Here is a 144,179-nt window from a genome sequence, read left to right on the forward strand (position 1 = left end):
GAGTAAGATAAATTGTGACATGTTTTCACCCAAAATATTTATCAAAGATGATGTGGGCACAGCACACAGATAAACCACATCCTGAAGCAGGGTTAAACTAGGTTTCACATTTTAAAGCTGAAGTGCTATTTATGTGGAGTGCTTAGAGGTACCTTCCATGTTTGTATATGCAGCTTTAGATTGACAAATGACAAAGACAGCCTGTATTTATAAGGGTGTCATTTACTTCACTTTTTATTAAAATCACCAGCTACAAAATAGACATTTTGTACATACTACTCCAACATAAGTAATTATGAGAAAATTACATTAGTCCTGAAATGAAACCATCATATTGTGCACGTGGGACATGGTAAAGGGTCAGAAACAATGGAAAACATATGGAGATTGGATAAGGTACTCACATCACACTGGAAGGTTAACCTATAACTTCAAAGAAATCAGTGCACATGATGATCAGAGACTTATTTTCTGCAACTATGAAATTCCAGTTTACTCTCACTTAAAAATACTATAGCCACTACTGCTACAGAAAGGAACTGTGTTACTTCTGCCTGACATGTGCAATTAGTGCCACAGTGTCTGGAGAACAAGAAGAGAAACAAGACAGTAACACTTTTTTGATCATGGTGGTGCCACAAAACACCACAGACCAAATTCTTAGCTGATGAAAGGTGTTACAACTTCACCATGAATCAAAAAATCAGGTACTCACCAAGAATCTGGACCATAAACAAAGCACCCTGACACTGTATTCTGTCTTTCCCTTCAAGGTCAAAAAAAGAGAAGGAGAAGGGGTAATGGTCCTGTCTAACTCAAAATGAAAGAGCAAAGGTCTCCCCTTCATGCAGCATTCCTTGTGCACTCTGCACTCCACCCTGAGTGACTGGGAGGCAAAAAAAGCCTTATGGGCCCTGAATTTAGGCTTTCCAAGATCAGGATAACTGGTACAGCCAGAAGCACACTCTGTCAAAAAATGATGGAGTGATTTATGGGTATTGAAGGGCAAAACCCAGGGGCCACGTTGTGATATTCATTTTATTATCAACATGGGTTTTGCTTAAAGTCTGTGTATCAGTATGATAGCACAAGTCTATCCATTCCAAGACACAGTTAAGGGCACCTGTCAAGGGCTGCAGGTGACCCTTGCTTTTAACCACTGCTCTGATTGTGTGACACCCCTGGTTATCATGACCTTGTTCAGCTTTGCACACCATCATCCTGGAGACTGGAAGTAGGAATTTCATGCAATGTTGGATCCTAGTACAATGTAGGAAATGAAAACGGGAAGCTTTGTGTTTAAAAACAGCTTTCAGAAGGACAGAAAACATCATAGCAGGAAGGTTCATAGTGGTCAGTGCTACCTCAAATACAGAATAAGGAGCAAACAGCAAAACATTAACGTTGAGCAGATGTTGATTACAAGGTGAAAGACATGGCTATTTCCATTGGTTTGCTGCAACAACTTAATCACAAGAAATACATTTCTATCTTTATAAAATGGATTATTTTTATGGAATAAAAAACAGATGAAAAGTATAGTCTAAATCTCACCACAAAGACAAAGCACAGAACTTAATTTTGTCATTTAAGATTGACCAAAAATGTTCAAACTGTTTATATCCTAAAATCACAGGAAGACCTTCTCTGATCACCCTATGGTAACAGCAGAGTAAAATTATAAATTATACACTGATAACATTAGAGCAAGTCATCTCAAATCTGTAGGAAAATACAAACAAACAATGACAAATAAGCAATTTTGCTATATTATTAATATAAAGTAATCATGCATAAAAAATATATATCTTCCAGGTAAATATATATTTTTTTTCTCTGTTAAAATTTTAAAGTGCATCTAAAAGCTTCTAAATAAATCTTTACACTTTAAAAATAAATGAAGGTGAACGGCAATTCAGAAATTATAGGTAACTCCTGTTGACAAAGAAGTAAGAAGTTCTAAATGTTATTCCAATATTTTCAGCTCTCCTAAAGTGGTGACATTTTGGATGGGCAACACTAGCAAACACAAACTGGACCAAATGACTGTGCTTCATAGAATCACAAAATTCTATGGTTTGCAAGGGGCCTTAAAAAGTCATCTGGTTCAATATTGGTTACTCAGGGCTTCGTGCAGGAGGTTCCTCCTGGTGTGATAACTACACTGAGCCTCATTGCACTGTCTGCCTGTGCTCACAGTGGAAAACCTGGGCAATGCACCTAGTTAGGTGGCCTTGAGGAACTCATTTCACATAAGTTCACAATTTCCAGTCTTATCATGTTAATTACCAAACTAAAATATTGACAGAGTAGATAAGAGAATTAACTAGCATATTAAGGCTCGCTGACAAATCCACTCGTAATAGCAACTTCAGAGGAATTTTGCCTGCATGCATAAGTGACCAGTTTGAGCTACGCTGTGCACAGGCACCCAGTAAATAGCTGCCTTTCCTGGGGCACAGACACCATTCTCAGAGGAAACACTACCTAGAATGGCAGCAATGGTGCTGGAAGCACCAGCCTGCCCCCCCAGGCCCTATCTGCAAATGCTTTCCTGTGAAGGGGTGCTCTACCTGCAGAGTTCTCAACACCAATCTATAAAATGACAGTTTCCAAACTATCTGTCAAGCTTTTTACTAGTTTCCACAAAATGGCACCAGAATGCTGCTGCCACTCTCTCCATAAATATCACACATGAGCAGCACCTGATGCTGTGGAGCTCCAGCTACAAGTCCTTAGCGAGAAGCTCGATTTCATCCAGCAGGAAGTCCATGTCCTCTCGGCTAACCTGCGGGCTGATAACCACCTGCCGGAAGAAGTTGACTTTGCCCCTGTGAGGCTGGTACCCAAGCATCATGCTGCCCTTCTTCATCATCCTCTCCTTGATTATGGGAGCAACCTGAAAGTAGAGACAAAGAAAAGGTTTGATGTCACATTCAGAAATACAGCAAGTTCCTGAAAGAATTGGAGCACCCAAGCAACCCTGGTGCTTGAGGCATTGATCAGTGACATGGGAAAGGCTGGGTAAAGGTCTCTAGTCTTCCTGCTTTAGATTAAAGGTCTGAACTCAGGAAGAACATCAGCTGCAGCTAGTTAAAGGCAGGGTTTGTCTCCTTGTGCTAACCAGGATAAGCATGACTTGTTGTCCTTGATGACCCTTCTCCACCACATCTGCAAAGCAGCTGTCTCTAGAGGACATTCTGCATTGAACCCCTGTGAAATTCAAGTTGCCAAAAAACTCAGAGTGATGCAATAACGAAGACAAGGCCTGATCCTGGCGTGTGAGATTTCATCTCGTAGATTTACAATGTGAGTAGCTTTTGGCTACACCAGTCTTGTGTTGCATGGGATGAAATCTTACTGCAGAAAAAAATCCATGAGTGAGACTGGCAGAGTCAGGTCCTTATAGCAGAGCATTTGATCTCATCCCAGCAGGGCTCTTAACTTGGGCCAATCAATCTTGTGCATAGCTTAAAGCGTGTGAGTAGTTCTGCATTGTCATGCTTGAAATAGGTCATAAGCTTAAATGCATTCTGGACTCTTCCTTGGAAGGCAGAGCTAAGAGTTTTGACAGGAGTATTTTTTAAAAGATCTTGCATTTTTATATATTAGTAATAACACCAAGGTATTTCAGAAGAGTGAGTTCCTCTCCTTCTCTTTGTGATGGTTTGACTTTGGACTAAGAAAATAGGTGTGTGACCTAACCTTGCTTTCTGCATGAATTTATTTCAGCTCTAAAACTTTGTGCCTGATTTGCAAAAGAAAAATGATGATGTCGAACTTACCTAATAGCTTTATTTTTACATTACATATTTCAGCAGTCTTTTTTGCTTAGATAGAAACAGATAAAGTTCTCAACACTAACAGCCTAGCTTTGCTGTGTTTCTTTAGTGGCCAAGTCCCCTGAGAATGGGTCACAACAGCAGAGCAGCAGCTGCCATTTCCTCAGAACAACGTCCCAACAGCACAGACATGAACAGCAACTAGTTACTTCTAAATGTATTCATCTAGTTTGCTTGTGGGAGTAGTGTGCAAATTAATAACAAATTTAATTTAATTTATTTCTTAAAAAATAAAATAAAATCCTCTCCACTTCAGAGCAAACATATTCCAAACTGCACCTACACCAGCTGTGTCCTGACATTACCCTGACACTATGACGTTGTGCCCCAGAGGTGCTGTGCTGGGCACCATGTACACACAGTGAAGAAAACACTCCTCCACCTCTGTCCTTGACAGAGCCCCCAGGTGACTTCTGCTCATGGAATAAAGACACTACAAGTGCAAGGGGAGAAGTGAATTCTTCTTAATACACTTTCTCAGGCTCTTCTTTAAGATTCAAATCCCTTGGCAGCTTTTAGCCTTTATTGATGCTCCATCACAGTTATTTCATCTTTTGTATCACACTATTGATTCTTTTCATCCCAACACCTGGTGCTCCATAATCCATCATCCCAAAATGTGCAGTAGTGCAAACAGAGGCCATGAAAGCAAAAACATTTACAGTTTTAGTAATTTGAGGACTGTAAATACACTGCATTTCTGTAGGGCTTCTCTTGTGGAAAGGAAAGATAGAAAAACCTCACTTTCATGATCTCCTTTATTATCTCGTTCATCCTCCATGCTAATGAACGTGTCATCGCAATTTGAAATGTGTTCATCCCTTTTTGAAAGCAAAACAAACTCTTCCTAAATAAATAAAACAAAACAAAAAATTGATTTATAAGCTTTTGATGGGACTGGTTTTGGAAAGACTTTCCATCACATATTTGGCATGTTCTTTTTGCTAAAGTGGTGCAGTCAGTGTAACAAAACTGTCAAGGATCCTATGCACAGAAAACAATAAGGAACGTAATCTGTGTTCAAATGTTTAAGCACGTCTCACAAAAGAACCATTAAATGATACCAGGATGCTGAGGCTTGGGCTTGAGTGGCACAGGGTATGACTGCGAACAGAAGGGAAAGGCAGCTACCACTTTGCAGCAGAAAAAATACACCTGTAAGAAACTAATTGCCTAGTGAGGAGTTCAATGAGTTTAATTCTCACTGAAGTCAATGAGAAATGAAGATGCTCAAATATCAGAAAGAGCTGCACAGCCCCCTTCAGGATAGGGTCCTTGGAAAGCAATTTAGTGAGAGTGAGATTGCTTCACCAGTCCAATTATTTTCCTACAGAATTTTGTTCAAATTGCAAATCTAATTCTTTATGTGGCCCATCTGTGGAGCAGTCTCAGAATTTTAAGTGTAATATATCCTAAACCTGAAGGTCTCTTTTCTCCTTTGCTCACCTCACCTCTTCCTTCCTACTGCTAGTCTCCCCTGCCAATTTTCCCTGGGGATTACTGTTTCAGACACTCACTACAGCAGAATAAAAGCTATCAGACAGGTTCTTCTTCCGCCTCAGAATGTGGGCAGGAGGTGCCATGTCTGCAAGGCCATTCTACACCAGAGTTTCCCACACTGCACTGTGCAGCCAGAGCCCAGGGAGCTTTGCCTAAGGATTGATGGGTGCATCACAGTCGGTCTGTGCAGAGCTACACAGTGGCTGTAACAGCTCATACCTCCCTTACTCCTGATAGCAGAGCTTTTTAAAACAGGACAGAGATTGCAGAATAGTTTAGCTCCTTCTCTACCTACTTGAGTGACAGGGTAATCTCTTTTCCCACTCTCAGCCAGCACTCAGCCACACTACCAACAATAAAAAGTTTTGGCCCTAAACTTTAAGCTGTTTCTATCAAGTCCAGACCCCAGCTAATCCTCATGCATATTTACAGGGAAGATGCCAATGCTTCTTCCCAGCACATACATGCACACAGCAGTATGATAAGTTGCTGGGGTCAGCTTAGACACAACAGCTGAAGTATCTAGTGCTCCACAGGGACCAGAAGAGCAACAGATGTCCTTCTCCATATCTCAAGTATCCTTGAGAAAAGTGATTCTGGACAGTCACACCACAGCACAACATTTTTGTTTACTTTTAAACCACTGTGTCCTACTAATTGATCCATCAATGACATTTAATCCGAATTTCTCCAACACTTTAAGACTCTCCATCAGGCTCAGATTATAACAGCATAGCAAACTTCAGCAACCACCATCACAGTCTGACTCAACAAAAGGATTGAGCACATTCTCAGCAGGAGAATCCCATACCCAGTGTCTCCAAGAGTTAGTTCCCAAATTTGGACCACAAAAATCTATTCAGAAGACTTGACAAAAGTCCTATTTGAGAAAATTTCTTCTTCCAAATAGCAAGGCCTCCAAAACCATTCTCACCTTGGTGAAGCTATGCAAGCCTTATTCTTAGGCCAAGAACAGCCTTCGAGCACATGGGTTTATTGTGCAAAAGGAAACAGGCAGAGCAGCTCTGCTAAATAGGTCATGTTCTCCACTGGATAGGTAATTACTCCATTAGTCATGGCACAGTATTGTGCTTTGGAATTCAATCACCATTAGCTGCCTTTTGGTGAACATTATGGACATTTGTAAGCACTGGTTTGTAGATTTTATTCTAATAACAAAACAAAAGAGAAAAATCACAACAAGATAACAAAGTGCTTAATTTGTTCAAAGCACATAATCTTGTTGACTTCTAAAATACATACCCCACCAGTTTGTAGTTCAAGTTGTACACTTGGTCCAAAATAGCAGATACCTTCTGATGTGAAAGAACAGAACAGAGTTATCTGGATCCTTTGTTCATACGAGGTAAATGCACTGAGCCCCCAGCCCCAACTGCACTGGTGCTGCTGGGTATGGATAGCTAAATAACTTGTCCTAAAGAGAAGCAGAATTACCCAAAATATGCTACCTTGGTTTGTGGGTTTTTTTTGGTTGTTTGGTTTTTTTTTTTCTGAAGCAAAGAAATCAGCACCTACTGTTTTAATTAATTAACTCCCTGTTTCCTACGCTGATGTTGTCCCTGGCAATTGCAATTAACAGATAGGCTGAAAGTGCAAGAAAGCTCAGGCTGGACAACTGCAGACTGGCTTGCTGATAATGGAAGATCATGTCAACCTTGATTATAAATTTCTTTCTCTAGTACCTTCCTTTAATCTGTAAGTGACCTCATTTTAGACCTAATTGAGTATTTTCAAACTGTCCCATCACAAATTATATTCCCTGCCCCTGACACATCTGTTAGCTGGATGCCACCGGATACTGCCCTCATTCTCACAGACTCCAGCTGGATTTCTCCAGTCGTGCCTGATGCTACACATCACAACAGTTTTTTCCAAACTGTAGGCTAGAGGCTTTAAAGCTTTAAAAGCAACATTATGTTGTTTTTTGGTTTTTTTTATTTTATTTAAACACTAAGACAAAAGGAGCGAGTTGCAAAATTGCTAACAATGCTGGGTAAAAATATTCTGCTAAGCAATGATTTTATGAAAATATATTGCTTCAGGGGAAGAAAAAAAATGTGAATTTGAAAAATAGCCTAAGATAGAATCAGCCAGAAAAACAGAGAAATCAGGAAAGACTAAACTTTTTCTAAACTTTGGAAACAAACATATTTTGAGTATTTGTTTCAAAACACTGTTTTCAATTAAAACTTAAATTCAATTGAAAATTGACCCATTTTTATTAAACCCGTAGAAAAGGACTGAGAAAATTTAAACTATGCAAATTGCTTCATTTTAGCTTGCCTGAAAACAACTTTCTGATCAACTGGACCCAAGAATTTCTTTCAGTTTCTCAATTCAATGGCCAAGCAAAAAAGAAATTCATTATTTGTAAAACCATAAGTATGTGAGATCAAATGTTTTATTTAAGCTGACACTGCTTAAATAAAACATCTGTAGAATTGCTGTCCCTTGGAAAAGAGAAGAAAGTATGAGAAAACTCATGGGACTGCCCATTCTGTTGGCCAAACCTGTCTGGACTTCCCATGTGAACAGCTTTGAGTAGCGTGGATGAGTCTAAATGTGCTGACCCAGCAAGGACTACAAAGACAGAATGCCTACAAAAACTAGTGTTAATACTGGCAACTGCTATCAGAATCATTTCTCCAAATCTTTTGAACAGTTCCCAGGTGGTTGAGCATCTCTGCAACATGAAGTTGAAGAGTTATTCTAGTTGCTGGCAGCAGTAACTCCCAGTCACGGGACCCCATTCTGCTTCCCCTGATATTAATTTCCAAAATGCCACAGACTTCAATGGAAGCAGAATGCAATTATCTAAATTTCCTGCTTAAGCCTCTGCTTCAGGTGGCAGTTTGCAAACAGCTTTCAGCTTTTTCTACAGAAAGCCACGTTCACAGTAAATCAATAACCTTTCTAGGGATCCATAAAAGCAGGCTAGACAGCTTTGGAAGAACAGGAGCATATTAGCAGCTCAAACTATTTCTCTTCCTCAAATACAGCCTTGATTAAATTTTCCAAGGTACCACATGAGGAACTGGCTGAAGATTCGTAGCTAAAAGACAAAAAAGCTGCCCTTTTGACAAAATGGAAAGATCACATTCTCACGATTTCACAGATATGGGAAACACATTTTGTGTTCTTGTCTAAATTGTTCCTCGCAATGGAAGACAAGTTTATACAGAACAGTCCCTCTCAGCTGACCACAAAAATCTATTTCATCTCCCCCAGAAGGGGCAAATTTTCATTTGGAAGTTCATGATTTTTACTTAAAAGGCAACTATTGGCTGTTCAAAGTCTAACAAGTTATTCTTCCTGCTAGAAATGATCCGTTTGAATTCAAGCATTTTCATAAAAAAACAACCACTGTACAGCAATTGCTACCAAAAAAAAAAAAAAGAGTCAATACAATAAAACCCCAATTTATAAAGTATTTGGACACAATCTTAAATTTTTACATAATGACTATCAATTTCAGGGGTTTTTAACAGTACAGTTTCTTATCATGCTTAAATGATAGAATAGGGGTTTGAAGTACTGGATACAGACTCCACAAACAGGACTGGTCCCAAACCCTGCCAGAGGCTGTTTGGACAAAAGACTACATCTCTTTTGGGTAAGACACTTCTTTTTTCCTATATAACCCTTCAGAACACTGAAGTCTTTATCTGGTCATACATTGGTGAGGGTTGGTCTCTTCTCTCAACTAACAAGCAATAGGACAAGAGTAAATGACCTCAAGTTTTACCAGAGGTTTAGATGGGATATATTGGAAAATTTCTTCACTGAAAGGATTGTCAGGCACTGGAGGAGTCTGCCCAGGGAAGTGATTGAATCAGCATCCCTGGGTGGGTATTTAAAAGTCATGTCAATGGTTTAGTGATGGACTTGGCCGTGCTGGGTTAATGGTTGAACTCAATGACCTAAAAGGCCTTTTCCAACCTAAATGATCCCATGATTCTGTGATTCTATCTATTGCAATTGGCCAACCCACTACACCCTGATACAAGTGGGCAGAGCATTCACAAGGTATGATATATGTATTTTATAATTTCTGTGTTGAGCAGGTTTCACAAAGACCAGCCACAACCTGCCTGCTGCATTTCCCAGCATGGCTGCACAAGATAAGCTTGATATCAATTATACCAGTCAGTATCAAGTAAGAACAGTAGCTGACATTTTAATATCCATCACTGGATGCAATACAAATGAACAAAACACTTTTCTTGGTTGGCTGTAATCACAAATCTAGCTAAATACTATAAATATTTGGAAATAATTGTGCTTTCATCATATTTTAACACCGAGAAAGTATATTCCCCACTGTTAAATATCTTTTCTTGCCTTTTGCTGCAACATCAGTTGCTGGCTTTAAAACAGGCTTTTCCCCTCCTGGTGATAATTAAAAACAAACTCAGACCATTTTTCAGCTGTCACAGCAACCAGGACAATCGAAATACCAAATATTTGCACACCCAATCACAGCTTTGTTCCTGTAGCCAAGGCTCTCTGTAAAACCCAAACATGTTTTTCTTTTGTCTAGAATTTGTTCTGGGCCCACATCCCTAAACCACTAATAAATTATTGCCTTACACTATTGCGCCAGCGTTCCCTTGTGCCACACCACGCAACAAAAGCAGAAATAAGTGCATTTGTCAAAATAGCAGTAACCACTTCCACGTTCTTTGGGCAACTAACATACCAAAGAACAGATGCTGCTGCATTTTTGTCCCAGAACCAACATTCTCTGTGCATCTTCGACTCACACTCAGGGCTGCACAGTATGTCCACACTACCACATATTGCACATCATCTTCCCATCCACTGCTTTTTGCCAGAGGACTTGTTATGCATCCCAAAAATCCCTGAAAACTACCTGAATAATAGGAGATGGTGGGCTGGTTTCAGATTTTGATTGTCTTCAACAACTTCTTTAGGCTAGTCATTTATAAAGAGACTTATATACAAAGAGGCAAGAGAAAATAGCATTCAGACAAAGTATTGGCCCCTGAAAAGAAGGAGCCAGGAAAACAGTCCCCAGAACAGAATCAGCACTTGAACAAGTCTATATGTGTTTTTACTTACAGCTAAAAAGCACACTGGTGAACAACATGGTTTTCCAGGTGCACAGTCCCATGTCTGCTTCTGTCTGGGCACAAGTGGTTTTTCAAGACACATGTCACCACCCAAAATTCAACATGCTTCTAGTGTAGAAAAAGTTATGTCACTTCAGAAACTTGGAATTATTCCCCACTGTTAAGATCTTATTTACTATTTGCACAAGTCAGCTTCTGGTATAAGATACCAGCACCTTTATTTTCAGTACAGTAAGAATTACAGACCAGCAATGCATATTCTTTAACGAGACCTAAAGAAAAATGGGTATTTTAACAAAATTAGGTAACTTTCATACCTTCTTTTTTTCTCCTTAAAGTCATCATACTGACTTTCTCAGAGGCTGCATACAATTCCTTGGGGAGCATGAAGGGATGGTGTCTACCATGACCCAAAATGCTAACACAAAAGCAAGGTAGTCGTATAAATTAACAATTAGGTACTCACCTAATTTAACATAGTAAATTATCCCATTTGCCCCTCCACACAGTGAAATACAAGGCCAATAATTGTCAGTTATCAAAATTACTTTTTTACCTGAGACTCCTTTTTGTGAAGCCTGATATGGCTATGAAATAAAAACCACTGAGCCCTATTAAAGTCAGCAGAACATTTTTCCCATGTACATCTTGCCCCCAGACAATGTTCACTCCAGCTCAGCCTTGCCCCTCTCCTTGTTCCCAGTGAGCTGTTTCATCTTTTTTTGGTTTGTTTTCCCTTTTTTTTAATCCCAAACTGAAACCCAACATATGTTACAAACCTCTGTGATTAATGCATGGACAACCAGGAATCTGAAAGAACAAAGCAGGATCTCTAGGGTGTCAAAAATGTGCAATTCTATTGCAGTCTGAAAGGGTGAAAAATGAAAGGAAAAATAATGACTTGCACCTATGAGTATTTGCAAACTAAAGAGTCAGAGTATAGGTAATGATGATTAATAACAGTCTGAGGTAAGTAGAACTAGACTGCAGTCAATCCCTAGATAATTTAAGGTCAGTTGAAGGGGGAACAGCAGACTGGGCACAAAATTTAGAAACCATTTTCCAAGGATTTGTTACCTCAAAGGAAAACATGAAATAAAAGATCTGCTAACCTTGGGTCTAAACCCTTAGAGATATAGATATAGCTCAGTATTCAGAGGCATAGATGAAATTTTCTAGTCCTGTACACCAAATTGCTCTGAGGACCTTATTCTTTCACCAGCCTGACCAGATATTCCCTACTTACCACGGTAAATGACACAACTTCCCTTAGTGCCACATCTACCTATAAATCACACATAATCAGAAAGAAAATAAAAGCAGGGTAAAGTACTTGCATGTTTTTGTCAGGGTTCTGCACCAGCATAGATAATCTTACAGAGAAGGAGAGAGAGCAAGAACAATGTTTTGAGCTTTGAAAGCAATTATGATCTGCTACACAAAACTTATCCATTAAAATCTGATAGACTCCACTTCCTTTATTGAAAAAGTTCTGCAGAACTCCATAAATACAAATAATCATCCTACAAAAATTTAGAAGTTTTCTGATTGGTCAGTGTGTCTGGAAAAGGTTCTCCACATTAATCAACATTCACCTACAGAACTCTGCCATTGAAGTCACCGGGAGTTTTATAGCTAAATTCACCTGTGATGGAGTTAGACTAACCCATGTTTCCTCATAAATATCACCCATTAAATTATCTATTAAATTTGAAAGGAAGGTCTGAATATATGCTGAATGGACATCAGTCTCAAGGATTTTCAACCAGTTTAGAGAAATGCTTCTCAGTTATAATTTTCTTAGACTTGTAGATATTTCTAACCATATTGACCCCTTTGGAGAGTAACAAGAAATTCTTCCCTTATATGCATGAAAAAGAAACATTCCACCTCTTTCCTCTCGAAACTCTTACAGCTAAAAAGGAATCTGTACTTAAATATCTGAAGCACAAAATGAAATCCAAAGTCCTATAAACAACTTTGTATCTCACTACACATGAAGGGGCAGGATTTCCTCCCACTAATCCCCAAAAACATTTTTGACACCCCTCACATCACACAAGTATAAAGACTGTTTAATCACACAGATGAAGCAAGCTGTGCACCTTTTCTGTGGCAATAATAGTAATTGATTTTTTCTCAAACATTTCTGAAATTTCTTATGAAGCAACAGCAAGGAAAGACAGTTTTATGTGAAGAAAGGACAGTTTAGGGCCCAGACCATTTTTTCTTCTATCTGCAAATTCAATGTTTACCTTCAGTTCCTGAAAGAAGTGTTTGACGTAGCAGAAGAGAAGTGCAGCTCCCCTCTCCTCCTAGTGAAGTTGGTGATAGGAAACAGAAGAGTGCTAATGTAATAAGTAGATACTAATTTAAGTGGACACAAGTTTAAGATTTATTGACCTGAGAGCAAGAGGTCAATATTTATTCAGAGAACAATAAATCTTTATACTTCCTTCTAACAGATGTTAATCCAATGTATTATTCAATCCATCCTATTAAAGTTAGTTAGACTGTGTGTCCTCTTGAGCCTTGTTGCCAATAGTCATTAGTATTGCATAGGTCATTATTACTGTGCTTTGATAATTAAATCATATAATATTGGATAAAATTAAATATATGGGGGTAGAAATATTTATTTTCCTGTATCATGACTATATTGTTGCAAATTTCATTAGGTTCTCCTTCATGCTGCTATAGACCTTTCTTACATTGTTCTGCCAGGACAAGCACAGCTAAGGAATCAAAGGTTCTGTTTAACTATGCCATATTTTAAACTTTTTCATTTGTCTTAAAATCCTGATGCTCTTAAGGCCACAACAATCTACTTGTCATGCTCTAGGCAGGTAAGAAGGAGAGACACAAATCAGTAAGCAGCTACTGCTAGGGAAAAGAAAAAGAGAAAAGGAGCCATACTCCTAAGTATAAGTGAAAAATTCTTTATATTTTGGAGTTTTACAGTGCTTTCCATCCTCACATTTCAATGTACTTCTCAGATAAGAAGAAATACTATTATCTCCATTTTAATCTCTGAAAGGAACTGAGTCACACAGAAAGGAAATAATGACTGAGATCTTAATCACAACTCTATGCCCAAGCTAGATGTCACTCAGGTACATTAGTGAGCAGGACAGGGTATTTTTAGTGCAAATTGGCCTTGCAAATATTCTTGCAGAATGCGCATAAACTCATCCAATTTGGGTCAAAGAGGTTTCCTTCCTGGAGGAGCCTCAGCTGAACAGCAGCAGCAGCAGGATGCGATGCAGAGTGCCCCCCTTGCAGTGCAGATGCCAGCTCTGCCACAGTGCACACCCAGGGCTGCTGACTGCTGAGAGCTTCACTCTTGGTGAAGGCTCAGTGAGGGATCACAGAAAATCAAATCCTGGTCAGTCCATCTTCTTTATACCACACACATCACTAACACAGACTACTACTTCCCAAGTTCCACCTCTGTATATTGACTTAGATTGATCTTTGACAGTATTTTTCCTTCAGGACCCACACTGTTTACAGACTGCAGCTGGTTATTTTTGTAAGAGCCTCGTACATAAGGGGAGCAACAGCTTGAGAGGAAGCATTAGGTACATTGAACTTTACAACATGTTACCCAGAGACACAGCCTTCAGAAATGAGGGTAAAATGTGCAAGTAGGATTCTATTCCCATCATTTTGGCAGTGTAAAGGTTAGACACCTGGCCTATGCTAGCCATCTAGGCTTTGCCTTTAGTTAAGGGAGAAAAAGAGGCACTGCTAGGGAGTGATTCATCTCATCCTAGGATAAGACAGGCCTTAAGACAGATGGGCTCAGTTTGGAAAAGCTTTTCTCCTCCTACATGGGCTTCAGAGGATGACCTCTGCCTAAGTTTTAGTTGGCTAAAGCAAGGTGAGATGAAATCCATTCTATGAGTCTGTGGTTTTCACTGAAATGGTAGGGATCTGTGCTTTGAACAATTTTCTGTATATAAGAAACGATTCACATTTTATCCCAGGGGCATCCCATTGGTTCCACAAATGCACACTGATCATTAGAAAACTCTGGGGTGGAGCTTCCTTTGGCATGAACTTGAAATGCAACTTCAGACTGGGATTAAATACACATATGTTTTTACCTCATTGTTTTTTCATATGTTAAGTTCTCTAAGATCAAAAACTTAAATTGCAGAGAATGAGGCAATGTGAGGTTTACATTTCTGATGCTGTTTGAGCAAGAGCCATCTTTAACCAAGAACAGTTGTGAGAATACGTGCAAACACCATCCTAAGGGTGTGCCTCAACTCTCTTGACGCTATTTCCTTCTATGTTTGGAGCCAGTTTTTATAAATTTAGCACATACAAATTCTTTTGGTGCACTGTTGCCAAGCTGGCCATGAGCGCATGCAAAGATTTTTTCCTGAAAGCACAGATTATGTGCATGCGTATGTTACATATATGTATACATGCAGCTGTGCAGGGCAAATTTAGAATGAAAGTCAGGGTTGGAGTGGATGCCTCCAAAAAACACAAAACACAAAAAACAAGCCAAAGAAAAAGCTCCATCTTGTACATCACACAGTTCTCCAACAGGCTATAGAGTAAATGACTCTCACATCTAGCATGGCTATAGGCTACTGCTCTCCTACGAGCTCCAAACTGTGGTTATTTTACTCCACTCAGATGATTCTCATTATGACTGGGATGAGTGCTGAGTGAAAAAGTCAGGGTATGAATCATATCATCAATTCAGTTGTCTGGAATTTTGCTTTTCCATGCATTTCCTCGTTGCTACACAGATCACCAGTGTAAAACATGTTGTAGCTGCATCAAATTTCCTTTTGCTCTTTTAACCCTACAATTACCTGTGAGCAGATATGAATTTGCTGCTATCCAGCTTCCTAACCACTGATGATCTGTGCCTTCACTGCCTGCCTCACAGAAGTCACAAAGAGTTACAAATGTTTACACTGAGGTTAAATCTAAGGGGGATCACTTTATTCAGCTTCTGGGATAAAGACTCTGCACTCAGTGCCTGTGTTCTGCTCTGGAGGAAAAAAAAAATAATGAAAAGACAACCCAGATGTTCAGTTTAAGCCTAATTTAAGCCATGCCATTGCTCCATGCACCACCAGATCTCATCCATCTTTCCATACATGGAGGTGGCTCCAGAGCACTGCATCTTTTGCCATAGCCCTCATCCATGGCACCTCCTCCCACACTGGAGCAGAGTTAGGGTTCTTTCCAGCAGCTTTTAACCTTGCCAGAGGAAGGATGTGTGCATGTGAGTGGCTCTGAGCTCTAGTCACAAGACAGGCTTCTCCTTTCTTACAGACTTACACAGAGAACAAAAAAGAACTTTTCCCTGCTACTAACATTTACTGTTCATGTGATGCTCTCCCTCTTTTAGCTGTTTATTTGAACTATATTTTTTTGGCCCATAATAGCTGTAGTACATTCCAGTGTGTGTTGTACATCATCATCTTACAGTCCTGCGTTTTGGACATTTCCCTCTTGTTATCTAAACACTGCACCACTGATATTTTCTACCTACAGTCACTCTGCACTGTACTGTACAAGATTTCCCCTTGTCCCAGATCTATCTGGGTCCACCTATCAGCCTCCATTCCTGAATATCATACCTTGCCTTTTTCAGTACAAGAATATTTTTGACTGATGACTGATTCTCTTCAGTGGAATGCATTTTTTCCAGCTACAGAATCCAGAACACATCTTGCAATCTTCCCTTGAAGTCAGTAGCAATCTGAAAGTGCAGGACTAGAGCAGGTTTTATCGTTTCAGGGTGGGTAGTACAGAAATTGTTTTCCATTTGTTTGTTTTTAATCTTATAAAAAACTGTAATCATGTTTTCAGAGTAATGCCCCCCTGCTTTTTCATTACTACCTTGTCTTAGCCAATGGTAATCAATCTGTACATTCAGAGACTTAAGTTTCAATCCACAGCAATTATTTCAAGAACTAGTATATATTAATTCCTTTATTATGGAAACAACACTAACCCCAGCTTGAAGTTATGGAATGTTTGATGAATGTTTGACGATCTGACAGAGAGAAGCACTTCCTACACTTTTATCCAACAACTGATTTAAAAAATCACAGTTAGAACAGGATATATGAATTTAGCAGCACCTCTAACTTAATCTCGAAGATTATTCTACTAAATAAATTTATCATTACTGGACAGTGAGAAAAGTTTAAAAGCTTGGCAAGAAAAACTGTCAGTCTTGTGCTTTCATTTTCCAATGTCAGCTGTGATTTTGGGAAGAGAGAACACAACTTGGGCTGCTGTTGATCACCATCTAGTGCATGAATTAAAGAATTGCACAGGTTTAAGGACTGACTTACTGATTTAAAGTTAAGCAGCAGCAAGATTAACAATTCTTTTCATCATTTCTAGAAGACCTCAAATAGGCTTAGTGAACTTGGAAAAGCAGGAATTTCCTGATGCCCCTAGCTGCCGGATGAAAGTCAGTTGTTTCATGAAAATTCTGTTTTCTAGTAGTCTTGACTATGATGGTCTAGGGAAATAAAGAAAGCAAGACCTGCATGGTGAAATAGTGTCTTTTTCAGTCCAACTTACTTGGTGAGAAGGAGCAACATGGTTTCAAGCAAGGAATCCTTCATCAAGCCTCTTCCATGTGCTTAAATGCTACATTCATTTCATTGTTTTCCGTTGTCAAGTCAGACACATAATTTGCAAAATTCTTCACTTACAAAAATAAACTGTGTGCATTGTTACAACCAAAGCCCATGTTCTGGTTGTACTTCAACATTTATTCATACAATGGGGAGGACTTCAAGCCTGGTAAAGCAGGAGGGTGACTGGACAGAGGAAGACTATCAGTACCACTGGGGATAAAAGCCCCTGGCAGCTTTAGGTGTTGACCATTGTAGATGACTCAGGACAACTTGGACTATGCTTTTCAACAGTGCTGGCCAACCAAGGCCAATTCTTGGATAAGAGACTCACTTTTCACAAGTCATACTGTGGCTCCACTCACAGAAACTCAATATTTTCACCCTCAGGAACACACTTAAAAGACCAAAACAGAAAATATGTCTCTACTAAAACAGGCTTATACCTTCAATATTAAATGTTAATACTGTGAATTTCCATAAAAAATTAGCAGGAGTTTCAGGAGACACTGGGAAGAAGACTTGGCCTGCAGAGAGCAGAATAGCCTTCTTTTTAAGGGAAAAAATGTTTCCTTTCCCCAATTTTCTTATGAGGCCCGGTGAAGGAGCAGTAAAAGATGCTTCAACACCATGATTTACCGGTAGCCTATAGACACTAGTAGTTATAGAATATCTACCCATGCTAATAACCTCATACAGCAACAAAACAGAAATAATGTCTATAGGTATCCCTTTACATCTGAAATTCAGAACATCAGCTGAACTCTCAGGGAAAAAGCAAAAACAAAACAAAAAACCCCACAAAACAAAACAAAACTAAACAAAACAAAACGGCACTCAACTACTGTTAAAAATGTATACTAACTCCTCAAGTATTACAGTGCTCAGACTCCGTATAAGGCACTCCAATGCCTAGGAAGAACTGTAAAATCCTCACAGGTTTCACATTTTATTAGACACTGATCTCTCAATGGTAATTACTCAATACATCTTATTCAAGGTAAATTTTTAGTCTAAATCTTGCAAATCACGATATAACTTTAAACAAAGGATTGAAAGGGAGAAAAGAGAAGAGAAGAGAAGAGAAGAGAAGAGAAGAGAAGAGAAGAGAAGAGAAGAGAAGAGAAGAGAAGAGAAGAGAAAAGGAGCCAGTGCTGCCGAGAAAGTGGGAGATGCTTGCTAGTTTATTCTTTAACAGCTCATACTTTCAAAACAGAGCTTGCAGTATTGCTGAGGAAATTATGTTGATTTGAGAAGTGGAAGGAATTTCTTGCCCCCCCCCCAAACACGGGGTTTTTTCCGTGACAGCACCAAAGGGACGAGAGCAGCCTGAGCGCTAACGAGCAGCCTGAGCCCATTGCTGTCGTTCTGGTGCCCCCCGATGGACACCGCGCTCCAGCACTGCCTGCGGATGGGAATCCTCCTGGAAAAGCCGCGCTCCAGAGGGCACCCCCAACCGCTCATGTCGCTCTTCAGCCGGACCCGAGCCCTGAGCCCCGACACAGAAGAATTCCCATCCTTGGGATCCAGAGCGGGGCATCCAGGGCAGGTCCTGCAGCCAGGTCCTAACCACCATCCCTACCCACTTCAACTGCACCTTGGCAGCTTGGGCAGTGCACTCAACACAACCAGTTCATAGCTATTGAGGATTGTGAAAAACAGCCTGATTCACAAGCACAAATACAGCTACACAGAATAGTCTGAGTTGACCTTTCAAGGTCATCTGGTCCAACAACCCTGCAGCAAGCAGGGAAACCAACTACATCAAGGCTGTTCAAAGCCCCATCCAGCCTGACCCTGAATCTTTCCAGGGATGGGATAGCTGTACAAATCTACATTATATTAATCAAATTAAGGCATCATTCAAGCAACCAAGACACATGGATACCCAGCACTGGCCTTGTCTCACCTTCCTTCCCCAGCAGTCACCACATCCCGTTACGCCACATCGACTCATCACATCCACAGAATCTAATTCATACAACAATCAGTTTTGCACACCCTGTTCCAACTCATACATCGACCCATCACATCCACAGAATCTAATTCATACAACAATCAGCTTTGCACACGCTGTCCCAACTCACCAGCAGACCCAGTATGATACATCTTCATTTCCAACCATATTGTGGCTCAAAGAAATTACTCACTGGTCTATAAATCAGCTCTTCGCCCTGTGAACTCATCACAACTTAACTATACTCAGTGATGCCTCAGGAAAAAGATGGTCACAATCACAAAGACTGCTTTAAAAGACTTAATTTCCAAAAAACTTCAGGTGGAAAAGATAGATGAAGGCTTAAAGCTCTTTAAGAAGAGATTAGATGGCCAAAAGCTGCAATCCTTCAATCAAGAAAGAAGACAGCTTTATCTGAAAGCCCATCCCGATTTATTGGCAAAGGGAAGATAGCAAAGCAATATTTAACAAGCTGAAAGAGGGAAGCAGATCAGATAACAATCAATACAGATGTGACATGAAGAAAATTATTAGAAGGAAAAGAAAACCTTGATCGACAGGACCAAGGAAAGAAGAAGTGGTTTAGTATGTACATTAGGGATGGCTGAAGCCCTATGCATGGTTAAATCATTAAAAATGCAGGCAAGGCAGAAATGTTCAATAAGCTTTCTTTTTCTGCTGGGAGGGATTCCTACCACAAATCTGATGAGCTTTCCAAGCCATCAGCAGCCATCAGGATGTTAAAGATCTACTGAAGAGAAATTTTTAGGTCTAGGCCTGGATGGCTAAGATTAAAAACAGCTCACTGAAACTGTGGGCAACTTTTGAGGATAATGTGGCAATTTCAGAAAACAAGTACTACTATTAGAGGTGGTAAGGAGACAGACCTAGTGAAATAAGATTGCTTAAGTCAAGGTAAACCTGAAGTTAAAAAAGAAAAGCTCATGGTGGATTTAATTTATAATGAGTTAAAGGTAGGAATACATAGAAATTATAAAAATTTATAGAAACAGATTCAAAATGTAGTCTTTTGTGTTCAGTTATAGTTATATCTTTGCCAAGCACCATTTTTTTGGGTCAGCCCACCTTCATTATTTTGCTGATATTCCAAGTTTTCTTGATGATTTATTTGCACTGAGAGCATTAATGGGAAAGCCTTACACAAGCCATTTAAATGAAAAATAGCAGGAACAATTCACACAGGAACGACACAAAAAAAATTAGGACCACACAATAGGAATGAAGTAGAACCAAGCAAGATTTGAATAACTAGCATATCTCCCCACACAGGAAAAACAAAATGTCAATCAAGCATTACTGCTAGTGAGGCTCCACAGAGATCAGGATTAACCTTGGTGCTGATCCTCACTGTTGGTTTTCTGAAAGTCAAAAAATGACAGCTGATACCATTTGCAAGTGAGAGACTCACAAAGGGAGAAAAATGAGGAAGACAAGCCATTGCACAGATCTGGACTGCTCAAATTCACTCAAAAGGTAAGTTAAGCACACAAAGAAAAAAGCAGAGACAGCTCAAAATGGATGACTACCCCAAAAACAATGACTCTGAAAAGACTGTAGCAGTCAACAATAAAACAAAATCCATATGAGCTTCCAGGTCACACATCAGAAGCCAAAAATTCTTCCTGGTAAGAAACTGACTTCTCTGTAATTGCTTCCACTCTACATCCAAGCCAAAATCAGCTTTCAAAAGCTCTGTCAAGAGGTGGATGACAAAGTTTTGTAATTAGGTCATTTATGTGAGTGCTTTAAAACAGTCAAGACTCCTCTTAAACAAAGATTCATAGATCATAGGACCACTGGTTTATCTGGGATGTCAGTTTGTTTTCCACGGGCCAATGGGAAAAATAACCCAAACCACCCAAGATGTGCTAACAATTTATTTTGTTCTCAAATTAGTAATTTATAGACACAAGAAAACTTTTCATTTCAGCATTAATTTTTTTTTTTTTTTACAGAGCCTCCCAAAGAAATACAGTAGAAGAAAAAAGGTAATATAATCCACAATTTTATAAGCAAGTGCACAGGTATTAGGGAGACAATTTCATCTCCTAATAGAGTAGTGGAAACAGAGGTGCTGGCATAGTTCAGAAATTTGTTGGGGTTTTTTACGATAATGAAAAACGGGAAGGATGATGATGACAGCCACAGAAATAACTCAATGTCTAATGAAGACCTAAAGATATCAATCTATTTAGTTTATAAATAGAAGAATGAGAGGTGACTTGATTATAACTTATGAGCAAAAGGGAAAAACACATTAGAGAAGGCTATTTTAGTGTGGATAAGTATTTTTTCACCACCATTTTGCACAGGAAGGCTAATTAGCTATTGAAAGGAGGGACCACAGAATGTGTTAGTTTTACCATTCCTTGATGTTTTCCTGTCAAGAACAGATGCCTTTCTAGAAGATGTGCTTATACAAGTCACTGGTCTACCCAGAGAAGTCTCCAAAATAGAGTTGGCCAAGTAGACAATGACAGTACTCTAAAGCAACCTCTAAATCATTCTTTTATTGAATATTTGTGAACTATAAATCAATAAAAGAATTGCAATTCTTTTTTAGAAATGCTGCACTTGCCCAATTGTCCACATGCTTTGAAACTCCACTGACATGAGAGTTCCCCACTTTTGCCTCATATAACAAATAGAGTGAATATTTCCCCAGATAGGCTAAGCCAGTGGTGAAGTTGTCACCCATGTTTCAGACTACAGTGCAAGTTTACCTTTACTGTGAGGCAAAATAAAATTCTGTTCAGCAGCTGCTCCTTTCCGGCTGATGAAACAGGAAAAAAATCTTATTTTCCACCAAACACATAGTAACCCATGTTGTAGCAGTCAATTAATTAAGGGTGAAACTCTAAGATTTTATTTTCCTTCTGTCCAACTCATGGGAAAATGACTAAAAAAAAATCACTATGCTATTTATCTTATGATCACTATTATTGCACTATGGTCAATTAACTGCTGTTATTTATTGAACATGTCAAACCCAACAGAATGCTAGAAGACACTTGTTTTATTCAGAAACCACAGCAGGTACCAGCTGGCAGGGCTGGCACCCCCACCAATACCACCAGAAAGATTTGTAACCAGAAGGAACTTTAATGAGTAGTGTAGAAATGGTTCATATGAAAAATCACCACTAACAGACCACACTACTACTCACTGTTCATTCATCCACCTGCAACTCCTGATATTCAAGTACCTTTATATCTAAAGCTCTCAGAGAAGGTCCTGTTACCACACCCTTGAAGAGCAAAAGGCAGCCCTTAAGAAGGTGCCAAGAAATGGTGCCTTCCATTCCTCATTGCAGTTTAATTAGCGCAAAAGCAAGACGAAGCATGCATTAACAATTAAACAACTGCTCAGAATGATTTTTGCTTGCCACGCTCTCTACTTTCACTCTCAGTGAGATTCCTCCTATGCACAGGAGCAAGGGGAGGGGTAGATATTGCTGTTATCCTACATGTACCCTTCAACATTGAAATACCAATTATTAGTGAGGTCAATGAGTATATATATAACCATCATAAAGGAATATATATAGCCATCATGTATCAAGCTAGTGGCTCTGGAGGGCAGTTCCCTTACCAGTCCCTAGTGCACCCCAAAATGCTCACCTAAAAATCACTTCAGTCATCAACCCCATTCAGTTCAAATTCCCACTGTAAAACAGATCCTCTGAACTGCATACCAAAACCCTCCCCAGGCCACATCCCAAGTTTTTTTTCTCTGCCAGGGTGCTAGAAAAGTGCTAGAAAAGTCAACCTTCCTTCTACCACGTTTAAATAGGAAAAGAATTTATCTCTTGTGCAAACCACAGAGCAGCAAGTCCACAAAACCCTTCGGTTACTGCTGTTTTTCTGAGACAAAACTATACATCCTCACCATACCCACACAGTACCACCTGTGCAGCTTCAGGCTTGCAAATTATTGCTTCCCCATCACCAGGAGACCAGTTAGGATCCTTCAGAGAGCCCCTGAGGCTTCTCATACGAAAGGAGTAAATTCAGAGCTGGCAGACAGATGGATCAGCTTCACAGACCCAGAGAACATGTTCAGTGCTCCTGAGGGACCGTTCTGCAGACACCCAGGACAGAGATGAGATAGCCATGAGTCAAGTGTACTGGAGAAACTCTGAAATGCTAATGTCTCTCAAGGATTGTTTTTCTCATTTGTGGAAAATTAGGAGTTGGAAGGGGCTTAAAAAGGAGTTTATTGTTCCCTTGAATGTCAGATAAAATAATTTAAGACAGTGCATTAAAATATTATTAAAATTTGTTATAAAAAAATAGATGATAGGGCTTTTATTCAGGTAAAAACAGCACAGAATGAAGCTTCTAGGGACCTCAGCACTCCAGTACTTAGACATTCCCAGAATGCTTCAATTATTGAGTTCCCCTGTGATATATGCTGGGTTTCATTTTGATCCACAGGCTATTAAACATGATCTATGATACTTTCAGAAAAGCAGTAGTTTGGAGTTCAACCTGTAACTCGAACTTTTTTTTCTTCATCACTGGTTATTAATGTGCATATGGCACCAAGAGAGCAGAATGAAGGGGTGCACAGATATTCAGGAGCACAGTGCTGCTTTAGGAGAACAAAGTGCATAAGGTCAGGCAGAACAAAATGTGCCGAGTGTCTTCAAACTCTGCTTTCTTGCTAAAAGCAGTTCTCTCCACAGAGAGGCACAAAAGGCCATTTAAAATATTAGCCAATATGTTCTAACTCCAAAATGAAGCAAAGGAAGTGTAATTAGTCCCATTTAAGCAGAGGAAAATACATGCTGATTGGGCAAACAAGTGCTATGTAGTCAGGAATCTGAATGTACTTTTTCATTGTCAGGGTGATGAAACACCTGCCCATGGAGGTTATGGAGTGTCTCATCCTTGGAGATATTAAAAAGCCACCTGGACATTGTCCTGGACATCTGACTGTAGGTGTCAGGAGCTCAAAGACCTGCAATGTTCCCTTCGAATATCAACTACTCTGTGATTCCTTTTACAAGTTTTTTTTACAATGAAGTTACTTGAGTAACATTTTATGTTATTCCATCCTCTCCCTTTCAATAATAATCTTCTTTTATATGATCCCAGGAGGTAAATACACACCCATATACATGTGTATGCACAGGAATACACATGCATTTACATTGAAACACTGCATAGGGACTGTTCTAAAGAGTTTCACAGTGTTGCATTACAGAACATGAAATTTTTTTTCATTTCTGTAGCAGTAATGAACAAAAATGCAATACTGTTCTGTGGAGCAACATGACTCCAAGTAAGAAGTACTTATTTTTTGTTATGCTATTGGGAAATGATGAAAGGTACAAACAAGGATGACATTGAAGTGCTCTTAATGCTAACAAACAAACAAAGAGACATGAAAAACCCTTACATTCATCACAAATTCCCTTTTCTTTTCTATACTCAAAAAATAGTTTAATATTTGCTTTCAAAAAATTGTCATAGTTGACATAGTTTTCAGATTAGCTTTTTCAATTGTGCCCAAACACAGATAAAACAATTTTCTGTTGCCAACTAGCTGCTTAATTTCTATGAATCGCACCATTTTCACACAGTCCCCAAAAACATTCACCTTTCTGGAAAAGAAATGGTGTTGTTTTACCCTCTTGGTCTTTCCACAGTTTAAGAGACGCTTAACAATGGGTGCAAAGCATCTGCTGCTCTGGGTAACAGGTTCTATCTATTTGAAAGCCATAGAAATTAAAAAGTACTGTCTCTGTTCACACAAAAATAGCAAGGAGCTCTTATGTGTGCTTAAGTGCCCTTTAGTAAATTGAGTCTGCAATAAAGCAGAGAATGCTGTTCCACTGAATCCCCAACACCTCTGTCGGCCTATCAGTCACAAAATAAGACTTTTTAGAAGCTTCCTGTATACAAACAGAAAGATTAATTATATGTGAAGCTTTTAACAATGCAAAGATTTGAAAACGGGTTCTTTTCAATATCTGAACTGAAAGCTAGAGTGACACTCAGGTCTAAGCCTGCAAAACTTGTAAGATATTGGACAAGTGGAACCCATGCTTTCCCTGTAAGAAAGGAGTACACCTACACAAAACATATACCACCACCATAGGTGATTTGCTTTGGTCCTGAAAGAACAACTGTTCCTTTTTTAACCTGAATTAAGTACCATGTTTAGCCTGTGGCCATGGGGCTCCTGGTACTTGAGCCAGCTAAGGTATCATCACAGAGCCTTTCATACTGCGATGGAAACATACCTTGCAGTCATCTCCTTGGAAGGTTTGGTCCTTTACTTTGAATCTGTGGGTCTCTTGTGATTTTATTTCCTAACAATACTTCACTTTGTCTACTGCCCCCAGCTTCATTTCATGCCATTATGTGTATTACCACATGGAGAAATTATTGGACCTTCCATTACCCTTAAAAGGATTTCAAGCAAGAAACGACTAGCGTGAAACCTACTTCATCTCTGGAGATCTGAGCAATCTTACTCTGCAGGTGGCTTGGGGAAGATGAAATCCTTGTTCAGCTTGAATGCAACATATGGAGCTGCAGCAGACTCCCTCCCACCAGCTTTGATTGTTTCAGTAGGCTGAGCACCAGGGATCAATAGACCCCAGTCCCCAGTGTGCCTTGAACATGCACAGCTCAATGTTAAGTCCCTGACAAAAGTTGCCCTGTACTCTCATCTAGTAAACCATTCAGCATCAAAATCATTGGGGTTCCTTCTCTTTTTTTTTCCTCCCATGGACTAAGGTGTAGTTTTAGCAGCTGTGCAGCAATGCTTTTAAAATAGAGTTGTTTTGCTGCCAGATGTATTATTTAGTGACATTGACTGTTGCCTATTTGCATCAACTGAGACAAGCACCACTGGCCTAACATATGTAAAGATTTCTGCATGAATGGGACTGTCACTGGAACCCAACTGATACTACACATCCCTGAAAAGTCACTCTGCAATAAGGGACAAAGTAGAAAGCTAGAACAGAAATGTGACTGTCATGTCATGAATTACTGCAGTATCACTTAGGACTATTATAGAAAGCACAGGCTGCAAGCAGTTCACAGCCTTGTCTTACCTTATTACATCTACTGTAGTTACAATAGAGTCATAGAAATATACCTCTGTTCTAGCCCCATACACACACTTCATATGCCAGATATCCCATGAAAGAGCAAGTATGAGATCAGGTCACTCTCACACACCATTTTATGTGGCTGAAAGTTAGGCAGGTGTACAACCTCACCAATGTAAAATATAAACTGAAGTGCCCCTAACACCTGGGTGGACTCCTAAGGTGAAATGGGCAGTGTCAAGTGCATTGACTCCTACTACTGATGAAGACTTCACCAGCCAATTCAGAACTTTAGACTAACACTACTACTTCAGTAATCATGCAAGAATAAATACAAAAGAGAAAAAAAAAACCATAAATTCCAGTTATAATCAGATACACACTCAGAAACCCAAATATTTTACTCTGAATTAACAATTTTTTTAAAAGCATGTTATTTTTGTATTCTTATAACCCAATTCTTTGGAGAATACATTTAAAACAAAGTAATGTTAAATACCCTGTTTAATTAACAGCTACAGTCACTTTTGTACTGATGAGTTATATAAAACTGCAGAAGAAAACACATATTAAAAGGGAAAGTGTGCAAATCCCTCATTAATGAGGTACTGAAACACTGCTATAATTTTTCTCTGCTATTATATTATACTGTACTGTTTTGTCTCATTTATCAAATCTTAGACCTTTCTTCTTAACAATAAGAGTCATTTATATGCAGCCAAACTATAAAAATTTTATTCATCTGCTACAGTATATTATGCAGTATTAGGTGCAAAATAAGAGATGTTGCTGCTTCAAAAAATTAATGCCTATTTTATTATTAAACTTCTAAGCATCACCTTATGCTGAGGAATGGTCACCCTGATTATTATCTTGTTACTCATTCTGTGGCTCCAGTGCTTCTTGAGCCTCTCTCCCCTAAGGTCCTTGCTTGCAGCCCTGCCTCCACAGGGACCCCTGCTCTCACCTCTCCTGGAATGCAGCATTTCTGCCCCTCTTGAACACAACACTGAGACTGCAGCTTGGTCCAACCAGTCAGGAGGAGATTTTGCAGCCCTTCTCTCCAGAAGCCTGAGAAATGAAAATCTAAAAGAGCACACAGCATGCTGAGGATTTAGTGTTAGGTTCTTTTTACCTGTATTTAGAAAGAATGCCGCCAATCAAGGGTCATGGCACCTCTTAGGTTCCCCTTCTGAATAATGAAGCCTTTCCCAAGGGTGCTTCTGACTGCAGGTTGCCTAAGTCATGATCTGGGAGCTCCCTTTCTTCTTTTCCATGTTAAAGATGGTGGGAAACCAGCCAGTTCCTCAAGCAGCTTCCCTGGGTAAGTGCCTTAAGTTTTACAGGGTGAAACTGAAGCTTTTGTTGACCTTGATTCTCCTGACAAATAAAATTTCTTCAAAGAGGCCCTTCAGAGATCCCATCTGATATGCTGCAATGACAATCCACCAATCCCCTGTCTAAAAGAAAGATTGCCAAAGCAATCTCTTCCACCTGTGGATTTTTGTTTCTTGAAGTCCACAAAAGATTTGAAGGGTGCTTTAAGAGAAAGCAAAGACCTTGAGGGATGGCACTTGTGAAGTCTAGATGGACAACACCCACAGCCTTTTCTTCCTCACTAAGCTGGTCACCCTGTCATGGAAGCCAATGATTTGGCCAATCTAACTCCTGTATATTTCTGTGCAAATCTTACCTTTTTTTTCCTTGTCATTTGTTGTGGTCCTCCACCAAAACTGGTGTCAAACTGAGCTAGATGCTAGAGGCAGTAGGCTACTTGCTACCATAAAAGTTACTTATGTAAGGAAAGTTCACAGAACCCTGTCTCTGCCATTACTCTTCAAACACACACATTAAACTATCATTTAATTGTTTCCCTCTTCAAGAGTAAGAAAAACACAGGAATGCCAGCAAATCAAATAACATTTTGCACACAAATCTATTTCAAGTAGAAATACACTTGCACTGACATATTTAGGACCTTTCTTACGCCTAAACCTGATTTCACTGCATTTAATACTGTGTTTCTAACTCATGTAGTTTTTCTCTTGTTCTTCCAAAATGTGGAGAACAAACTTTGTCAATATGACCAACTGGAGGTCTTGTTTTCCCTTCCCATTCAAATCTTGTACCATAATCAATAGGTATTTTAAACACATAAGTACTGCTGAATGTGGTCCTTGATTAGGTTTTGTTTTTTTATTTATACTACAAAGATCACAAGATTCAGGGGTTGCCAAGGCAACACCTCTTCAACCTCCTTACATTTATGCTTTGAGATGAAATCTCTCATTACGCAAATGTATCACAACACCATTCAGGATGACAGGCTATTTTACAAATATGCCTTCAGATAACAGATATATTCTCCTAAATAGGACAGAAAGGCTGGAATAAGGTTACCTTTTACTACGGTGAAGAGAGGAGGGGCAAAATGGCATTATTCCTATTCCAAGCTATACAGGCTTTAGTAGGACATTACTACTTTAATATGACTTTGCATCCTGAGCCTTCTATTACAGCCAATAAATTTTGTATTACTTGGCGAAAAATCCTCAAAAGGAAAGGAAGGAAACAAAACCAAAACATACCAACTGCATTACAGAAGTGGAGTCTGAGCCTGAGATTCCAGAATTTGGAGTTACTGAATCTAACAGCTGTGTATAAAAGCTTTACTGAACCATTGGAAATCTAATACTCCAGAATATGTTTATTTATAACTACAGAGCAGGCAAAGTTTAGTAAATCACAAAAGGCTTACTAGGAACCTACTGCTGCTTTTTTAACCTAGATTTTGAGGTCTAAAGTGGTACTTAGCAATAAACCACTAGCCTTCTTTATTGAGCAGTATTCGTTACATAGTACTCTACCTACAGTCATGCTCCAGGATCATTTGGCAAGGCCAGGGTGCTGCAGGACGAGGGATCTGTTAAAACAGTTACTTCTGTGCTGTCTTTTTGTCTGCAAGACCAATGTCTGAGCTTCACCAGACTACAAACTGATCCAGAATGAGTAAGACACAGCTAGCTGACTGTGATAGCAGCAGGACAGCAACAGGACAGTTCCAAATGTATCCCTCCAAACTCCTCCTTGTGCCCTAGCATCCTCTGTGCTGCCAGGAGGCTTTCCAGAGATCCTATCATTAACAATCAGCTAGTTCTACATCATCTGCATGCATTTCAGTATAAGCTGAGAAAGCTGACTTTTCTAAAGAGAAGATTGTTGCAAGAACGTGTAGAGATATTTGTAGGTACGAAGAAAATACGAAAATTTAAATTATATCTGCTTATGTGCTTTTACTTCTTCCCTCACTCCCATTTCTGCCTTGCAATTTCCAGTTCAGCTTTTCTCACCGCGACCCCGTTATACACCGACCATTCTCAGCAGTAAACAAAATAAATCCCACTGTGTCACCAAAGGAAAAGGAGCGAAATTCCCACTGGGGGGCGCATACAGCACTGGCAAAGCCATCGCTCCTTCATCCCGACAATTATGTCAGCTCCAGGTCAGAGACAGCAGCCCCCAGTCTGCAATGACAAAATAACACCTCTGACAGATAATTCCAGTTGGCTCTACCAGCAACTCCTCAATTACCACAGAGGGCCCGTTTGCAGGGTTTCCACAAGAAAAAATCTCTCCTCGTTTGTGAAGAATGGCACTGGGAAACGCTTTACACCGGGTCGTTAAAGGGCTATACCGTGTGCAGTGCCTCAGTGCTCAGGGCATGGACCATCTGACCGCACCCAAAGCCTTGCTGCACTCTTTATAGAACTAGTTTCACTACACAGCCAACTGCTGCTGTAATCCCAAAAGATCAAAGTGGTGTCAGACTGTGGATGTGCACAGAATTCCCAATTTCACACATAACAGAGGAATGTGCCATTCATGCTGTTCTTTACTTCCCCATCATCATGTTGTTTTCTCACTCCCTAAATTGTTCAGGTGATGAATCAAATGACCAGTTAGTGACTGTTCCAAATCCTTCAGGCTTCTATCACCTTTCTGTTTTGAATGTAGGAGATTCTGAAGAGCCCAAATTTCACAGCTGAAGTTGAAGGCTCAAGAATTTAAAACAAACAAACAAACAAACAGCCTACAAAAAAAAAAAAATTAAGCTTCTGAGAGACATTCTATGTAGGACAACAAGAAGGCTGACATCAGAATCAGGTATCACACCACAATCCAGTCAGTCCTGACACATTTCCATACAAAATGGGCCATGGAAATTGGAGAAGAGCCAGTACAGCAGAAAACCTCCAAGGTTATTTTGCATAGGACTATGCAAATTCTTCACAAAGCTGAGGACTTTAGATCTGAACAATTTGCTTATCAACTTTCACTAGCACTAAAACTCATATAACTAGCTTTAGAAGGCAGCATGTTATTCTGAACAATATTGCTGAACAAATAGTTTAATAAAATCAATTACTTGCCCTAGGGATTTTAAAGACATATGTCTTCTTAATTATTGTCAGTTATGCAGGTCAACAAAAAGGAAGACTGATTTCTGGATAAACAGAATAACTGGGATGTTAAAATGTGGTGTGAAAAGAGAAATTGTGAATGAAAGCATTTTAATGCTCATTTAGTGATATTATGGGAACATTCAGGAACTGCTTGCAATCAAGAAACTGTCACAGCCCCATCTGTCAGTCAACAGTACCATGTAACAACCTCTCCAGCCTTAATGCTCTTATCATTTACACCTTGCTGATCAGGATGGATTCCTTCTTGTCCAGCAATATATTTCTATTGATTAATGTAATATAATAACCATGATGGCTGCATCAGCAATGTTAAAACAAATTGATCTTAGCTGAAAAAGTCAAGTCAGTCTTATTTTTTCTGACCCAGTATTGTCATCTCATCTGCTCACCAATACATGTTGTGCCCCAAACTGGCCCTCGGCATCCAAAAAGCAGAGTAACCCAGACCTATCCCTGCAGAGAATCAGGAAGGTGAAATAACATGTTTTCACTGTGAAACAGGCTCACTTCTGTAGTGTCAAACTACTTCCCAGCAGTGCCTAAAATAACGCAACTAACCATAATCATTTGTTGTTTCCTCCAGGAGAGAAATTTGTGCCATTTCCTAGGGAGTTTTTGTCTCTTTTGCACTAGATTTTTTTTTCCAGGCTTTTATGGGGAAGAGTGAAATAGTTTATGTCTTAGAATTTTGGATTTTTTAGGTTTTCATCAGAGGAGATATAAGAATCAAGAAAATGTCACCTTGCCCATGAAAAGAGTAGTTGTGATCTGTAGCACTGGTCAGTTCTTGGAAGAAATTGCACGCAAGCTTCTTTCCCTCCAAATTATTTTCCAAAAACACTGGCTAGGAAATCTGTATTTCCAGAATTAATCTATCTATATTGGTACATAAAATAAAGGCAGGTATCTATTCCCTACCCTGACTAGAAGCACCATAGAGTAACAGAGCAAAGAGACAGTAAGTTACACTCCATGAGCCACTCAAATATACATGCTCAAAGCCATTTGTTGTGCTTCATCCTTTCCCTCCTTGGTCCCATCTGTAGCCACATAAATCAAATAGTGACACTTGCAGCATTTTTTCTTCTATGCCTTCCAATTGCTCATTCTCAAATCCTTACTCCCCCATGAGTACAGCTCTGTATACACACATGCATGCACATATACATACACACACACACACACAAATAAAAATATATATATATATATATACACACACACATATATAAGGCTTCTTCTCTAAGGAGAGGACAGGAAGCTCCAAACAAAAGGAACACAACTTTGTGAAAGGATGGTAAATGCCAAGCCCTTGCATCCATACTGTGGCTATGCATGCATCTAGACTACAAAAATATACTTTCCAAAACAATACAGATGGGGTTAAGGAAGATCTCTCTCCTAAAGACACTCCAACAAAAACTGAAAGTGATTCCTGTGAAAGCTGTTGAAATGAGGGAAGATGTTACAGGAAGCATGTATATAAAGTATGTATGGCTGTTTACATAGAAGTGTATATCATCTGCATACTATCTTCTAGTTTAAACTTCTAGTAGCAAATTCTCTGAAAAAATAAACACAGAACACCACAGTTCTTCCAGAGATGAGCAAACAATGAATTAAATTCAATTGCTCACAGAATAACTTATTCAGTAAAACATAATACCACAATGTCTAGTGGTTTCTTAATTAAGTCTCAACTAATGATTCTCCACTAGTAAATTCAAAATTTTACTGCTGCTTTTTTTCCAAGATGTTCATGATTTTCTATCAGCATGGCAAAGAGTTACCGAGACACTCATCTGTGAAGCTTTTCCCACAGCATTTTCCCATTGTATTCCTGTTGCCATTTATGTTTAACATCAGAAATATATTCTTAAGCACTTCCTTGCTTGCATTATCATAGATTATCACAGATAATGCAAGCCAATTTCCAAGGACAGCACTAAGTATATGAAACAGGTAATGAATGAATAATCTGTCTAGACAAGAGATGCGCCAACACTGTTCCTCTTCTCTCAGTTCTGCCAGCTAACAGCTTGCATGGCAAACTGAATACTTGTTAATGCTTACATCTCTTATAGTAAGAAAAAAAATAATTAGATTTGTCCAAACTAATAAAAAACTTAGATCTTACCAACATCTATTTAAGGATTAAATCCCCAGTCAACTGACTGGTTCTAGTGGTGAGCAAAGCCAAGGGCTATTTCCCATTCTTATCTGGCACACAGATTATCAGTAAGGCTCAGGTAACACATGACACTCACCTGGTGCAGCTTTTGCCAAAATTCAGGTCCATCCTCCATTTTTCTTAAGCTTGGTGGAATGTACCAGAAGCAGATGTTTGCATACTCCGGCTAAACAAGAGAACAAGTGATTCTTTATAAGATGTAATCGGACACATATCACAGCTTTTCAAAGAGTTCTGCTTTATTTTTTGTGAGGGTGAAGTCTTTGAGTTTATACTCTTTCCTTTAAAGTTTCCTCCTCCAAGTCACTTTTGGTTTCCTTGTTTTCGAAACTAGAAATAATTTTTCAAATCATCCATTCCTCTTCCTGCTGCCAGGGGCTGCTTTTTAATTTCTTCTTCCTATATCCATCTTTAACTCTGTTTTACTCAGTAAAAAACTTTGGCTAGAAAAAGTATTAGAGAAGTGCAGAAAGTAAGTTACCGAATTCATATTTGAAGCAACTTTAAAGAATACATTTTCTTTTTAGTGTTTTGGGGTTTTAAAATGGAAATTTCCAATTATGCCTTTTATACAAAACACAAAAACTCAGGTTTTGTGACCATTTAACACTTTCACACCTCATAATTTTTCTACTGAACAATGCCAATCTCCTCTCATATCACAGAGCACACTATACAGTGCTGGAGTTAATGCTGAATTTCTCAATTGCCACATTTTATAAGAATCTCAAGATCCCTTGCCGGGTGTGCACCATATCCTGAATAAATCCTGTCTAATATCTAAGCAGGCCTTTTGAGCAAAGACAGACTTCACATGTCTGCTTCTCTCCAGGGAAATTTTGCCTTTAAACTCAGCAGAATTTACTGCAAGGCTTCCAGCCATGGCTGTTCACCATGCATCATAAAATAAGGCATTTTGTGCTCATGAGGTTTCTGTATCATATATGATTGAGAAAATGTTCCCAGCAGGCCAGTCCAATGTCTATACATTTCCTGCTAATTTGGAACTTTTTTTTTGTTTACCTGTATAGAGAACAATAATATGAGGAATAGATACACTTTGTGATGCCATCCCACACAACCCTTAAATCACTGAGTCAATCTTGACCTCCACTATTTGCAGCACAGCATTCAGATGGCAACTAGATTTTAATATGGATTATGATAATTTGGATTGTGAACTCACACACCCCACTCCTCTCCCACATGCCATCCTCATCAGTACCAGAGCAAAGAAAAAAACTCTGTTAAAAGGGAGCTTGGTAGCTGAGCCACCCCATCTCTTTGCCCCACTATGGATGTGACTGCTATTATAATCCCAGGCAGTCTCCTGAACGAGGAGATCCCACCAACTGAGATGCTCTTCCATGAAAGGCCACTGAGAGCTGCTCATACAATTTTCTGCTTCATTCAAAGAATGCATTAAAGGCGGTGAAATCATCAAGAAGAATATCATTGTCAGCAGGAACTGAGCTGCAAACCTGCCGTGTGCTGCTGCTGAATGGAATAAAGATCAGTTCCTAAAGTCCCATTTCTTCCCCCAAAGAGCTTGCTTTGAGTACACATGTAAACACAGACACTGAAAAGGCAGTGCCTTCCCCATAAGAACAAGGACTAGCTCAGCGATACAGGGTTTACTGCAAAACTATTTAAAATCAGATGGCAGGAGCAGACAGATGGTAGACATTACCATATTGCCATTGCCTATATTGCCTTCTTGATTATCTCAGTTTCCTTTCACACATCAAATACATCACTGCCCTCTGAAAACACCATTCATCCTAGAAAACAACCAGCCATGCTTCACACTCTATTTCTGGGTATCTTGTCACAGGTCTTACTCAAGGAGGTAAGCAATTTTACCACAGAAGAGTTCAAGATGACTCAAGCACAAGCTGGCATTTGCAGGCCATAGAGCAATTCTCATTACAGGTTTTTCCTCACTGCATGTATCAGAGGATCATTTTCCTAAGATCCTTGTCTGAAGCCCATCTTCCCTTGCACAGCTGGGCCTCACTGCCTCATAGCATCTTTTCTTTGAACTCTCATTGCTTATCCCCTGCACTCCTGAAAACATTCTTAATCCTTTCAACTTCCCAACCCACAGAAAAACTCATAGGACTCAAGAAGCTCAACTTCTTGCTCACAGTCCATACTACAACACTCCTTTCAAACCCACTTTAAAGCCAGGTTTTCCATTCCTGCAGGAACTACACAGCAGCCACTGCTCTTACCAAGAGTTTTCACATCTACAGCAGATCTGGGCTTTCTGCTAAGGTCCACAATAACAAGAAATAGACACCTTTTAACACACTTGCCACTTTACTGACCCCATCCTGTGCTGCTGACCTAAAATTCTTCAACTGATCAGCAGTTTTCAAAGTTAAAGAGACAAGTTTATATTGTATGAATAGTATAAAATATTTTTCACGTTCTGTATTTGTCTAACCTAACCTGGAATGCTCATGGTGGCACTTCATCTCCCATCCTGCTCCATGTGGTCTCTTCCTCCTGACCCCACACACCTGCCTGTCTTTCATACAAGCACACCTCCAACGATGCAAAAAGCTTTTCATTAAAATGACAGGTCTTTGCAACATCCCCCAATATCAGCCTCATTAACCAAAGAGCTGAGGACAGGTGGAAAAGCAGTACTCAAGCCCTATTTCCTACTCCCACCCTCCACAGGAAATAAGCTGACAGGTTTAGTAAAACAAGTGAAACACACAACTTTTGGGTAGCTCTTAGGAAGATGGGAGTCAAAGTAGAACTAGGGGAAAAAACATGGACTTTAACAATGAAAATAGGATCAAACTATTTTTCCATCCAGCACACAGTCTTATTTGTAGGTCTGGCAAGCATTGCTTTTTTTACAGCCAGCCTCTTCACTCTCACAGAAAAGTGCTCTCTATGTCCCCTGAGGCAATACAGGACCAGAAGATAAGAAATTAGTTAGAATGATGGTAGGGAGCACAGCCCATGTTATGTGTGTTCAATCATATCTGTGGACCTCCAATACATAAACTGACTAGATTAGATACTTTAAATACAAGTTGATAATTGACTAAAAAGAACAAAATCAAACAACTGAGGCTCCCTAACAATAACAACAGTTCAGTTCTCATTTTACTTACCTCTAAAAGAAGCTGGAATCCCTCTCTTTTTTTAATTTCCTCTACTAGATACCTGTAATTAAAAAATTAGGGATTTAAAGCATAGAACAATACACACAGAAACAGCAAAAAAAACCACAGGGTCTTAAACAAGCATTCCTTTTTGTGTTGGCTTTTTTTTTCCACACTTAGAAAACAACAGAGTCAAACCTCATTTCTACCTGCTGTGAAAATGCAATAGCTATTAGTTCCTGGAAACAAAAGAAGGCTACAGCCAGCCAAGGAGCACTAAGGAGAAGCCAAATTCTGTCCTCAGGCACAGATTTTCAGCAGAGCCACATGGCAGAAATTGATCCTATTTGCATCAGGTTGTGAACTTTCCCACTGCAAATTAATACCCCCATCCCTTGTTCACAAGTGCCAGTGCTGGGCTGCCATGTTATTTCATTGTCACTCTGACACCTCTTGCATTCTACTATCACCAGAATCTCTTAGCTCAGCCCAGAATTTAAAAATTTGAACATACTTCAAGCTCAGCAATTTTCCCAGTACTGCCACATTCCACATGGTACAACAATGCAACTTTCCATTCAGTGTGCCACTGCTTATGTACAACAATCCCTGGACCTCCTATGCTAACAGGGTATTAAAATGGGAATTTCTTTCTCACCTGCCACGTGTGAAAAACACAGAAGCCTTCAATGGAGAGGTGGGTTTGAATCAAAATTTTGGATACAAACTGCTCCAATTTACAGAAATTTTTTAAAACATGACCACAGCTTTGCATGGCACATATCACACAGGAATTCCAAAGCAAAGGGGATGCAGATGGGAATTCTCTTTTCTTCTCCCCCCCTCAAAGCCTCACAAACAGAAATTTCAACAAATTCACTGCAACTTCACACTGCTTTTCCATTCCAACAAAATTTAATCTTTTATATGAAGATATTGGTGTCTAACATTAATAAATGTTAGTTTAACTGACACAGTTAAACTACTAATTGTGCACAAATCTGTTGTTCTCTTGCATTCACTATTTGGCATTTTCCTGTCTGAAGCTGCATTACTGGTCGTCACACCAGTAACTCTTTTTGGTGAGAAATATTGTGAGAATAACCTCCCTTAGTCTTACCCATACACCTGAAATTTGCTGCCAGCAGGGACACCCCTAGCACAGCTGACTCTGCACTGCCCCTCCTCAGCAGACATGCTGCAGAAACAGGCTGGCTGGGCGAGCAATAAGCAATACCCTGGATGGCACACGCTTTTCCAAACAGCGCCTGGGGAGTTGTCACGCTGTTTATCATTACCAAGAGCTGTGCTGTGACTCATTGCCTCCCAGCACACACCCCAGCACAGCACTGCTGCAGTGCAGGGCCAGAGCCTGTGGCACACAGCTCAGGAGTTGTGTGTGCACTGGGGAGGGCTTTCCTCTCTCTGGAATAAGTCACGGTTCTGGTTGTTTCTGCCATCACTGCTCAGATCCTCCTGTGTGCACTGGTTTTGTTATCTGGCTGTTAATGTCCACACTGCTGCTTAGGCTGAGAGACATGATTATCTGTATCTTATGTCAAACAAGCTTGCTGCTTCTTGCTTGTCCTGTTTATTACAAGATGCTTGTCTGTGCCATAAAACCAATTTCAACAATATCAGCAGGCTATTCATATGGCAGTGGCCTTCAATTAACTTTTTTCTTTTAATAAATTATGAAAGCCAAACCTATCCATAATCACTTTCCTTTTTCTTTTTTTTTTTAGGTCTTGAATTGTTAGAACAATTTTGCAATGCTAATATCTTTCCCTCTTACCTCAAGTGCCTTTATTTTATATCACCTAGGTATAAAATCTGACATAGGCTACTTGGTGTCAGTCAGGTTCACAGCACTGTTAATCATGTTCTTAACTACACTGCCAATAACCTAAGAAGGCAGCTGTTAGAAAATCCATTGCCCATGATTTATCTTGCCAGGATCATTTGATGGCAGTGGAGCAATTTACTTTGTGCATCTCTCCACAGTTGACAGTGAAGTTTTATTATCATGTCACAATTGTAGTATGTTAGAGGGGCTTGAGTCTTAGTGAAGACCAAAGTACACAGAGAAATGTCATTTGCTGTGATTAAGACTTGCAGAAAATGAGGGGTGGAGATCTGCCATGGAAGTAGACATATGTCTGCTAACAGTGGGTGTCAGAAGAGGAAACAGGCAGAAAAATTCCAAAGAAGATGAAGCATAAGATGCAGAGTTGTTTATGTAGTAACTATAGCTGTATTGTAAAAGCAGTTTATGTCTCTTTTCTTTTTAGGGTTGCTTTATAAAGCAACATCCCTACATCAAAGATAATTGGGGGAAGAAAATACACAAAAAAATTCTGAAGCAATCAGTGGGATGCTCTACTCTACATATTTAAAAACCAAGCCTTTCCAAAGGGACAGCATCACAATGTTCCTGGGATATTTAACACCCTGAAAGCATGATTCATCTCCAGAACAAGAAGATACTACTGGAATAGCCAATAGGCAAAGTTTGATGCAGAAATACATGCTTGCAATTAGTCTAAAACCTTTGCAGCTCTGCTTGGCAACAAGCAAAAAAAAAAAAAAAAAGAAAAAAGCAATGTTGCCCTTAAAGCCTAAAGTCAGTGGACTAATTCCAGAATTAATCCAGGTCTTTGTTCAGGAACACTGAAATACTACCCTTGCAACTGAAGTAACATCTAATGTAACAAATGAGGAGAAAGGCTGCACAGCTGCACGGCAAGTAGTTGGTAAATCTGGTACGGTGCCCATGTCCATACAAATTCAAGACGGCAATCCCACCACTGTGAAGAATCTATTTCATCAGATAATGTCTAAAAATTAAATTTCTTCCTTATAGAAAAACAAACCAAAACCCAGAAGAGACAAGCCAGTCACTCCTTACAAGAGTTACCATCTGAATCCTAATGTTGAACAGAAATATCGATCCCAGAAAGGTCATTAATCACTACACAGTCAGTCAAATGACCCTGGCCAGTGACCCTGATAAGGCTGAATTCTCCTACTGATAGTGGAAAGAATTACTTACTCTGAACAGACAAAGAACAGAACAATGCTTTGCAACAAAAACAAGGTGCAATTTAACCAGAACATATTAAAAAAGATATAACCAGCCAAAAACCTGAGTGGCTTTAAAGAAATAAAGTCACAATTTTTTTTTGTTCCACTGGTTTTGGTTCTTTCTTTTTATTCCTTTCAAATCCACTCTGGGTTTAGGTCAGGGGCATTTTTATATTTTTATTTTCTCTTTAGGTAACTTCATTAGAGTCAGACTATTCCTTGAATTTTGATTGAGGTAAACATTCAATACTTTTCTACTTGTTATTTCATATAAAAAGTAAAATGTCAATACCAATTATTTGACTTAAAGCAGTGTGTAGCTAGCTTGGTGTAGTTTTCATTGTGCTTTGTTTTGTATAAATTCTGAACAAATATTTTACTTAAAGTGAACTTTTTTTAGTGGGCCATTATTTCAAAATTATTTATGCTAAGAGAAGAGAAAACCACCTGTACATGGGAGTCTCTTCCCAGAAACAAGGACATCACCATCACTTTATAAACACCTTCTACCAAGAATTTTGCTGAATCCACTTGTGAAACTCAGTTCTGCAAGACCAAAAACTTAATGAAACTGAACAGGACAGGTGTGGGGAAGATCACAAGAAAAAGCTGTTTCAGTCCCTAACAGAAATGTAATACTATAAATGTAATACTGTAAGCATTAAGAACTTCAGCAAACTTGAGAAAAACCACTCAGTATGTCAGAACAATATTGTTTGCATACATCCTGATACATACATTGCTTACATACACCCTAATATTAACACAGTGTCCTCATATGAGTTTTCCTTGATCAGTTTTTTGCATTTCCTCTTTCAGAAGGAATGACGTGAGCAGGAAACTTTGGTCCTTGCCTGACAAAGCTTGGATTCTGGCACACAGAACTTCTTTTACACCAACACCAGAAGACACAGCTGAACTAGAATAAAGTGTTTTAGTAAGTCTGTCCTGTGTGTGTAATTCAGGTAAAATAAATGTTCCCCAATACAGACCAATAGCCTAATTTTGACTTCTATGTTTGCCAACATTTATGCTTATTGCTAAAGCAATAACTACTATTAAACATTGTATCAAATGTAATAACACTAATTATTATTGTTATTACTTCCACCAATTATACACAAACAAAAGGATAGAGGCAAAATATAACAATGGGGTCTGTTCCAGGATATGGAGCATGAGCAGTGCCAACACTTCAGCCAATCAAACAGACTAGACATACTCAAAACTGAGAGGGGATACCTTGCCAAAGCCAGTGCCCTGTTCACTCTCTCCTCAAGGCCTGTAGTTCCCAGTGCTTTCCACATCAGCCAGAATTTGAATGCGTCCGGACGCCTGCTGCACTGAATGGACTTGTCCCCAGTGTCATAGCTGACATCGTAGAACTTGTCCTGCTGGAACAGGTAGGCAGCCTCAGCAGAGTAGCACTTCTTCAGGAGGCCCTGTGAAGAAACACGATAGAGACTTCCTTTGGTGATGAGCATTTTCAAACCTCCTCACCAAAGCCTTTCTTTTCTTGTCTGTATCAAATTCTTATCAAACAGATCTGGATATGCAGGATAACATCCAAAGCTAATGATGTGGTTTAAGAAGCCTGGATGAGCCTAAAGTCAGTGAATTCACACTGACAACCAATATTTATTTATAAATATAAATAAATATTTTCTTCATAATGTCATGAAAGAGTAGTGATATAGAGCAGCAGGTTGAAGAGGAATTTTGACTCAGATCTCAAGAAATCATGGGAGTGGGTACCACAGAAACAGTTGCCCTAAAACATATATGGATGTGAAAGAGACAGAACAAGGAAACACCTGCACCAGTCTTTAGATCACAGAATTGCAGAGTATTTAAAGTTGGAAGGAATCCACAAGGATCACTGAGTCCAATCCAAGTGAATGGCTCATAAAGGAACTGCACCCACAGTCTTGGCTTTATAAGCACCATGTTCAAGAACAACCCCTGAGGAACTTCCTACATGTTCACAAATGGAACTTCCTACATGTCCACAAATGGCTCAATCCATTCCTGCTTTGGTTAGTTGCAGGTAGGGAAGATTTTAGCCCAAATAAATAAATGTTTAGCCCTTACTGCCAAATAGTCACTGTGGATTTAGCACAGGCTGGCTGTTTGAACAGAAAAAACACAAGGAGATTAGTACAACCCATTTTTTTTTCTCTTTCACATTTCAGATAAATGTAATATATGAAAATAAACTTAAGAAAATATGCTTTCATATATGCTAATCATGGTTTCTAAATAAAATTATTTTTATTCAGGAATCTCCAGCCTACAGCTTCTGAGGGAGAACCTGGGCAGAGATGAGCAGCACAAAACAGACAAAGATTAATGAGTGATGTGGCAGGTTCTAGCAGAGAACAAGGCTGAGAAACAGAAAGCACAGAGGCTGCTACAGATTTAAAGGTGCAGAGGAAGAGAAGAAAAATAGAACTGGCTGTTGGTTGAAGAATGATATACCAAAATATACTCTGTAGAACTATGAAGTAGAGAGAAGGGCTGGCAGAAAGCAGGTGACAAGAACAGAGATGAGGGTGGCCCTGTGAGGGCCCCAGGAGACAGAAAACCTGGATCTGTCAGTGCTAAGAAGAGCACAACTCATCTTCCAACTCAATCTCACTCTTCAATTTGAGCAAACAAAAAAAGCATTTCTCATTTTACCCTTTTCTTTGCATCTGCTGCAATTCTGATTTTAAAATGGCACAGTGTCTGATATTACTCTTGATCAAAGTGTCATATTCCCACAACAGAGGTACAATTCTTGTTCTACATTCCAATATGCTACTTCTGACTTTGGGACTGGCAATAAAATGGAGTAAAAAGGTCAAGACAAAAAAAAATTAATGAACTGGCATACACAGAATAACTCTGCCTCTCTCCTAGACTTTCTAATTCCCTCCAAAAAAGCAAAGCAAATAAAAAACTCCACCTACACACCTATCAATAGAGCACTAAAGGAGAACACCACCAAGGTTTCTCCACAACTTCTGTGAGGGTTTGACAATCCCACTGTAATATTTGATAAAAGTACAGTAAATTTGGTCTGAACTCTTAAGTCACAGGAGCAGCATGTTCAGCCTGGTGAAAAGGCAGTTTTTATGACAGCTTGGGGGAAAAAAGGGTTGGGTGTCTGCTCTCCCTTTGCAGAGTGATAATGTGCAGCTGCAGCACAGGGTAGCCACAGCTGGAAAGCCAATGATGGATGCAGTGTTTTGCAGCATATAGGATTCTAACACCTACCTTGCAATTTTCTCAAATAAAGAAAGGCAAGAAGATGACATTAGAAATGACAGAATAGCCAAGCACTGAGGCATCCATATTTTTGAAGGTTTTTTGCAGCTTTTTTTTCCCTCCGGCTAGCAGCTGCACAACAAGAAACAGGAGTCATTCTGTCAAGACACTGAGCTTCATTCATTTAGACCTTCATACCTTTACTTCCAGGAGAATAACAAGTTTACTAGACATAGTGTTTAAAAAAAGAAAAAAAAAAACCAAGCAAAAAAGCAGCAACATCCACAAATTTAAGCTAATTGCTTTGTCTCTTACTGACTTAAAATGTTGAATGATGTATCTGCAGTGTGTGTACAACAGGGTTGATCAATGAGGCACTATCTTCTGCCTTATCAGAATGCAATGCAGCTGCACAATAGAGGATGTCACAGAATACTAGTTCCCTTCATGCCTGTCATCTGATAAATAGTAACCATTGTTTATCACAAGTTGGCAATATTACAAAAGGCTGAGAAGATCATAGGACATTTGCAGAATTACATAGCTTTAAAAATTCCTCTAGAAGGAAAATGCAACAAATATTTTGACGGCCCTGAGTCAGCTTGCATTGTTGGTAATGTAGCTCATTATAAAATTCAAAAAACAAAAGGCAGGTACTGTCTTCATCTTCTGGAGCATCTGAAGCTGACAATACATGTGGTTTTATGATCCTTTTCCACCTGCTTATCCTACTAAGAATGCAAAATGCTGAAGAAATCCTGCTGAAGATACTGATACTATCAATCTCCGGAGGCAAGTACAGTGACATCCTCCTGCATGTCACTAGAGCAGAGAGGAAAAGAAATGAAAATTATCCTTTGTGAGAAAGAGAGAAATATCAAAAAGAAAGGTGGAGGAGAAAGAGAAGGGATAAGAAAGAGAACAGAAGACAAAAAAGTCACCTCAATTTTCCAAGTCAAACAACAGAAAAGTAGAAGGAAAAATAAAGGACAGAAATATGCTTTAAATATGCTTTCTAACTCAGGGTTCTCAGTCCCAACAGTTTTCCACACTGTAACTGAGCTGCTTCATCTGCTCAGAAGAATTGCAAAAGTTTCATTAGAACTGCCCCATTGGACAACTTGGAGTTTCTTTCTTCAGCATCTTTTATCTTTCTGGCCTTTTTAACACAAGTTCTACCCTTATTGTCAGTCTCTTAAAGTTTAGGAAATGGAAATACTATTTTCATAGAGGCCCCAGTTCACTATGAAGTTTCAAAGAGTTTTTGATTTTGATGAAGTCTATGAAGAGCTTTTGTGTGTTCTAATTAATAGAAAATTGATGAAAAAATATTGATACTGAAAGCAAGAGCTCCAGTTTCATAATTCAATATATTTTTCTCATTGAAGAGACTTACCTACAGCAAGTCTTCTGATCTCTTTCCATTTCCATTGCTAGTTAAAAGTGAATTTCAATTTCATTAATAAAATATCTTTTTCCCCAAGACAAGCCTCTCCCTGATTTGCCTTTTCTGAGGCAATAAGGACAATCTTTTGAATAGCATACTTGAAAATTGTCAAAAGCAATGTAGTGTTAAAGGACACTACAGCAACGTGTTTTGAGAGGTGAGAAGGAGCTCTCAGTTATATTAAACCCAAGCAAAGGCGATGAGAACAGAACATTTCCTGCAGCTGCTCTGGAGGGGAATCAGGGAGGTAGATATCTCTATACCGCTAATGATGAGGAAGAGATTACATTTGGATGGCTGCCATCATCACCTTAATCAATTATAAACTGCACTGAGATTTCATTAGCTACATTGAGACGTTATTCTTAACTAATAAGTAAAAATTCTGCTTATTACCTAGAACTGATTCTGAATTACCTAAACCAGTGCTTCACTCTCATGAGTCACAGAACTTTGGCAGTGGTGATAAACAGTTCTCTGTTAATATGTAGATGATATTCACACAGATATGGATGACAGCAAGGACAAACTGGAGTAACTCTGTGGTTTTTAAGGGAGTATGTACAACCCAACACTAATTCTTAGCATTTTGAGAACATATAAGACCAAAACTGGGTTCACCAATGTTTTGAGATTATTGATCCATCTAGGTTTGCGTCTAAACAGTCACTGCAATTCATGATTCAGCAATACCAGTGTTTTCTGACTATCTTGGAGAAGTGATGAAAGTTACTCAGGGCATGGCAGTGAAAAAGGAATTGATGAGCACTTCTTGAGTACTTTAAGCACTGAAGAACTACAGCCATTGATCTGAGCTTTTACAAAGGATTAGCCAATCTTTCTTTCCCTTTGGTGAAATTGCTTTTCTCTTCTAATCAAGCCAAACACTTACATCTCTTTTCTATGTCTACCTTCCTTGGAAATATTCCAATTTTGTTTCACTAAGGCTGGAAAATACTCTTTTATCAGCATTTCACTGCAGTTAATCTTTTTTTATCAGGTTTTTTTTTAAATCTGTACAGGAAAATATTTAATTACAATGTTTCATTCTAACAAGTCAGTTGCAGGGTCTTAAATATAATAACTCTGCTAAACCCCATTGAAGAAATATGGCAAAAGAAAAACCCAAACCAAAAAAAAGCCACTATTACCTATGTTAACGGGAAATTACAGTGTTACCAGAACAACTGAAATGTGATGACATCTTCTAAAGATTAACTTTCATACAGAAAGTATGAAGGAGAAGAAGAAAAACTGAAGGGGATTAATTTGCTCACTTATAATCAACTAAGCCTAATTCTGAAGTATTCAAAATTTCCAAATGGACTTCAATGCAAATGGGAAGATGGGCCAACAAAACTTCCTGAATCAGTCTTTCAAAGGGAGATAGGGTAATCCATAAATGGGACTTAACATTCATAATTGACATTTTGCTGCTTTGATTTCTTGGAGAATTCAGAACTTCAGAATCTACCTTAGGTTCCTTGAACATTCACTCACAGAGCAGCGTGTGCCAGAGTCTTCCAGCTCACATCTCAGCATCCAGTTCCCACCGATGCATCCAAACCACAGTGTGAAGGAATTATGTTCACATATAAACATGTGCTTCATCTTAGCCATAGGTATTTATCTGCTTCAGAAGGAGTGGAACAAGCTCCCAAGAGAGAAACTGATACATGTAATTTTCCCTTCTCTTACGGTTGCAAAAATAGCATTTTTAATGGGAAACTGGATTCAGCTGCCTCTTCTGGTATGGAGAGGATCAAAGTGAAGCAACACTTCTCTGTCAAAGTGTCTCAAATATGCATTTGATCTTTTTTTCTTAGGGATTTATATTCCAGCTAGTTACTAAGAAAGTACTCAAATCTGTATGTGTGTCTGTTTGCATATAAAGACTTCACTGGCACATACACAGAATGAGTAAGAGCCGATTTCCCAGGAAGCAGACAGAGTAAAACAACCTTTCTTCCCAATGCAGACAAATCTTCTGCATTCCAGGACATGTCTCACTGTACAACAGGATCTGATGCTGCAATCCATAGTACTTCTGTTTTCACCCCTCAAAGACCTAAGACTCAAATTTACAAGTATTTCTAACACAATATTGCCGAGCTGTGGTTTAAAAGGGGAATGGGATCACTCTACCAGACCTTACATTGCACAGAAGGGAACCACAAAAAGGCTGCCACAACCCTGAGGTTGGAACAGTGTTCATAAAGTGACTTGAAAGGCTAGAGTAGCTAGAACAGTTCAATCCTCTACATTTATTTCCTTTTTCTTCCTGAGAAATTTTCACAATTCAGTCTAAGTAGCCTAATCATTACCTGGGGCAATATCTATGTACTAGGCCTAATTAGTTAAAAATACAGCATTGAAATCTTCCCAAGCTTGCAATTAAGACACTGCATTAATCTTAGTCAATAACATTATTCTGTTTGTTTTTCAGCTCAGAATAAAGTGATGGATGGTAACACTGAAATATAATCCTCTTCAATATCACAGGCTCTAATGTAAGGAAGTGAGGTGGCACACTTCTTCTTGCTGTCCTGCCAGGTCTCACCCCTGACCTAGAGCAATCAGCTCCAAGAGAGTGCTGATTAGCAAGTACACTCTTTGGTCCTCATCAGCTCTTACCAAAGGAGTTCATAACAAATTACATGGATAGGTAACCTCAGCAGCTGAATAGAAAATATCAGTTGTTTTGACAGAGATTTATAAAACCAATTTACAAACCACTGCCACAAAATAGCAATGCAAATCTTAGGGGCTCAATATCATCGTGAGATTCAGTCTGTTATAACCTATGGAGTATAAGGTAAAACTTACTCATAACGATGGGCAGTTGGCATAAATTTTACCAGGTCTGATTTTTAAAGGAAGGTTGAAATAATGAACCTCTTACTGTTTGTTTGGGGGTTTTTTTGAGATAAAAGAATGCCACAAAGACGCAAGACGGGATTTTTGCTACGTTGCAGAGTCATCTTGAGATCAGAGCTCTGCTGTTTTCCTACTGGACCTCTAAATTAGTCATGGCTTTTGGGAAGTCTAAATCACCCTGCTGATGAGGAAGAACCGGTAGAGTGTGGGCAGAAGGCTCAGCACCTTTACCTGGATGTGCTCTGACTCCCACCCCTCTCCCGTGCAAGGGAAGGTGCGGATGAGCTCTGCCTGCCTTAAGCAGACACAGCACTGCTGCAGTCCCGATGGATGGCAGCTATTCTGAGGGCTTTGATGAGCTCAGTGGCTGAGTGTGCCAGGCCCAGGTGACAAAATACTCCATTCTGAATGCAAATTATGTGCAGAAGTTAACTAGCAAGGGCACCAGCTGCCAAATTTGACCACTTGTGAGTACAGTGATTTGGATTGTTTTTACCCTTCTCTTTTATTCACCCTTTATTAATTAAGTGGTGAAATTCAAAATAATATAATTCAGCCTTTGTACTGCAGTATAGTAAAACTGACTTTCAGCTGTTTCCTAATTATTTCCACTTTCATATGACAGCAATGACAGCATATTAGAATACAAAAATAAAAAGGCAAAAAGGAAAAGAAAAATAAAAAAAGGTCAGGAGGGCTTACAGAATTATCTTTCACCAGAAGAGCACAGCACTGGATTCCTGCCAACAGCATTTTATGGGGATTCCAGGCAACAGAATCAGCTCTGCAAAAATCATAAATGGAGAAAGGGAGGTGAAAATTGCATCTATAATCATGGGTACTTGAAAATCAAAAAAGACCAAACACAATCCAAGCAGATAAATCAGATTTCCCATACACCCACACCCACCACAGGTTCAGAAATCTCTCCAACTATTTTTAAAAATGCAGCACTTATGGAAGCCAACAGGCCACATAACTTCCACCTCAATCCCTAGTAAATAAATTCAATTGACTTACCTGTGGATACCATGAAGAAGTCTGCGATGCTTCCTTGATATCAAAGCTGAGCCACCCCAAGAAGCCTGTTGGAACATTTATAGAGCCAAGAAAATATTATTTTTGATAATACTTCAACTAACAATTTCTAAAGGTGTCTTATCTCATTTAAAACTTTGTTTACTACACGGTCAGTGGGCTAAATTTTGCCTTTAGTTACATCTCTTGAAATAAAGACAGCAGCCTGGGGCTATGCCTGAAATAGAGGAGGTTGTGGTCTGTGCCAGAACATGAGCCACAAACCAGAGTGGTCCTTCTGAGTAAGCAAAGGCAATGAACTGAAATGTCCTTGCATAACCAGACTCACTCCTGATACCAAAAATATCTGATACCTGTTGCTGCTTCCCTTCCCCCAGCCTTAAACTCTCAGTGACAGCAGAAAGCCCCACTTTGCACATCTTCCTCCTGCTAGCCAATTCCTTTCTGAGAATTTCACAGGGGAAACAGTGGGCAGTGATAATCTCTGGCAATTGCAAAGGCCAGGCTCAGATTTTGCAGAGATATGAAAAGCAAAGTATGTCAGTGGGCAATAGCAGCAGTGGGCAATTTCTGTCACCAGCAACCCAAATGAGCTTAAAATTACTGAGAACTCTCTCAGCTCACCTAAGAACTAAGTGTGTGCTCTAAGAGTCACTTAGACCTTCTCTGTAGTGAGGAGCTCTTCACTGAAACTCCTTTTTTACTTCCATCTAACCTAGACATTCATCTTTGGGTGATACATTTGGCAGATGTGTCTCTCCAGAGACTATAGAAGGAACCCCGACAACTAGTTTTTTATTACATATGTTTAATTTCTGGACAATTTGAATTAGGGAATGTGATACTTTTTCATGAATTCTGCAAGGATCAGGTCTGTGAACCTTCAGCTCCCAAACAATGACATTTATCCACAATAGAAAGGTGAGGAGACCATGCAAACACTAAACATGTCACACAGAGCATTTGAGAAGTTACTGCTAGATAAATAAATATACAAAATGATTTTCAATACCCATGAAGACAGAATGTACTTAAGCGAACTACCTGTGAAGCAAGCAAAGCTCTTCAGAGACACACAAAAGACATCAGTCCACAAAACATTTGGACTCAGTTTATTAAAAATAAATTGTAAAGAAAAAGAAAGTCGCTCATGTAAAGATTCCTGACCTAAGCATAGAAAATATATGCTTGTTTGGTTTTTGGGGTTTTTTTCTTTCATTGAAATAAAAATATGTGATAGTTGATATATGAGTTCATCATTGGTATTTGCTTCACAGGCCATACATTAGGAATGAGATCAGTTATCTCTGGGAGACAGGATGGCAAAGGCTCACAAGGGAGATGAAAGTTATTAACTTGTCTTAAAAAGTCATCCTCATTAATGCCACACATTAATAGATCAAATCATATTTTACATTGTCATGCTCACAGCATCCTTCCTGAGACAAGGGCTGCTGTACAGACTACAGGTGGGACCTGAGGTAGGAAATTATTTTGCCTCAAACTTCATGGTAATCCTGCAGCACCATGACTTTCAACTTTTTTTCTCCAGGTAGTCCAAATTTGCCCCGCTATGGGATGACAATCAAACTAATACAAGAGACAAATACTACTCCCCCATTAAGTCAAAACAGTCACTAAGTTATTCCCTGATTTTCAGAAATTATAAGCAACTCTTTAAAATATAACACATTACTAAAAAATTTGCATCCAATATTTCCGTGTTTGAAAAAGTTGACATTCTCACACTGTTTATGAAAAACAGGACTAAAAAGGCAGTTGAGAGGTCATCTCAACAATGTGCCATCCCAAAGGCAAGATCAGCCCTACTCCTCTCATTTCTCTCAACCACATCTCTTTTAGAGATTATTAATCAATGAATCAATTACATATGTAGTTAGCACTGAAGTGAAAAATAAAATGCAGAGAGCATTGTTAGCCCTACTTTCTGCCTTTTGTTAAAAAAATACCAATGTAGATCTAGATGAGAGAAATTATATTACTCTACTTGAGCCACAGTTATACAAGATGAATTTGTGATCCATGATTCTTTACCCAATTCAAAGAGAAAGTTCTTAAGGCTGGAATAAAACAAACAAACAAACAAAAAACCAACAAAAAAACAATTACAGTGAACAAAAATACCTAAAAATCACAAAATCAACCAAAAAACTCCACCAAAAAAACCACAAAACACCGTGAATGAGAAGGCATTTAAGCAGACACAGAATGACTGGCTCTGTCTGGTTTTAAAGGCCTCTCTAAGGATGGAGGCTGCACAATTTAACCACATAATTTGTGTGTAACAGGAATAACACCTTTTTAATTTAAAGTGTCAGTCCTAAACAATGTTACCATTTGTCACACCTCCAGTGGTCAGGGAACAGATTAGTGCCTTTCTTTTAGCAGCATGTTTTGAAGCTTCTGTAGACTGTTATGTTCTGCTTATTTTGCTTTTCTAGTTTAAATAACATCAGTGCTTTCCATCTTTTCTCATTGGTCATAATTTGTAAATATGATTATGTTTATTTACATTGTTTCCCATTTTCTAATCTTTCTCCTGAAGAGCCTTCTTGAACTGCATCTTTTTATTTGGACAAAATTTAGATAAAGCAGATGGTGTGTGAAGCAGAAAGAAAGAATCCTTTTATGTACCTCCTTTATTCAATTCTGAAAGGTATTTAACTCTATTTGAAAATATCACTGATTTGTGAACTAGGAAAATATCTGGGCTTTACAGTAAAGATCTGCTATCTAGTCAACACTCCCCAGCCTGTCTTTGTGTACTTGATTACTGCAGCTTAGAATTCTATCTCTATTGAACTGTAGCCTAGTTTTTCCACTTTTTTCTCCAAATTGTCAAAATCCCTTTGATTTCTAATCCTGTCCTCCCACTGCCTTTGTCAGAAGTCTTATGTCATTTTCAAATTTGTCAGCACATTCTTTTTCATCCAAGTGGTTTAACAAAAATACCAGATAATTTCTACCCTAAGACAGACCTTTGAGGAATCCTGCTCAAATGTTTTTCTCCCTTCAAAGAACCACTGGTAACTGCTCTGTGGGAATGGTTTTCCAGCCAGGTTTTCATTCACTACCAGAACTGCTTCTTGGCAGGTTTCTCTGGCTTTTTGATGAGATATTGCAAAGTCAACAAGTGAAGTTGACTGCCTCTCCTCCATCCAAGGGACTACAGAAGGAGGGCAGATTGATCAAACTAGAATGACACATTTTGTTTAAGACAAATGCAGCTGAGATCCACACAGGGGAGGTCAAAACACAGCCCTTATCAACCTGTGTCCCACACAATGTAATTGGTAACAAGGTACGAGAAAATTTCTGTTTCATATGCAACAAATCATTTACAGCTAAATGATGCAAATCACAGTGTGCACTGCCTGATTAAGCTAATTACCTAAGCATTGGCTAATAGGTCAAGCCTGATTTTCTCTATAGGCCTAATAATAGGAGAAAAAAAATAGTCAGTCAGGACCACCAGGGAAAAAATACTCACACATAGCATTTAAAGCTACGTGAAGACAATACATGGCATACACAAATGCTGGAGGCATATTGATGATACAAAACAAGTTATTAAGAAAGGCATCAGAGATGGAGTTTGAAATACAATAAGCTACTGGAGTGCTGCACTGTGAACAAAATAAGCTTGGTATAGTCTTTGCTCTTAGGCTTGACTGAACAGCTTGACTGCCAGGGCAGTTTGGACCTACTGGTATTATCTTCCTAAAACATTTTCCTTAACTTGCTTTTCCTCTCTGGTTTGTCTTCATGTCAGAGCTTATCTACTATTTCTGGCTTTATTGAAATTTATCTTCCTGAAGCTCAGTGAATTTCTGTTGACATTCTCCCTTTTGCCCTTCCTAAGAATCACAAGCTTTATCATTTCATATTTAATGAAAAGAGTGTCCCTAAGGCAAAAACATCAGTTTTTGGGATCAGAAAATATTCTGAAATGAAATAAATCAGTGTAAATCTGGAAAAAACACCACTGACATTCATATAAGATATCCTTAGTAACAGCTTGTGAGAGCACTTACAGTAGATAATCCTGATGCCTATTAATGATACACGAAAAGTTCTACATTAGACAGCACTTAACCTGTCTGTTACTCAGGGTTACCCTGTTACAGGGTTTTACTCTGTTTTAATTGCACTGTACTTTTTTTTTTCCTTTAAAGTTACAGCAGGCCTAAACAGCAGAATACTTTGTAGACTGCATAATGTGTAAATCATTCCACAAGAAGCCAGGCCTTTCAGCAGATTGTAGATTCTCAAAGATTTCAAAAATTTTACATTCTATCCTACAGTGGTAAGAGGTATTCTTGCTAAAAAAAAAAACAAAACAAAACAAAAAAGTAAAAGGAAAAAAGCAATCCTTCTCTGTGTTTCTTATAGTCTTTCTGAATGGTAGAGACTCAGTCTCACTGTACCTGTTCACATACAATTTCAGTAAATCTCTTTCTAGTGGTGCTGTGAGGGAAAAAATGTTACATTAAGAATCACAGTCTGCTCATTCTACCATTGCACACTTGTACACACATGTATGCCAGATGTCACCTCTGTGAAAAGTTTTCAGTCTTTCCCTATATCTTGTCCTCTTATAAATACAGCTAGAAACTTTTAACAAAAAAAATAGAGAAACAGTCATCCACCCAACCGTTTATATAGTGTGAAAAATAGAGAAAATACTGACAAAACTTCTGAGAACCACTGAGAGGCTCACAACACAAATCACATCTTAAAAGAACAACTGATATTCCAGACTGTAAACCAAATTTATTACTGGACATTTGTCCTTCTACTGGGAAACAATATCTGACAACTATAGTCATTTCAAAAGAGAAAAAAAGATATTTCTGGACATTTTTACCTTAGTTTAACATGAGGCAAAATCAGAAGAATAAAGCTAGTTCTTTTCAAAAGACTAACAACTCCCTAAGGTTCAGAACAGGACCCAGGCTCATCCCACCATATTTGAGTTCAGCTGCAGGGAGACTGCTCATTGTTCTCCTACAGCCACTGGAGATGGCTCCAGCCACATCTGTTTGACTCACCTAAGGTCCAACAGAGATTCCAACCACATCCCTCCCTCCACCAGCCATACACAGACACACAAGAGAGTTGTGTAACAGCAGTGTTGCTCTCCTGCTGAAAATCTCATGAGTTCTTCCCAGCAGTGCGCAGCCGTGAGGAGGCTTGGCAGACATTTTAAATATTAGGCCTAAATTCTGCATTTTTGTCTCCAAAAATATAAGAAAACTCTTTTGACTCATACATACAGTGACTTTATTTATTAATGTCTGTGAGACATTTATTTGAAACATGCATCACTGTCTACAGTGATCCTTCTTTAGATACTCAACATTATCCAAACATTTCAGAAATTTAGAGCAGGTCTGGAAATCTCCACAAATATTGCTCCAGATTCTCTTATTGCTCCATGACTTTTAATCTAGCCAACTATAATTCTGGATTTGTGGCATTGCAATTATAAAGAGAATGCAATTTTAGAAAATATGAAATGGCCTATCTTTAGAAAAATACATTTACAGCTAACTCTTTCAAGTCATAAAAAGGCAGTGATTATTCAAAAAAGATTAATTAAAGGATTTTAACATCCCAGCCCAAAATTACAAAGAATTTTTTTAAAAGAGAAAAATTTCTGAAACATTTAGGAAAATGTAAGGATATATACAGGAAATTCAAATCTGTAAATATGAAACAGACTAATTTATGACTGGTTGAGTCAGAAAGCAGATCTTTATTTTAACCTGTATGAACCTCACACATAATTCTAATGTGTCTATTCCCCAACAGAATGTGGGGAGAATCAAAACTTATGTTTGTATATCACTCTTGAAGCATTTTTAGGAGGTAGCAAGAAGAAGAAATTGATTATAAAATAATTTTGAAATATAACCTGACAATAACAAAACGGCTTTGGCTGCTTGTCAGAACCAAGTTATTTGCTGTTTTGCAGCATATGTAACAGAGTCAAATCAGAACATATTTCTGGTCCCTATGTAAGGAAAAAGAAATGTTATTACAGCCCAACTTCTAAAAAAGAAATATCAACAGTCAAAGAGCAATTATAAAAAAAGCAGTGCTAAACAAAACCATGCAGTATACAAACTCACATCAACATGAAGCCAGAGGCCATGCTTTTCACAGATATCAGCAATTTTATCCAGAGGATCAAATGCTCCCAGCACAGTTGTGCCTGCTGTAGCACAGACAAGAAATGGTGCTGACCCCTGCAATAGGATTCAAAACAAAAAAAAAGTTATCATTTGCACAGTTCATCTCTTCCTTGTATACTTGCAGAGCTAAACTATAAAAAGATCTAGGAAAGTAGGACAAAGATGTGACAATCCACATTTTAGTTTCCCAGCAGAAGGTACTGCATTTAATAGTGCTGGATCTCTTTTTCTTTTTTTTTTTCATTTAAAAAAAGAAAAGGCATTTTCCATTTCTACTTAACACCATCCCAGGGCAGACTTCTGCAGCTTCAGACTGTTTTGACATATGCTAGTTTTGTCAAAATCAAAACATACCGGATATATGACATCTCTCTTTATACACTGATTTTCAATTCTCAGTCTTTCACATCTCACTACCATATATGCTGTCATTCTGACTGATAAAATAAAGCAATTAGCTCAGCCAGCAGACTACCCATGCAAGGAAAGGGCTCATCCCTTTAGGGTTTCCACCTGCACTGTCTCTACAAGACCCCTGTTCTCTGCCTGGTGAAGAGGAAACTTCAGCTAGGGAAGGTGATTTGCCTTCAGCCACGTTGGTGCACAGCGTGACAGGGACAGTCACTGCTGTCTGATCCCACGCCTGACCTGCAGCTCAGTGCTATTCCCTTGCTCCCACTCCTGTCTGGGAAAGAAGAAGGGCTGAAGACAGTAACTGAATGTTAGGAGAAGACTGCTGGAAATCTCAGATGGCGTTCAGGTCAGTCAGGTGGGATAAGGAAAGCTTTTGTCAGGCTGGGGTCTCAGACAGCCACTGACAGCCATCCATCTTTGCTTCCCTTCAGCTGGCAGCATTCTGGCTCACAGATCCTTGCAGATCCGTGTTGGCTCTGCTTAGGAGCAGAAACTGCAGCAACTCCATGAAAGCAGTCCATGAGAGTCTGTAGCAGCTCCATGAAATTGAGGAGCTGCAGTCTCACTGCTGAGAAGTGCCTGCTGAAAGAGCTGCTCTGCACAGCTCAGCATCTTGCCTGCAGAATGACAACACACCTACTGCAGAGGCTCTCAAGGTGTTATTGGATTGTGCAAGCTGGGATCACTCAAGTTCATTGGCAGTGAATTAGATCTCTCAGATGATGTAAGTGTGTAACTCAATGGAGCCTTAGTGAAATCAGACATCAGCTGAAAAATCAAACTCCATACAAGTCTTCCATGTATCTTCACCCAGCTGAAATATGATTTCTTTTTTTCTTTTTTTTTAAATGTTGCCACTTTAAGCATCTACAGAGACAGGCTTATATCACATTTACACTCTGACAGTTTTATCCTTCTTTACAGTGTAGAAGACTGTTAGAATGGTACGTAATTATGATTTATTTGTATTTTAGATTTTCTTTACAAATGGCTAAAGCAGTGAAAAGTAACATTGGAATGAACTTAAATTAATCCCATACATTCACAAAGACTTACCAGCCTTTAATTCACTTCTTGGTCATTTATTCTGAGTACAAGCCACCACGATAGTTAATCAAACTTACAAATCAGCAAATCAGCCTGAATCTTGAGTACAAAACTCTTGCAAGTGAGGCAAAGATGTATCCAATGCATCTATTTTCTATTAGTGTTCCCAGCAATTTTGTCCCACAACTACATCAAAGTCAAAGGCTCTCAAGCAGCCAATTGGTAGCACAACTGCATACAGGGGAAAGTCTCAGATATCTACAAATTCCAGTAATTGCTACCATTATACTTTTCCCACAAAGAAGGGAATTACATTTTTATTACTCTTGACAATATAGTTAATCTAGTCTTCCTGCCTAAGTTCTCTAAAAAGAGAAGACTCTTGCCTTTCATATTCAGCGATCATTTTGTGCTTCAATTACCAGCAAATACATAATCTGTTGTCTAGAGTCATTCGAGTATTTACTGCAATTTACTGAAGCATCCTCTGTAAAAGTTGTAACAGATACAGCTGGACAGACACACTGAAGCTCTGATTAAATGAAAACCTTCCAGTACACCTGTAACTTCCTTTAAAATGCAAGTGAAATCGTGTTTTCCTGCAAGCAAAGCATTTCGTTTTTAAATTGTGGGGTACCATACTAAGGTAGACCTTTTCAAAAAAATCACAAATGGTAGGTGATATCTTTCAAATGACCACTACATGTATTGTTACAAGAACAAAAAAAAATTCTGTTTTTGCAAAAGCAAAGAGATGATTCTCCTGCAAGCCTGCCTGCCATTACTTTATTATATTTCAGTCCCTTTTTCCCCCCCAGCTTGCTCAAATAAGTAAAGTACAGGTTGTCTTTCTCAGAAAATGCAAAGTAGAGAAAGGGGCAAAAAAGAGCGTTTGCTAGGTCATTAGGGCCCCCATGTACCAATAGCTATGCTATCAGCATGAAACTAAAATAAGAGATGGTTTTTTGGCAGAAAATGTATCCAAATCAGAACTTACTGTAATCTGTTGTGGCCATGACAGTGTAGGACAGGACAGGGCTGCCTTGGCTTTTCTATCAGCCACAAAGGCAGATTTCCCAAGACAGAATTCCATGGAAGTATCATCCATGCCATGAACATTGCACTAGCTGCTTTATATTCACTCATCATGGACTAAGAGCTGAGCTTTGAATTCTACTGCTCTGATGCACAAACTGGAAGTGAGAAATAGGGTGAGCTAACCAAACCAAAAGAAGATCCTCTTGGAAGTCACATTCAATCCTTCAAGCTCTCTAAAATAAATTATGTTGACTATAGGTAAGGACTGCCTTAGAGATTGTGGGAATGTGTGTTAATGTTGTCCAAATACATATCAGTGCCATTCCAAATTCTTGCCTTTGACTTCCTACTTGGCAAAGTCCCTAGGGGAAAAGAGGCACTTCTCTGCACTCTCAGTAGAATAATAGAAAGGACAGAATTTAGCATTTGAAGCTTATAAGACAGTTTTAGAGACTAAGCCACATGTTACAGTTGCTGCTCACTGCAGAGGCAATAGAGCAATAGCTGCTGTAATTAACTGAAAAACCGTTTTAGGAAAAATACTGCATCCATTTAAAAAAGGATCAAGGGCAAAGGAAATCCTATAAGAAATGTGCTAAATACTTCAGAGCAGCATTGTACTCAGGACTTTCATTAGCAGTAAACACCCTGTGGAATTTTCCTCCCTTCTAAGAGTGTAGAACCCATAAGCCTTGGCTTGCTCCACAAGTTTGTGGCAAACAGATTGCACCTGTAAGAAAGACATTGTTACATTAACTGCCCTACTTTTAAGATTTTGGTCACTCTTAGTTTTCCTTCCTTTCACTCAGACACAAGCACACAGTCTGCACACACTCCTCTCTCCTTCACACTCTCTCTCCCCCTCTCACCTCTTTCCTGGCCCGCTGGACTTGTTTCTCCAGTTCCTCAGGTATCATCTTACCTCTAAGGGACACAGATTTAAAACTTTTTCAGTTACATTCAAACAGGTTAGTTACGTACAGCACTACTGCATTTTACAAAGGCTCAGAGATCAGTCATGGCTTTTGCTTTCTTACCTTTCATCTGTTTTGATGAAGTACACATTCTCTGTACCAATTCCCAGGAAGGAGGCTGCCTTCTTCATGGAGTAATGGCACTGTAAAAGAGAGAGGCACAAAAAAAAGTACACACACAATTAAACAAGAGAAACAAATTCCTTAACATAGGGAACAGTGGCAAGTACAAAAGCACCTAACAGCCATGACAACAGTATACTGTAACACAAAAAGCAAAATTATAAGGTACATATTACAAAGCCCATAATGTACTTAATACACACAGAAAACTGGAGAAAATAAGAGAAAAAAGTTGTGCACCATGTTTGAAATGCAGGGTTAAGAAAAAAATGGGAAGCTCTACTTCATACAATTTTTCTTAGAGCTCATTCTGCATTAGAATGAAAAGTAGAAACTTTGAAGTGTCATCAGAGAAGAATTATTAATTGTTTCAAAATGTTTTAATAGAACTAAGTCAAAAATATCAATGAGTGTAAGAGCTAGGAAATGCTTGAGGAGAAGGGTCTAAAGTCTGTTTAACTCAAGAGCCTGGAAACAATTAATTAGGTCTGAAAGTCCAAAAGCACCACTCCTTGGAAACTGAACCCTTAGTTAGGATGTGTATTTGAAGCTTCTACTACTTTATGTCTGTAACAATTCTGTATGCTTTCTCTAATCCCCAGCTGATGGCCACTGCCAGAGACAGGATACTCTGCTAAACTGACCTGTGCCCTCAAAACAGCAACCCATGGTCACAGGATCAAGGAGCTCAACCCACTAAAGCTTCTGATGTGGTAAAATGGGGATTTGCAAGGCTTTCAACATCCTATTCTGCAAAAGGATCTGGAAATCATGATGGTGTGTAGTTCATATGATTGTGAACCTTAGAAACTACTGTGAAAGCAAGCAGACCTTAGACAGGACTCAGCACATCTTCATAATTTACTGTGGATTTTGTGTAAGGTTCCAGTGTGGACCAGTCTGCATTTTTCAGAAAATTAAGTTACTATTTTAGCAAAGAATTTTAGCTAAGTCTCATCACAGAGACATATCTGGATGAGTACAAAGACACATGCAGCCCACTTCTCACTCTGCACTGAATAAAGGGCATCGGACTATGAAGCCTGTGGAGTGCAAAAGAGGATTTTAGAAATGGGTGTTTATTTAATCAGAATGTGGTAAAATGACTAAGGTGAAAATTCTATTCAAGCCTACAGACCACTATATACTTTTTACAAACTTTTTTCTTTTCAACAAATAGTAATGGTTTATCTAACCATATTTCCAACGTTCACCTTTATAAGGACCTGCTCTGCTATGGATACTCTTATTCCAGCACAAGAGCACTTTGGCTTATTCCAGAACAAGAGCACACTGATCTCTGCTTAATTTGTCTTCAAGATTAGCCTGGGAATTCAAGATACAGTAACCTTCTTAACCCAAAGGTATTTAGACATCAAAACTACCCACTTATAGCAGTGGAGTCACCTTTGAGGGTTCACCACATCCCGTAGGACTAGAGAGTTCTCAGAACCAAGACCATCCAACCCTTGGATTATCACTGCCCTCCTCACAAAAATAAAATTGTCTCTTTTACACATTATTACTGAAGGGTTAAAATGAAGCATACTCCAGCAAACACAAAGATGTCTGAAATTGCTGCTTTTCATACAGGAGGTGAAGCCAGGTGGTTAATTAATTCCATTTTCTTCCTGAGAGTTCACACAAATGCAGTTACTGCAGAACATAATTAAGAAAAATGTACAACATTTTAATGTGTGGGCATGAATATATTAAGGATATTAAAGCCTGTCACGCTTATTTTGATGAGATGGATGATCTCAGAGGGCTCTTTTTCTTTATGACAAAGAGGTTTCCCCCACCATCACCCACTTTTTAAACAAAGGCATAGAATGACATGATGCTACTCAGTAGTTTTAAGAAAGCTTAATTTGTAACATGACACATCCACAAGGCCTTTAGGGCTCAGTCATTTAGACTGTTGCAAGAATAATAACATACATGGGTGGATAATTAGTCTTACATTACTTCAATAAAGGTAATAATGATTGTAAGTGGCTGTGTGTTGTTCAGCAGAAGTTTGGAGATGTTTTTGACTGACGAGTGAATCACTTCAAATACAAGTTGCCAGAAATCACTGATTTCTAGCCATTACTTTCAAATGAAAGGTATGAATCACCAAGAATAAACAGATCCTTCCAAACTGAATAAGACCTGCAAATTCAGAATACTAGTAAGCAGACAATCGGCAAAATATATATTTTATCATAAACAATGGTATGAGATACTGGAAGAAAGATAAAAGAGGCTTGAGTACCTGAGAGATTATACCAAAAAGCTGAGGAAAAGAGAAGGAAGAACAGAGGGAATACAAAAACAAATAGGCTGCAAGAGAAATTATTTTTCCTTCAGAAGAACCTTTGTACTTCTTGGAAAATTCTGTCTTTCACTAGGACAGAAAAAGAACAAGACCCATAATACTACATAGACTTAGGATATGCTTTCTTTGGTGAAAAAAGAGGTCTTTCAGTTATATTGATTGAAAACATGTAAGAATTTCTTCCCCCTTCTTAGAAGCCATTATGCTAAACTGCATTGCATCATTTTAAGAAAAAATATACCAAAGAGCATTTAGTAGCTACAGTCACAAGAGCACCAACTAATTCACTTTTCATAGTTCCCTTTCCAAAAAAAGGAGAAAGAAATATCCAGATTAAAAGTATTGTTTTAAATACTGTGAGTTCAGGTTACTCTTGGCATGTCTTTCACAGTTTGTTTGGACAAATTATTGAATCTGTAGCCATTTTCTAGTAAGAAATTACCATCTCAGAGCACAAGATCAAATCAGAACATTGGTGCATTTAAGATGTGCTGCTGTACTATTTTACCTATATCTAGACATAGTTTTCATCTCCTAATGATGTTTGCAAAGACAAGGTACTTTCTAGCTTTGCTCATTAAAACAGAAGACAAATTTGTATTTTCTTGATTTTAAAAAGTTTCCTAGAAACATGATTGCATAAAGCAATTACCTTATTATGAGATTGTTTTATTACCTTATTACCCCTTTTTGTCTGTTATAATTTCAACAGGGGACAACATGATAAGTTAATGTTGTGTTCTCTCGCTTTATTACTTTCATGATCAAGTTGCACTGGGGAAGAATTTAGTTTCATTTAATCTAAAAAAACTGCTCACATCAGCATGTACATTTCAACTGTTTACACATCCTCTCTACCCCTACTTGCCTCAAATTTATCAGATTTCTACCTTTCAGATCAATGTAGCACATACTTGTGCCAGAATAAAGTTTAGATGGGACTCAGATAGCAAAAGGGAATAAAAAGGTGGGCTGATATCTATAACTAGAACAGCATTTATCTCCTACAGACCCACAAATCATGCCTCCAGAAAGTGGGATATAACAATTACTCTTCTGCTGCTCCTGTCTCAAGGGGAATCACACTGCTATGGGCCAGCAAAAAGTATTACAGAGTAGCAGCATAAACAGTGTTCACTGCATATCACCACAGCTTTGAATATCTAAGCATTTGCTTAAAGGAACAAGGAGCCTTTTTATTCCTGAAGGCCAAGCAGAATATGTGAGGACCTTGGGTGGGCCATGCATTAAATTTACATCTTTATATTATCCAAGAACATACAAAAATACATAGCCCCAGATCACATAAGTCATTGAAAGTCTGTGCATTCCCCTGCTTTGCAACAGGGCAACTCTTTCAACTTGACAAGTGCCAAACTGAAACTAAGAGACTAAGCAAATCAAAGCAAAAATCATTTTATTTCAGCCAAGGCCTTAAATGGCACAAGGGCCTTGAATGAACAGTCATGTCTTTTGACTCCTTATCAATACTCTGTTCATTACAGCCTCATGGCTTCTCCATGCCAATGCTCATGCCTGATTCTTGATGAAGATAAACTCAGGTTGTTAATTTCTCCAAGTTTTGTTTTACTCTTCCAAGTTTGTTTTGTTGGGAGGGTTGACATTTGCTTCTCCAGGAACCTCTTCAGTTAAAACAAACAAAAAATCCAACAAAAACGCAGGATGCTTGGATGAGGGGATTGAGTGTACCCTCAGGCAGCTCACAGATGACACCAAGCTGGGTGGGAAATTGATCTGTTGAAAAATAGGAAGGATTTGCAGAGGAATCTGAACAAGCTGGATTGATGGGCAATGCCAAGGGTGTGACACCCAACAAGTCAAAGTGCCCAGTCCTGCACTTGGGTTACAACAGCCCCAGGCAGCACTACAGGCATGGGAACGAATTGCTGGAAAGGGGCCCAGTGGACAAGGACCTGGGGGTGCTGGTTGACATCCAGGTGAACACAAGCCAGTGTGTGCTAAAGCAGCCAAGAAGGCCAATGGCATCCTGGCCTGTATCAGCAATGGTGTGGCCAGCAGGGCCAGGGCAGTGATTGTCCCCCTGTGCTCAGCACTGGTGAGGCTGCACCTCAAATCCTGTGCTCAGTTTTGGGCCCTTCACTACAAGAAAGACACTGAGGGACTGGAGCATGTCCAGAGGAAGGCAACAGAGCTGGTGGAGGATCTAGACAGTGAGCCCTGTGAGGAGTGGGTGAGGGAGCTGGGGGTGCTTATCCTGGGAAAAGCCTGAACAGAGGTGACCGACCTTATTGCTCTCTAAAACTGCCTAAAAGGAGAGTGTAGCCTGGGGGGAGTCAGGCTCTTATGGAGCCTGATAGGACACAGCCTCAAGTTGTACCAGGGGAGTTTCAAGCTGGTCAATAAGAATTTCATCACAGGAAAGGTTAAGCATTGGAAGTTTGCCCAGGGAGGTGCTGGAGTCACCATCCCTGGAGGTGTTCAAGAAACAACCATATGTGGCATTTAGTGCCATGGTCTTGTTGACAAGGTGGTGGTCAGCCAAAGGTTGAACCTGATAATCTTAGAGGTCTTGCCCAACCTAAATGATTCCTTGGTTCTGTGATTCAAAGGTGCAAAATGTTAAATAAGACTCAAAATAAAAACAATAATAAAAGAACTAGGATTGCATGACACCAGTGCTTCCACACTTGTCTCAAGTGTGGGCTACTGATTACATATATTCTCAACATGGCATATCAGAATAAAAATTTCCAAAAAGTCATCTAGCTTGGACTCAGTAGAGGTGGATCTAAAACAATTATAAATGAATATGCTCGTTTCCTCCCTCATAACACTGAATAAACACTAGTGATCTTAGAAAATGGTCACACTACCTATTAAAAGCATCAGTTTTACAGTAAATGATTATTGAGTACTAAAGACTACATAGTTGTTTGAAGCAAACAAAGTATTAGAGATCAAAAGCATGGCCTTACAAATAATTTAACAATTTATTTTTCCTGGTCAAGTTTATGTTTTATGGTTTTGGTCTTCCTGGTGAAGCAGAAACATAAAAATAAATTTATTCTGGCAGACAATTAAAATTTCTTTTGACATGAATTTACATGTTTGCTTATTTCAGAGTAAGAAAATATGTTGTAGTGAAACCATGCAATGAAATAAAATGTTACTTCATGATGAAAGTTTCATGGGCTTTACTTCAAAAGCATTTATGGAACTTGCTTCAAACTCATTTTATCCTACTTAACCGTTTTGAAGATGTAACATGAGGGATTAAGTATGAACTGGCATGTATTTCCATACACACACTTTTCAGAAAAAGAAAAGAAAGCAAACAAGAAAAAATATTTTTGGGGGGGGAAAAAACTAACAAACCACATTTACTTAGAATATGTGGGCTCAGTTCCAAAAGACATGTTATCTTGGAAAACTTACACAATGCTTTCATCCCTCAGGCTTCTTCAAAATAAGCCTGTCATCTAGTTACACTGCAAACTGTTTGGAGCATAAATGTCTGAGCTAAAATTATCCTAGTAAGTCCATATTTTCTAATACAACAAGGTTCTGTGCATTAGAAAATATGGACTTACTAGGATAAGTAAGTCGCATATTCCACTGCGACTTTTATATAGTAGAGTCAGAATTAATAACAATTCTACACTAATCAAATTATAAGCTCTCAAAACTGAAGGGACAGGGAAGAGAAAAAAGGCTCCAAAATCTACCTTCAGAATAAATGTATGAATGTAACTCAATTTCCCACAGGCATTTTGGATTGATATTATTCAAAAACTTTAAAAACTGGCCAGGTATTTTCAATTATTTAAAGAAAAAAATGTCTAAAGGTCCAGAATTTTTTTTCTGAGAGGCATATGGTGGGTTTGACTCTGTACCACATCCAATCTGTATATTCAGACATGGGGCAAAATGGGAGCTGAAGAGAGCCATCTCACAGGCCCACAAGTACTGAGTTTAGTACAAATTAAACATGCAGAAAAGAACCTTTGACATCCAAAACCCACCTACAGTTCCTGCTAGACTTTGTGCTGTGGGAAATCAAATGCTGCAGACCTCCACATTACAGCACATGCATTCTGCTTCAGGTTTGCCCCATGTACAACCTGTTCTTGTATCAGCAGTTTTCAAAGCAGCAACATCTGTGTTTGTTTTCTGAAAGCAAGAAAGCTTCTGCAGGGAAATTTACCATCAGACTTCTCCACTTGGCTCCAATATTCCACATCATACGCTGATGTCAGAATTTTTCTCCCAGTGCCCCATCAGATATGCAAATGATATCATTTTGCAGCTACTGAAAAAATAAAGTTCAAAAAGCTTTTCTTTGTTTTCATTTTACCTCTTCTGAAGCGAACAGAACTAGTCTTGGCAGACCTGAGAGCCCTTTCTCCTTTATCTCAGGGCAAAATCTGTACCTTGCTAAGTTCATAGCATACATATTAGAAATAGAGCCACCTGCAAAAAGAGACATACAAATATTGTATTAGCCACAGTATGAGTACCTTTCCTGCATCTGAGAGCTTGACCTATTAAGGGAAAAATAAACCCCACAGGCATCCTAGTGATGCATCCATCAAAGTTTATTTCCTTCCCTGAAGGCTACATCCATAAAATGAACCCAGGGCTCTGCAGTAGGCATGGAAGCAGAGCCTGTTTGGATGCTCTTTGGGGATATTTTCCTCTTTGTGGAGTAAGAGCTGTGCCCAAGCAGTCCTTCCCAACAGAGAAAACCCTGGCACAGCACCTTCCCCTCTACACTGCAGCAGAACAAGCTCAGCTGCCTGCACCAAGCTCAGAGCCTTGGAGATCTCTTGGGCAACCAGGCCTCAGAGGACCAAGGGAGAAAAAAGATCTTTGGAAAAAAAAAAACCAACTCAAAAATAAACACAGTGAGTGGGAACTGAAAGATCTGCAAGGTAAGATCTGGACAAGTTTTATTCACTCGGGACAGGTTTTATTCACCTAGAAGAACAAAACCAAAGCAGTAAGAAAAACCCTTACATAAAACTAGAACCAAAACAAGGGCAATTAATTTATCTTCTCTCAGTAGATCACTAAGTATTAAGCCAGAAATTCTTCTGTAAAAGCAAGGCTTCTACCAAAAATACACATCCAATTTGATGTGAAAAAGAAATCCGTACCAGTAATATATTAAAAAATAGGGATTTTTATCTTGTTTATTTTTCTACTACTCATGTGTAGGCTAGAATTACTGACTTTCTTTCGGTTTGGGAGAGGGAGTTTAAACTCACGTACTCATTTAATTTCTCTTCTCACCCCAAAATATATCTAAAACCTTCACAACTATCCCAATTATTTGTTACCTGAATAATCTGTGAAATATCACCATTATGCTTCATTATTTCAGTGTCGTGGGCTTACAGAACATTTGAAACATATGGTTTATCAAGCAGCTTAAGAAGTATCTGTTTGGCCTGCCTTATCATAATATTTAATAAAATTATAAAAATTCAAAGGAGTTAAAAACGTGTAAATTCTTGCTCCCACAGTTCATAAGCAGGATACAAAGATCTATGCCCTCAGGCACCATGGATTGGCATCTAGCACATAAATCAGGACCCTGTCTGTCAGCTCAGTTGACTTCTTCCCATGAGGCTGTTGGTATTGTTAATAAGGTCAGGAAGGGCATCAACTACAAACAATTAATTTCAAGTAATTCCATATAATTATGTTTAATATAGAAGTGTTTTCATTCTTTCACTGGTCAAAATTGACAAATTATTACCAGAAACACATAAGATAAGCCTAGAAATAAAAATAAAATAGTTTTGTCTATCACTACACTTTTGCATGCATTTTCAAATGTGCAATTTGTATGACTCAAATGTTTATAGAATTAATGGTATTAGGCAGTTTATAGGCAGCTTGAGGTCTGAACTGTTCCTACCTGGATTAAATATACCATCCCCTTCTTCCCAGCCTATGAATTCAATCATTTTCTTGATGACTGCTTCTTCCACCAACAGAAACACAGGGGATACTTCATATGTGTATCTAAAGAGAAATAACAGCATGATAACAGGTATTAAAACTACATAACTCATGGCACAGAGCATTGCTAAGACTAGATAAAGGCTTCTTGCACCTTTCTCTAATCTATCAGCAGCTGATCACCACCAGCAGTAGGACTCTAAACTAAAAACATTATGGACCTGATACAATAGAGCAATTCCTTCGTTTCTGGCAGCATCTCATTGACACTTCCACTCTAAAAGTAATACACCAGAGTTTTCTATTAATATAGGTCACATGCTTAAATTTCAGCTTTACATTTGCAAGTTAACAGTAGATAGGTAACCATTTGCAGTCAACTGTGTGCAGAATGCCTCAAAGGAATGAACAACTAAGTTAAGTCTGATTAATTTATTTTTATGTACTATGTGAGGTAAAACTCTAGGTTTATTAACTTTGAAAAAAACTCTCTCCTCATAAACCCCAACTTCAGCCAATCTAAATCAGAGGGTTTCCTCTCCCAAAGTCTTGCACAATTCCTGCCTCTTCTGTAACACTGAAAACAGAAATCAGAAGCAAGGAAGCAAAAAAGCTGTTATTTCAAAAAGCATACTAATTCATCATCAAGAGGACAAAGAACCACACTTACACACTGGGGTTCAGTGCTTCTGTAATGAAACGAGCCACTAAAGAGTAATAATCTATTCCTGCATACAGCTGATTGAAAAATCTCGGGTGATCTGCAAAAACAGATGAAAAGCAAGTGACAGGATATACCAGAAAAGGGAATACATCACACTCCCCCTCAGCTGAATGCTGGCCATTGCAAACCACAACTGACTCCATTCTCCCAGTATTCTCTGGATTTGCTGTCCTTTCCTATAGTTAGACATTCCTTTGAAAGTAAATTTAATAAGCACTTTCAAGCTTCAAAACATGTCTTGAGAAATGCAAGTGGTGCACAGAATAATTGTGAGTTGTTCACAAGTTTTATAAAGCAAAAATAAAAGGGATTGACAATTGAGTATACATAGTGCCTTTAAACAGTGGTTTTGAGAGGCCACAGTCGATGCTCAGCCAAATTTTGCTAAGCCATAGAATACAGGACCCCAAGCAGCTGTGCCTTTTCTCCCACCAGAGTTTCAACACAGAAAGAGAGAGAGGCAGTCTAACAGCTTGGAACATTTTGCTGCACACTTAAAATGAATGAGAAGAGAATTTATTTACCCTCCTTTAAACACTGAGATATAAGTAATTTTGACAAAATTCTATGCTATTGCTGACTGTAAAAACAACTCTGTTCAACAGTGGGGTCACTACCTAAATTTTAATCCACAGCACACAGCATTTTTACATGCAAAACTAGGTAAACAGTATGGCTCCATTTATATTATAGCTAGGGCTTCAATAAATGTCTATACTCAAATTAAAGACTATTTGCACAGCATATTTTTATATACCACATCCTTTCTAAGGTGACATATTATAATCTAAAGGCAATTTGCAAAAGTAATATAAACAGAATGTCTTCCACTACTTCAGTAATTATATCTGCATATTATTAGTACACTACCCCTGCAGATCAGTATCACAACTCTGATGTGGTTTTCAAACCATAAGCTCCCTCTCAAAATTATTTTACAGTTTTACTCTGCAGCAACAGAGATTGTAGCAGGGAATGCAGCCCAGAAATGCACAACAAACTATATCAAATGTCTTTCTTACTTAACAAAATACAGCCTAAGCCGTACAACATCTGAAATCCTGAGCTACAGATTCACAGTGCCATTTCCTGAACAGATGTTGTTCATCCCTTTTCACCAAGATTGAATTACCCTGCACACGCTGCAGAAAGGTTAGCTATAGAGAACTAATCCTGCAGAGCTGTGGTGTACTGTCTCTGAAACACTGCAGGCTCTGCTCTCATGGTGTCTGGAAAAGGAATTACTGCCTATCAGCAAATTAACAACCTGCAAGACTATTGCTCAAATAGAACAATAATAAATGAAGGGTCATCATCACTAAGAACATATGAGGGCAATCACTCGGCAGGAAATCACACCAAAAGGTCCTTCTCCTGCCTGTTTTGCTAGATTGTTATATCATTTGTCTAGGTGACTTTCCCAAGACTTCAAAATGACAGAATCTACTACTAATGCAAAGGACATAATTACTTTTGATTAGTTTGCCATTATGACATACATTAGTCAAGCCTATGGTGACCAGAATTCAGTAAAGGAACTGTTTGCACACTTGTATAGGCAGAAGGGAAACACTCACATTCCCAGTTCCCTAAAAGGTGACAGAGGTTTGTAAAGATTATCCCTTCTAAGTTAGCATGCAGAGCAACAGTGCTTAAACCCCATTCCTACTGGTTTTGACGCTGTATTTTATAACATCACGGCAGAGCTGCAGGATCTTCTGATGACATTCTCCAGTGTCCCTCATCTCCAGGTCAAGAATCTGCTTAAGCTTCTCGGGGGCTTGCCACTCACAGACCTAGTGATGGGGAGCAGGGCAGACACCATCAGTGAACAGCTTAGCCAGGAGCAAGAGGTTATAGAGTACAAAGTAATCACCGCATTCAGCCCTGCTTTCACAAAACTTTCCATGGCAGGGCAGCGTGCCACCAGAAAATAGATCCAGTAAGCTGGTCTCACGGGATGTTGGTTTTATCATGTCTCAGGCAACACTCAAGCATAAACACTAGAGTGGGAAATGCTGAAAGGCAGAAAAGAAAGAAGCCTGCAGCTCAAATTCTGCTGCTAGCTAAGGATTTGTAATCACAGCATTTCAGATGCTGCTCTGCCAAGGGGTGGGAGCAAGCAGTGCATGCCCAAAGGCAAGCACAGTTTATTTGCAGGACCTCTTCCCATACAGCCTCTTAAGCAGGTTCTGCGGAACCCACAGCAATCTTATAACACTGTCCTTTCACGGTAGTACCACACCCACTTTTCTCCTTCTCCAACCCTGTGCCTCTGAGGAGAAAACAAATAACTCAATCCCACTCCAAACATGAAAAACACTACAGCCATTTGTGATCTCAAAGAAAATGACCTTTGCATTCTGAGATTAAAAAAAAAAATCATTTTCTGGCAGATATGTATGCTAATTTATGTTATTGGAAGGTTTTATAATATATTCCTTATTAATTTGTAAGGCTATATTTTATTTTGGAGCCAAGCACAGACTAGAAACGATTTTGAGGCTACTTAGAGTGCAATAAAATAGAGCTTATAAAAAAAAGATTTATTGTTCATTACCTTCACTACAAAGTCTCAACAACACTCTATGGCTTTACCTTTTCTGTTACATCATCCGCTTTCTGGACAACTTCTTCCATTATAATCTTACACGCCTCTTCCACAAACTTCTCTCCTGCTTTTGAGTCCATTATTGGACCATTTAGGATGACCCCATCCACCAAAACAGCATTCTTCTTCTGGAGCATCTCCTGCTTGCAAACACCAACTGTAAGAGAAATAACTCATAATTAAAGCAAGGATAAATAAATAATAAACGAAAAAAAAATATTCTTTCCCTGCTGGAGATTTAGTCAACTTAAGAAAAGCCTCACATGGACTTTTTATCCATACAAAAATCCCAGATTTTGGTGGAAGAATCTTTACAGACAAAAAAACCCAAACAGATTACTTCAAACATAGACTGTTATTCTGCAGGCAATAACAGTCTACTTGTATTGTACCTACTGCTTTCTCTAACATACAAAAGCATGCAAGGGACTTTCCAAACACAGAGGAAAATACAGTTCTGGCTTAGAACATGTTACAGCTGTACAAATAGAAATACAGAGAAAGATAACGGGCATTTTTCTTAATTGAAAATGTTTCCCTCCACAAGCCATCCCTCTGCCCCCAATTTTTCATGAAATAACTTTCAACTTTGTGTCCTGTATCTTTATGCTGCTCCTTCCCATCAGCCAGTACCCTTGCTCAGAGTCTTCTGCATTCTTTGCAGAGTGCTTCACTGACCCACACTCCCTGGAAAAAAACCCTTTCAATGCCACATACCTGTACTTCTTTCTGCCCCTATCCCATTAAGTGCCCTCACTCAATAATTACAATAATCTGCTGGGCAGATGATCTTGTTTATTTTGTTTATTCCTTTCTCCAGTGATGATCTCTTTCCCCTCCCTCACCTTTACCCAGGAGACATACTCTCCTCCATTAACACATTTTTACTTCCACCTTTGCATTACCCCGGAGAGCTCATCCAAGGTGCTTGTGAGACACTGGCCAACAGTGGCAACTACGTATCTCTTTCATGTATTGATTTCGTATGGCAAGATCAGGACTCTGTTTTTCACCAGAATGAGGATGAAGATGAAATTGAGACATTTGGAGATATGGAGGGAATAGATATTTGAAACAGTATCGCGCTGAAAGGAGAAGCGGTAACTACTGTAACCAAATTATCTGTGTTACAGGCAGTATCTGTTCACTGATCCTGCTTTAGAATAGCTGAGGTCTATGGAGCCGGGCAGCACTGCCACCATGGGTTGTCTTCATTTACAGCGAGGATGGGGCAAGGCTGGGGTGTATGGAGAAATGAGTGTATGTTCTGTGCCCAAAACAGCTTTATCTTATCGCTTTACTTTTTGCTCCACTTGCAAAGCAGAGAAGACAGCTGGCTCTTTCACAGGTCTAAACAACTGAATTTCCAGAGGACTGCCAGGCACTGCAGTCTGACACATTCATCATGCTTATCATAATTACAGCTCCTCATGCACAGGAGGACTTAGAAGAACAACAGTGATGCTTAGAAATGTACATCACTTCAAGGTCCATTGATTGAAAGAAACCCTGATAATCCCACGAGCTTTTATTTTCTGGTGACTCAGAGAAGCTATTCAGTTCACTTTGACTTATCAGGGGAGATATGACAAACAAGACAAAATTCTAACATGAGATGGGACCTCACACTTCTCATAATGCTGCCAACAAACACACCCCCTCCCCTCGCCTTTCTGAAATTACTTCTATTTTTAATCCAAATGGGCAGCATACTAAATTTTTCTGAACAGAGTAGCCTTCAGCCCATTATTATAGGAAAGGCATAAATGTTCCTACTGGACAGATGGAGAGCAAGCAGGCAAACAGTATTAAATCTTCAACAGGCAAAGAGGGAAAATCACAGACATCAAAAACGTCAGTTCTCATCATGCTCTCCAGCACACCACAGCAGAGGCACTGTAAAGAAACTGCAGCTTTGAAAAAGTCTTAGATGCTTATCTCTGGAAACACAAGCTAGTAGGTCAACTTTATAAGATTTAAAACCCTGGGTATTACCAGGAAATTGAAGGTGTCAGGGCTTTGGGCAGAGAGAACAGAGACTAATTTTGTGTTGAGATTTAGTTATTTGATGCATAAATAGCTGCCATAACTACTATTCAGACTTTAACATAAATACAAAAAAGAATTTCAACCTTAACATCACCTGGAGAGTCTATGATCTCTATGTATGCCAAAGGTGTTTTGTTTCTATAAAAACAGGACAAGATCTAAAAAAGAACTCCGTGGGAGATTAATATCTATTGCAGAGCACAGATATTGATACTTCCTTTGGTTACAAGCAGAATTGATGGCAGAGCAAGAGAACTCACTAATTCTTTAACTCCTTTTTTTTGTTGATTTGGGGTATTATTGTTGTTGTTTGGTGGATTGGTTTGGGGTTTTTTTGTTCGCCATAAACTCTCTGCTAGAAGCAGAGTTGTGAAAAAGATTTCTTTTGGTAACTCGCTATTCCTGTCACTTTTGCACAGAGATAAGATACTAATATTTCCATGGCTTTACAATGATCTTTTTACAGGAATTCTGCAACAGCGGAACTTTACATTACTTTTTCTACCAGGTCTTTAGGGAACTGAGTCATAGGTCTAACATCTTCCTGTTTGAAGCAGGTGTGTTCACCTCTACACACAGTTTTACAGTCTCCCTAGGATGCTTTGTGGATCCTGAGGAAGATATGATCTGGAAAATGGGTGATGGTCTATCCCTAATCTCCATATCTGTTTCAGAACTTGAGCACAGCCTATGAAAGAAAGGCAAAGCAAAGAGGTTAGAAGGAAGAGATGGAAGATAGACTTCATTTCAACAGCATTTCACCTGTGTAAAGCTCCAGCAAAGAGTTTGTAACTCTGCCCATATTTTAATTCATCGAATAATACTCCTTGCAATTATTTACCACTTCCTCAATAACTTTTTTCGTTATCACTTATAATTTCAATCTGAATTTGTAGCGAATTATGCCCCAGAATATACCATAAAACCATTATCTGAAAATAGCAGAAACTTCACAATTTAGCACTTACTTCACAATCAGGTGTTAAATCAAGCCCCAAGCACACACATTTTTCTAAGATTTCACACATTTTTCAGGTTTCAGAAACCACTACTGGATACATACACTATTCTCATCCCTCGTGATCTTTCTGCAATTGATGACACCTAATCTTCTACTTGTACTTATCTGACTTCTTGAATCCTTATAAGATGATCAAACTCTTCCCTATCAAAAAATTATTGTGTGTCCTCTTGGTTGCAGTAAAACCCTGAAGAGGATAACTAAGTAGATGATAAACATCTGAAATTCCATTACATTTTTTCTTTTTATCACATTTTTAAAAGAGGCCAATGATCTATTTATTATGGTTTAGATAGATGAACTTCCAGAAATATTCCAGTTCACTTTCTATGTCACAATTAAATAGATGCCTTTCACACATTCTCAGAGCTCAGCATCCAAGCTAAGAAACACATACTATGCTGATGATACATATTGGATCTTATAAAAAAAATATTTCATCAAATGCTCACATTATTTTCCAAAACTTTTGGACCTTTTATATATCTGTGTCAGACGCATCAGATTGCACTAAAGGAATATGACTTTCTTCGAAGTGGGAGAGCTCACTTCATAGAAAGAGCATATTGTCACATACACCTCTTTTGTTTTCAAATAAAAATAGGGAAACCATCTAGAGATGTGACTGTAATAAATATGTTCTTTCCTATTTGAGAATACAGAAACATACTCTGAAGCAGACTCAGAAAACAGACTTCCAGAAAATACATCAAATACAATTTCAGCCAAATGCCTCCAGGCTTGAAACAGAACTAAAAATTTAGCAAATTGAAGTGCTTTAACAGAGAGATTAAGAATTACTGACTGTTAAAGATATTTTTCTGCAAAAGAGAAGACTCAATTCTGCTCCAGTTGAAGGCAATTGGGCATTTAGCCACTGGCTTCAGCAGCAGCAAAATGAAGCACATAATTCTCATATTTCATCGTGAAAGAAATATTCTATTACAGAAGCCTAAGTATTTCCAACCAGCATTTCATTTTTATGATCAATATTATTTTCCCAGCAGCAAACATAAATTAATTGGAGTTGGAATAATATACAGGAAAAAATAAACATTTTTTCAGATGTTCCTATATCTTTATGTAAGTACTACATATATTTTAAAAGCTTCATCTGTTTCTATATTTGACTGCTCAATCCTTGCACTATAAAAAGAAACTGAAACACTGTACTTGGCCCATTCTAACAATATTTGGGAGAGTAGCATGAAATTATCAAAAAGATTTACTGCTCACAAGGTGAATGAGGAAACAGAAGGGAGCTCTTGTGAAAGAGTAGCTTATGTTTGAATGCCAGAGCCAAATCCTGTTCAGTTTATACTGTATTAGCCCCACTGACTATTTGGGGGAATGCAAAAATCTGGCTTTGACCAAAGGCCTATTTCTACTTTGCAACAAATGCAGTAGTAATTGCCAGTATTAATCAGAAAAAAAAAATTAAATTTCTCATTCTGTATGATCTAGTCATGGGTCTTCTTTCAGTGTGTCCAGCAAAAGAAAATAAGTGCTTTCAGTATCAAGACTCCACCATGTTTAATGAATTATGGTGGTGCCAGATCATGTATCAAAGCATTAAAACATACTTGTCCCACACTATGCAGCTATTTGAGTCCCTTGGTATAAACAATCTTTAAAGCTACTTCTGTTTCTTTAATCACCGCTTTCTGTACATATGAATAAAGTAAAACCACTCTAGTCTTAGGGCAAAAATATATTGTTTCTTCATAAACTGATTTCCCAGGCCTCTCACCAAGTAAAGGAGATGCAGCTTTCTTAAAATCCAGTATATAAAATTACTTGTTGCCCTGGAAAAGCTACCCATATGAAAAAAAGGAGTGGGCATGTGTATGGTAGGGCTTATGCAACTCCCCCTATATTACATATTCTTGTTTTGCAGATTTATGGACCAGGCCTGCGGATAGAGAACAAGTTGGGTACTTCCCCTCAGGAGGTCAGCAGCAGCCACCCCCACACAGGAATCCTCTGACTGTGAAAAGGCAAATGTGACCTTTATAGAGAAGGACCCAAGGAAAACAAAGTGCTTGTGTCTTGGCTCCAAAACCCCTGAATAGGCTCATTGAGCTCACTGCTAGCACTGAACAGCAACAGCACTACAAATGGATCCTATTCTCCATCCCACACCTGAATTTCCCTTTCCTAAAGAAAGGATTGGGAGAATGAAATGAGGAGAGGAGACACAGAGATGAATATCCAACAGGGAGTGTAAGGACCATGCTAGGACAGAGGTCCTGCTTTCAGAGGTATTTCCTGAGCTCTGAGGAGGGACTCTTTCGAGCTGAATGCTCACAACATGTCATGTTGTGCTGCCCTAGGCAGAATTTGTTAAAAAAAAAAGGGGGGCAAGTAAAAGTTAAAATATAGGATTCAGACATTTTTATGCAGCCAGTCCTTGGGAACTGATGTTAATTTTTCATAACAACTCTGCAATGCCCTAACCAATAAGTGCGGGAATGATTTGCGCTGTAACATTTCCAATTAGGAAGAAAGGCTGTGGAGAATTGGAATTCACCTTGCTGCAAAACTGAGAAACAGCAAATGCCAACTATGAAATGGAAATCCCAACTCCCTGACCCCAGTGAGATTCTTTCTCACAGGTTCTAACATCTGCTAACAGTGTAGGAAGTATCTGAGAAACAGAACTCTTTTCATTTTAATTAAAAGTTGTGCATTGATGGTGAACATCTAATGAGCATTCCTTTTTCAGTGGAAAAGTGACTGAATCTGCAACATTCAGTCAAATCACTGTGTAGGGTATAGAAGAGTTAACTTCAGAAGGCTGAGTTCAAACAGAGACGATGAATACAGGTGTGACCCACATAGAACATACAGAATCCCTGAGAATTTTATGGTCCAGTGGAAAAAAAAAAAAGATTAAACGAAAACACAAATAGTTTTTTTATCCAAATGGGAATTCTACAACTTGTTTTAAAAGGGTTCCTGACAGCCTGCAATTTCATGCAAGAACTATATTTTTAATCATAATATAAAATCAACTTTTAGCTCCAGTCTTTCAAAAATCAACTAAGAAAGCAGTAATTTATAAAACTGAGTTTAATGGGATTCAGTGCAAGTTAAAATGTAGAAATAGATGAAAAGTCTAAATTTCATTTTCGGAAGTTTTACCTGCACATTCAAGTTACAGTCAAAACAAGTATTTTCCTCTCACTTTTTCATATCATAAACACTTCCATATTTTCTGCTTCTTACAAAGGATTTCCAGTCACTGTTCAATAACTCATGCCCACAACACAACTCTGAGATATGCCCTTATTTACTAACATGGGGAAGCTAGTGCATAGCAAATCAGAATGTAACTTTCCAGACCACTAGGTTCTCTGAACTAGTTCCTACATAGATATTCATCATTTATTAGCCTATCACTTCAATGTAAAAGTAGTTTAAAGTAGCTCAGTGAACTTTCAAAATGGAGAAAGTTGCCCTGCCCAGGCTGTTATAACGCTGCTGGTTACAGCAGCAGAGATTGGTCACACAGATGAGGGACCCAGCAGGGCTCTGGACACACCATTTCAGGTCGTGCCCACCATGGGTTTACTACCAGATTTTGGGAAAGCACTCCTGAGCTGCAAGAGGCCAGGCTGCTGCATGGCACTGGCAGGGGCCAGCAGAAGACCCTAGCAGTCCTTTTCTAGAGCATCAGTCTGGATGGTGCCCAGTGGAAGCCCAGATGTGATCCTGCTGTGCACACTAGGGCTCAGCAATGGCAAGCTGAAAGAGATCCAGACAGAGCCACCACACTGCCTGTAGTCTGACTGCACCCAGAAAATGGATACCTTATGTTGTTTGGGGTTTGTTTGTTTGGACCATGCCAAAACTTAAATCAGTCATTTGACCTCAGCATTAGCACTGCAACCAAATACCAGGTATATACAGCATTTGTCACCTGCTCTTTCCCCTCCAAGCTGGTGCCAGAGCTTTTTAACATGATATATTGGCCCCAAAGGGGCCTCAGTAATCCCTGAACAATGGAGATGGGCTGCTTGCGAAAAATTAGTTTAAGCAGCTCAATGAGACCCTGCAAGCTGTCTTGCAGTGTAACCAGCAGAGGGATGCCAAGCCACTTTAAGACAAGATTTCCTGTTGAAACCCTGGCATTTGCCAATGGACAAGATCATATTTATAAAGCTTTTCAGCATACATAAGATGAGATGTGACAAAGAAAGAGATAACTAAGCTTCAGAGACACAAGCATTTCCAAATTATCTAGATTTAACCAACTACTTCGTAGAGTCATTGCTACTTTGCTGACAAAAGACTGTGGTCACTAAGAACCACCTTTCTTGTGACATTCATGAGACTGAAAAGCTTCTCGTCCAGTGGTTTTTACTTTGAAAGACAATTCTGTTTGCTGACACTTCACAAATTTTTCATTAAAAAAATAAAGATCACATATACTCAAGAAATGGTAACAGAGATGGACATTCATACATCTGAATCAGGTCAAAGACACCTTTTATTACCTTTAGATGAGGCCTGACAATAATTATTAACAGAAATAACCACTACTGATGCGCTACAAGGCAACAACAATTTGCCTTTTCAATTTATTATTCCCTCATTACATATGTATAAAGCCCAGTAATGCTAAAATAAGATTACTTGTGTGCACAGATGGGAGAACAAAAGGGAGGAAGTGGCCCAAAATTAGCCATGTCCTGATGAGTATCCTGGACTTATCAATGCTTTCAATAATTGCCTGCTACAACCTCTGCAGTTTGTGGCACAAGACAAAGTAAAAAAGGCCATAAGAAATCTAACTTCTGATTTCTGCAAAGCTTAAAGAGGTAAACATCTGGGATGAGCATAAAAAAACCATCTCAAATTGGATCACAGAGTAGGAGGAAGTCAGAAATACAGACATCTACTTCAGTGTGTCCATTTTTTCTCTCTTGAATATGTAATAAATGCTTATGCAAATAGAAATGATCTTTAAAGAAGCAGGCAGCTTAAAATAGTCAAGAGCAGGGAAATTAAGGCAAACGAAATCTAAACTGTTTAATAGGCAATAATAGCTGAATCAGTATGCAACAAGATCTCATAATGCTTTAAAAAGTGACAATTCCTGGTTGTATAAGTGACAGTTTAAAAGACACCTTAATCAAGATAGAAAAGTTATTTACTGAACTTCTCAAATGTCAAATTAAGCTTCTTCACTAAATGTTCATTAACCGCCAAGAAAATTCTTATTAATTTTAAAGCACCACGAATGCACTCACTCAGAATGGCTTTATTTGATGCAAGCTTCATTTCTTGCAAAATGATGTCTCCCTTCCTTTGATGAAGTGATATTAGGAAAGATCCAAGTACCTCTTTTATCAGATCAGATTTTAAAACACAGGAGAGATCCTATCCCTCTGCTCTGACCAAAATACTAACCTGAGTGTCACATTACCAGCGCCTTAAAGTCTCCCTAACTCCCAGGGTGTTTCACCACGCTTCACATTACAGCTGCTTGAGATGGCAACATCTTACACAGAATGTTTGCCAGCTCACCTCCCCGGTCTGCTGGTGGCATAAAACCACATAACTCCCCATTCATACCAAATACAGGCTGAGACACCAACAATTCAGAAGTTTAAAGGCAGAATATTGCACAAATGCTGGCTGCTCTCTTCCTCTTGTGATTGCCAGCTCTGACTCTGTTGATGAGCTAGCAACCTGCTTGAAACTCTGTTTAGCACACTCAGATATATGCCCCAGAGAAAACAGCTCACCTATGTTTTTTTCTCCAAATACAATATTAACCAAGCTTTCTCCATGCCAAATCAACCTTGGAAAACTACCCTCACGCCAAATGACTGAAGTATATATGCACTGAATATCCCTTTCTGCAGCTAGGAGTAGGAATTTACAACTTGGCCCCCTCTCATTAATGGGATTTTGCTGTCTTTTGTGTGAATGAAAGCATAGCAAAAAAAAAATCCTCTTACTCATCCATACATAGTCATTAAGGCTTCCCCTGTGGACATTGGTGATATCTGAGAGAAATTAGGCTCAACTAGCAATCAGCAAGATGAAAATTCAAATGGTCACTTTCAGATACATTGAGGGGGTTTAAAAAGGGGGAAAAAAATACAACAAGGAAAAGAACCCAGTATCACCCCTCAGAGGGCTCCCACTGTGCTCACCCCAGCAGCTTCTGCAAGTGTTAACTCTCTGCACGTTCAAGTCTCCACTCCACTTTTCCAGCTGTGCAAAGCAAACACAATGCTAGTGCTGCAGGTGCCTTCAGCCTCTCTCCTAGGTGCTTTCCAATAGGACTTTAAAAGCTAAGAGCCAATAATATCAGTACTGAAAGGAGAACTGCACTGATCAGCCCAGAAGGTCTAGTTTTAACAATGGACTCACATCTGCTTATGAAAAAAAATAATTCAGCAGGCAGCGAAGTTGTACAACCTCAAGAATCACGGAGACAAATTTCTACAATAACTTGAGCTTCTAGAGAAGTCTACAAAGTAGCCTAACCTCATTCCCCATCCCACTGGGGAGAAGCTCATTCACCAGATAGAGCCTGGCAGAAAACACAGCAAAACACCAAAGACAAAGGGAAGAGAAGTCTGTGAGAGTAAAGGATTCCTCATGAAAGGAAAAGTGCAAAGAAATAACAGATGCTACTCATGAATAAGGTGAGACTGGAAAACCTGCAGCAACAAGGGTGGAGATCACATTACCACACATTAGAAACATTCTGTTTTACCAGCCAAAGCCAATAGCTTTGGAAAGAAAATAGGAAGGAAATTAGGACTTTGGGTAGCAAACAACAGGCAAAATTTGAACAAGGACATTACTACCCAGCTAAACTACCAGAATCTCAGTGTTAGCGACTGCTGGCAGCATATCTTTGAGGTTGTTTTGGCAGCGGATATAAATATAAGCTACATCTGAAGCAAATGATTTTGGGAGCTGCTGTCACTCATACAGTACTGCCCCTGCTACTCATGTACTACAGCTGTCCTTACAGTACAGCCTGAAACTACTACAGACACCCGAACATATTTACTGCACACCAGAACTATCATGTAACTTTACAAGGTTCCTTCAATTTACATCAAATAAAGAAAAAAGGGATCCACTGTTTTTAAAATATTAAGTTTATGCAGTTTTCTTTCAAAAATATTATTTTGTTCAGAGATTTTTTAAACTAATATAGTGCAAATAATTTGGATGACCCACAAATGCAAGAGATTTCTCAATCTGGGAATAAAATCTTTTTTCACTGTTTCATCCATGTTTAGGGTAAAACATAAAAGAAATTTATTAGGTCTCAAGTCTATTTTAATGGTTTTCATAACAGAGTCACAACTTGAGATAAGTTAAGAAATTCTTATCAAGAATATTGATCTTGTGGGAGGGGGGGAAAGCCATCTGCAAACACTTTTACTATTTTCTGACTTAGCAATCAGCTTCCATTCACAACACCAAGGACTTCCTCCTTTTTTAACCTTGCAAATTTAATCTCTGCATTTTCTAAGCTCCTCCGGCAGTGTTTTGTATTAGCCATACTTCATCCACAGTCCCAGCTTTTATAAATATATGGTCAACGTTCACTTTTCATTAATGATGCAAGGCCTTCCTCTTCATGCGGGCAAAGAACTTGATAACACCTTTACAAAACAGGATTAACTTCTCCCTTACTGAGACCTTTTGTTCCAAAGCAAATCCCTATATTGCAGTATATCACTATGTGATTCTGGCGCTTGATGAAAAAAAAAATTAAAAATTTAAATTAAAGGCACCGCTCTTTAAAGATCAATTATTTAAAAAAAAAAAAAAAAACAAAAAAACAAAAAAAACCAAAAAAAACACTGCTCTGCAATGTTTTTATGACAACTGTTGCAAAGTCTGCACCTTATTAAGCCCTGCTGGCCACGCTGCTGCCGCGCTGTAACAGAAGGAGGTTACAGGAGGATGCCCCGCAGGCAGGCAGCGCTCCACCTGCGCTGCGAACCGACCCTGCCCTTTCCCCCTGCCCCGAGGCCCCTCTCCCCGCCAAGCCCGGGGTTACCGGCTATGGGGAGGCTGCAGGAGCCCCGCAGGACGAGGAAAGTGTTAAACGCGCCGAGCGGGGCAGAGAGCGCTCCGCTTCCCTCCCCGCAGCCTGTGCCGAGCCCTCCGCCCGCAGCCCGGCCGAAGTGGGGCCACAGGAGGGACAAGGGCAGTGCCCCTCGCCTTTACCCTCCATCCCGGCGTCGCGCTGGCCCCGGAGAGGAGCGGGGGCGGCCCCGCTGTGCCCCGGCCGCTGCCGCACGCTCCGCTGTGCCCGGGCTGCCAGGGCCGCTATAAATACCCTCGGAGCGCCGCGCCAGGCCGGGCCCGGCCGGGCCGCCCCTCCCGCGGGGCAGGGCGAGCGCACGGCCGGCCACGGCCCCGGGCTGCCTTCATTGCCAAAGCCAGGGGTTGTGGCAGCCGCTGCTTGTGACAACGGGATTGTTTCGCCGCCTCTAAAGCCCGAGCCGGTGCCTCAAAGCCCCGCCGGGGCTGCGGGCTCCTCGGCAGGCCGGCAGCCCTGAGCAGGGCGCGTCCTGTCCACCGCCGGCAGCCCGGCCGGGCACCGCCGCCCGCCCAGGGGATTTGCCACACAGTCACAGAAGATTCTGAGTTGGAAAGGATCCACAGGGATCATCAAGTCCAACTCTTACCGCTCGCTGCACAGAACATTCCCAAAAGTCACACCATGTGCCCAGGAGTACTGTCCAAATGCTTCTTGAACTCTATCAGGCTGGTGCTGTGACCACTTCTCTGGGTAGCCTATTCAGTGCCTGACAACACTCTGGTTAAGAACCTTTCTCCAATATCCAACCTAAGCCTTCTCTGACACATCTTCAGGCCATTCCCTCACAACCCTCTGGTGAAGAACCTTTCTCCAATATCCAACCTAAGTGTCCCCTGACACTACTTCAGGCCATTCCCTCGGGCTCAGTTGCTGGTCACCACAGAGGAGAGATCAGTGCCTTCCCCTCTGCTTCCCCCCACGAGTAAGCTGTAGGCTGTAGTGAGGTCCCCTCTCATTCTACTTCTCCAAACTCAACAGACCAAGTTTTACAAGGGCTCTGGATGAGCTGTGTTCAATGAGCTGTTCCAGTTCATTCCAGGACACGTGCCCTGCACAGCATAACATAGGCCTTCTTAATCCTCGTCCCTTGATTTCCTCCTAATTACTGCCTCTTAAAATAAATTTCTTCCTAATTACTACCTTTCAAAGAAAAAGGTAAACAAGCTTTGGTTTTGAGCGCTGTTGTAACAGGAAGGCCTGAAAGTGTCCAAAAATTAACGACCAACATCCCCAAAATGTTATGCCTCCCCTTAAAATTGGATCATGATTAATATCTGACAGAGATGTTTGGAAGTAGTGAAATATTCACATGTGAATTGAACATCTATTCACAGTAGCATCCCAATTTTTTTTATTTGCTGGGAAACAAGTGTAGCTCTTTTGTAGCTTAACAGCAGATTCTACCAAGCCATTAATAACTTGCACAACTGGAGAAGATAATTTTGAAGCCCAATAGATATCCTACACTGCAAGAGGTAAGTATTTGAACCTCATTTTGATAAACAAAAGGTATTGGTATCGCTAAATTAAGAGTTTGTAGTTGCCTGGGAACAAGCAATTGTGGTCTGATTGTATTCATCATGGCTTAAAGAAAGACAGCCCCAATCAAAACTATGCATTTCTGCTGCTTCAAAGAGCTAATTTCCCCAAACTGAGAATAACAGTAGGGACAGCTGACAAGGAAAAACATATTTAGTGTGAATGGCAAAAGAGGGGCTCTCATAAAGTACCCATTAAATAGCCAAAAGACTGACTTTGCAATCACAGAGAGCAGTAACTTTACCATAAAACCTCAAAGGTGGCAATCAGAAAGCAAATGGAAAACAAGAGAAATTATATAAATTACAGTTGCTATAAATTGCAAGTTACCATATCAGAAAATAATAATTTCATAGGGAAGAAAAAATATCCATGGTTGTGACAGCTGAAGACAAATAGGAAATTTAAAGTGTGTTAGGAACAAAAGAAAACCTAGTGATGGTACTAGCCCACATAAGTGGTTTTTGTTGATGTGTTTGATGAAATGCAAACATGTTCTATAAGTACTTCTGTGCTGCAAAAGAAACAAGTAGATGTATCTCAAGGGGATTATGAAGAACTGCTCCAACCCACTAGTAATTAAGAAAGGTGAAAATCATGATTTGTGAAATTACATAGGGGTGTTAATCTTATACCAGTAGTCAAAAAATGGGCAGGTGCAATGAGAAGAAAATACAGGCCAACACTGGCACTCTAAATAATAAAGGGATAATAATTTCATGTAAAAATATTTCAAAGTAATTAATAGAAATAATTCCAGTCTTTTTTATGAAGACCAAGTCTAATCAAACTTCTCTAAATTCATTCTTCAATGAGATTGCTTGTTTGGTTATGTGCATACTGATGGTTCAGATTTTAAGTCTGAAAGAAAACATGGTACCCCATGATACCATTAAAGCAGATGTTAAATTGACCAGGCCTTGCCTAGTCAATTTAACTGATGGCAAAAAGCAACAAAAAGTCAAGGAACCTTCTTTCAATGGGTATTTTTCTCTGAAAATTACCCCAAAAAGAAAAAAATTGGCGAAGGTGCCAAGCAACCAAGTGAAGCAGTCTGAACCGAGTGGCAAACTGGATCCTGTCAAACAAAATACATCCTCTGTAGCTAAATCCCTGTAATAATCCCTGCAATAAACCTGAAGGATTGTAGGTGTTGTGCTCTGAGAGGGTGATGGCACTCGCTGGAAGCAATTTAGGGGCCGTAGTCACAGCTCATCCTAAACACTGACTGTGATGTTGCTAAAAGGAAGGATTGACCTGCATCAAGGGAGTAGGAAATAGGGAACATAGGGAATTCTCTGGATATATCAGTGATTATACCAATCTTGCATACTGTGTTCCTAGCCATGTTTTGGAAAAAAACAGTCAAAAAATACTAGAGGGGGCAGATTAAGACCTGAAAATGTGATTTGAGAGTTGAAGAAAAATGCTGCTAAGTGAGATGTAAAGAGCACAATCTGTTTATCGTATCAAAAAGATTGACTTGATTACAGCATATAAGTACCTCGATGCAGAAAAAAAATACTGGATTCTGAAGGGCTCTTTAATCTAGTGGAGAATGGCATAACAAGAAGCTGTGGTAGAAACTGAAGTCAGGAAAATCAAATGTAGCACAAAATTTTTCTTTTTAAGGTGACAACACATCACTGGAACAGCTAATAAAGGCACCAAGAATTTTTAAATGGTTTTATGTCCCTCAACCAGCCCAAGATGCCTTTCTGGAAGACAGGTTTTAGCCAAATGCAGGCTACTGCTACTGCTCTCACTGCTTGTACATGTGTGAAATTTAATGACACAGAATACAGACGACATCAGACCATATGACTAAATGGTCCTCTGTGTCTTATTTAATTTTTTCTTCTTATGCTAAGTAATTATAAGAAGGGTTGGCTACTGGTGAGCATCTGCTCAAGATGATATTCTTTGTAAACTGACTGCAATCAGTCTGAAAAAAATGACTGCCCTGAGTGTGTAGGAACCTAAATGACCGCAGTATATGACATTCTTGGCAAGCAGCATGAAATACCAAAGGACAATCAAAATTAGTCACCTATTTTCATTTATTTTCATTTGTCATTGCACTGAGCTGACAAGATTTCGATTCATTTGTGTCAAAAAGGAGCTCAGAAGAGCTTAAGGAGAAGCTGAAGGAAAGGGCAGCGGTATGAATCAATTAAACAGACTGGCCATCAGACTTAGGTAACGTGGTAATTAAACACAAACTTTGAAATGCTGGCAGGCAAACCAGACAACTAATTCAATATGCAATATTGCACTGGTAAATATACATTTTCAGTTTTAAATATTTATGGATTTCTTGCCCAGTTTCTGCATAAATGAATCAAGTTACCTCACCTGAAGCTATGATCCCCCATAATGAGCTGTGGTGCAGTGGAGACTAAAAGGTTTGACACAGTTAGTAATGCCTGCCTCTCTGAAAGCAGCCAGGACCACACAACTGAATTGTGTTGCACATAAACTATTGAGAACTGCATTAAAATATTAATGAACTAATGTTCTTCTTAAATTGTTGTATTTGCCAGGAGGTGAACTTGCATCTTTCTCTGCTGCTTACCAAGCTGATATGGCAAAGTTACAACATACACTTGCTGATGTTACAAAGCTGAAAACTCTCAGTAGCCTTTCTGATCTCGTTAGCTGTCCCCCTGCCTGGAGTTTATTCTCTGAGCACAAAACCTTTTCAATGAGTCAGGAACCTCCTCTAAACAATGCAGAACCTAAATGCTGTAAACAAATAGTTAACACAGAAGATTAGAATAACAATTCATTCTTTACTGAAGGAAGAAAGAATTGTGTTGAAGAGGGAAAGTTCATTTTGGAGATCAGATGTAAATTTTTTTTTTAAATCCGCTACTCCAAAATTCAGAACAAGGGTTCTTTCCAAACAAAAACCTTTATTTTATCCAAAACAGACTCAAAGATTTTGTATTATTTAATACTGGTATGCAAATTCTAATACCATGTGATTGGTCCTGACTTTTAGAAATTACTTAGAAAAATGCCAGGGTCCTTAGATGGTCTTAAAGGTGGAAGCTTTTAAAATTACCATATACTCCACAAATCTAACGTGAAAGGTGCATAAATCAGCACTTCCTCTGTCTTTTCCCCAGAAGATGATGTGGGCTTCATTTTTAGAATGAAAAAGAATTCACAACCACAAATGGAGGGGGAAAAAAACAGCTGCAGGATCCCTGAGTTTGTGAAAATCAGATCCAGATCCAAGGTCATTAATAATTGAAGTGTCATGGTTACCTCCATTGGTGTCAACATGACCTACAGACCTCAAACAGTAGTAGCCTGGTGCAGGTAACTGAGACAGGGAAGAAAAAGCATTAAGGAGCTGAAGGGCATTCATTACCTTTTTAATGCCTAGAGGAATAATGTTGCTGTGCTAGTGGAGGCCAACCAAAGGTGAAGCCTGATCATTCTACACAGTAAAATGAAGAAGTAGTAGGTTCTCCAGTTGCAGCATCTGATGCCTTCAAAGGAACAATATGGCATGAGATGGCTGGCAAAACACATAGTTCAGAACATCAAAGCAACAAAACATCAGCTGCCAAGGCTTGGACCCTCAAGGCATCAGCAAAGACAACAAAGCCAGCGGGAATTTGAGAGTACTGAATTCAAACTGCAGGACAGGACTCTTTCTGGAGGTGATATTTTGCAAATTGGAGATTAACAAATGTCATTCCCTTGACACAAAAATAGGCCACATGTTCTTTTGGACAGCGCAACTGCAGCTCCCCAGAGGTCACATATATAATAAAGACTGGATGGAGGGAAGATGGGGAGCAGTTCACAAACAGCAAAACCTCCTGGATCATTACGAGGCAGGGCAAGGGCATGACAAATGCCAAGACTCAGTGCTATCCCTGCTGGTGGTGCCAGGGGCAGGATGACTAGGAAACAGCAGCCTAAAAGAGTCAGAGGACTGGAGGGACTGACTGGAAGGCACTTCCAGAGGCACTGGAGGGACTTCTCAGCATTCCACTGCAGGCCTGGGCTGGACATCCAGCTCAGGCTGGTGACCACCTCATGCTGCTAGCTTGATCCCAACTTGCTGCTCAAATGAAAACTTACTACACCTCTTGGCAAGTCTTTTGTGGTTTCACAGACCCAGCTTAGATACTCATGTTGTGCATTTAAATCTGTTAAATCACATCTGTATTTTCTTGAGAAAAAAAAGTAAGGTAATCCAAGTAGGTCTGTTTATAACCTTTCAAGGCTGACTGCTGTTCATTCAAGTCCATAATGAGAATTAGAGATCTGTTATTATTCCCATGTTTAAGAAAAGCAGCCATGCAACATATATTATTAAACAGTAGACTGCCTACAGTGCCTGATCTCAAAATTGAAATACTATTTTTGAATAACTGGTATGTCTTGTACATTGTCCTTCAATCAATCTTGGCAAACCAGGTCATGTCATATTCCTTCTCTTATGTTTTTGGTGGGAGGTAAAAGAATTTAAAATATCTTAGGAGGAGGAACCTCTCAAGGTTTGGGAATCAGCATACAGTTTCACATCTTCATGGTGAAAAAATGCTTAACAAATCTCATTACTCAGGTTTATGGAATTGCTTGCCCCTTCTGTAATTCGGAAAGATTAAAATGCTCCTGCAAATTAAAAATAGGATGAACAACCGATTAGAGCAAGGTTTCTGTTTGCCATTTGAATCAGACAAAGAGGGAACAGGCACAATAAGGAAATCACAGTTGAAAATTTTGAAAAGTGAGGATATAGAAATAAGACCCTAATTTTATCTGAAGATCTTATAGATTACAAAGAAAATGCCAAGATAAGCTTCATTGCTATGATTTACAATATTACCAAAATCTTTTCACAGATATATAACCCATTTTTGCCTGTTTCACTGTGTTTCACTAGACAGCAAAGCAAAGGGGAAGATAGCTTAAAAAAGCAAGGTAGTTTCACCCTAATTATGTGTTTGTATTTTATTTATTTTAATAAACAAAAATATACAGACATGCACATAGCTTTTGTCTTTCTATTTTTAAAGCAAGAATCTTAATCTATTTTAAGCCAAGGGGATCACAGAGAGGGATCGAAAAAATTAGAGAAACGGCAGATACCGCTCTACTGTGGTCACTGCAGCTAGTGTGGGCATGTATGAGCCATCTCTAAATTAGCAGGGTTAGGTATTTCTGAAGAAGTACCAAAAGTAACACAATGCTCGGGGCAAGCTGCAGACTCTTGCTCAAAGCTGGGTATTTGGCTTGTGGCCCACTTGGAGCCCCACATTGCTGCAGCTGGAGTGCTGCCTTGCACAGGAGGGTGGCAAAGGATCGTATGGGCTGGCTGAACAGATCTAAGACCAGTCCTTGGGTTATCTTAGAAGTTAGGAGACAAAAGCAGTATATGAGTATTACAAAAGTTGAAGATGAAATTAGTAAATAGACAGGATTTCTCTCCTCAGTCAGCTACATCATAATGAGATTCTCCCACCATGTCTCTTTTCCTAAATTTTTTATAGATACTGTTGAATCAGGCCTCACTAGATATTCCTGAGACAATAAACTCTGAAGGGCACAGAAGTAGAGATGATGAAGGAGAGAATGGGCAACTCTCCCATCTTGTCAAAAATGTCAAAAAGTTTGACATTTTGAAGTGTCAATAATCTTAAGAAAACCCTATATACCTTGGGTTTTTTTTCTCGTAAAGTAACTTACATGTTTATTCCACACCTAAAAAAATTAATCCTTTGTTGTTTTCAAAAAAAAATGAAACTGGAAAATTTTGAGAAGGCTAAGTACGTGCCACCCTGAAATACATTTAGAGCAAAGGCTGTAATTTTCACATTAGCAAGCCATAAAATAAAAGGCATGAGTATTGTTTCTAGAATCAAGATTTATGTCCTTTGTAACACACAGCCCTCAGAAGGTAACACGAGTCCACGAAATGCACTCAAACAGGTCTAGCACTCCATCCAGCACAGCTCATGATGTGGAACCATTTAGAAGCAGACAGAGACACCAGACTGTAAGTGAAAGACATCTCCATTGTCTTCCAGAGCATGTAACCATGCTAAGGAGGGTTAATGCTTCAGCTTCCCATCTCTGTAATCTCCAGGAAAGAATGAAGTTTGTATCAATTCAAGACAGATTTTACATGAATTCTCTCCTGTTGCAAAACAAGAGTCACAGACCACATAACATTTAAAAAGGATGCAAAGCAGCAGGCAATTTCAGAACCACACTGAGCGATGTTATTTAGCAAAAAACTAGCCTGTGGGTTCTGCAAATGAAATTACTCCCAACTCTCACTTCCATGGAAAATGTAGAATTTTGCGTACAAAAAATGTACACCAAGCAGCATGAAACTGCATTTGAGGACAAAAAACAAGCTTATTTGAGCCATCTTCAAACCTGATTTGACCTTTGACAATTTCACTGCAATGAGCACCATTTCTTCTCTTCATGTGAGCACCTGTTATGGATAAAGAAGTCTGAGGTAAAATGAAGTTGCTGCATGCAGGGATTATAACAGTTGATATCATGGCTGGGATACAAAGACTAGGAACAGACAAGAAGCAAACAGCTGTCACCATCCCACACCCAGAACAAAGGGGTTTTTTAATGGTGGAATGTTTCAGATAATGGAAATACTGCATGTAGATTAGAGAGGCGGTTTCAGTTAAGTGGCTGACTGCTTTTCAGTCTTCAGGAGAAATGGAGCAGCAACAGGGAAAGGCATAACTCCAGCATAGTATTAGCTATGTGAAACCAGAAGGCACTTCTGGTCTATGTCTGCTCCCTCATGCTAGCACAGGCAGAAGCTAAGTATTTCAATGGCTCCTTTTTATCTATGTATACACTTAGTTAAAAAGCACAGCCACACCAAACACTGTGATTGTGACAACTAAAAGTGGTTCTGATATCTCAGTCCCCCATGCAGAAAGAGAAGTGACCACTTATTTCCAGTGGGCAGATGTTCAACTGTGATTTAGGACTATCCTGTTGCATCTGGTTTTCACACAGCTTTCACAACACCGAGCTGTACCCCTGGTGCAAATAGGTAGCATATGCCACAAGCTGACCTTGAAAAATCAGGCTTAAGACCAGGAAAGAAATGACTGGAAGCTGGACACTGTATGTATTACTGCATATCAGTAATATTTGCAATTTCTTTTTTTTTTTTGGTTGTTATTTCTACAGCAGCTTTTTACTAGCAAGGAAAAAGGTTAGTTGGTGACAAAGCATCTTTTCTGAGATCAAAGGAGATAAACAAGAAATAAAAACACCTCTCAGGCCAAGAATTATGCTAAGCAGCTCTCACTCCTCTTAGCATTCTAAGCTGTTATATAACTTTAAAAGTCCCCTTTGTTAGATTAAAGAAAACAGCTTTTCATGCAGCCAATATAGGGGACAGGAGGGTCAAAGCAACACCAGTGTTCTGCTGAAAGTTAACTACTATACTCCTGAGCAGTCAAAGATCTGAACTCCCATCTCCTGCATCCCTGCACAGGGAGCACATTTCCCACTTTGACCATGGGAATGAGCCAGTGAATTTACACGATGGCAGGGCAAAAAAGAAATGGAAATGTCATCTTCTCACTAGGAGAAAAGCCAAATTCCTGTTGCTGAAACATTATATTCCCTCTTTCTGCTTCTCAAGGACTCAGAAGACCACTTCTTCCAAAGAAAACACCATGGAAAGTGCCAGATGCTTCTGCTGATAGAGCTGACACAATCCTGAGACAGGTTTGACAATCCTGAGGAAGACGCTAATACAAGATGTGGCACTCAATAAGTATAGCACAACTTTATTCCTGGACTGAATCCTTCTGACAGGGATACCTTTCGACACCTTTTGTAATATGACCATTATATAAATAAAAAAGAAACTGGAGTTTCTAGGCAGAAATGGCAGTGTAAACATGAGAAAATAGAAAAAATTGAATAAAAGGTTGTTTTCACATTTTTCAGCTACATTTTCAATTTGGCAAAGACACAGCTGAAGGGCTGAACTGGAGCCCATGTGCTGTCATTTCTTTCACCATCAAATGCTTTTGGAGCACTATTAGATATCAGGATTTTGTGAACTGGTCTCCTGAAAACAGAAACTCATACAGTGGTTTTGAGAAATTTTAGGGAGAAAAATAGAAAAAACTTAGCTGAAAACCAACAACTGCAAGTTGACGAAAGTGTTTTAAAATCCTGGATCTTTCAGATACGTAGACTCCTTCTTGGGATGTGCTGGTATTAGGCTGCTCAGGCAGGAAAGTGGAATCACTATTCACAATACTTTTTTATAAAATTTGAACATTTAGAACTGATTTTTTCCTGAGACATAATCCATTCAAACTTTAGTTGCATTCTTTGCCAAGACATCTTTTCTCTTGGGATCTCTCTGGATTGAACAGGTAAAGGAATGCTAACAGTGACTGCTCACTCAACCAGTTGTACTAAAAATAGTAGAGATGACAACACTGCACAGTCTTCTGTGCTTGACAAAATGGAAGAATACAAAGACTTACTCTACAAGCACATCAGAAGGAATGGCGACAAATTAGTCACAAAATACAAGGCTTGTCAGCAGTGAAATGGAAAGAAAATAAAATGAACTTCCACCTTGTTTTAGAAAATACCCCAGTAATATTTTACAAATAAACTGAACTACAGGGAATATCTGACAAATATATAAACCAAGATGTATGAACACACTATGAAGAATTAAATAAAGAGAAAATGCATCACTTTAACATATTCTTTCAGTACCTATTTACATGAAGCAGTACAGAGAAATATATAACACATTTAGAGAGAAAGGCACCATTAAATTCTATACTTCACGACCAGCTATAGGACATCAAACCCATTGCATTCCCTTCTGCATCATAACCATCCTCAAACATTTAATACCAAGAGCAACTTAAAACCAAAATGTGTGATTTTACATTCTGTGTGTTGCATCCTGCACATAAGCAACCCATTTTGAAAGGTTTGTCTAGATACACTTCTGGTATCAGTGCAGCAGTTCAGACACAGAAAAAAACAGCACACCAAACAGATTCTTTTATCACTGGTATTTAAGAGTGTTAAATCACTAGATTAGGCCAGCACATTTTAAAATAATGTCTTTTAAAATAGAGCTACATATATTGACACAGATAATTCTTCTTAATCATGTAGATATTTGATTTCACTTCAAAGGTCAATCCCTATAGTTTAAAACTTCTCAATAAACAGTATAGCTCCCTAATATAAATTGACTTACTGCAGCAAAATTAGATATCTTGGATTATTCCCACTTTTACAAGATGACTCTTTAGGCCATTTACATTTTTTTTGCAGTATTTGGCCATCATAAGACAACACTGCTACTATTTTTGACCCTTCTCTGTAAATGCATGAATATACTCTAATCCTCGCCTATTGAAATTCAGTTCATTTACAGGGGCAGAGTGACAATAAGTGCTTTTGTTATATTCTGGATCCCTTGATTTCTTTACAGATGTCAAACAAATTCTGACTATTCTTAGTACTAGAATGGATGTAGCAACTGTGCCATTAGAGTTTTCAAGAAAAACCCCTGTTGACAGCAAACAGGACTTTTTGCTTGACAATTCCAGCCCTGAGTAGCTTGCACACTTAATTGTTCTCATTTCCTCAGAGGCTAATTTTAAGAACTGGTTTAATGAAAAAAATACCCCAAAGAGTAGTCTCTTTTCCTTTCCAAAGCATATATAAGTTTGTTGGAAGAAATACCTAAATATCTGACCCAGTCCAGAATCATTAGGAAAAACCCATATTTATAATTTTGTTACTCTGAGGCTTTTATAAGTATTCTAATCCTCACAACAATAAAAATTAGATACTAATTTGTTTCATAATTAGGCAAGCTATCAAAAATGGAGAGAGTTAATTAGTATTTCTCCCTTACCAGTGCAAGAAAAAATTCTATTCAACAAAAATGTTGCAGCAAAATGATAAATAACAGAACGCCATTCAGGGAGTTTCCAGATTCTAGTCAGCACTAAAAGGAGTAGGGAACTTTTGGTATATTGAGGCATTATAAACCAAATCATTCTCACCTGTTGGGAACTATGCATGAGACTTTTCATAGGTTTGCAACTCAGAGTTGAGTTTGTCTTTTTGGGAACTACCTGGTGATTTGTGTGCTGCAGTGCCATTTTCTGTCTAAGAACAGCATAACTACTAATGCCTCTTTGACAGACTCCTCTGAGTCCTGCTCCAGAGTGCAATATACAACTCTTGGTGTAAAGAATGTGCTGAAGCTTTCACTTGATTTCTTGTTTACAATGTCAACACTTCTGCTTTCTTCTCTTTTGTTTAAAGGATAGAAGCATATGGCCCTTAGTGACCCTGAAACCCCAAAGGGTAATTTTAACAGACACTGTGTACAAGAGAGACTCTAAAAGTTAACCTAGTTTGACAGCAGCTCTACCTGAAAGAGTTTAATTTATAAAAAATGTATAGGAAAGGACAGATTTTCCATCTGATCTGTGCTACAACAACAGAGAAAAATAAGACAGACGCATAGAGTGACAACATAGGGAAACAAGCCTACAAGACTCCTGTGCTAGTCTCTAATGAGCTCCTTTTCCCTCACCCTGCAGAAAGATCTAACAGAAAAACAAGCAAACATTAAAAAAAAAGCTTAGCTTATCTTCAGAATATTGTTTTTACAAGGTTTGACACAACTTCTCTAACAGTGGGTTAACAGTCAGCATCAGATGCATCTGAAAGTCTGCATCCAGTTTCTTGTGTGTCTCACTATCACTGCATCCAGGACCATCAATACTTACACAGAATCTAATTAGCTGTCTCAGAAGATAGAGGCCACTAAAAACCAGAATGGACATGGAGGATGAACAATTGTCCAAATCAAGATGCATCTTGCTCAGGCATCAAGGGTTAAGCTGGTCCCCAGGAATGAAGCCAAAAACTCCTTCCAAATTAGATTGGAAAGAAAGGCTTGGAAGGTTTTGGTCTCTATCAATAACATGATGGATTGTTTACTTTGTAGGACCTTCTAGGCTTCTTTAAAGGACAAATTCTCCTGGTACTTTAGAGTCTGAACACACTGGTATTGCCCCAATCTCTTCTGCTTTTTTCCTGTCATGTGGTGTGCTTTTATGTTTCTGCCTTTTATATTATGGCCTTTTGTTATAACGAGTTTGGGGGAAGTTCTGTAGCTCCTGGGATATACACAGAGTAGCATTTCTGTTCACTCACTTGTATTAAACATTTGTCACAGGGCTGCCTGCTACTGCAAAGGACTGTATTTGATGGCTGAGGTGATTCCTTCAAGAGTCTTCTTCCTTCAAGGTGGTCTTTACAGACCATACATTAGGCAACTTACTGTGCAGCTCAAAGGGAGCATACTCCAAGCCCACCCTGCCCAGCCAGCAAAAAGAAAGCTAGACAGTCTCCAGAGCCATCAGCACAACATAAACTCAATATTGCTGTTAAAATAAACAGCAAAAGCAGAGATTTCTCGGTCTGACTGCAGCTGCTGCTGCTTCCACCATCTCCTTCCTTACCCCAGGGAATCAAACTTCGCACTGCAGATATTTCCACAAAATGTCCTCCTGCCCAGCTGCCTGGTATGTTAACACCGGGCTCAAAACAACACATAGTCTCCATCTACCTTTTTCATTGGGTGATTGTAACCCTTTGGCTGCAGATTTTAATCTCTTCCCTCCTGAAATTTGCTATCTTATTTTAGACATTTTTTCACCTCATGCTGCCATTGTCACATGCACAATTCCAGAGCCAGTGCTGAAGGCAAACAGCATAATCAATGTGCTACCTAGACCCTGCCCTCAACCTGTTCAGGAATTACAAGGAGAAATGCTGTCCCCTTATGAGTCAAGAAAATGAATTACTACCAACTCTAACAGTGAGATTTTTCAGCCTTGGTTACTGAAGCTCCAAGTAAAGCACTTTATACTGAAAGCTTCCCCTGTGGCTGCCACCAGAGGACCTGAATCAATTAGCAAGGTATATGTAGGAAAATACAAAGGCAAAAGTGGATCCACATTCATACACACCCTCCTTCAGCCATTCTCCTTCTCCAAATCATCAATATACCTGACCCACTTTCTAACTCCCTGTTGTTGCAGATGTTGCTGACGCAAAACCTGCTCCAGCTTATTGGGAAGATACATGCATCAGAGAAATAATGCAGTGCAGCAGTGTCTTCTTTTGTCAGGAGCAGCTGGAATTATTGCTTATTTGGTGTCACCCCAAGGCATTCATAATTGGGAGCTGAAGATGTGTGTGCCAAGATAAGCTGTAAAAGACACATTTTATGCCAAAAGCAGGTTGGGAATGTCCTTGTAAGTATGGCAAATGGTTTCATTTATACCTTAATGAAGGCAGTTTTCTTGGATTTCATTTTTTGCCATTTGCATAGAAGAATTTGATCTGCTGCTATAAAGATTCAAGTAGCATGCATCTCTGATGGCAAATTACCAAAGTCCATTATTTCAGTCTGCAACAAATTCATAATTCTATGATTAAGAAAAAAAAATCTCCACAACTGCTCACATTTCCAAGTATTTAGATATGAATACGAGGATTTAATTTGACAATGAAAGAGCATTATTTTACATTATTTTAAGCTAATTTAAAATTAATTTCAGCATGAGGTTTGTTAGCTTCAACCCTGCTCAAAAAGTTTAAAACAAAATCCCATGATGTCCCAATGCACCTGATAGTTGGCAGTGCCAAAGGACACGTATTTCCACTAAGATGATTGACTGTGGATGGAAATGGCAGAAGCATGGGTACATGTTTCTTTTTGCCAGGTTTTCCACTGCAGTAGTAACTGCTGGCAGAGTAGCAATCAGCAAGAAAACAATAAGATCTTAAACCTCTGCAGCTGTTTTCTTAGCAGCCCACTTAGCCTTAACTGCAAACACACAGTTCCATCAGCCTCACCAAATGGGTGATAAGCTGTTATCCTCTGTCACATTTCCTTGCTTGGCCATGGTCTGAGTAGGGGTATCTGTGACAAAAAGCTGCATCCAGCTCAGGCTCACCACCAGGACTGTGCTGTGTGCTTTCCCAGTGGGACACCTTCCTGTCCTCTGCTCTCCTGGGGACAGGCTGAGTAAACCAATTCCTCAGTCTCTGAAAAAGCCTGTCAGGAGCCTCCCTATTGTCAGAAGGGATTATTGCTACTTATTACTAAACAACTCCTGCCAAACCTCTGTGCAGGACTATCCCCATGCCTCTGGCAACATCAGCCATTCCTGCGAGCAACTCAGCTGGGAATGATTGCGTTACAAAAGTCTTCAGCGTGACACATTGCAGACTACTGACTACCAACCTTTCCAGTCCAAGCCTCACTCCAGTGAATCCTTTGTCCACCAGTCATAGCCAGGAGCTCTTTGTCACAGTGGCTTGGTGGAGGGCTCTGCAGAACACTGAGTGAGCATCTCTGCATCATCTGCATGTGTGAGAGCACACCAGTCATACCCCAGAAGTCTGAGTGTTGAGTTTCATTACTTAATATACAAACATCCCCCATGACCTCAAGTGCCTCTGTACAGTACTCAGATAAATCCCTCTGCCAAGATCAAGTTGCAGGGCCCAGAGACAATCACATACTACACAATGCCATAAAAAGCACTTTTCTCATATCTCTTCCTGGATAAATAAAACTTAACCTCCAAATGATAAAATATTTTTTAAAAAATTTAAAGAAAACAAATAAACAAACTATATATTTCAAATATATTCTCAATTTCATTCTTTATCAGAAAGCCTTTTAACTGGAGTTATCCAGAAAAAAAAATGACCTGGGATTTCCAGATGACTTTATATTTTAACCCAACTGAGTGGATTACCATTATTCTTCTAAAAGCAGAAAAATAAATTAACATTCACAACACAGAGGAAGAAAACACTGATACATTTTGACACTTATGACTTGCAGATCAGAGACCTATGAAAGCAGTACTGCCCTGTCAAGATTTAAAAAAATGATCTGGACGAAAATCACCTACAGAATTCTAATTAGACCTATGCTTCTCTGTCCATCCCTGACATGCCACATGTTGAACTTCTGCTTCTTCCCTCTGCAACTGTAAGTCAAAGACTGAAAGGTCTCACATTTGTTGCTGGGTTGTTCTGACCATTAAACAAATAAATGAGGTGACAGGAGATGTATTTGTTGGGTCGCCTTATGACTGAGATGAAACTCATGCATTTTTAGGGATGAAAGGGAAAGCATGTACTGAAGCACAGGATTATGACCACATGATCAGGATTGTACAGGACAGAGAACCTCGAGACAAAAGCCTGAAAGGACTTGGCTCAGAGCAGCAATGTGCAAATGCAGAGTTTCCATGGGAATTAACTATTTTGGCCCAAAAAGAAGCTACTTGGAATTCAAATTGGGGCAGCACTTCTGAGGCCAAAGGACCATGTGGTCATAGTTTTTCTCCCTTGAAGGAACAAATGTTTTCCAATCTTACTCCACTTACACTTGCATGGTCACAGAATATGTAACCATTTCAAAGACCATGGACATTATAAGTGGACGAAGTATTCCCATTTTCACAAAGTTTCCTTACTATTGCTGGAAATTGTTAGGCTTTGATAGGAAAGATTCTTTTCCTTGTAGTCAGCCTTGTTGCTAACTGGCCTCATTATGGCACTACCATCACAGTGCTCATCATTACAATGTGTTGCAGTGGAACATAAAACACTCAAGAAGTTCAATCATAATAACTAAATACTGTAATATATAGACAGAAGAAATTCTTTACTGTTGAAGCTGGCCTGGTGCTGGACACATTGCCCAGAGAAACTGTGGATGCCCCATTCCTGAAAATGTTCAAGGGCAGGTTGGATGGGACGGTGACCAAACTGATCTAGTGGGCAGTGTCCCTGCCAATGGCAAGGGGTTGGAACAAGATGATCCTTGAGGTTCTTTCCAACCACAGTGTAGGGATTTTTAGCCATATGAAAATGAGCTAAGCTACACTACCTGGCCCCAGCTTTGTTGAGTTTTAGAGACACTGCCCCAACACAATATTCACAGTACTGTGCAGCAGAGGCCCATCTTAAGGCCAAATTGCTGAGCTAATTGCCACCTGGAAAGCCCTCTGCTTTTGTTGATGTTGAATCCAGTGACAGTCAGAGAGGGAAGCTGACCTCAGATGCATCTTAGGCTTTGCAGTACTCTTACAGGTGTGCTTAACTATTGGATGAAGGGCTCTGATCTCACTCTGAGCTCAGTCTCACTGAGTCTCCTCAGTGAGACTGAAGCAATTTTAATCATTGACATGTGGCCAAGAGGGGCTATTTTTAAAAAAAGTTTTCTGAAATAGAATAGGTATATATTTAGGTGGGATAAAACTAGAACATGTTCCCAACAATAGAAATCATATGACACTGCCCAGAGAATCTGTAAAACTTTCACTGGAAGAGTTCAGATCATCAAAGTTTAGTCACCAATTATTTTTTTTTTTAGGAGGCAGAGAAATAAAAATAGCTGTTGTATTTTGGAACCATTAATGATCTCATGTAAATTTTTTCCACGTTTACTCCAACAAAGACAATTTCAGCTTCAGCAGTCTATGTCCAAGTGCAATGGATGTGAATATATAGTGGTTTTAAAAATAAAAAAAAGACAGCATCTCACTATCTTGTTTTGATTCATCTTCAGGAGATGTTCTCCATACAGATATTTTCCTGATGTTACAAGTGAATCAAGGGCCTGCAAGACATTTTAAATTGTTTCAACATTGTCAAGTAGATAAAATGCTGTTGAAGTTGGCAAAGTGTAAAGTTGCATGAGATGATAAATTAAGGCTAAGAGAAAAAGGCAGATGCTGAGTACTTGGAAAAGGAAATGGAAAAAAGAAATCAAGACCAAAATTTCTCAGGAATCACCAAAATTTCTCATTCTCTGCAATATCAGTGACTAGGTCAGAGTCCCTGCAAAACTAGAGGACAAAAGATGAGAAAAATCACAGAGTTCTCACAGGCTGCTGAGCTAAAGGCAAGTCTCAGGAAAGAAGAACATACCCCTACAAAGGCTAAAGGCCAAAATAATAAAGCAGAAGGACAGCTTCAGGTCTCTCTGCCAAGAAACTAAAAGAGCAAATTCCAAGTCCCAGAAATATTAGACAGCAATCCCTAAACAGAGATACCAGTTCAGAGCATATAAGGACATTGGGTATGCGCACACAGGTGGAGAGGCCAAGATCATGAAGTTCAGAATCAAATTTCCAGAATTCAGTGTTTAGGGTATCAGTGCTCAGGTATAATAGGAAAGAGACATGGTCATGAATCAAAGAGCCTGGATTTAATTTCCGGCAGCTAACTGGAGGAACTCAGGGCCTCAGCACTATAGTCTCTGGACCTGACAAAAAAAGTCTTTTTTGAGCTCTCATACATCAAAGAAGTTTGCAGGATGGAAATATAAACTATATTCTCTACAACAGGGATAATTAGCAGGGATCTGTACAAATAAAATTAAGGAAAGACCCTGGCAAAAGGCTCCTGAATATGGGATCTCATGGGAGGGTGTAGCTATGCTCCATGTAGTGCTGTGGCCTTGCCTCTCTACCAACCCACACATCAGGTGCCACAACAGGCACAGTGCAGGTCACACTGGTCATGCACATCCTCCATCACCAGCCTCCACAAAGCAGGAGAAAGGACAGGGTGTTTCTAGTGGATGGCTAAGGCAAAGGACTGTCAGGTGAGAAAAATGAGATGCAGTGCCATGGCAGGAGCAGGCAGGAGCCTTTGAGCAATTGCAAGATGTGACAGGTCTGTGATTTCCTTAATGTAAAATAAAAAGAACATGTTATCCTTTTAGGAGGAAAAAAGCTTGGGGCCCTTAATCACAGTGACAATCATCCTAATAATATCCTAAAAATAATCCTAATAACAACCCACAATAACTGAAAGGTCAAAGAAGGATTGCTGCTAGGTTTAGCTAAGGAAATTCACTTGTGGTTTTAATTAATCATATCCAACTGGCTTAAAAACTGTTCTTTGGGCTCTTTTCAGCATGTCTCCCAACACATTCACTGAGCTTCTCTATCCTAAACTGCAGGAAAGGAATTTATGATTGTCACTGAAGAGCTAAAGGTGCAAACACCGACATAATGAGTCTGCCTGAGCTGCCTAAACTTCACTGTACCCCTCATGTATGTGCAGCTATGGGTATTGTGGGGGCCGGTTCTCAGTTTCTCAGACCACTTGCCAAGCAGGACATGGCCTCAATGAAGCATATAAACCAGGACAAGAGGCTTCCTTGATGGAAAATATCTGATCAGATTTCTCCAGTATCAAAAGCATACAAACAGATCTTTCCGTATGCATCTTGTCAATAATTTACAATTAAATTAGCATATATTTAAAATCTCCTACACACAGATGGACTGGAAAACTTCCATGAAGCATTACACAATCGAGAGGACAAGTGGATGTCAGATTCAAGAGACCAGGGATCAAAAGCAGGAAGCTGCAGCCAGTACAGACAGAAGGGTCTAATAAGAGACTCACACTAACATTGACTGAAGCTTCAGCTCGCAGCAGAGAGCAGCACAAAGCCACCACTTGCTTTCTGATGTTCAGCTAAGAACAGCGACAGCTGACAGGACTGAAATGGGCTCTGTCACAGTTAAGGGACCAACTTTATTCTCCCACTGGTGCTATAAATATTCCCTTGATTTAACTGTTTTCCAGCAGTTAGTGCACAGACATGTCAAGAGAGAGATAATGCTTATTTTTTAGCAGGATTTCAAAATTGCAGTCTCAGTGACTTGCTTTTAGGGGGGCACATAAGTGCCAAACAAGATTGGAAAATCATGTTTTTAAACGGCCTCCTTTGAAACCCCACACTCAAAAGCAGCACATCTTGACAAGCAGAAGAGAATTATGGTATTTACCAATGTGCAAAAATTCACAGTTGCTAGAAATATGTATTCCAACATTTTTGCTTTATAGTGTATGGATGGAAAGTGAAAAATACTAGGCAGTGCTCAGTTAGCCTTCTGCACTGTGAAGTGCACCGTGGCCTGTTCTGTTTTCTTGTGCATAGCAGGGTAACAGCTCCTCCCCAGGCAAAGCACGGGGGATGCTCAGCGCTGCCTCTGACATTCTCACCCACCTTGTACATTTGAGTATGCATTGTACTGACCCTGCTACAACTACTCAAGATTATGGTAAAGGTTATGTAGATTTCTATAGTGACAAATTCAAAAATAAATCTGATGTAAGAACTGTGTGAAGAGAAGGAAGTCAAATGTGAAACTTTCCGACCTGCAACAGAGTGGGTTCCAATATCCAAAGCACTGTGCATGAGCTGGAGCTGTCTGAAGAAGTGCTGCTGGATATTTCCAAAATTTTATATAATTGTTGAAATTTCCAGCACTATAACATCAAAACTTGCATCCCATTAAAAAAAACACCTGTCTCAATGCAATCCAACATGTTTTCAAGCACTGCACTGTTACAATCTGGAATCCTACTAATTAAGCCTTGCAGGTGAAAAAAATAATCCCCTGCAGAAATCATTCAGATCTTCTAAACTTTCTTCTACCTAGCTTTCTTTGTGTAACTTGTAGAGCTGGCACCAAACATATATTACTGTGGTTTTCTTGGCACGAGGCTGCAATGGCAGAAGGCCATGTTGTTCAAGTGAAATAGATACTAAGTACCAGATGCACAGAAGGGCTGGGGCATATACATTTCACTTCTCTCTGTATTTACCTCCCTACCCTGAAGCCTGGATACATAAAACTGCTGCCTGTCTCCTTCCCCTCGTGGCATATAAACCCTGAATTCCCTCAGGGGACTCAAGTGTAAATGTGAGCGCTCCCTGAGTCTCTGGAAAACTTCTGGCCATGCACACAGAGGCTTAACATCACTTGGAGTGCCAAGCCCTGCTGGGTTCCACCAGTTGTTGTTCCATCTGAAGGGGGATCCAGCTGGTGGACTATCAGCATGTCTAAAGGAGGAGTGTTATTGCTGCTTTGGAGGCACAGCTAGCAGAGAAACCCTGCTCCCCTTTCTGTACCATAATCTAGTGGTAAATTCAGCAAGTGAAAATACACGTTTACAGCCATCCTCTGCCTGATGGGATTCAACTGGCCCCTCAAAAAACTTCTCTTACCACAAGTGCTTGCCTGTTTTATGGGGCAGAATCCTTACAATCTCTCTGACTGAGTTAGCTTCAATTTGCATGAAAAATTAAAAGCTCATTGAGTGAAGGAAAGTAACTTAACTCTGTCACCTAGTGGTCAGGATTCTCTCCATGGAGTTTGCAGCCCCAGGTCAACAGGAGTGATTACAAATTTTGCAATGAAAAGTTACAATAAACAGTCAACATTGGTGAAGGGATGATGTCCCAGAACTTCACATGGGAGAATCATTAAATACAAAGCATACCCCTAACATCTTTCATTATTTAAAAAAAAAAAAAAAAAACACAAAAAAAACCACCAAACCAAACAAAACAAAACAAATCCCAACAACAAAACAAAACAAATTAGGGAGTGTCAAACAAGTACCATCCCTTATCCTCAGATAAGGGCAGTTTCAGTGAGAAAGACGGGTTACATTCCACTCATCAGAGCAGAACAAAGTGCCCCAGTGTCTGTGTGCTGGTTATTGCCTCTGAGCTGTTTTGCTGCTGCCTCATTCTTCAAACATAAAGGATCAACACAAATCTAGGCTTAAGAAAAAATGCATCCTGCAAGCTGAAGGGTGGCTGAAACACAGCAAATCTCACACTCACAATGTACAAATTTGTAGTCTAGCACTTGTACCCAGGGACACTGGGAGCCTCTGAGCTTGGTTAGTTTGCCATCCAGCAACCATTTTACAGGTGCAAAGGACACCTGGAGAGTCACTGTGCTGCTCTGTTTAGACAATCATCTTCTGCTTGTTTTCTTCCACACGGAGAAATCTCTGAGTCATCAGCATCATTACTGCCTCCTTTTTGCTTACCTAGCCTCATTAAGAGGATTAGACAGATCAGCAAGGGGGAGCAATTTAACCAGCACATGCTTTACAAACAAAGCTACACCAATTTCTTCCACCTCCTCTGATATCTTTTTTGCCACATGAAGAAACACTGTGGCCTGATCTTCCCTATGCAGGACTTCTGTTCTTGAAAAGGCAGTGCTTTTTATTTGATGTCTCAAACACAAAATGCCCATGTATTTCAATTCTTCCCATCAGTCTAACATCTCTATCTATATTAAGTTGAAGATGCTTATCATTTTATTGTCCAAGCAATTACCCCATACACAGTAGAGAACATTAAATGCTCCTTAAATCCCATTACAGCCAGAGGAAGATGAGTCACTGATGGCAACTAAAATAACCATGGCATTGAAGTTGTTTTCAGTGACTGTTGCACAAAGGCTATGGAAAAAGTCAGGATGAGTGACATCAGGAGTCTACTGGTAAAATCTCTCTCTTTTCAAAATAAGATAATAGTGGTTGAGATTAATGTCTAAAAGATCCCAAAGTATATATATGCTCACACCAAAGTACACTGCACATATCTGAAATGCAGGGAAAGCCACTTTGCAAAGCTGTCACAGAGTCCAGAGCAGTGTTAGGGGACACGAGTCAAGCCTTCTACAGCTGAAGGATAGATTTGGCCAGGAAGCACTAAAGGTGAGGCCTATTCTGCCTCAGCAACAAAACTGATGTAACAGTTATGGGCAGCAACAGCCCTTCCCTTCCCTTCCCTTCAGTAGGGAATTCAGTCTAATTCTCTTTCTTATTCTGCTAGGGCAGCATTTGGTGCTGACCAGGAAAGGGGAGTATCACCTACTGCCCTTAAAAGCACTGTTCCATTTCAGAGGAAAATTACTTTCTTGCCAGTTTGCTGTATGAGCAGGCACCCTGCCTGTCTTGCCAATCTACCCATAAGCAGCTTGTAAGCCTGATGTGATACCAATGTTTATAGTCGAGGATAGGAGCAGAGAATTCTTTATCTGTGGGTTCTGACTAAGCTGATACCTGCTACTCTCAAGTGAATGCTGAAGTCTTTATTCCTCTCATCTCAACAGGATTTCTGCCAGTGAGGTATGAAGGCATAAGGATGCAGTTCTTGGGGTTTCTGCTGCTCTCAGCTGCATCTTAATATTCTACAGCTATTGTTAGAGAAAAACTAATGAATAGGACTTGGCACAAAGTAACAGGGCAAGCTTTAGATCTTCTGTTTATTGCATTTCATTTAGTGAACTTCCTTGCATGGGATTAAAGATTTGGCTTTCTACAGCAGCAGCAAATATTTTGATTTCTAATAAAAAAAATCATGTTGATTATTCAGGCCAATGGATCCACAGCAACCGTGACATTACTTGTGACAAGTGATGGGAACAGTGGATATTTTTCGCCAGAGATAGTAAATTGGAAGACAGCTGAAAAATGGAACCAGCACTGGAAGAGATTAATGAGGAACTAAATGATTTACAAGTACCATGTCCTCATTTGACTGGGAATTAGATAAATTAACAAAAAAAAAAAAAAATCAATGCATTAATGAAGCTGAAGGGCAACTCCACAAATATATTACAAATGGACTTGGAGACAAAGAGGGGGGAAAGGTAGGAGGGAAAAAGCAAGCAAAGGAAAAAATGACAGCCTACACGTAAAATGTGCTTAGCAACCCAATGGAAATGGTAGCAATTCAAGCAGAAGCCCTTAGTGCTGTTTCCTGAGGGTGACAGACAGGGAAGGAGAAGCTGGTATGAGATAGTTGAAACGTCTCCTAATAAGAGGAAACTTTGTATCTGGGGAAATCTTAAAAGAGAACTGAGTCATGCTACCAAAATGATAGAAGTTTAATTTTAAACATAATAAATTGGATGGATATAGTGTTATAAATGCCAGAGGTAGAGGGAAATTTAGCCTATATTAAGGAACACACTTTCGAGGATCTTTCAGGATACATTCCTCTGGCAACAAAAAAATGCAAAAGCCATGTAACTTGTCCTACTTCAGCAGACTTCCATAGCCACAAGATGAAAAATATTGATTCTGCACCAAAAATAAATTCTATATGAAAAGGAATACTTCTTGGGAACCCAAAAAACATTACCACATAGCAGGATTGTTACAAAGGAAACAGCAATGCTGTTTTTCAATAATTATCACCACCAGTTCCATTACTTGGGCACTGAATTCAATCTTATCCTTGACAAACTAGAAAATGGGCTACAGCTCAACAGGGAATGACCAGTTATTTACATATTAATGGTCATCTGTCCAGCCTGTTGTTTCAGTGACACAATTTTCACTGAGTCTTGAGCTGAGGGCTCTTCATATTTAGCCAGCTTAAGCATTTTAACAGGCCTAATTATTGGTTTGTTTCCAGCATTCAGGTCTCTGCAAATTGGGAAAGGATTCACAAACAAATTTTACAGCCAGGCTACCCCTGCAATTCATTAAGGTGAACCAGCTATATATTAGTAACAAAACTTCTATAAGATTTTACTCCCTCTCCTTTGGTGGGAGTTTGCAACTGCAACAGCCATGTTTGCATAATTCAGTCTATACTGTTTAACCTGCTTAAAGCTTCCTGCTCTAATGCTTAACAGTGCACATAATAATTAATATAAACATTACTAAAAGCATATTCTTCTGAAGCTTTTCCTAGTTATGAATAAAACCAAAAGAAAATCCAATTTTTCCAGTTCAGACTCCAAACCAAGAAATGAGAAAAATATTTTAACACTAACCTATTTATTTTCAATTTGAATATTATCTTTAGCATAGATCATATCCAAATATTTGGTTGACCAGAGAGGGACAGTGAGAATCACTCTGAATGGCTTCAAGCTTTTTTTGTAAAGGAAGTTATCTGACCTGTCTCATCTTCTGCAATAAATGTTTCTATATTATGCACACTAAAAATATTATGTTAGGAAGAGACAACACACACCATCCTAGAGATGGATAACAAGTGCTGTTTCAAGAGATGAGAACCACTGTTGTAATTTGGGTTGAGCCTAGATTTAACAGTTCCTCATACAAAGTCCAAGCAAGAACCACTGGATTTTGGGCTATTAATGGAGAATGGGATGATATCTTCCCTTTCTGTATTGTTGTAAGCTCCCTTCTGAATGAAATCTCTGATTAATGTTGGGCTTGATGATCTTGGAGGTTTTTTTCCAATCTTAATGATTCTAATCCTGGAAATACTTATGTGTGGAAAATATTAGAACTACTCTTGTCAACATTTCCATCTCTTCTTTTTAGGCTTTTTGTTGTTGTTGTTGCAGCCAACAGAATTTGCTGAATTAATCTCAAATTCAAATATTGTTCTGACCAACAGAATACGACCTATTTATTATTGAAGGAAGGAAAGTAGGAAGCAGCCAGGATGCAATTTTGCTCTGGGTAAAGATATTTTATAGGTTGTGTACGTGTAAAAAAAGGTTAAGGACGGGGACCATAAGATGAGCTGTCCTTTTAGTGTGACATATAGCAAATTTTAACAGCATCCTTAGAACTACTGGAGAATGAAATTCATCTCTGTGTAGAAAATTGCACTCAAGCCATCAAAACACGGCTATAAGTGAGAGATAATGGTTGTATATACCTTTTCCTGGCTCATTAATGGAGCTGAATTTCCTCCCAAAAGTTTAGAATAAATATTAATAACTCTTCTGAAAAACTGCAGAAATGCCACAGGTAAGCACAAAAAGTTTGTTTTCATGAAGGCTTTTAGTGAAACAGAGAGGTGTTGTGAATTCCTGCACTCTTGCAGAAGTGCCCTTAGTGTACATGATACTTCCTGGTAAGTGTGCTCCTGCTGTGCCACTTCACTGCTTGGTAGGCACAGCCACAAAAGCCATGTGGACTTTTTAGTATTTACTCTTGAGGACTTTCCTCTCTATTCCATTTCACTGCTTAGGTGGTACAACTCCTCAAAAGTATCATGTGTTACTGGTGCTATTCCAAAAAAAGGGCAGTTAAAGGGAGATTCCTCATTTGGTTAAAAGGTCATGTTAATTTTGCTGGACATACAAACATTATGCTTTCAGTGGGGCATTCTTAAAAGATTCATAGATCCTCTAAAAGCAAGATCCAGTTTTTGATCCAATCAGCATGCAAGCACACTTTTTTCAAGGATTCAGATATCAAAATAATGTTGTCATGGAGCAGCTCAAAAGAATATTTTCCCCATATGACCTCAAGTACCCATTAAAATCCAGTTTTGCAAGGCAATGAGTAATCTGATGAGAGCCTAAGTTGTCTCCATGCTTTGCATAAAGGTTCTCAGACTGCAGCAGCAGGATCAAATTGAAGGAAAAACAATACAAAGATGATAAGAAAAGAAGAAATACATTACCCTTCTGTTCTGCCTTCAAGATATTTGCTATCAATATTGATAATGTTGCAGTGAAATGAAATCTATTCTACGATGTTGCATTCTCAAAACAAACATGTTTCTCAAAACAAACACATATTTATTTATCCTCTTCATATAAACAGTCATGCCTATCTGGAAGAATCAGAGTTATAAAAGGAGTAACTTCCAAAGCACAGAGAATGCTCTTCCCACGTCTCCCTGAAAGTACACAATAATCTGAACTCTTGGTCTCAGCAGGCAGGCAGTGACAGAGCACCAAAGCCACGGCTGCTGTGGTAGGGAAATTACTGATCTCTGTGTGCAGGGACAGCAGTGCCTCCTCCCCTGCCTCTGGAGAAGGAGCTCCACCTGCCAGGACACACCTGGGAGAGCAAACGCCTCGGACACAAACCACCCCCAGGTGGGCACTTCCTGCATGTCAGGCATCCCTGGGAATGCTGGGGAGAGGAAACACCCCAAGAGAACATGAGTGCATGTGAAAAGGTGGCAGGAGGAGGAAGAGGAAAAAGAACAAGATCATCTACCAGGTCAGAGGTGTAAATAGAGAGATGTCTGTAGCTTCCCTTGGAATACTTTTGTGATTCTTCCCACCAAAACCAGCAGGACTAAAATGTTTCCTGGTGTAACAAATTGGAAGCTGTGGGAGAAACCACAAAATGAAATCACTCTGATAAACTTGTGAGCTGTACAAGAAGGAAAATCATATTCTGAATGAGGGAAAAGCTCCAGTTGCCCTGCCATCAATATGCTAAATGAGCCATCCTTACTCTCCACTGGCCCTGGGACAAATGACAGACATGCTGGCAGATTCAGAGGAGTGCCAGCCACACATAACACACACCTGTGACTCCTCATCCTGTGGGGGACTTGGGACTAATCTCTGCACTGCTGGGTGACCCTGCTGAAACTTCATAAACCATTCCACCACATGACAACAATTTTTAAAACAAAAACAGAGATCAAGAGAAGGAGACCCCAAGGACAAATTATTTGAAGTATTTCAGCACCCCACTGTATTCATACTCTAATGAAGATCGCACAAAATATTTGATCGAGCAACCAAAGTGCCAAAGTGTAAAACATTCACTTCACTATTAAATTTTAAAGCTTCAATTATAAAATGTCTGACCAACTCTAACTGGCACCTTTACATTTATGGTAATGAGAACAAAAGCAATGGAACATGAGAGAATGAACTATTCTTTCATTTCTTTGGATAAAAGCAAAGGCATAAATCTTGTAATTAAGAGAGAGTTTGAACTGCCAGTGTTTGAGCCAGACAAACTAGATCTGTCTTGCCCGTAAGCAGGGGCTTATAACCTTGGCATGATAGTTAGGACACACACTCATTAATGTCTGTCTAGAGCTATAATATGAGTATTCCTTTACACATCTGTGCCTTTCATTCTCCATTCACAGGCTTTAAACTAGTTTTTTTTGGCTTGCCACCTGCCTTCTCATCTATTCAGGAAACCAGCTCGCTTTGTGGACTCAATGCCAACTTCACGCCGAGGGCTGGCACATGGTCTGTGGACTATTTGAAGCAGAAAAGGAGCTCAGATCATACAGAGTCCTTGTACTATTTCTCCAAACCCACACAACATCAATCCCTTGTAACTACACCTGAGAGAACACTAAGAAATGTTCCATGTAGATGGAGCTCAGGAGCGTAGTAGCAGCTGATGGCAGGTGTGTCCCAAGGTCCTTCCTGCTGGAATCCTCTCTTTGACAGGGGCCAGAACTGGATGTTTAAGGAAGAAAACAGAGATCACATGTAGAGAAACCACACAAAAGTGGATGGGAAGCATTAGCATTATGCAGCTTCCCGAACTATTGATGACATATTTTTATTTTTTAGTCCATGCATTTGTCCTGTCACTTTTGAAACCTGCACAGACTTGTCAGGTACAGAATGACACTTTGCCCAGGCAGACCTAATTTTTACCTAACTTTTGATGTATAAGTCTTGAATGTCTGCTCTAGACCATTTTCTACAGTTTCTCTATCAGCTGGGAGAAGCAGGGCTTTCAGAGGGAAATTCCACTCATCATTAGATTAGTTATTGCAGATGCTGGGGATGAGTTACTGCATGGAGATGTTTTTTCCTCCATTAACCTAGAAGGGAGCCTGATGAAAGCCTCACTTCTGACAGCTACGGCTAGGTGACACAGATGCATTGCCAAAAGCATGCTTCTGGAATGCAAAGACACCTTTGCTCTAAATGGGTGATCCAAGGAACGCAGAAAATAGAGTTAAAAGGAATCTTGAGAGGGTCCCTTTAACTGTACGGGGATTCTCTGAACATCTCAACTGAGTGATTCCATTGCTCTTTAGGATGGAGCTAGTTACTGGAATGACCTACTCACAGAATGTGTTTTCTTAATAAAGTCCAGGGCTCTGACACAATGAAAACTGAAATTAGTACAATATTTGACAACATACTTGACCTTTCCAAGAGAATGCACTACATAACAATAACAAAAACAACAATAAGATGTTTCAGAAAAGCTGAATTTGATCATGCAGTGAACTGCTAAACAGGAATCTGACCAGAATCTTTAAAGGGGGGAGATAATTAGGCAAATGTTCAAGATACAGAGCCTCATAAGAATGTCAAATGTCACAATTATCCATTTACTTGATAAAACAAGTGCTCTGTTGATTAAATTTTATTGCTCTCACTGTTTCCTGCTCTAAAGATTAAAACATCAGAATCAATTCTAAGACACCATTTTTTTGGGAAGGGAAAGAGGTCCTCAGAGGTCAGCAGAGGTCCTCAGACAAATTCTGACTCACTCCTGAGGGCCTGTAACACCTGCTGCCTATCACAATCACAAAACCCTGAGTCCTGTGGCCTGTGCTGGTGAGACGGACGGGGAGGGCCCGCAGTTTTGGTTTCATCAGACCTTCTTTTGGGAAATCTAATCCACCCACCAACACCAACTGTTCAATGTAGCAGTCCTCACCAGCCATAAAAGCTGGCCACTGCAGGAAGCCAGGTGAAGAACATGGCACTTATACTCTGCTTTTCTGGTTCACCAGCACTCACCTGGCTTTAGGCAAACATGAAAAACTCACAACCATTTGTGTTCCAGTCTGGTTCCCCATGGTATTTCCATCCCAGTGTAATTTTATGCATCAGCACAAACCTGGAGTAACACAGGAGTTATTTCAGCCTGGCTATTTAAAGTTTCACAGAGATGACCTGTTACAGTAGGTCTGTTTACATGAGAAGAGGGACATTGTGATTTACAGCTCATGACAGAATTTGGAAAGGCCAGCTGCTTTCACTCTGTATTACACTATCGCTGGCTCTAGCACGAACCTGACCCATCAGTTTTGGAAATCCCTCTGTTTCTACATGAGGCTATTTTCACATCTTGCTAATCATGTGTAGCAAAAACACCTACTGCCTCTGCCACCAAATCCAGATGCATCAACTCCAGGCTTCTCTCCTGCTTATTCAGCTTTGTCACTGAGCTATGCCCTGCATGGTGTGGATGGTGCTGTCATACTATGTTGCTCTGAGCTTCTTGGCTCAAGCTTTCAGTGGACTAGAAGCAACTTTAGGCTTGCTCCATCTCTACAGTGGAAAAGAAGAATCGGAACAGTGCAGCAATAGCAGCTGAGCAGTAGCAGCTGCAGTCATAATATCTGTGAGGATTCCTGGAGAGATAAAGCAAGTACAAGGAAGGGGAGGGGAAAAAGTAGGAGCTCCTTTAATGGAATTATCTTTTGATACACACAGATGCCCAGGAGCTGAAGGATGCTCAGCCTGACATGTTGATATTACAAAGTTGATCTGCCAAAGGACAGTGAATACCATTACCTCTGCTGTGCTAGGTCTTGTTCTTAGCAGCACCATTATAAACTCCCCAAGACTTAGGCCAGTTTTCAGAAATAGAAACCCAAAGTTGGAGCTACATTTAGACACTGGCATCAAATGGTGAGTGGCAGCTCTTGCAGGCTCAGAACTTTTCACAGTTAACCCACCCATGTCTCAACGTAAACTTGGCTGCTCAGGTCTATGCTTCTGCTCCTAAAATCCTTGTGTGGTGAATCCACTTTCACCTCACCCCAAATCCCAGCCCTGCCTGCTCATTGGCTTCTGATTCAGTAACCTGCCAACTAGCCTTATGTTCACAATTCCATCAGAGCCTGCTATCACCTCTCACTGTGATTTCAACTGCTGAGCAGATTAACATTCAGAGGACACAAACAATAAACATTTTGCTTCATTACTTCTAACGAATAAATAAAATGGATTCCACAAGTCCTCCCAGCCTCTTCCTCATTCTTTATTGGTTTTGATGTACTAAGCCACAGTGTCCCAACCATGGCATATTTCTCTTACATTCCACTTACTTCACCGTGAAATGACTCAATTCAGCCAAGAAGATTTGAAATACACACTAAAGGCAGTGTAGAACAGCACCCTTACCAAGTGTGAAAAAAGAAATATAGTTCATAAACAGAGTAGAAAGCATATTTAAAACAACTTCTAATGAACTCCAGAGGCAGCAGAGCTTGAACCAGACAACATATCCCTGACATCAGCATCGACTTTCAAAAAAATCACATTGTCCACAAGTCATATATTTCACTGCATCTCTGAAGAAATGCTAAATCAATAAAATAGCTAAAGGTTGCCAATGAATCAGGCAGTGTTCTATAAAAAGCCAAGCATTATTGCTGCGGGGCAACTTAAGAGCTGCCGAAATATTTGCAAGGAAAAGGCCATCCCTCCCACTGGAGCCCATTCATATTCAGTTGTTCGACACATTCCAGCGGACACCAGTGAGCAGTACCAGGAGCTGGAGTCGTGTTGGCCTGCTGGCTCTGCTGCAGCAGCTTTTCTTGATGATGTGAGGTTTCTAACACGCTGCCAGTTTGAGTGCTCCCCCTCCCTGAGCCTGGATATTAGCACCCTTATGAAAACTCAAGCTTGCATTGGCAACACATTCACTAATTAATGTCTGTGCCACCTTGGCACCCTTATATCCAGATTGCACATTCCTCACTCAGTCTTCTCAAAGGGTCACAAAATTATCCATACCTGGTAATTGTGAAATCAGAGCTGGGAACTTTTTAACAATTCACAGTACGTCATTGGTTTAGTTGTTTCTGTATATACCACAGGATACAAGCCATCTTCTTGCTGAGGGGAATATACAGAGGAGAATAAAATATTAGGTGAAAGCAACTTTAATATTCTACTGCAAATGCACAAACTAAGCTTACTGGTGTCATAGACTACTTTTGGTTTTTGTTTCCTTCATGTGCTGACATCCATCTTATGGAGTGGAGTCCTTAGAAAATCAGACTATCATACTCATCCAACTCAGTTTTCATAGAAGTAAAAATAAAGGTCTGTGTCCATTTCCTGAACTCATGCAGAACACTTTGATCTTTTTAGGCTATCAATTTTAAAAGAGAGAACAGCAGTCTGAAAGCCAAATCAGTGTTGATGGGGAGGCTAAGAACTACTGGAACTAAGATTATCTTAATTTCATGCAAAAGCTGGGACTAGAACTTTTATCTCTCAGTGTAAACATTCTAAAAAGTGCTCTCTTTTTAGTCATGGGAACATACCATTTCTGCAGTAGTTTCAGAAAATAATAATCCATTCCAGAAGTATATAGTACATATTTCATGTCTTGGTGACACAGGTCTCTATTCTGCTTTCCTGTTGTTAAAAATAAAGGTTTTTCACAACCATACATTCAATATGCATTTAATATTTACATATAGGCTGTTTTTGACAAAACAAGGCTTTGGGATAAGCTTCACTGAGCACTGTGTTCGGCTCCATTACCATCACAGCCCTCTGCAGATATATCCTCCCACTGTTACCACCAACACTGACACAAAAAAAGGGGTCTTATTCTCCTACAGTCACTCTCCTGAAAGCTTCACAGTTGGAAAAGGCCAATCTCACCTACATTTCATTACTCACCTCAAAGAATTTCAAGGTGCAGTGCAATGTCAGAGAGAATTTAGGCTTCATGCATGTTTTACTCATAAATGTTTTTCAAGTTTGGCCCTACATCTATACCTATCTTCCTCTACATGCTTCCATGCTAGATTCACTTCTCATAGGCACTTGACAATGGCAAAGACAACATTTTCAAGCAGATGACTTTGTGGGTGACCAAATGCTCACCAGCTAAATACACATCAAAATTGTTTTCCTTATTTTTTAGGAAGGCAGCCCAGAAAAACTTATGGATTCCAAAATGTTTACCACCATGTGTATTTCAATATTGTGCTTGTTGGCAGATGGTGATTAAAAACTTCTTTTCAGCTACCAGTTCTGTGGAACACTTACTTATAATACATCAGTTTGTTCTTTCTCCTGTGATAGACCCACTGGATCCTCACAATGTATGGGTTACAAATACTTTCCATTTCTTCATACCTTTCTGATGTCATACTCTGAGATACTGGGCAGTGAGAAGCAATGTCAAACAGTATATGCCTAATTAGTCTCCTTGTAAATTCAGCAGAGATTTCCATTTATCATTGCTGTGATTTTTATTCCCTTGAAATTATCTGTTTGATTCCAATTGCTTTTTATCATTTTCCTGAGCAGAGTATTTTTCTTGTAATAATTTTAAATGCATTTCTGCAAAACAGTTGTCCTTTTAGCCCTAACATTAAAAAAAATAAATTCTCTGCTGCACAGTATTTTTTGTCATTATGCTGTATTCCTTTTCTACAACACTGATTTCTTTTTCATATTCAAACCTGACACAAGTGGCATAAGTGGGTGGGATGATGAGCAAAATTCAGTCTATGTATCTTCAAGCACAGAAAGACTAAACCAAAATTTAATTAGGCCTAAGTAAGAAAAGCTGTACTGCAGCAATGGCAAAGCAGAGCATCTCAAATGTTGAATGTGTTTCTTATAAGTGAACATTTACAGATGCAGAGGGTACAGATACAGATCTTTTCCACAAATTCTGATTCACAGAATGTCATTAACAACACCAACTCACTAAGTTTAATAAAGATAGGTGTTCTTGTACAATTCTCATCAAATGCAACATTTATATCCTTCACCTATACAAATCTTTAGTATTAACACAATAACTATTCCCACAAAATAACTGCAGATTGGTTTGCATTGTTCAGCATTTATCAGGCTCTAAAATGAGCACAGAACATACCTAGAGTGGGACATTTACCCCTCCAAATTTCTGTGGAGTGAATCTTGTAGGTTTTATTGTGGTAGAAGGAGAAATCTATGGTAAGAACCTTTAATATTGTATTTTAGATGAGCTATATATATGTACAAGCTCCTAACATCAGGGTGAATCTTGCCACTGATTTCCAAAGCTGTTAGGCAAACCCTAAAAAGTGCACTGAACATATTCCCATTTCTTTCTCATGAGTGCAAATAATGCTGGGCACAGCATGACTCCCCCTGCTCGGGTGTTAAATGGAGGCTGGAAAAAGCAGATGGCTTTTTGTTACTGGGATGCTGAAGGTACCACAGGGAAAAGATAGTTAAGGATCTAACTAAATCAACATTTCTGCAGTAAAAAAAATGAGCCAGTGGTAGAATGTGTGCAACTTTTATAGCATTATTTGTGTTTCTTTAGGCTTGGGATATGGTATTGTAGTGGTATCACCCCTCTGGCTGAAGTGTGTCAAATCTTAAGTGTACAGGTTCTGAAAGAAGCAGACTGTTTAAAAAGATATATGGATGGCGAAATCTTTAAACAGTTGATGACTATGCCTACAAGACCTTTTCAGATGATATATTATGGCATGTATCTCCATCTTTTTCTCCCCATACTATTCAAAATGTTAAAACTGTCTCTGATTATGATTTGTGCCTGAGCTAAGAATACAGACTCTGATCAGCTACAGCTGCTTTATCATACTTCTCCGTAGGTGTAAACTGAGATATTTCTATTGTATTTCTCAGGTTTTTCACCTCCACAAGAACACTGGCTTTGCAGCTGGTGACTTGGAAACCTGCTCTGGTATCAGGATCAAGGAAAACAGTTCACAATTGCCAACCACCAAGGACTGTCAAACTTTGGACCCTACTCCAGGAATGAGCTGCCCAAGCTCACACACTGCTCTAGTGGACAGGCCACTGAAGGCTTGGCTACCACTGGACTCCCCCATTAGCTCCTCCTGATGTGAGCATAAAGAATTAAGTGCTCCAGCACGTTCAGTCAAGCAAGGTCACAAAGAAGAAAATTAATGTCACGTTACATTTGATCTGCTGTCAGCAAGGTCCATTTTCAATAGAGGTTGTGTCAGTAGGGCTCAAGTTATTGAACTCTTCCAGCCACTCCTCTTATCTGATTAATCTTGCTTATTATTTGATAGCTTTCAGGTGTGGTGGAGCTTGCTGAAATCCTCTGGCCACCGTGAACTAGAATAATGCACTGTAATTTTGCCATTTCATTTTAAATCTCAGCTGAAAAACAGCTGTTCCCCAAGTCTATAACTTGCTGTGGCTTACTACTCCTTCTACTGTTATTTATCCAGGTAGCTATATTATTTAACTCTGTGAAGCACATTGGAATACAGCTTACCTGGGGAACACTAGTAAGCAGAGAATGAAGTGGGACTCAAATCAGATTTCACTGATGGCTTTGAAGAGCTTCTAAAAATTCTCACCTGGTGCTTCCCAATATAGTCATTCTTTCTACATCTATTCCATAATATGACATGAAAGGAATTTTTGGCTTCAGTTCTTCTACTTTCTGATTCCAGCAGCTCCTGAAAATCTTTCAGATCAAAGAACCAATGGCAGTTTGTCATCTTTGCAACGATGCATTTTTAAAAGGTATAGCTGGTGCAAGAAGTTACATGTACCTTTTCTGCATCAGTGCATTTTTCTAATTAAGTAAGATTCCCTGTTTCTGCAGGCTTGACTGGCCAGATAATGGAGTGCAGTGAGATTTGTCCTGAGCTGAATGCTGCAACAGGGACAAAATTAATGCTGGGAGAAAAATGACATGAGAGGTAAAATTAAGTGGAATGATTGCAGTGCAACTATATAATTCACTTCTAAATTATTAGAAAAATTACAAAAGTGTTAATCTTTTAGCAATTAATGTGCCAAATTAATCCCCAGTTTTTATAGTCCATTAGAATCTAATAGAAAAGTGGAAAAAACCTTGTGAAGAACCTTTCTTTAAGCAAGCTGCAGAACTTGGTTGAAAATTATATCCTTACTACTCAACACCACAGGATTTTTTATTCTTAGGGTATAAAAAAAGGATACACTTGATAATGACATTCTGTTTTTGCAAGGCTTTCATATTTAGGGATTTCTAGCCAACCCATTCCTGCCTGGTGGAGTTGGGATCTTTATTTGGACCCTGCCTGCTGGGTAACATGCAACTAATTTTGTCACTGTCTGCAATGTTTTCCTTGCTATCCTTCAGATACCTGGTCAATTCAAATGGAAAATGAGCCCAGTACTGTCACTTACTGCATGCATTTATAGTAACAAGGCTAGTGGTGTGCTCATTGCAAGTTGTTCTTTAGTTAATTTTCAGCAGGGATATTAAAAAAAAAGAGAGAGAAATGTGAAAAACTGCCTTTGTTACTTTTACTTCAGCAGTGTGGGTTCATGATGAGTAAATTGGCAGAGGAGTAGGTCTTGGGCAAAGAGATGCAGAGTAACCAGTGGCCACAGAATCCCACAAGTGTGCTACAGAAAGGCAGGCTGCCCAAAAACCCTGGTCAGCTTTCAAGCTGGATTTCAAAGTGCTGGACATGCCCTTGTGGTAGCAGAGCTTTTGATCAACCTCGGGGATCAGTAGCTTCTCAGATATGTAGCTAGACACAGATTTAAAGACCTTATAAGGAGCAAAGGGTCTTACTTAAATATTCTTTGTGGGAAGGGAAAATGCAAATGAATGAGTCACGGCTTCAATTAACATCAAGTGCACTCTAATGGCCAGCTTCATTCTGGCTGATTCATCGTGTAAAGCTGCGTGTACCCCTGCAGAATGTGTAACTAGGGGGTTACTAGTGCCGTCACCAGCTTGCAGAGTTCCTCTGCTGGTGCAGGACATGAAAGTACTCTCAGCCCATGGCTGCCATGACACACTGAGATTCAGGGTTTATACTTACACAGGGCAGCACTGCATCCCCAAAAAGTCCTGTCCAGAAAGACATGGTCATGATGGATAACTGATAAAGGCAGTCTGAAAAAACAGGCCTCTTTGCAAGAGTCATGGAGCAGTGAAATGCTATACATAGAAAGAGAATATAATCTACATGGAGAAAGGGTCTCATTTTAAAAATGTATAGAATTAATCAATACATCTCTGATCCTGTTATCCCCTTATAGTAAGGTTTTGGCCTTGAGAAGCAAGGATCTTACTCTGACACTGTTATTAGACTATTTCCTCTTAGGAATAAGCCAATTATTTTGGATTAATGATTAATGAAATTCAAAATATTAAAAGCCATAAGATTTCCATTTACTTGCTACTGCATCAAGACCAATGATTGTGTGTAGTTGAAATTGAAGAAATATTTCAAAAGAAAACATTGAATTCTGATTTTCTATATTAGAAATTTTCAAGAACCCAACAATATTCCACATAAATGATTTCCAGTGATTAATTATTCTCCTTGTTAGAAAGACATACCTTATTTCTCTGAATCCCAATATCCACAATCATGAATAAGTACTACAAAATTCTCTTTTTTTGTATTATTCCAGGACCAAAAATAAAGCTAGAAAAACAACTGATATCTGGTACTGGACAAAAAAGCCTACACAGCTTATAACTTGTACTTATACCTAATGTCTGAACTGGAGATGTGAAATCAGTTGCTACGATATTTTTCTTTCAGGAAGGAAGATATTTTTCTGCTCTAAGGAGCAAAACATAGTGACTGAAAACCTCAGGTATGATTTTATTTTTAACCAACAATTACTCACAAAATGGGACAAAGCTGAACACAACACTTGAGTACCAAGGAAGGGCTAACAAGCAAAAGTGTACAGATCTACCACAAAGAGAAGGTCTGCTTCAAGTGATGGGGACAGATGGGAATGGATTTTGAGTATGCTGCTTTTGAGGAATGCTCTTATGAGCCAAAACACAACACTAAGAAACAATGTGCATGTGTATGTTACATCACATTGCAACAGTTTGCAGAGCTATTCAACCAAATTATCTGCCAATTTTAATTCCCAGCATAGACTGCAGCAAAAACATGCAAGCTTCCACCAGTTGATGCCATAGCCCATCTTCTAGAAACAAACAGAAATGAAAATGTTTTCAGGTACTGCATTAACACTGAAAATTACCATCCTACCTTTCACCAGACTTGAAATTCTTGAGCATTATTTGTCTTTCTGGTTTTAAAATCTGAAAAACAAAAAAAACTTTCCTTAGAAGTAAAAGCCATCATGGAGAAAGATCAAATCTGAGAAAGAGAATGCTCAATGGTGAGCTAAAAGCTTCCCTGTTCATCCTTGGCTGATGCTATAGTAATATGGAATATTGAATGTGTTGGAAAACTGCAAGGTTCACTTCCCCTTTGCTGAACCTCTTCTCACTCAATGGCCAGCTAAAGGGATTCTGTCATTCCTTCATTAACACTGCTGACAATCACCTTCTGCTTTGGATGAAAAATGCACAGGATTGTGATAAGGGGAAAAAAAGCCATTTGGATCAGGTTTCCAAATCAAGAAAATCATAAAAATCACTAATTTTATCCCAGGCAGACATAGTATTCATAAACTCCAACACTCACATTTATTCATCCAGTTTCCTCATGGACTTCTCAAGGATTCATGTGATAGGAAATCAGCAAGTAGTCACAATGATATTTACTTTTAAGCCAAACATTGCTCCTCCTCAGCTCCTTCCCACTTATCAGCATTTTTAACCTGCTCAGATACTCAGAATTCAGAGCAATCTGTTTTAAAAACAATATTAATTCCTTAATTTCATATTAGAAAAAAGATGAGCTGTCAAGCACAATCAAAATAGTTCTCATTTTCCAGGAACAATAAAGCCAGCCTACCTAGGTTTGCATGGTTTTGCTTGTCTGAGATCCAGAGGGGCTGTCTTCCACTTTTGGCATGGAAATTCCAATGCATCCCAAATTTTATTAGCACATGAGACAGCAAGACATTGTTTGTGGCTAAATTCTGCTAAGATCTCTGCTGCTAGGCAACCTGCCTTAAGCACAGTGTGAATAAGGTCAGTCAAGTTTCTAGGTCAGCAGGATGCATTTTCTGCGAGCAAAATTTGGTGGCAGACTTGATCTCAGTCTTGAATCCAAGTTATCCCTTACTCTGCATCCCTCCCTGTCTTGTATTTGGTCAGCTCTTTATCAGCTTTGAAACACTGCAAGGATGAGGCACCTCCTCACACAGGCTGGTGCTCTGACTAACACAGGCATCTTGGGGAGGCCAGTTATTGCAATGCACTTTAGCCTGGAAACCTGCTGAACATTCTGTCATGCTGCAAACACACACTGCAGACCCTGGGCAGGTGCTGGGACACGGACTTAGGAAAATATGCTAAGTGCAAATAGAATGGCTGCAACTCCTATGGGATTACACCTCTCACACCAGGTCATGTCTGAGGACAGGCTGGAGCCACTCCAAGCCAACAAAAAGCCTCTCTGCTTTTTCTGCAGCTCCCCAGAACCTCAGAATCTGCAGGAATCCATAACTCAGTGCAGGGATCACATGCAGTGTCCCTGCCACAGCAGAGACACACTGGCAACACAGAAATTAAGGCTTTAGTGCTAGAGGCTCAAGGGCCAAGGGCCAAATGACTTCATATTATGGGCCCAGATTCACCACAAGTAACTTCAGGCCCTCCATTGAGGCATCCCATCCCCAGGCTTCCTCTGTACCTTCAGGGAGCAGCTCAGATGGTGTCTGCAGGTAAGTTAGATGTTTTAGCCCACGCGCTTCAGCTGAGTGTCTCTGATGAAATGGGGTGAACAAGGAGCACAGATCCCTTTCCTGATAACTGACCAGCTGCTGGGGATGCACTACAGCTCACTGCAGCCTCATCAGTGGTGACATGATGTCCCCTGACTCCAGCTAACAACAGCTGTAGGTCTGAATCACTGAAATAGCTAAGAACCATGCCCTGCACCATATTAGAAAAAAACCCAAACAACAGTTTCCAGCTTATATGTCATATTTTCCAAAACACATTTGTCTTGAAGATATGGAGGGTTAAGAAAAATGGATTACCTGCCAAAATCACCCAAATTCTTCTTTATTTTGACAGTGGATCTAGACAAAAATTAAGTAATGAATATACAGCATATGAACATATATATGGTTGAATACTAATCCTTGCTACTGTGTGGCAAAATTCATCAAGGAGAGTTTTGATCTAGCTTTAAAACACTGCAAGCAGTGAATTGTGTCTATGCATTTTAAATAGCCTGAATGCATAATAGAGTGATTTTTTTTCCCATTATTTCTTACATGAAAGACAGGTGAGGGGAACACACATGTAATACACATGGTGTGGGGGGTTTTGCCTCATGTCATATTATGCTATGAAAAATATGTAGGAAGTTTTATTCAGAGTTTTTGCCACTCCAAACAGAATTGTCATATTCACATTTAAAATAAGTTTGGCCATTAAATCTTCAAATAAAAGCAAACCATTAGCTATCCTCACTATAAAGCTGCACCTGGTAGACTTGCATATGAGAAGTGCTTCCGGAAAGACAATGGACCAAATGGAAATGGCAATGAAAGTGTTTAGCAAAACAAGAACAAAAAGTAACACGCATAAAATCCCCATTTTGATGACCAATACAGTCACTGTTACAGTGGGGGTACCCAAAATCTTCATGAAGTCAAACAAAACACTTTGAGCCAGTGACTACGTGCTGTCTAAATTACATCATTCCAGGGCAGAGGGGTTTTTCTACTACCAGATGGTTGTTGCTCCAGTTGTGGTAGCCTAGATATGTGCTGACATCTAGTGGGCCTTTACAGAATAAATACAGCCCAAACACTTATTAATTAGCAATAAAGAATAATAATCTTAGATTCACAAACATATTTTCTCGTTTTTCTTCCTTTCCCCCCATAGCACATGGAATTGCCTTCTAGATAACTGAATTTTAGTGATTATTATGTTTTTCAATATTTGTTCAAGCTGATGTTTTCTAAAGCACTGTTCCCATTGACACCATGCTGTGTCCTTTGGGAAAATCCACCTGGAGGCATTTCTTGACTGATAATCACCATGTGTTTAAGCAGAGACTGTAAAATTGAAAATGAAATAGATGGGAGTGCAGTTCTGCATGTCTGGAGCCACAGTAGGATCTGTATTACACCTGATTTGATCAGAGGCTCCTTAAGCTATTCCTATTAAATTCAGATCAAAATTTGTCTTTAAGCAGTTGTTTACCAATTATTGTAAGTAAATGGCTACAAAAAGCCTTTAAATGATCATTTAGTTTACTACTATCTTGAAAACACCTTGCTATATTGTAGAAATCAATGAATATTTATGAGATAACAGTCAAAACTCTACTTAGAAACCCACTTTCCATAGTATTTACTCCATCTTCATTCAGCACATATTTCTGTTCTTTTGCAAAACCATGCTTGCAATGCACTCCTCATTTAGGATAACTAAACTAAGGAGAAACTACTAGAACCTTAACTACTGTTTTCAAAGTAAACTGAAAGAGGAAAATCAACTGCCTTTAAGAAGAACTGATTCAGGATACCAAAAACTCCTGCATAGGTTTCAGTTGATTTTAGAGTCCCCGCCAATGAGAAATGCTTTTATTACTTGAGAAATAAGACGTCTGGAGGTTTTACAGTGATGTATGTGGTGAGAGAACCTCAGTCATATTCAAACCCTGAAAAGAAGGTCTATACCCCCTCCAAGGGGTCCCTGAGGCTGTCTTTTAACCAGCTTTGATTTCCAGGACATTGTCTTTTAGGCTAAAGGAATAGGCTATTCCAGAAGACCCCAGGTCACAGAAAAGGAGAGAAATTATATGCTGAACTAGCACTGAAGAGATTTATTATGAAGGAAGAAAATGGAAAACACCCTCATAGCAGGCATATATGTGTTGTCACTCTTTCACACAATCACTGGGGCGCCTGACATGTATCCACCAGTGTCCCAATAACCCAGCATGGTCAGCTCCTCATGAACAGGTCATTACTTATCACTTGCATGACATTCATTTTGGGGGTATTACAATTCAAGTGGCTGCTCAGCTGGTACCCAATAAAGAGTCTTGCCACATAATGCTATTTTTCATTTTTCGCCTCAGTGTAAGACCTGCTCATGATTTATCAGCTGTAGCAAAGCACAAAGCCATAATTTTCTTTTATTGAACTCGCTCTGGGTAGCCATCACTCTGCAGAAATGCAGATGGTCATCTTATTCTTATTCTTAGCAACGGGATGAATGCCACAACTCTGCTGACAAAGACAGCAAAGCAGCCATTTATAATAGTAAGAGAAGCATTCAATTTAATATCTGTGTTAGCTGCACATAGTTAGGCTTTTTGGACACAGTTGTTATAGGATTCTACTCTGCTAATACTTCAGGACTTTACAGCATTTAGGCAAATTTGCATAGCATGTGTACTGGCATCCAGGTGAGACTTCTGTGCTTATGGCAAATGAAACTGAGCTATACCCCACTATATATACAGCTGGCCTCCAACTGAACTCTAATCAGAATCAGGCTTTATGATGTGTGTTTGAGGTAGTGCCATTTTGTAATTTGTCCACCTTTCTCTTCTTTTACTTCAATTTTCGGGGGCATCCACACAGTGCAGATGAAATTCTGGTTCTGGATCAGAACCGATGAACTTGAGTGAATTAAATGTATTTAACTATTTCATTGTCAATGGAATTAAGGAGATGACATGCAGCTTCCCTTTTGTTTCAGAAAATATGGATTTAGGGAATTTCTGGTGCCAGCACAAAACACAGTTTCTCTGTTCTAGGGTGAGAAGAGTGGCAGTGAATTATTCACGGCAACTAGTGGAGTGCCCAGAGACTCGCCCTCTGATAACCAGCGAGTTTGTGGAGAACAAAAATATGGTGTTGAATATTAAACAGAAAGGGGCAGGTGTTTTCTAATAAGCACCCTGCTGGATCCTGCCAAAGGGCCCCCATACAGACCTTAACAGCTGAATCTGGAATGTGCTTCATTTCATCACAGAACCGGCTATTGCCACAGCAACGACTCTTGACTAATAATTCAAAGAAACAAAACAGAGATGCAAGTCAAATCCAGAAATTAGAGTATTTAATCGTTTAGAATAAGGGGAGATTTTACCTAGCATTTTCAGTGGATGGATTCAGAGCAAAAATTCATCCAACATCTGCTAATGCCACATTTTAGTATTGCCTCTTCAATCAGAGTAAATTATATAGCTTAAGTGTTCATATCACCAATTAATCTCTTCTGAATCAGATCTGCATATTAGTTGCTTGAAATAGGCTTAATATAGCCATAATTGTACAAAACATGAATACCATTTTTCATAATAATTAGGTAGTCACTTTGCCCTTTTTCCCAATTTGTCTAAATGTTCATATTTACATTAGAAGTTAGCAGTTAATTTTATCTATACAACCCTTCTTAATTACTCCATTGGTCTGTCAATAGAATCTTCAGCTTAAGGCATCAAAGTACTGTAAAAAGTACAAGTACTCAACATGCACTGTATCAATTTCCTAAGAGGTCCATTTGAGAGGATTGGAACTCTGCTCGAACAAGCACAGGGCAAGGAAGCAAATGAGATATTTCCCACTTTGGAAAAGGCTCAGTGGGAGGAACCAGGCACACTGACCATCAGATCCTTTCCTCCTAAGCTGAGAACAGTCCAGGAGCTTGCTGTGAGAGGGCCATGGGGCCTTGCAGAGCAACTGCCTTGTGCCAAAAATCCCCAAGCATTGCAGTGCTCTTCCACAGCACAATCTGAGTGCCTCATTTGCTACAAAGACCCCAAATGAGACAAGGAGATAATTACTCTGACCTCTGCTTGTTGGACGTTGATAGAGAGAGAGTTGATAGCAGCACCACGAACTGTCCTCATGTTTCATTTCTTGATGTGCTGTAAACCTTTGACTTGCTGCCAAAATTTAAGGTTGCTTTATGAGATAATCCCAGCTAAGAAGTTCAGTTTCTATGCATCTTCCTGCCCTTCTGCTGGAGACAGGGGCATGATGTAGTTAGTTAAGAAAAGAAACACAAAAGCTTAAGGACTATGAATAATGATCTTGAATAAGTTCTTGCATTTGCAAAACAGAGATAATACTATTTACCCTCATATTAAATTTATAAAATACTTTTCCCCTGCTGGAGTCTCTAAATCCCTTATTAGACCACCAAGAATTCTCTTATACGTTTCCTGCTGGTCTTAATCGCCTACTCTCAATTTCAAGGATATTTTCCTAAAAAAAGAAACAACAAAGCCAAGCAAACAAAAATCTGCATTTCAGAAACAAACACAGAAGCTCTCAGGAAGAGCATGAGACTTGGCTTGCAATAATAACTTAAAAGATACTCTAAATGCTTTATTAATCCATGGTGTTGACAGCTTGGAATGCCAAATTATCTGTGTTGCACTGAGCCATGAAATTATCCCATGAGATACTAAAGTCCACCTTGAGACAGCATTGAAGGCAAAGCTTTGATCCTGAAGGCTGACTTGAGTAAATCATTATTTTTAAACTCTTTAATCCCTCATGCATCCGTAGCACATAATTTTAGTAATGCATTTGACTTAAAGTTCTCATTACTTCAGAATTCAATCCAACTTCTACTGCAAATAAAGTCAGAGCTCCCAGGGGCTCCAGAGAGAAGAATTACTCCTGCTCTACTGACAATTCTCCATTGAACTGATGAGATGACAAAAACTGGTAGTCATCAGGAACCATCATTTTACATTCTTTAGTTGTTTGGTAATCTTTTACTATATTTCAGTGCAGCATTTTCTGCAGAGGAGGAGCACACGAATTAGAAATGCATAGGTCTTTGATATGAGTTCTTGCTCCCACACAGGATCATGAGATGACTGCTAGAAAACAACCACACTATATCACCCTTAGTAGCAGATGCACCTTCCATCAGCTCAGATACACCAAGCTAAGGTTTGGGACCTTACCCACACTGCTAAATAAAGTTCAAGTTGTGTGGCATTGCCTCATCACTCTGCATAACGTTTGCCCAAAAGTTCCCCTTTTGGTCCCCTGTGGTTGCCCCATAGCCTGATTTCATAAACACTATTTAATTGTGTATTATTCTCAATTCAGACCATTTTAAATAATGCTATGGCAGTGTCACAACTCATCAAAACAACACTTTATCAGTACAAAATGCAGGCTATAGGTTGCATTATCTGTGGTTTAACAGAACCCTTGAAGGTGCAAAACATCTCAGGATATCATTAGGGAGAGGAGAAAACAAAACTGGTCCTGACAACACAAAACAGTGCCAGACTGCAAAACAAGCATTAGCAGCCCCCAGGGTACATTCCCTGTCCCCAGTCTCTCCTGCAGCAGAGACACAGCCCTGGATCCCTACACATTCCAGCTGCCCTGGCCCATTCTGTGGGCTCTGCCCTGCACAGGGCTGCCTCAGGCTGCCCCTCCCTGTAGGCACACGTCTTGTGCAGCCAAATGCAAGCTCAGTTTCTGCCTGTGATGCAATGATAATAACGTTTACTCAATTTCTCTCCATAAAGTTCACCTTATCAATGCCAATATACCGTCTATTGTATTGAAAAAATATATCTTCTTTGTGAATACATATCTTCAATAAAGAGAATAAACAGAGAGATGTTTTATATCACTGCAATTGCAAGCTGTACCTGTGATTTAGGCAGTCATTTGCCAAGTGCTGTAAAACACACCCACTTCTGAAACTGCCCTATCTATTAACTGTCAGCTCAAAATCAAAGGCCAAAACGAGCTCCTGCTGGCAAAAATAATTAGTGCCCGAATATTGCTGCAGCATTCTGCTCTCTCTGCAGTTCCTGGAAGGACAGGTTGGAGAGGGAACCCGGGGTGCTCACATGCAGGATAACCCCTCAAACAGAAGCTGCCTATGGAAAGTATCACCAGCAAAGGTGAGAGGAGCTGTCTGTGCATGATCAGAAATCCTGCACACTTACTGCTTGGCTGATCTATGTGTCTGTTAATTTTCATGGTGGTGGTGCTGTAACTCAGACATCATTGCAGTTGAAGAAAGCTTATTTTGTACGATACGCAGTGTCCTGAAATAAAGCCTGTCACTGCTGTCTCAAGCTTACATTGCTACCAGGAGTCAGCGAATCTCAGTGAACTTGACAATGTCTTTGGAAAACAAATTTCTTGCTTCTCAGAAAAACATCACGTGTTAAGAGTGAAAGGGATGGATAATACAATCCCTTGCTTTGCCTGCTCTGCTCTTTTCAACTCAATAAGTCTCCAAAAATCTCCTTGCTGAAAAAAATGAGCAGAAATGTGGATGATCTGGTTCTGTTTACCAGAAGTATATAATTGCACATATGTGTCAGGGAACCTGCTTTCTAGATAGCATTTTTAAAAATCACAATCGGATAAAATTTCAGGTTTTTGCTCTTGCTTTCAGGGGATGAAAAATACAGATTTAGGCAGAGAAAAAGAATAATTTAAAAATAGTCAAACTTTACTAGCTTAAAGCATCATTATTATTCAGGAAACACTGTTTTCATTTAGTGCTGCACACATGGCAAGGGCAACAAATCCACTTAGATCAAGTAAGGGAAAGGATGTTTTCACCTGCCATCCTGAAAAAAAAGATGAATGCTTGTCCTCTGGGTTATGTCCAGCAGACACCATCCCCTTAAAACAAACTTGTTTATATCAGCTGCAGAAAATTATAGTTCATCTATTGCCACCACCATGTAGTGGTGAAAAAATGACCCTCAACAGAGGGTCAACCAACCATGCACTAAGTTCTCAGTGAGCAGGTCAGTGTGCCTGCTTTTAGGTGTTTTAGATGTTGTACATCTCCCTGTTTACTTGAGAAGGACCTCATTTTTACCATAAGAGACACTTCAGTATAATTAAATGTTTTTCATGGACTGCCTCTCAGTTGCTCCTTCTGTCACTAACTTCTCCAGGGGAAAATGCAGAAATCAGTGCTAACAAAAATTCTGACATCATTTCAATACATTGCAAACCTCCCTGCTCAGACATGTGTAGCTTAGCAGCACCTTTCAGTCTAGTTTTGCAACAGCAGGTTAAAAATATGACCTCTGAATCCCATTTGGTTGGCTAACAGACTGAAGACTAAGAGGGAGACAAAAATCAGAGCTCTCCAGAAGTTTGACATGCTGAATTTCCATATTGGTGGTATTGAAAAGATAGAAATAGGAAGGTAAAGAAAATGTAGTGAGACTGTCCTTTCACAGCTAAAATGAGCCATAAAATAATTGTTAATGAAGAAATTCACTTCCTATGAATACAGAATTAGCAAGTGTAATTCTTATGTGAGAATCAATTAAGATCAGAATAATGGTAGTAATATATAAGTTTATATGACAAAAGAATTATCTTCAGCAGTCCATTAATATTAAAAAGTGTTATTAATATTACTTTAGAAAACGTTCTTGACATGTTTGTGGTATACATTTTTATGTTTTCTGTGTAGTTATAAGTCTTTAGCACTATAGAATCTGAGCACCTTACAACTTCCAAAGGAAGTCCATTGGTTTTTACTTACTTTTCTTCAAGGATGGGGGAGTGTAATGATCATGAAAAACAGTCAAAATGCTCTATATTCTGTCTATAGCTTTGCATATTCACTGTAAGCACAGTCCTAGCCTGTGGGAACCCAGGAAATTCCTCTGGCTGCCCTGGAGGGCTCAAGTCCCTGCCCAGGGGGCTCAGAGACCTTGGCAGACCCAAGACCCCTGTGCCTTTGATTTAGCCCTTGGAAAAAACAATTACCAGCCTTATATGAAGAATTACAAGCCACACAATTTAAGTAGAATGACAGTGAATTTATCACAGGGTGAATAATAGGTTTTTGAGGTTTTTAGAATGGGGGTTCAGGGGACAAGATGGAGGAATCTGGGTGTGTCCAGCCTTTCTTCTTCTTGGCCCCCATCTTCTGCTGTGATGTTGGAACTTTTAGATTGGTTTAGAGTAGAAGCTCACTGTCTAACATAGGTGATAGGTATTGGAAAGTAATTGTAACTATTGTATGTGTAGTTTTAGTATAAAAAGATAACACATGCCAGAGGTGGGCAGAGTGCCTTGGACTGTCTTGCTGAGCAGACCTCGGCAGGCCAGGAGAAAGAATTTTATAGATAAGATACAAAAAACAACCTTGAGACCGAGAAATGAAGAGCTCCGACTCCTCCTTTGAGCGCTGGGCTGGGAAAAGAGACTCTCTAACATATCTTGGGGTCACTCTGACCAGCTAGAGACTCCAACACCCCACAACTTCCAAAGGAAGTCCACTGCTTTTTACTTACTTTTCTTCAAGGATGGGGGAGTGTAAAGATCATGAAAAACAGTCAAAATGCTCTATATTTTGTCTATAGCTTTGCATATTCACTATAAACACAGTCCTAGTCTTCCTAGCATAATAATGTCAATCAAAAGCTTTGTTATTTCACAAAAATAAATCCACAACCAACAACTTCCAAAGCCAACTGAGAGAAATAAATGTGACTCTAGATTCTATTTCCACCCATAAACTCTGCCACTAAGGTAGCAAGGAGCAAGCTGAGCATGACCCAGAAATGATCGTGCTATTTGTACAGGGAGGTGCTCACCAGTCAACACACAGCAGAAGCTTCATGCTCTGCATTCTGTGCAGCAAGGGGATGCTGCAACCTGCCATTCAAAACAGTCCTTGGAACTGCAGGCAGCTGTGGGATTTGGGGAAAGCAGTGAGGTTGTACTGGCCAGTTTATTAGCAGAGGCAAAGAAATAGTCTGTGCAATTGTCTTAACAAACTGTGGGCTCACACCTATGTGAGACCCAATTGCAGCCACAAGCTGAATGGAGAGAACTGAAGGCTGGTGAGACATTTCTTCTGCTGTTGGAAAAATGCCAATGACTGTCCAAGAGGCCTAAAGGAACAGGGCTGAATATCAACCAGAACAGGAAGACTAAGCTGGAAAGAAGTGACAAAATTTCATAATGAAAAAGTGCGAACATGGGCATCAGGGAAAGAGATTTATAAAATTTCTCTTCTCTTCTTTATCATCTCCATCATCCCTACTTCCCTCACAGTTTTGCTTATTTGAAACACCCTCTCCCTCCAGTCATTGTCCTTCACCATTCTCTTAAAAATACTTCAATCTTTTAAAGTCCACAGAATCTAACCTAAGATATTAAATACATGCATCTTGAAGATGAAAGAACAAGTGAGAAGCCAGAGACAGATTAAATTAAATAATGGGAAAAATTCTGGCCATGAAAGCAAAAGGTGGGTGAGCTTATCCCATTCTTAAAAATTCATGCACTTTTCCAATATCCTCTCTAATTCAGATTGCGTTTTGTGTCTGTTCTGTGCATATAATAAACTAAAAGATCACTCTAAAAAATGTTGTCATCAGTCTCGTAACCATCTCAAATCTACAGTTGCTTCTGCATTCTTTGTAGGATGCTGCTTAGAAAACAGATGTACTACATCATGTTACTTGGGAAATCTGAAAGATAGGGTGAATAGGGACATTCTCCACATTAATACTCGGTCAGCTGAAGCTAAGAAATGTACATGCAGAAATGCAAAAAATTTTTTGAAACACTGACTTTTGAATTTAAATCATTACAGGAAGGGATGTGGGACTGTAGATTTTCTCCACTGACTTGGATACATAGATACATAAGTCACACTGCTTTTTCAGAACCACCTCATAAAAAGTCAGACTTAGACTCACATGTGCATCTACATGCCTTATTCAGAGTCAATAAGTTATTTAGTAATAGCACACTCTGAAGTGTGTGAACTCTACAATAGACAATATACAGAAAAAGGGTAATATCCTTTTAAGCAGTCCATGAGCTTTTTAACAGCCTCCACTCTTGTTCTATGTCCAGAAGGCTCATGAGAGCAGCTGCACACAAAAGGAGCCAGCCTTCACCTGCTCTGTTTGATTAATTTAGTGCTTACTACTATAATTATCCATATAGGCAAAAAACTGTTCTGTTTGTGCAAGTCCTGATCAGGATTATATAGAAAAAAGACAGTTAGATCATGCTAATATAGCAGAATATAGCTAGTATTACTATAAATATATGCTAAGTTAATTCAATTTAATTATATTATAAAATTACATTATTTATATAATTGTATGATAAGCATATATTGTATTGCAGCTATGCCTATAAATAGAATATTACCCAGTTCCAGACATCAGTGTTTGCTTTGAGCTGCTCATGTTTGCTTGGAAAGGATGCTACTGAGGCTGCTTTAAACTACAATCTCAATTTTGCTTCTTGCTCTTTGGACTCCTCACAGACCTTTGAATCTCGAGCAGACCACAGGATTCCACACTCTGAGAAGATTTACCACTTATAGTTAAAAGGCTCAAGATAAACTGGACTTTCTGCTTAATTATAGTGCAGCATGGATGAATAATTCCACACACCATGCAAGTACAGACAAGTACAGTGGAATATGTTGTCATCTTTTAACTACAAAATAATAATATAATGGAGGATGGTCAAGTCTCTAGTTCTTTTTTAGATGGATGGAAACAAAGTAAGGCATCTTTTGACACACTGGAGGAACACATCTAGAAGTGCCTTGATATAACATGAGAAAACGTGAGAATTGTGGTCAGAATGCATTTAGGTGAGTAGACAGAGTAAAAAAGGAAAGTTGGAGTTTTAATGGTGTTTGTGGCATCTTGGAGCCCCATTCTATGAACTGTGTATTTGAACTTAAACTTCCAAAGCTTTATTCGTGCGCTTCTCATCTCAAAGCAAGGGATGACCTGTAACAAATAACATTCAGAAGACATTTATACACCCACTTGCAACATGCACAGATAAAACTGATATAAATATAATACCATTTTTAAGATTCTAATACACACATCTCAAAATTGAGTTGTGTAGAAAAGAGACATATGGATAAGAGCATAATTTCTTTCAAATGACATAAATTCTTATATTGGAATGAAAACATGGCATGCTGTCTGGGCTAGATACTAAATTAATTCTATTTTTTATATACACAAATATTTCATAACTTTGCTAATTTAAAAGGTTTCTACCTTTCCAAGTTTCCCAGTTATTAAAGTAAATCAATTACTTTTGAAAGGTCATACACTGCCAAGACTGTTCACAAAGGACCTGGGACTGCATCAAGCATTTTTATGTGGGCCTGGGTGGCCTGAAAATAACAATTCCTAGGGCTAGATCTGAGTTAGAGAACCTCTTCACAAGCTGAGGTATCTCTGTGGTGCATCCTGGCAGTAAGTCTGAGTCTGCAGTAGAGATGGAGGCCACACATACTTTGTCCTCCCTTTTCCTATGGAGGTAGCTGGTGCAGTACAGATTCCAGCCCTGAGCTGGTACAGATGTTTGACCAGCAGAGTAAAGCACACTGCCCCAACAGCTATTGCACACCTCTTCCAAGGGAGAATTGGCCAGCCTCATGGAAATAGCTCACAACCCCCACAAATCCTACACTGCACAAACCCAGCAGCACTATACTGCAGGTTTTGGACTGGAAGCATCAAAATACACAAGGAATTTTAAGCATGTGAACTAATGAGACCTATGCATAGCTCTCTTCTGGGTGAAATATCAGAAAGATACTTACAGTGTATCAAAAAATTCCCAAATCTTCTCATGGACAGGCAGAAATTTTGGCATAGAGACACTAACATAAGAGAGTTATTCAAACTCCAGCTGTGTTCAACTTTCAGCTGCTTTGTTTACAGTTTTCACAAAACTCTTAGTCTTATTAGCATTTCTTTTTTATTATTAACTTGATTGACACCATATCAATCACTACTAGACACCAAAAAATTACAATCTTTATTCCTAGAGACTGGCAGGAGCCACCCTTTCACTGGCTTTAATATGAATGTCTCAGGTTATTCTGTACAGCAGCAAATACTTCATTAGACCCCAAACTGTTCACCAAAGATGCATTTGGAATCACAGAAAAAACTGCAGCTGCTTCAGAAACAGAAGATATATTGCCATGGCAGGAATCACAATACAGACAATGCTGAAAGAAGAAAAAAAAAAAAAAAAAAAGCCAGTAGGGTTAAATTAAAAGTTCAGTCCAAACACTGCTTAGCAGTGTAAATACAACTGTCTGTCAGAAAAGGAGCATAATTTCCAACACTGTCAGTCATTTACCACAGAAAACTACAAAGTTGTGTTTTGAACTGGTCAGAGCCCAGGAGACTTCACATGAAATGAAAAGCAGAATGAAGAAATGCCAAGGAGGCAGCGAACTGTTTAAAGATCTTTCTGTTCAAGGAAAGGGGGAAAAAAGGCAGATTGAGAGATATTTAAAGGTAAAAATAAGAAAAAATCAGAAAATAAGTATAATTTTAAATAATTTCTTATGTGCAAACATTCCAAGTGGCCTTGTGCACATAGTAATCTCATAAGTGCTGTCAAATAATGCTCACCAGTCAAAGCAATTTCCCAAGTTTTATTGCAATTCCTTAAATTTTATAGAGGCAGTTAAAAGGGATGTGAAGCAAAGGCAGCATTTTCTTAGCCTTTTATGACAGACCACACAAATTGCTTTATTCTAAGAAAATAGCTACACCCATTTCCTACTGTATACAATAATGGTGCTTAGGAAATAGTTACTTGAGTAAAATCAATTGTAAACCAGTATTCTTTTTATTTTACATCTGAATTGAACTCCAAAGATACAATGAGCATTAAATCCTCAACATTTCTTGGCCATGTAGAAAATTAGTAATGGGTAGGAGTATCGTGTAGTAATGGGTAGGAGTATCTGTTTTACTTCTAGAATTACTGCAAAAGACTTAGTAAGACTGGGAAACAAAAAATAAATTCTAAGGGAAAAAAAAAAGCTATTTAATCCAGAAATATAATCAGAGATAGAGCTTGGGGTTTAGATGAGTGATTCAAGATTTAGTCTTTCTTTATACTTAGCTAGTCATTAAAAAGAAAAATGCTTCTGGAATGCCTTTAAGAACATAAAATCAAAGCACAGGTGAACAGCAAATCCAAACAAAAGGAGAAAGTGTTTGCTATTCAGATCTGCATCTCTGTGAGGAAGAGGCACTCACTATTCCAGGATGTGTGTGTCAGATGAATGTTAATCTGCCTTGTTAAGATACCTGGCCAGGTTTTCTTACATGTGACCCAAATAATACGGCTCTAATTTGCAGATGCAGCACCGTGCACAGGCATTCAGTCAAGGATTTCTAGAAGGTCAAACAAAAGGATGCCAACTTCTGCAGAACCTTAGCAAGAGGGGGATGCCTAACTCATCCAGGTGCCTTGGCAGACCCAGACTGGGGCAGAGGCAGCCCTGAATGCTGATGTTTCAGTTGTACATGGCAACAAAATATTTGAAAGGACACGTTAAAAAAAAAAAAGTTAGCCTTTTAAACTTTTGCCTTAATTTCTTCTGCAATCATTCAAGACTACCTAATTTGCTATAAAAAAATGCATCTGTCCTCATGAATATTTTTTTTTTTTTTAGAAAATTGAGTTTTTTATCTAGATAGAACTTTTCATCTCAGAAACAGTAAATTTCTCATTTCTAGCAGTGATATTGATTCCAGGACACAGGAATGGAAAGAACAGCTGCACCATGCTGGATCTCTGCCACATCATCAACTCAGCCACTGGCCAGTACCACTCTGCCTAGACCTGAGTGTAAGAAAATAAACATTTACCCACAATGCTGCCCCAGCTTCCCGCAGTTTATTGAGGCAGATGTAAGAATTTTCTTTAGGCAGCCTTGCTTAAATTTTCTTTCATGAATCTATCAACTGCTCTATAAAACCTTAACATTTTTCAGCATCTTGTGTTGATAGCTTTCCTGGCTGAATTACCCATTATATTCAGAAATGCTTCTTTTTGCTGTGAAACTAACACCTTCTAATTTCATTTCAGGTCTCTATGTTTTGCACTGGAAAGGATAATGAACTCTACTCACCTTCTTTATGTCAAGCTTCAGGGACTTCAAGCTTGTTGTCTCTTAGCCAGCTTTTCTCCAGACTAAACAGTGTTAGCATACTTAACTTCATATTATGGAAATTTTTCAATACCCACGATTATCTTTGTTATTCATCTCACTAACTTTTTAAGCTATTTTACATTTTATTTGAGACAGGGGAACTAGAATTGCTTAAAGCATTAATGCGGATTTATACAGTGGTATAATAGCATTTCCTTAAAATTGTGAAGACAGCTTGCTTTCATCATATCAAAATATAGAGATAAAGCATCAGAACTTATAATTCAGTATCTGTAAATAGATTTAAACAATATTCTTAAATATCCTTGCTGTCCTTAGGGCAATCTTATTTTCATATATATCCAAGAGAACCTACAAATCACTCCAATCCAATAACTAGCAGAGAATTACCTGCATTACTCCCTGGTTTTTTCATAAGGCAAGAATCCTGGTCCTTCTGCTAGCATCCATATTGTAGTTGCTGCTAATTTTTTTCAAATTATTAAGTGATGAGATAAAACAATGATCAGCACATTAGAAGAACCATAAAAATCAGGCAGAAAACAGTAATAGCTCAATTTGTTCTTCACCCAGCCGGTGCTGAGGTCCAGCATGGGACTGGCATGGAACAAATTCTTCTCCTGTCAAGAAAAATCAGTCAAGCTGATCAAAGACCACAACGTCCATGAGTAAATTTCCCTTGCAAAGCCCTGCACCCAACAGGTGGCAAAAAAAAAAAGTGTTTCAGTTCTCATTTTAGTTCTTCCAGGTATTTGCATAACAGAAACAAATGTTGTAGGGCTGTTCCAGCCTGGGCTCTGTAGCAGCTTTGGCAAATGGCAGAGCAGGTAATGCTCCACGCTGAGGTCCTCTGGCTGTGACGTTCCTCATGAAAACCTGATGGGAGTTGTTTTATCTGCTCTATCAAGCCTGGCAGCAGCAGACTACATCTTCCACTTTGAATGTTGTAAAAGTGTTATTAGGTTGAATGGAGTATTTCATTTCATAAGCAAAAGATGTTTGTGGTAATACACTGAATCATAATGCAGCTTCTCTTCCATGCATCCCTTCCTCACAGCAAACTGCTAAGTTCTGTGTTGATAGGCCTCTTCAGACTGAAACTTTAACATCATCCTTCAGTTATCAAGCCCTCAGCAAACCACAGAAGGAATAATCAAAAGCCTTAAGGCTTTGTGCTGGAGGGAGAAGACAAAAGAGCTGCACTAAAATACACATACAGATGGTGTTCACACATTTATAGCACAGCCAAACTGAGGTTGTCAACTGGTCTGCAAGATATAAAACCAGACTGTGATGTTCCAGGTTGCAAGGTCAGCCAACAAATACCCTGGGAACTCAGGGTATCCCTAAGTACCCTGGGTACTCCTCAACACTGGAGAAAATCAACGGGAAAATTAGTCAGCATTTCTCAGCTTTTGTGAGTGGTTCAAAATTGTTTTACGGAGGGACATACATCGTTCCTTCTTGTAAAGAGTATCTATGGTACCAATTTCCTACCAACACTATACAAACTGAGACAAGAAGCAAATACCTGGAACTAGATATATATTACTTGGCTGAGCCAACTAAATGCAATAAAACTGAACTGAATCCCAAGAGTATTTTAGTTATTGTGTATACACCACCCTTAACCACTTCTCAGTCCTTCTTCCAATAATTTAATATAAGTTTAAAAATTTGTGGGTCTTAAAAGAAATAAAAAAAAAGTTAAAATTAAACCTAGCACTATCAGAATGTTTTCTAGAGAAAGAATAGTCAGGATATCTATCAGGATGTTCTTACTCAGATGTCTAACAAATAAGGATTTATTTTTGGACGAATCCCTGCACTGGAACTGAGAATGCCTACATTTAATCAGCAGCACTGCCATCAGCTTCTTGCATGGCCTAGGGTCACTCTGTAAATTACTCTTTTATTCAATTCTTGTCAGTGAAGACAATAATAGCTAATTTTTCCTACTTGTGTTTATTTAGCAAGCCATTTGAGGCAGAGACCCTTTCCACCCTCATATATATAAAGCACCTATTGCAGAAGAACTCTGATAATTTGTGCTGCCATAATAGGAGTAATAGTACGTATTATTTCCTCCAGGTATTCCCCTGTTCTTTGAAAGTAAACTCCTGGATCTACAGGATCACTGTGCAGTCACCAGTAGAGGCAGGGTAAAACTGAGTACAAAGGATGAAGCCCTGAGGCAATACGAGTATTGAGTAACATTCACAGTGTCTATGACTGAAGCACATCTTGGCAAGATATTCCAGTTCATTTAAGCACCACATTAGCCTTGATTAACAGTCAACTTTTGCTATCAAATACCACCTATTTAATTAAGTTATCCTGTAAATTACACATAATAAGAAACGTTGTGGCTTAGATACAAGATGTAGCAGCTGTAGAGAAAGAATTTCTTAGACTGGTGATTGCAGTACAAAGACTTGATGTGTGAAGATACCACAGTTACATAGTGGTCTTTATATTATTTTTATCCATTAAAAACAGAAAGCAGGTCCTAAAATTTACCAGCTGTTTAAATTATTGTTCTTGCCCTATACTATTTCCTTTTTCCAAAATACAGTCAAGAAATGGCTTCAGGGGTATTTTCTAGATCCTAAACAAAATTTAAGAAAATTTTATTCTGAATGGCAACTACTATAAAATATACTCTTGACAGTCAACACAAACGAGCAGAGAAAATTGTTCAAGAAACTGACCTATCACTGTCTTCTCTATCTGGAAAATGAGATAAATGTGACCAAATGTCTTAGACAAAAGACTGGGAAGTAAAGGAATATGGATTCTTAAAATATATCAGAATGATTCTGACTCAACTTCCTTTAACTTCTGCCCTCCCCCTCCCAGTAAGGCTGATCCCCTTCAAATCTCTGAAAATCATGGGGTCAAGTAGTTTAAAATCCTGTCATCTATATTTAGAGTGCTCAAAAAATTTCCTGTATAGACTTTCTGTTGTTATCAGCACAAACCTATGCTCTGGAGTGTTACTGCAATGTCAGTCAAAATTAAAAAAGAAAAAAGAAAGGTGAAGTAAAAAAAAAAAAAAAAGAAAAAAGAAAAAAAGAAAATTTTTAACCTATGTAAAATATGGTATGACTTAATCTTATCAAAAGTTTGCAAGACTTTCATGAGCATTTTTACCTTGACTTATAAAAAAAAGTATTTCGGTTAACACAAAAGACTGAAATTAAAATGCACCTGACAGGATGTCAGAGATTTCATGTTTGTCAAGTATAGGATATATTATTGACAATTGACTTTTTGTATTTATATTTTAATGATCTCTAGTTGTGGTGATTCATTTCAGAATCCTAGAAAACTAAACTTGCAGAAAATCTTTTTCCTTGGGAATGATCACTAGCTGATACTGAAACCTGTATCCCAAGAGTTTTGTTCTATTGCTTAAGTGGATTTTCAACCTCTGTTTGTGATTGACTCTTTTGTCAGAATTTATGTAACCTAAAAATTGGATCTAAAAAGTGTGATATCGCACCATATTTTCTGAAACTATTCCTAAAATAACCCTTCACTAGGATATTCTATGTGATGAGAGTTTATGATACTATTTTAGATTGTAAGTTGTGAAACGAACTTCAGCATTCAAACATTGCTTCTACATCCTATAAAGGGCAATGTTTGGAATATGAACAAAATTATGGTCTGTCACTACAAAATGACATTGTGTTATCAAGTAATATCTGGTAAGATGAAACAGTTGGATGGGGATCTAAACACTTTTGATATTCATCCAAAGTGAAGAAAATCATATCTGTTCTGACTGGTTGAAAATTGTTTTGAGCAATTTATCAGACTATCAATGTCAAAGTTAGTGTTGTGAAGTACAGATTGAGACAGTAATTTTGGTCTCAAAGACAAACTTTAATTCCAGCTATAAGAAAATATAATATTAACACACATTGTTGTAATTTAGACAGCTGTCAAATCAGTTGTGCCATGAAATGAGCTTTGAGAGTCATTAACATGCGAAGATACTTTGTTAATTACATCAATGGTAAATGATGCACTGAGTATGCCTACCAATGAAAGCATCCTTAATGGAAAGCTGTAACATGTAAGCTAATGCTGTTTGTTTCATCTGAATGGCCCTCTCACTGGAAATAGCTGACATATAAAATCACAATTTGCCATCAGAAAAGTTGCTTCAGCTGTTACTTATCCAGCTCATCACAGGCCTTTTTTAGGACATAGAATTCTGGTATTTTATAAATTTGTGTTTATTTAAGAAAGTAGAGCAATAACCTATGGGCAAACCAGGTTTTGGTACAAGTGGTGATCTGGTATCCAACAAAACAAAAGAATTGCCTGACCCTAAAGGATTAATGATAGTAATCCTAAAAGACACCAATTTTTACACTTTTCTCTAGATCTGTCAAAGCTATATACAAACTGAAATAGGTTTAAATCAGAAGATTTAGTGTTACAGGCTTGGTAGAAAAAATGAACCGTAGCTCATGTGATGATCACAATCACAGAATGTTTCACATAGCTATGCTTTCTACAAGTTCCTTTGGCATTTATCAAGCTTTCCTTGGTACTGTTGAATTAAATTCTCTGCTTTGCTCTCCATTTGTGCTTACCACCCCTTGTGAGCTCCTCAGACAGTCCCATTCTACAAATAGATCAAATTTTATAATTTTCAGACAGTTTAAGTTTGCTTTGCCTGCCTATATCATGGTTTTCACGATATCATCCTTTAAAATTTCTTTAAATTTAGTGCACTTCTGTGCATTCAGAAAATCCTGTAATTCAAGATATTTTTTCATGTTTGTCCTTCTCTGTGAACCCACAGTCTCTGGGCCATTTGTCCTAATGGTTCCTCGTGCCCAGAATGTTAAATCTGTTCTAGCATGCCAAAGGGCACCATTTGTTCTTCCTAATCCTATTGCAAATATCCCTTCTACTGCCACCATCCACTCATCTCATCTGCTGTTTTCTCTCTGCACTACTTAAAATTACAATCACACACAGAAGACAAGAAAACTAAAATATTGCCTCAAAATTAGCAGGAGGTGTCTATTCACCTGCATGAATTATTATTACTTTTTTGATTTCACCCCACAAAGCTGCTTTTTATAACATCTTTCTGTTCTGCCACACAAAAAGGCAAAGTTCAACCAGAATTCCTCTGTCACCACTAGTAGCTCACTTTTCACATACTAATTCACACTGCAAACCCGTTGAAGCAAGGATTGTTCTATTTAAACACATTTTACAGGGGTTTGGGGCTTAATTCCTCTCTGCCATGCCCTGATTCTCTACCCTAACATCACACAGCCTTTCTTTTACCTGTGAGAAGCCACAGCGCTGTTTCTACCATTGTCTCCCTCTTCCTTCTCAGAAGCAATGAAAACATAATGTTTGTTTATTCCATGAGCAAAGGTGAAAGAGGATGTCTGTCTATAATCAGGGTGAGGAGAAAAGACTTTGAAACTGAAAGATCAAAAAGGAAGGCATCTCATTTAAAAGTGAAGGCTCATTTCAAAGCAATATAGGTCTCAGTTATAACCCTATAAGATTTTTTTAATTGATGGGGACCTAAGGAGCTTGGGAAGAAATCCCTCAGTTCTGAGAAACTGAAGTATCTAAAGGTGCTTGCTTATTTCTGTTATCCACCCAGTAGGATGGAGGCCAAGCACCACAACATAAAAAAGCTGCAGTATTAGAATTACATAAAACAAACTATTATAATGCTCCACTAAGTTATTTATGATCCAAAGATTAAAAATTATGTACAGAGTAACACACACACTCCTGCACAAAGCTAGCCAGATTTGTGAGATTAGATTGGTCTAGTGGAATCAGCTATACAATTCAAGGCTCTCTGGGATGAAATTCTGGCCAATTTAAATATGCAAATTTACATCAGAGTTGGAGATTGGGTTCAATTTGTATCACTAATGAACAATGAGATGAAGTGAAATAGATTAAAAATCATCTCACACTGAATGAGGTGTTCTCATTCTTGTGTTTTGCCCTCCACATTTGCACAGGAAACACCTCACAAATTAACAGTTTGATAAAAACATACACAGGAAAAACAAATAGAACGGGGTCAGTATAAAGAGAAATGTACTGCACTCGATGTCTCCTATTTTATATTTGGTTCTATTTTAAGTTTCACATCTTATATCCACCAGTGCATTCCTTATCTCATAAATGGAGTGAGAACTAGTTCTGTGTCTGAATAAATTTCTTAGAAATTATTTTGAAGCATAAATTACAACATACTTTTTCTTCAGACTTGTTCACTATGTATTTTAATTTTTATTAAAATAAAACAGTCCCAAATGAAGTTTATTCAGCCTGGAAGAAAACTGAATTCTACCAAGCCTGATGAGCATATGAGACCTATAACCTTTACCTGTTCTAATCTCAATTTCTGATCTATAAAATATTGTACTCATGATTTCCTATTGATTGCTAACAATGTTTTTTTTCAAAGGAGTTTATTTTCAGCATGCCTTTAATGGCAGTATTCATACACACTGCAAGGATATAGAGCACTCTGAAATCCCCAATTGCTTTTTTCTTTCTAGGCCAGTCCTGTAGTGATGTTCTCCAGAAAAGCTGAAGAGGGGTTTAAAAGAGAGAACATTTCTCTCTGTTGTTCAGGCTTTGATTTTTGTCTGCTCAGTAGAATCACTAATACGCCTTGTTTCTCGTATGTTTTGAGGAGCTGAACATCAGAGTTCAGATTTCCAAGCACAAAAGATTAACACAGACCATTCCTATTGAACTCTTTCTGTAGACACCAGGCACAGAAGCACAGCGGGATGATTTGTTCTCAGAGCCTGTTTATAGACATATGTCTACAGATGGATTTCAAAATACCTAGCACTTTTAGATGTTTTACTAACCTTCCATTTCATGGGGGACTATCCTTTTCCTTTTTCCCCAGAATGAAGAAAAGCCCCAACATAATATTTTATATATGTGTAAGAACTTACTGCAAGAGGTAGGAGGATCTTGCATGAGAATTTAACTGAATTAGTCTTCAGTCTTGCACCTCACGTCTCCAATTGTCCTGTGTCCTGTGTGCTGTGCATGACCACCCAAAGGGATGCCAAGGGACAACTGATGAATCATCACCAGATCTAGAGGATCTAGTAAGGCATGTCTTCTTCTGTTCTGTTCTGAGTGTGCAAAAGTGAGTTCACTTCTCAAACCGGAGAAGATTTATAGAGTTTTGCCTCAAAATAAAACAGGGAATTAATTTGTTTCCTCTCTTGCCCACTGTGCAGCCTGATATTCAACACTGGACTAAACCCAAAACTTTGAAATAGACAGCTACTTTTAGCAAAGCAAATGCTCAGATCACTAGGTGTAGAGTAGATCATAGACTAGCAATCCAAGATCAGAAGGAAGAAACCAATAAAATAACTTATTATTCTGTACTATTTTCCAATTTATGTCTGCAATCCAATACAGCTAATTTATCAAAGCATACAGAGTTGTGACAGATGGGGCAAAATGCCATCAGCTACAGACTTTGTTGACAGACTCATAGCTAGGAATTCTTAGAAAAATAACATCTGAGAAGCAGGACAAAAATCAAGCAGTGGCAATTGGATTTCTTTTTCATAGGAGAGATGCTGAAGAGAAGTGTCATGGGAGAAACAAGAGATTACAAACCATGTACTCTGCATAACAAAGTCCTGTTTTTCCCTGGAGTAAAGACGCCAGTCAAAGCTCATTCGCCAATGACATATGGTAAGCCGACTGTATGACTTTATTTCTTCTGTCAATAGAGGAAATATAGGCAAGAAAGAGAAATTTACAGATAAATATACCACAGGATAGCTCCTCTGAGCAAAATCACCAGAAGGAAATGTAGATATATTACCAAAACACAATGCGAGAGGAATCACTCTCAGTTTGCAAATCTTCCCTTCCATCTCCCACACCTGCAAAGTTCTGGGACGGGAAGAAATTTGTGGAGTCAGTGGAACAGAAGAACTCTAGTGTCATTGTCAGCTCTTCCCTGACCTCTCCAGTACTTTCTTTATTGTAAGAGCAACCCTCTGCAATCCTGTTATCTTCTTCAGTACAGCCAACCTCCTGCCAAGAAAGCTCCAGGGACAAGGACAGGACCTCTGCCTGAATGCAATAAAGAACAACAGGAAAAGTTTTATCCTGTAGACTGAAAACTCATCCAGGGGAAAAAATCCACTGCTCTCCCTGATAATGAGCTCTCCCAGTGCCCCAGACTGAACCAACTTGTTTCCTCAAAAAAAATCTCAGTAGAGTTCATTTCAGGAGCTACTTTGTGTAAGCAATGCTGACAAGTCCGTACACATTTGGCTCCCTTTATCCACTCATGTCATATTAAGGGCATGCAACACAAATTCTTTGTGCCATCATACAAATTGAGAATTGCAATGGGCTGTAAGGTGTACTATGCAGTTCTTACATTGCTTCATGGTATCTGAATCAGGGGGGAAATATCAGGATATTTCCTGGAATCCAGGAGAGACCAAGACCAAGTGCCCAGCAGGATTAGGTAACCCTGAGGGGAGCATACTCAAGATACTCTGCACAATGTGCTAGACCTTCTAAAATGCTGAAGAAACACAGAGCAGTGCTTTCCACAGTTTTGGGAGAGACTTGGCATGTATACATGATTCCCTGAAAGGCTGGAGCAGACTGTGCTGTCTTGTCCACAGCCCTTTCCTGCCAAAGCCTCTCACAGTGCTCACATGACCCACAGCCTACCAGTACTCCAGGCAGCACCTGGTTGTAAAACATAAACAGGATTTAGGAAGCAGAAAAACTACCTGGATGTTCCCCATTGTTGTTACACATCTCTGCAAGGTCAGGCAAGCACAGTACAACCTACAGACATTAACTGTGTGCCAGCTGTTCTCTTACTCCAGGAAAATAACACTGCTTTAATCTCATTTGCCATAGTCTGATAAAAGAGGACCATTTATCATCCAGTTTAAATGAATAAATCTCATTTAAAAATCATTGTGATGCAGCTTATATGTGATCTATATTGCTAACTTATCACTGCAAAAGCTGACAGGCCTAAAATAAGATCTTCCAGATGCATATGGATATGGGGAAGTAAGATTGAATGCCACCCTGCCCCTTTGCTTCACTCTGCTCTGTGGTGGACTGAAGTCAGGAACAACAACTCTGAAAAGCAGAGAGCAGGATCCTTGCATATTTCAGTCCTTTGAAAGGTGTTTCAGGGCCTTCCTGAAACAAAAGGAAAAGATGCTGTGGAAAGCCAAATATCACTGAAGAGGTCAGTAGCATGTTTGAGTGTGTGTGTGTTAGTGGTGATGGTGAGTTGTCTGTATGAGAAGCTAAAAATGTTACATGTTACAGCCTTGTTTCATTTGCGTACCCAGCTCCCACGCTCTTTAGGAGCTACAGGATGAATATTGTTGGTCAGTTTTTAGAGGGTCACAGGACTTTTAGGATTGCCTACCTATTGGACATGCAATGATGCCAGTCAAAGCTCATTTATGATGTGGTAAGCCAACCTGGTGACTTCATATTTCTTATGTAAATTGAGGCAACATGGGTAAGAAACAGAAAGCTACAGACACATACACTACAGGATATTCAGCCATGAAAACATTGCTGTAAAGTGGCATGGGAAACAAAATATGTATCAGGACCTCAGGACTAATGAACCCATGGACTGCTAAATGTAAGGGTTCAGAAGAGATAAAATCATGAATTTCCTATTAACCAGACACTTTATTCAGAGATCACGTCTTGTTTTCAGACTTGGTAGAAATAAAACAATAAAATATGACCTGTAAAACCCAGGGACCTTTCCTGAGAATATGATGGTAAGGATTAAAATACCTTGAGTTCCTAGCGATTTGTGTTCTGTGTGCCCTGACTCTCCCTCATTTTATTTTGGGTGCACACACAAGCACAGAGTGGTTGAAGCTGGCATGGGTGTGTGAGTCCACTACAGCAAGTGTGCATACAGGCACCCTCTGTGTAAAGGAAATGAAACAAACAAGGATGCCAGGATGTCAAAGTGTCCATAAAAGCATTCTGTATCCCTGTTCTGACCACTGCACTTGTAAAGGCTGCTAATAATTCTATGTTCAGAAACATCTAAGAAATATTACAACAAAAAAGAGAAAAAGGAGGGGGAAAAAATCCAAACAAACAAACAAGAAAAAAAATCCCAAACCATTGAGGATCTATCTGAAAAATCCAAGGATAACAGTCTATGCAGTGTTTTGAACCAAGTGCAAAGACAAGCACTGCTTCATGAAAGGCTTCTGTGTCTTTATGTATTTCTCCCTACTGAGGAAACTAATGGAGGATGCTTAATGCTGTACTTATCTGTCTGTAAGATGGGAATTGTGTGCAGTGAAAAGTTACCAGAGAAACCAAAGGAGGTTTGTAATGTAAGAAGAGAGAGCTCTGGGAAGGAGATAAGAGAGGAACATTCTTTTCTAGCAGGAATGCTGGTCTAGCTCCAGGAATAACTGAGGTTAAAGAGGAGTTAAACTGGGAAGATTCAGCGGCTTGGGAGACCAGACACAGACTACAAAAAGCAATTCTGGACCATCCCAGAGGGACAGATCCAAGAGTCCAAAATACATTTCAGAGTAGTAAGAAAATTGAGGTATAGAAACATATCCAGGATTTATTGTTTTCTGGCTCTTTTTTAACCCCTAAGCAATCAAGGGCACTGTCACTTCCAAAAGGCAGAAACATAGCACTTACCTCAGCTTCCCAGAGGAGTTATGGTCCAACTACATCTGCAGTTGAAATTGTGAGAACGGGTGCTAAATGTACACAAATGTTTGGAGGTACTGTGGCAAATTTTAGACCTAAGCTAGGAAGTCATCAGAAGCACAAGGGAAGAAACAACACTACGGTCCATTTGTAGAG

General features: G+C 39.2%; 1 protein-coding gene across 2 annotated transcripts; it reads right to left on the reverse strand.

Annotated features, from left to right (window-relative positions):
- Nucleotides 1–221: 221 nt before the first annotated feature.
- Nucleotides 222–117,457, reverse strand: GADL1 (glutamate decarboxylase like 1). Of its 2 annotated transcripts, XM_054273411.1 has the most exons (16): nt 117,424–117,457; nt 111,173–111,274; nt 69,027–69,196; nt 68,098–68,224; nt 66,375–66,465; nt 65,661–65,767; nt 64,092–64,207; nt 57,376–57,455; nt 57,208–57,262; nt 53,777–53,893; nt 47,604–47,668; nt 47,286–47,367; nt 40,253–40,452; nt 35,936–35,987; nt 32,878–32,967; nt 222–2,899 (listed from the first exon to the last, which is right to left on the reverse strand). In XM_054273411.1, exons 3-16 carry the CDS (start codon nt 69,174–69,176, stop codon nt 2,726–2,728), a joined length of 1,506 nt encoding a protein of 501 aa, XP_054129386.1. In that variant the 5' UTR covers nt 69,177–69,196; nt 111,173–111,274; nt 117,424–117,457; the 3' UTR covers nt 222–2,725. The 2 variants fall into 2 exon arrangements, with proteins under 2 accessions (XP_054129386.1, XP_054129385.1); XM_054273410.1 differs by lacking the exons at nt 111,173–111,274; nt 117,424–117,457 and adding an exon at nt 80,324–80,407.
- Nucleotides 117,458–144,179: the final 26,722 nt, after the last annotated feature.

This window comes from Melozone crissalis, unplaced genomic scaffold (assembly GCF_028551555.1).
Source record: "Melozone crissalis strain CALT ecotype California unplaced genomic scaffold, PUWL_Pcris_2 ptg000016l_1, whole genome shotgun sequence".
NCBI classification, from domain to species: Eukaryota; Metazoa; Chordata; class Aves; order Passeriformes; family Passerellidae; genus Melozone; species Melozone crissalis.

Coding starts and splice junctions, on each gene's coding strand:
- GADL1 (XM_054273410.1), bottom strand. Junction 57,263..57,375: donor TTCATCAAAACAGATGAAAG/GTAAGAAAGCAA, acceptor TGTGTCCCTTAG/AGGTAAGATGATACCTGAGG. Junction 47,368..47,603: donor CTTCTTCATGGTATCCACAG/GTAAGTCAATTG, acceptor TGATTTTTGCAG/AGCTGATTCTGTTGCCTGGA.